This window comes from Musa acuminata, chromosome BXJ2-8, assembly GCF_036884655.1.
Source record: "Musa acuminata AAA Group cultivar baxijiao chromosome BXJ2-8, Cavendish_Baxijiao_AAA, whole genome shotgun sequence".
Taxonomy (NCBI): domain Eukaryota; kingdom Viridiplantae; phylum Streptophyta; class Magnoliopsida; order Zingiberales; family Musaceae; genus Musa; species Musa acuminata.
In genome coordinates this window covers 46274741-46415075 of record NC_088345.1, presented here as the reverse complement: position 1 = coordinate 46415075, position 140335 = coordinate 46274741, and the positions used below count along the sequence as shown (strand labels likewise).

Sequence of the window (140335 nt, the reverse complement as noted above, 5' to 3'; positions counted from 1 at the left end):
ATATATATATGATTTTACTTTTTAATCTCTTAGCAATGTATGATTCATTTTAATCCATTTTTTAACTTTTTCATAATCAATTCATTTTATTAACGGTCAAAATATTTGAAAGACGAATTTAAATTATCATCAGGCTCTTCAAGAATGTTGAAAATTCATTTTGAGCATAACTTCGTTGATCTATCGTATTAATCACCTTCATTCCACTCGATTAGTCTATTCGTGGTACTCATATCTATCGTCTTAATAATTATTGTTTCTCATATTAATCAGCTGACCCATAGTGGCTTGATTCTTCAACAACTCTAAGTATTTTATACTGGCATAGATTATCTTTGAACCTTATTTATATTTGTTAAACACTATGTGATATAGAAAACTGAAATAAATATCAAGGTATTTTATAAATTTTGCCACTGTTAGTAACTTCAGTGTAAGAGAAAAGATCACACAAATAAAAAAAATTAGTATAGACAAAGCCTTACTTGTCCCCACAATTTGTCATGTTCAATCCAATATACATGTTATTAGGAGGAAAATAACAAAAACACACAAGAGTTTGATGCAAAATCCACACAGTAAGACAACTAAGCTTTTTCTTTCTTTCTTTGTGTCTGAGTTGTTACTTTTGTCATAGTTTAGCTCCATCAGACTCTTCTTTTGCTAAGTGCCATAAAAGCTGATGCTTGAAGTCAAAACTAAGCTGCAACTTGTGACTGGCTTGCCCACTATTTTACTGCTCCAATTCAATGATACCTACTGATGACACCCATAAACTACAGCAACCAAATACAGAATGTCCACAGCAACACATCATGTTCCCCTCTCCCCAAATGATTCATCTTCAATAACATTTCTTTTTTTTTCCCCATCTAAATCCATTATAAAAACTCTTGTTTATTCAATAGTTTGCATTTTTTACTGTGTTTCTGTTTACATAATTTAGCTTTCTTTTATAGGTATGGATATTCAAGTTATTATGTTAAGAAAGCAAGAAAAGTGTTTCTTGATTCCTTCATTTCACTTCAATAACATTTCCCTGTTTCACCTAAATCCATTACCAAAACACTATTTCATCCACTAAGTTGCATTTTTACTGTGCCTCAGTTTGCATAATATAGCTTTCTTTTATAGGTACAGATATTTAAGCTATTTTTGTAAAGAAAGCAAGATAAGTGTTTATTGTGCTTGTTTCAGAAAACAAAAGAGATAATGTGGGGAATGATTCCTTCAGTTTATCCTACATCTCACAGTTGCAATATTATATATTTATATATATATATATATATATATATATATATATATATAATATTTATTTTTAAACAAGGGAAAATTCTAAGCATCCAAAGAGCAATAAGAAGGGAACAACTCCTCACTCCTCTCAACATTAGAGGGCAGCCTTTGCTTACCCTTTCCACTGAGAGAGAGAGAGGGAGAGAGAGAAGAAGAAAGGAGCCACCTTTCTCCTTTAATTTGAAATCAGACACAGGGGAGTCAGCAGAGATAGAGGAGAGATGGTGAGCACACTGTTTCCTTCAGCTTTCTGCTTCTTCTTCTTCTTCTTCTTCGTCTGCTCTCCTCTATTCCTATTCTTCTGCAATGCATCTGCTGCTCTTCTGGAGAGCCTCCCGACTCTCTCGTTCGAGGAGGGGTACGCCCAGCTGTTCGGTGGTGGCAATTTGATCCTACTCCGCGATGGGAAGAGGGTTCGCATCTCCCTCGACGAGCGAACAGGTCTTCCTCCCTCTGCTTCCCTTCAAAATCTCACCTTTTGATCTTTTTCCATCATCTAACAAGGTATAGTGTGTTCGATTTCTGAACGCCTCAGGTGCCGGATTCACCTCCCAAGACCTCTATCTCCATGGATTCTTCAGCGCCTCCATCAAGCTCCCTGCGGACTACGCCGCCGGCGTCGTCGTTGCCTTCTACGTATGCTTTCCATACTACACCTCTCTGTATAATTATTCTGGCATGTCTCATCTTGTTTCTCTTGAACTGTAGATGTCGAATGGGGATGTATTCCCGAAGACCCACGACGAACTGGACTTCGAGTTCTTGGGAAATATAAGGGGGAGGGAGTGGAGAGTTCAGACCAACGTCTATGGAAACGGGAGCACAGCGGTCGGAAGAGAAGAGCGATACGAGCTCTGGTTTGACCCCACCGAGGATTTCCATCGCTACTCCATCCTTTGGAATCACGAAAGAATCACGTAAGAGTTGCAAGAATCCTGACGAAAATTCTGCGACAATCCCTTCGGAAACATACGTGGATTTCTTGAACTCAATGGTTATGTTGTGCAGATTCTACATTGATGACATCCCGATCAGGGAAACAGTGAGGAGTGAGGCCATGGCGGGGTGCTTCCCCTCCAAGCCAATGTCTTTGTATTCCACCATATGGGATGGCTCCGGTTGGGCTACTTCCGGCGGCCGCTACAAGGTCAACTACAGATACGCCCCTTACGTCGCTGAGTTCCAAGATTTTGTCATCCATGGCTGTGCAGTGAACCCCATGGATCATTCTTCGGCTTGCGAGAGGCCTGATGCGGCCATCTACGGCTCTTCGACCATGTCACCGGAGCAACGAGCTCAAATGGATGGTTTTCGCCGGAGACACATGACCTATTATTACTGCTACGATCGTGATCGATACCCAACCCCTCCAGCTGAGTGCAAGATCGATCAGATTGAGACGAGGCAGTACTATGGACCGGATGGTGTGAGATACGGTGGCCATCGGCGCCGCCGCGGGGGGGCCCGGCACAACCGTAGCTCGGTGGCACAGGCTGATGCTGCATTATAAGTTCTAGTGCTTCCTCTGCTTAGAGTGAATGGAATTTCTGCTGTATAGTGTGAACTATCTTGTAGAGAATTTTAGATCAGAAATTGCCAGTGGTATTTCATGTTCGGCCTCTGGTATTGCTGCCCACTGTAGCTTTGGTGCCATTGCCTTCTTGTTGAATTATCTCATATTTATTCCAGGCTTATTGATTCAAGAAGTAATGCTGTCACAAATATTGTCGATTTCAATATGATCAACACCATGGATTTGAACATCACACATAATATTAATTAAAAGCATTCTCATATCATTTACTTTCTGGACAATTTGAGCATCACAGATCACAACTATTTTGAATCAAACTCAATCCAAATGGATAAAAACCTTGGATTTGAATCACAACTATTTGAGCATCACATGATCAACACCATGGACTTGAGCATCACACATAATATTAATAAAAAACATTCTCATATCATTTACTTTCTGGATAATTTGAGCATCACAGATAACAACTATTTTGAATCAAATTCAATCCAAATGGATAAAAGTCTATGTCAACATGTTTCCATCACTGGAACTGTTTCTGAAAAATAACAAAATGTTGATGAGTTCAAGAACATGGACTGCTAACACTATGGTGGTTCTCCCAGCCACTGGAACATGGTCTTCGTTGTTTTCTTCTCGTTCAATAGATTCTGTATGGACTGAGCAGGGAAGGATGTGGGCCTCTGGCTGGGTATTATGCTGGAGAAAAGAGAGGAATGAAACAACAGATTTGGTTGCTTCTCAACATGAAGATGAGTTGGCTGAGATTCTTCTGCATGTGGTTGAACTGCACTTGGTGTTTTGATGTTCTCACCAAGGTCACTCAAATAGAGCTTGTGGTATGAAGTGCAATAATCACAAAGCTAATAACAATAGAATATGGATGTACCGACCAGTATTTACCACTCCAAGGTCGATATTATATTTTTAGGATGATATACCGATATTGTACTGGTCCAGTAAAAATGAAAATAACTATGCTAGATGAAATGTTGCACAAAGAATAATGTCCTTGAGAGATTACCAAGTTCCAAATTCTGAAAGATACAGCCAAAGAAAAAGGTGAGAGTGTGATGCTGTTGGACCATCAAAGGAATCTGCAAGTTGTAATATCCCATGGTGAACATGTCTGGAGGACATGTCTGGAGGGATAAACCTACAAGCAAACAAAATAATGATAAGAAATGAATAAATGGCTTACTAGCAGAAGATATTCAAATTGGAAAAAATAAACCGCATGCTTTCCATATGAACTTCAACTATAACTTTAATTTTATAAGTCATGTTTTTATTTTCTTTGTGGACCTTTAACTCTAAATCTGATATCCAGATGAATTATGCTGTAGAGTGTCCCTCAACTTGATGAAATTGCTAACCATAATTTTGCCTTCAGATGTCATTATGTTTTCATGGTGATAACATACTCAATACAACAAAAAGAGTAGAACTGATTAAGTCAAAAAATAAAAAATCTCCAAGAGAAGTATCCGGAAGTATAGTTTCTTGGCTTTCCAGAGTCGGGTGTTTGTGTTGCGGGGCCAAGCTTAGTTGGATATAAAGTGTTTCTCTTCAATTGAATAAGGATTGAAAAAGATAAAGCTTTGAGTCTCTCCCCCGGGTTCTGAGAGGAGCTGGTTTATGAAAGACCGGGCTAGCTCGCAAAGAGTAGGGGAATCATAAAGATCGAGACTGCCTTTGAGCAGGGGAATCATAAAGATCGAGACTGCCTTTAATAAGAAAAGCTGGGCTAACCTTTGAAGTCAATAGAATAGGGCTAGTTCATGCGCTTTGTTTCTAGTGGAAAACCTGGAAAGGCCTCAATAGAAGGGTATATTACAATTGTTCAAGCTATGAAAGTAAAACTTATGTACAATGAATGGTTGGTTTGTCACAATCAATTATTTGAAGGGAAAGTGGTGATAAATAAGAACTGGCAATATCATTTATATTAAATATTATAAGTTCACTGGATAACTCAGGATCACATTTACACTGAGAGACATCTAAGACATTAGTTGCCATGTGTGACAAAGCAACTGGTATACCTAAAAGCAGTATTTGGAGAGATGACATGATTCCCTTTCGCACAGCATATTGCCATGAAGATCAATAATAGTATTGGAGGACCCCGAACTCTGAACCGAATCATACTTAAAGAAAGATAATAAAGCCTGCAATGGAAGAATATTGTGTTTCTTCAAATCACATGGCATGTAGCAATTAAAGAAAAAAATTATATTATGCAAAAGAATAGATGTCAATTTTAGAGCTGTTGTGAACCAAAAGAAAATAGTTGCAATGAAATGCTGAAAGAGATGCGTACAAGGACCAAAATGTAATTGAGAAGGCAAAAGTACCCTAATGCACTTTCATAACTTGCATAAAAGGATGTAATGTCTCAACTACTTAGGCACGGACATGTAGATCATTTTCCTAGCGTTAAGCTATAAGGCAATATCACTAGTAGACTATGGCCAGTCAAATCTCCTTTTCTTAATTATGTTATTATTTTCTTAGTCTACTTATGCTTTTTGAATATAAACATATTTTGTACTTGAAAAGATACCAAGTTAACAAACAACATCGAGTCAGAGCATCTCCAAAAACCAAAATAAGTTGCTGCAGCACCTTTGTGCAACTAGCAGCATCCATCCTCTGTCCACGTGGTAAACTCAAGGATATAACTACAGAATCCATCTTCTTGATAACAAGGCTGTGATGTCAACAGTCAGCAAAAGAGCTGCATGTCAAATTTGGAAACTTCAGCTGCATAAATTATATAAATTATGATGATTATGCAAGTAGAAAAAAGATTAGCAAAAAAGAGTCATAGACAGGCTTCTATCTTGACAGGTCTCAACAACTTTTTGGAAGCAAAAATATATTAGTCCTTGGAATTCTAATAAACTACAAGCTAAAATCATGTGGGAATTAACTTTATTTCTAATTTGAAGAATGCTTATTTTCTAAATGTTCCCTAATTTTATCAGAGAAACAACCTTTGTTCTCTGGCAAAGTATAGCAGAACATGTTATTCTCATCATAGTGACAAACTGATACAGCGCATGGTGAGCATTGAATGCTCCCAAGTTCTGAGACAAGAAATTCCAAGCTCAACCCTATCAAATTTCAAGAAAATGATTCATATCTTGAAATAATTATGAAAATTCAAAATCACCAAAGTACAATGCACTATGAATTTTATATGTATTGTAATTTGTGCTTGACTTTTGGTAACTTGTGACCCATTAATTAAGTGGTTGAAGGACTCAATGTACCAAAGATCTATGAAAGGGGACGGAAGGAAGATTGGTGGGGCATTCTAGTTTTTGAAACCTTATCAAGCTTTTGTATTTCGAGTTATTAGCTCCTAGTATCTCTTGAAATAGAGAAAGTTCTCTTTTGTCCTCCCATATTTCACTTCTTTTCTAACCATCTCATTCCCTCTTTATTTTTTGTTTCACATCATTTGGTATCAGAGCCATGCTATGCTCTTGGAATACTTCTTATAGCAATTAGAAGGGGCAAAGGCAAAAAATGATGCAACCAAATAAAGATGAAAAGGATGCACAAATTGTAACACTAAGGAGACAAGTTGAAGAACTTACCATGTGCCTCAAACATCAAGAAACCCATGGCTCTAGAGGCTTAAGCTATGGTTCTGCAAGTGATGGATTCAAAGACATGAATCCCCTTGTCATCCAAAGAAGCTACTGGAGACTCCATGGAGAGGTTTTTTCATGCAAATGACAATATCAAGATTGACTTGTCGGAGTTCCATGGTTGACTTCAACCTGAAGAATTTGTTGATTGCCTTAGTGTCATTGAGAAATTATTTAAGTATAAGGAGGTACCCGAAGACCGAAAAGTAAAATTAATTGTCACAAGGCTTCGAGGTTATGCTTCAATCTGATGGGAGAAGGTGCAAGAGATATGCCTTCGAAAAGGGAAAATAAATATTTTATATTGGAAGAAGATGAAATCTCAGCTCCATGAAAATTTTCTTCTATCTGACTATGTTCAAACTCTCTTTTCACAATTTAACAATCTTCAACAATGTAGCAAAACTGACATCAACTACACTGAAAATTTTATAAGTTGATGGCCCAAAATAACACTTAAGAGACGAAAAAATAACTTGTTGCAAGATATGTCGACGGCCTACGAGTTATGATTCGAGAATAAGTGGAGATGCAATGACTATGGAGGTTATATTATGCTTATCAATTAGCATTAAAATTTGAAATAAAACTTGCTAGAAGTGGAGCAATGAGGTATTGTGATGTTTATTTACATTCCTCTCTTAAAGTTGACTTTGCTCGTTATAATGCTAGTTGATCAAAAGCTAACGGAATCATGAAAAATGCATCCAAGCTAACTCCTACTGACTGTGGAGGACAATCTAGGCGCACTAGTCACCTTCCTACTTGCTTTAAATGCAAACAAAATAGGACATTGCATGAACGAGTATCTAAATAGACAAGTTGATGCACGAGTCAACTTTGCTGAAGAAGAAGATGCCAATGAACAACTTGAAGATATTGGAGAACCAATATATGATGAATACACCGAGGAGGCTTCTGAAGAAATTGCACTGGAAGAAGGCGAATGCTTGGTAATCCATAAAGCGCTTGCTACTCCAAGAGATGATTCTAATGAAGAATGATTACGAAATAATATTTTCAAAACACGATGCAAGTCTCAAGGTAGAATTTGTTCTCTTCTTATTAATGGTGACAGTTGTGAGAACATTGTATCTTAAAATATGGTAGACAAGCTCAAGCTAAAGACAAAACCACATCCTAAGCCATATCGGATTGCATGGTTTAAGAAAGTTAATGAGGTACAAGTTACTCATCGATGTCTTTTCTTTTATGGGCAAAAATTATAAAGATTATGTGTTGTGTGATATAGTACCAATAGATTTTAGTCATATACTCTTGGGAAGACCATGATAATATGATAGGTGTGCTATCCATGATGGTAGAAAGAACACCTATACTTATAAATTTAACGGAGTTAGAATTGTGCTTTTGTCATACAAAAAAGAGTTTGCTCCCAAACCTTTAACTCAAAAGGCAAGAAAATAACTTCATTACTTTGAATAATTTTACAAGAGAATGTGAAGAAAGTGAAGTTGTATTTATGTTAGTTGCTAAAGAAATCATACAACCTATAGAAATTCCTCCTGAAGTAAAAGCTATTTTGGAGGAATTCAAAGACATTTGCTCTAAAAAACTTCCTAGTGGCCTGCCTCCTCTTCAAGACATTCAACATCGTATCGATCTAATTCCAGAAGCAATCTTACCAAACAAATCTCACTACCGGATGAGTCTAAAAGGATATGAAGAGTTGAATAAACAAGTTATAGATCTACTACACAAGGGTTATATTAGAGAAAGCTTAAGCCCATGCACCATTCCAGCTCTATTAACTCTAAAGAATGATGAAACTTTGTAGATGTGCATCGATAATCGAGCTATTAACAAGATTGCCATCAAGTATAGATTTCCTATTCCACACGTGGATGATATGTTTTATATGCTTGTTGGTGCTCAGACTTTTTATAAAATTGATTTTTGAAGTTGTTATCACCAAATCTGTATTAAACCAAGAGATAAATGGAAAACTGCTTTCAAGGCTTGAGAAGGTTTATATAAATGGCTAGTTATGCCATTTGGATTTTCAAATGCTCCGAGCATCTTCAAGCAGGTAATAAATAAAATTCTATGCCCTTATATTAGGAAGTTTATTGTTATTTACTTTGATGATATTCTTATTTATAGTCGCAACAAACTTAATTATATTGAACATTTGAGAACTATCTTATCAACCTTGAAGGCAAAAAAGTTATATGTAAATCTTAAGAAGTGCTGCTTCATGACCTCTGGCCTAGGTTTTGGGGCTTCATCTTAACCCCTACAGGTATCCAAGTGGATTCTAAGAAGATTAAAACTATCAAGACTTGGCCAACACCAACATCCATACAAGATGTTCGGAGTTTTCATGGGTTGGAATCCTTTTATCGTCAATTTATTTAGAATTTCAGCACTATTGCAGCTCCTCTAACTGATTGCATAAAGAAAGGTGTGTTTCAATGGACACCTGAGGCAAACAATAGTTTTGAACTACTAAACATGAAATTGTCCACTGTGCCTGTTCTTACATTATCAGATTTTTCTAAAATAGTTGAATTTGATTTTTGATGCCTCTCATGAAGGTATTGGTGGAGTCTTAGCCAAGAAGGACATCCACTTGCAATTTTTTAGTAAAAAGCTAAACAATACAAGAAGGAACTATTCAACCTATGATATCGAATTTTCTGCTATTGTTCAAGTACTGCGACATTCGAGACCTTAATTAATCCAAAGAGAATTTATCTTCAATTTTGATCATGAAACCATTAAACACATAAATTCTCAAGCAAATCCCAATAGGCAACATGCAAGATAGGTGGCCCTTTTACAAGAGTATACTTTTGTCTTGAAGCACTTAGTCGACGACTAGCACTTTTTAATATTATACGTGCCCAACTAAAGGAATTTGATGCAATAAGAAATACTTACTCTAATGATGAAGATTTTGGTGAAACCGGTGCTCTCTAATTTCACATGGATGGATTTTCTGGCAAATTAGGCCAAATCATCCATTCTACTCTTGCTTGAGTGTATATTGACATTAAAATGCAAATTAATATTCCATACTTCTTGACTGTTCCACTCTATAAACATTTAAAGGGTTTTAGAATTTTCCTAATTAAAAATATAATCATTTTTACGTTCCACTACTTTTCTGCAAAATGCATATATATTGGAGATACATATGCACATAACAAACAACTCTTAAATTTTTAGTTATGTTTGGCATTATGTGCATTTTCTGTTTTCCTATTTTAACAATTAAATTGGGCAAAATACAAATAAAAAGTATGTTTAGTCACATAACTTTTGTTTTCTTGTTTTTAGAAATTGATACAGAATTTCGCAGATCTAGAAGTAAGAACTTTCCAGTTCTAAAATTTATAGAAACAGAAAGCATTCCATCGTTACTGTATGTTCCAAATTAGGGAAGGAAGTTGTCGAACAGAGATTTCTTGGAATGCAAATTCTATCAATGTATCCAAAAATTACAAGGGTCCTCTCAAAACCATCCATTGCACTCCCCTTTTAATCCCAACCGCCTATCTGATTTGATCAGATCAATTTTTTGAATGTTTTTCTTTTTGTTCCAAAGTCAAGAGGATCAAGATTTAAAAGTTCAAAGGTGCTTGCTGGCTTTCTAGGTAAAAACTTTGTCAAATCACTACATGATCTTGAGATCAAAACCCACCTTCACCATTTACCATTTGAAAAAAAGAAAGAAGATTTAAAAGGTGAAGTGAAATGGACAATTTAGGACCGAACCTTCATCAGTTTCATTTGAGGTGTCTAGAATTTAGGGACTTTGCATTCTATTCATTGAGCAAAAAAAGGTATTAGGGTCGAAAAATGCATCCTACAACTATAAAAGCATGATATTAAACTTTGTTTGTGTATTTAGATGTACCAAAAATATAAACAACACCGGACGCAAGTGCATATAGAATGTTGCTCAATCCCCACTATTTAGAAAAAAAATAAAGAACTTCAGGCCCCATTGGGTGTGAAGAAGCTCTCTTGCTTAGGAACACATACACAAAATGACACAATGGAACAGCCAACAACAAGACCACCTATCAAAAAGAAAACAAGAACTTACTCCAATTTGCACCCAATTTACATTTTACTACACATCTAAACCCCATGTACATAATGAACGATAATCGGTATCTCAAATAAAAATCCATAAAATAATTAACAAATTTCATTAGAACAAAAAATGTAAAGAAAATTCCAAACTGAAAAACGGAGAAAATAGCAATCGGCTTCATTTCCTCGTTCAATATAGACAACCTGACAGAGTCTGTGGGTAAAGCTGACGACGACGAGCCTTTCCTCTCTCGCCTCCACACCCGCCATCGTCGCTCCTCAGGATCATCGAGCGGAGCTTCCGAAGAGACGGACGGCCACGACCAAGCCCTGAACCACCCACGTCAAGATCAAATCAAGCAATCGAGAAACCCAATGGCCAAAACCAGCAAATGCCCGAACAAAGGGAGGAAGCTACTCGTACCCGGAGATCTAGGGGCAAGGAGGGCCGAGGCGCGGGATCTCGAGAGGCGGCGAGAGCCTGTGGTGGTTCGGGTAGCGGAGGATTAAGAGTTCGGTTCGGAACCGGGTCGGAATTCGAGTTCTTTTCGGGGCCGGATCCGGATCCTCTACTGTATAAGGAGACATGGTTGTACATGCCTCCGCACAGCGACCGAGACTGCGTGCCACTAAATGGCTGTCTGTACCGTCGGGGACCACATTGTCTACCAATGGTAAGGCTGCTTCTTGTGTTTGCTCGCTCCGTAAGAGTATGATTCCTTCACTGTAGCCTCTTCGAGGAGAAAACAAATATAATGTGATGGCTAAACACTGAGAAATAAAAGCTAAACACTATAAGTTTGCACTGAGAAATAGTTATGCAATGTATAGAATTATTGGATTATTGTGGTTATTGAAGTAAAAATTATTTCTTTTAATTTACTTTGGTTAAAAGATGATGCAGACCCATGACATGTCTCAAGATTGTTGAAAGCTAATGTAACTATCACTGATCCATTAATTCTCAAGAAAACAAATATAATGTGATGAACTACAAACTATATAATTTAGTTGATCTATTAGTCAAATAAATTTTATTTCTTCAAGAATATTTTGCATATGTAATAAAGTTACAAGAAAAATAAATCAAATGCAGAAAAAAAAAGAGAAGAATTCATACTATTAAATATTATAAATTTTAATTAAATATCCTAAAAATTATCAATCAAGAATATCACCAAAAGAAAAAGATTGTTTCTTAAATCAAATAAAAAATATTAACTTCTTTAATGAAAAGAAAATATCATATATTTGATTTAAGTCTATGACAAACTAGAATGTTGCAATTGATCAATCACAAATAGATTAAAAAGAATTTTCGCATCGAGTTAGAGCGATTCTGATAGTTATCCCTTGTCGCGCAGAGAAGTGATAAACAAATGAGTTCCAGAAGGAAGAAGGAAGAAATTGTTTGTTGGAAGCATGTTCTCAGAGGAAGATACACATCAATATCTTTCATTAATGTTGAGAAGGAACAGAAGAATTTGAGCAGGCCATTTGTGCTTGGTTTCTACTTAATAGTTCCTCCTTCCGAATCGAGCTTTCGGGTCCCAAAGCAAGCCATTCCATCTGTTTGGATGTTCTTTCTGGATTCTATTCCTAGCTTGTGATCATTGTTTAAGATCTTCGGAGCTAGTAGTTCATGAGAAAGATACAGGCATAGCCATCCAAACATATTCCATGAGAATAAGACGAACAAATGAAGACAAGAACAAGAAAAATCCATGTGAATCAAACAAGTTTTGATTCATGTCATCGGTATATATGCTTCTATTAAATCTTTGAAGTCCTTATCTACAATGCTATTCCTAAGTTCTTATTGCTCCCTGACCTTGTCCTCTAGATGTCCACATCCTCAAGATGTTCACTTACCAGTTAAATGCAAAGACTTCTGACGAAGGCATACTAATCTGTAGTACTACACCCCATCATAAGAGTCATAAAAGAAACCATATAAGCTTAAGAGCATTAGCATGCAAATTTTGAGTGGAAAATTCGATTACATGTTTGAATTGCAGATTTTATTTATTTATTTTCTAAAAGAAAAAAACTAAACTTTACTTGAAGCAACTAAAATAAATACAACCATTCGTGCCGGCGGCGCGAATCAAAACATTGAGGTCCAATCATGCCAATTATGATCAAGATTTTAGCATTATATGAACTTGTAGGACGTAATAGTCGGGACCAACATCTTCTAATGTAGGATATGTGTGGACATACACATCAAAGGGATAGATACAGGCACAAAAGAACCTTAAGAACTTGTGGTCCTTCCCTACTTTATTCTAATTATTCTATGTGTGCAAAAAGTCATATGCAAGGAACATATTTGAGTTGTTGTCTTATGCCTTTGCAAACGCCAAGCCTTTGTCACTCCATGATTCCATATGTTTGTGATGGAAATCAACTGCCCACATCAAACATAGACTAATTAGGATAATGTGGGTCAAGCATATCGAGGTATGCAAATATGTAAGTGGCCAAATGAAATAGGTCAACAAGGTTTCTTCTTTCTTAAACATGACAAAATTAAGCTTTATGTCTGTGTGGATTTTATATCCATTGCTCGAATCTCAAGTTTTTGACGTTATACTTCTTGTATTTGACTATTTATTTTATTGTTTGATTGTCAAGATAAATAAAAACACATTTTCATACACGTAAAAGATTTCTCGGTGAATTGCCAAGAAATAAACATAAAAAAAAAGACCCAAGAGAGGAAGACAACATAGGGTGTTGCTTATCATAGGGCCATCATGACTTCCTCTTTGTCAGAAAAAGAAATAAAGTAAAAAGGTGTATACACAGTTAAATCATAAAGCAATGGATTACAAAATCATTTACACGTTCCTTCCTCTCGCTTTCTCTCCATCTTTCACTCTTCTGTCCTCTCTCTCTCTCTCTCTCTCTCTCTCTCTCTCTGTCTGACAATGAGGAGTAATAATAGAACAAGGGTGCTGTACTGCTATCTTGCTATCTGTCCATGTCTGATTCCCCATTTAATGCTCTTGCTCTTGCTAACCTTCTTCCTGTTGGGTTCTTCTTGGGCTACGTTATTCTAGTTCTGTAGAATCCTGCTATTTCTTTCGCTTGAACATTTAAGTTGGTGCTTTCTTTGACAACCTTCTGAGAAATCTTCACAAGATGGAGATAGTCATTTTTGGCACTTGGCGTTACTTGTTTTGAGGGAGAGTTGTTGTCGTTGGGATTGGGAAAGAGATGCTAATCCTTCCTTCCTTCCTTTTTCATCTTCCCTCTTTCTTGGGAAGAGTTGACAAGACAAATGCTACCATTGAAGTCCTCCATTTAATTATCTACTCACTTCCCATCACTGCTTGCCTTTCTTTGGTCGAACAAAAGGTCTCCATCTTTTAAGCATTAAGCTCTCCTTCTTCCCTTCCACTGCTAACTACTGACACACACACATATATATATATATATATATATATATATATATATATATATATATATATATATATATATATATATATATATATATATATATCGATGTATCTCCTTATGAATAAATTGCTTAGGATGGACATGATTTTTCGGGGACTCCACCTAAATGATACCATCATGCGGATGGCATTTGATCCAGCCAAGACAATGTTTGGTCTGCTTCTTCTACCTGAGGTTGTGCAGTGACTCACGGAGAAAGTAACACACCATGTTTACTGGGTCGTTCGAAAGCCTAGCAGTTCTATGAGTACGTTGGCTTAAGTGCTTGGACGCAGATCCAGTCCCTTCGAGCTGAGGGAGATCAAGGACTACTACAGTTGAGTGATATCCATCCTGGGGGAACTTTACATGACGAAAAGAAAAGGAACAGTTCCGGATCGTCATCGTAGTACAAGCAATGGTAAGTTACTGTTGCTTACATGTGATGGATCGCCATCAATCAACTCTCGAGGACCCATTTGATCGTTGCGTTATGACTTGTCTACGCTGGCATGCATGAGGCCACGGGAAGGAGTTAGATGGACAAGTCAAAGCAAAGGAAGAAGACAACGGATTTCCGGGCGGTGTATAATGCACCCCAACCCAACATTCCACATCCTACGTGAACAAGACGATCAACTAATAACCAGTGAGCATAACTATTCTCTTGGCTGTACACAGACTTCTGTGACAGGTACAGTCTCTAGGGTTTTGGAAGCTCTCTCGAGGCTTTTCCTAGCTAAAACACTGTTGCTGGCTTCTCTCTCCTCATGCTCGATCGATCAAGCAAGCAGAAGGAGAAGGTGTGCAGGTTCTCCTGTCGCTCGGAGAATGACATGCGTTAAAATCAATTATTCCTCAAGATAAGAGCGAAAGAAGGCTGCAAGCGTTCCACATTTCCTCTTCACTGTAGCTGACGATAGCAGACAACCATTTGCCGACAGCATTTCCCCCACCATCTTGTGTGATGTCCATTCAGATTTTTAAGTGGCCGTAATATTCAGTGACACGGCCATGGGTCGGTCAACATATATGACAATTTAGGCTCGGACAAGTGAACATTCGTTAATGGAGTTTAATTACCTCAGCCTACATTTGAACTGCAAAGAGAGAGATGATATGCATGTGTATATGTAGCGAGGAAGGATAGAGAAAGAGAGAGAGAGAGAGAGAGTGAGGATGAGGCAAAAGTATGACATTTATGATGTAGGCAGTGGGTGTCAGTCCAAATATAACTGCGAGATACCTTCCGATGGACAATGCAATTATTTATTGATGATAGCTTCCGTCATTCACTTTGTTTCCATTCCCTTGTCCCACTCCCTCAGACCCCTCTCTCTCTGGGGCATATATAGATGTACACAACTATTTAGAAGCGGTACAAATCCCTGTTCCTTAATGGCACCACCATTTTTTTTTTGGGACAATGCACAGTGTGCTTGGGAAATAGTAACAAGGTCGCTAGGCATTAAATGCGGGGTTATAAATGACTTGGAGTCTGTAAAAGAAACATTATTGTTCCCATTGACTTAGAAGAAAGAGGTTATCTGGGAAAGGTAACACATGTCACAGAAACTGTATCCTTTCCTTTGTGCTGTGTACATGACAGTAGACGAGTCAACATGGGAAGCATAAATGAAGAAGCTTGAACAAGAATTCTTCTCTTTATAGTTTATTTCACACCAAAGAAACAGATCCAGTCGTTCCAATGCAATCTAAATCCAAATCTGGATATTATCCTGATATTCAAATGTGGACTCGAATTCAAAAATGCCGGCGATCTGTAAGAATCCGACACTTGAAGCAGTCTCACAAGTCTATCATCCAAGCTACACTATACTAGTGTAAAACCTATATGAAGAAAAGGCTGATGTTAAGATGATCAAAGTAACTTATTTCCATTGAATTAGGCACAGTAATTTATTTCCTTGTAACTCCACAAATCAGACTTTAGAGTTAGATATTTCACTTCCTCTCTAAAACCCTCCATCGAGTCTCTTGAATCGTCTGAGGTGAAAATTTACTCGAATTCAACCTAATTCTTTTTCAAATTGATCGTAGAAAAATTCATCAAGTTGGATGTTCAATTCCTATAAAACTAAGTCAGACACAATCTCGATAGCACCTATTTGACGCTCAAGTTAATACTCAAGTCGAATAAGTCAGATTAATCAGACAAATTAAATAAAATTCATTTATTATTTTTTATATATCGAGTGTACATATAAAACTCTCTTTTTTACTACTCTGAGTAAAAAATAATAACTCGTATTATTTGTTTATTTTTTTTCACTAAACATGTGTCAATCAATAACTCGTATACATAGTGAGAAAGTCGCATCTCCATAAGATATCACATAGAATGCTAACGTGTTAGTCAGATCATATCTGTTATAATAATAATAATAATATCTTCAAGATTGACCAATCCGGGACAAAACATTCAGTCACGGTTGAGAGGGTGGGCATAAGAAGTGACATAGCATGTGTTTTCTGAAGCTACAAGACGAGGGGTGTTAACTATTTGGATGGGGGTCAAGGAGAGCAGAATCTACGGAGCATTGCATTCTCCCAGATGTTCTTGAGATGCGTATGCAGTACAGCTTTGCAACATCACAGAATACTCTCGTATTCATCCATCATTAAGATCATGTAATGAGTTCTTCGGCTCACGTGACCTCCGGGAATCTCTCTTCTCTTAGCATCTATCACATTCCTTTGCTTCTTCCAAATCAGTCCATTACTCTCCTCTCTCTCTCTCTCTCTTTCTCTCTCAAATCCCAACGTTTTGAGCTCAATTATTAAGAATGTCTGCATGGAGACACATGGCATCTGTCGATAGGTCTGCATGGATCCGTATGCAATATAACAGCACATTTACACAGCCTTGCCTCACTTTATCCCATTCACTTCTCTCAGCAACCCTGTGGCTCTTCCTCCCTTTCCCTGAGGAGATTGTACACTGGTATACCACAGCACTGCTTTGGCATGGGGGCTAATAGGTGTAGGTGAAGCTTTAACTTCGTTTCCTGTGAATAAAGGCATCCCATAGAGTACTCGAGGAATATAAATCTTTGCAATTACTTAGAGCACAGCAGTGAGTTAACCATCTTTTGTTTGTTCATACATTTTTGGTAAATTTCATGAAATTTATTGGGTGTTAAATGTTGAATGCTACATTCTCTGAGTTAGATTGACATCTATTTGAAGTCCTATATATTACTCACTCATCCCCATAAAGCGTTTTGTCATTTCCTATCATTTATTTAAGACATTCTGTTCATTGCTTAATGTAAAATATAAAATATCAGTTATATTACTGGAAACAAAATACTGCTGAACGATCAATAAATATAAAATATATCATAAAATCGATGTAACATTTAATACAACTCCTCCTTATATTCATGGAAAAAAAAAAATTCTTTGAGATTAATTATGATACTCCATAATTATCTGTATTCGAGAATAATCCCTTGTACATTCTCTCATATAAATTTTGAAAATCTTTCTCTTATTCTTTCTAGAAATATTAAAGAGTCTGAACTTTAAATATCCTAGAAACAAATAAAAAATCTAAAATATTCCTCGTATCTTATTTTTTATACTAAAATCTAAAAATATACGAGTCTTAAAAAAGAATTAAATCTGAATTGTTAGGTTTTCTTCCTTTACAAAATTATTTTCTCATACTAGAATTTCTTGTCAATTAAAAATCAAAACTCTTTCTCATACTAAAATTTTTTTATTCATCGAAAATCCTAAGATATTTACCAATTCCGACACATCATTATCAGGTAGCTCACCATGCATTGCTGCTTGTGTGCCATCCTCAAGTTGTTTAGTTGCATTACATATCATAATAAAAGAAATTAGGGGAAAAATCCATACTATAAATGTGTAGAAAAGGAGCATCTAATTATATAGCTACAAATTTCTTTAAGAAGGCGAGAGTTACAGATAACTAAACGTACTATCATCGGGGAAGGATGGAAATTTGATGACATGACCTGCCAACTACCAAAATAAGTCATCGAGTTGCTAACTTTATGTGTTAGGATTAGACATATCTAATTAATACACTCATTCTGTAGTGTTTGCACTAGTGTGTTAGATAGGCATGTCCATTGACATGCCATACCATGTCACTCCATTGGAGGTACATTAATTTGGTGCAGTCCATATTATTTATGATTACAGTAATATGAACTAGTATTTATGATTAATCTTGTACATCATATGGTAAATGGGTGACCAAGGCAACAATGAAAGTGAGAAAGAAAAAAGAAAAGGTCAGAAGTGGGAGCTTCACTTTCTCTGACAAGGAGGTGAGCAATGAACTGTGAGGTTCCAAAGGGAAGCATCTTTTATCAGTTGGGATGCATTAGAACAAAATGCTTTCTTTCCTTGGGACCAGATTGGTGTGAATAAGGATGTGACGCTTTGGAACAAATGCTTTGAAGCAAGTGAAGCCATGACCTAACTCTTTGCCATGTCCAAGGCTATCGAATGAGTCAAAGCCATATAGAACGTCCTGCGCATCACTTGCAACTTAGTCCTCTTAAGGACTCAATTTGATACACTATTAGACAAAGTCAAGCCACTTGGTGTAGCATATCTGACCACCAATGATTCAAAAATTTAGTTCATCTATACATGCATGTCTGTATATAAATATAAGGGGTGGAGGCATCACTGTCATGAATTGAATTTGAATTTTATGCACATTTCAAATCTCATAAATGCACCACTCATAGGGTTGGGTTCACCAAGCATTGCCATAGATGTTTTTTATATTCCCATGGCCTGCTCAAAACTTGGGAATGTGAGCTGCCATTTCTTTTCCATGGAAGTAACTCAAGACTTTACTTTCCTTGCAGGAGTTGTGAGTTTGTGTGCAATGTAATATTGCTTGTTTACACACTGGTGGAAGCTCCAATCATCTCTCAAGGTGCACTCTGTGGCAGATCTATCAGCTCGAGTTAAAACATCAAGAAACTAATTGTACTTTCCAACGAGTAAAAAGCTTATTCTTTTGTATGTCACAGGGGTTTGAAATTCCAGTCATGAGGAAGGAGGACAGGAGAGAGTCAACTGTGTGTGAAGGAGGTCAACATGTCAAGATAACACAATAATCCTAGAATAATCAAGTGCAAGAATTTTCTTTTGACTGCCTTCTTCTTGATTACACTTTTGAGTACCTGAACCATCATGATAGTTTAAAGAGATCTTAACTACATGCATTTTGTTTTGTTGGATGTCACAGTGTAATCAAGTATTAATAATAGGTAATATACATATGACAAGAGGAGTGCTGGTATCTGCATCATCATCTTGCTCTCCTTGACAAGCCTTGTGCATTCATCGGAAAAGCAAAGCTATGGCAAGGGAGGTCCAACCGGCAAAGTGGTTAGTACATCATCAACAGGCTCTTCTAGTGTTTTGACCAGATCATTGACAGCAGGTTATCCCAATTAAAGCTTTGAATAGTCGCAGCTACAGTGCAACAGTGGATGCACACAGCTTCATTGCATTATGTGCGCGATAAGATCCTCCAAGTGGGTGTAAGACAAACATTTTCGCATTGTTCCCTGAAAGGAGCAGACTGGTAGCAAATTCATGGAATATTTCAACTTATTTCTTCTTCTCTTGTCTAATCCAGTTAGTGTGTGTATATGAGAGAGAGAGAGAGAGAGAGAGAGAGAGAGAGAGAGAGAGAGAGAGAGAGACGCCACTCTCCTCCCCGTCTTTTTCTGCGTTAAAAAAAGGGGAGTGAGAAAGAGAGAATTTTACGACTGTCCACAAGCGCAGGCTGTGGGGGAAAAGGAATCCCCGCACGAGCTTCTCATTTCGCCTATCTTCCTTTTTCTTCTCTCTATCTTTTTCCTCGTCTCCTCTTCATCTGGATGAAATGGAATACTAAAACAACTTGGATGCTTCTCTTCCAGGACTAGTCTTTTGTCCAGATGACAGTCATCTCCTCATATATACTCCCCTCACAGCCACAACCCAAATCCCTTCCCAAGCGCCAACCTTTGTGATTCCTACCCAGAACTGCTGAATTCACACTGATCTGTCCCTACAAAGACCTTCATTTCAATCCAAGCAGAGAACTCAACCAGTTGCCCTTCTCTTTGATCTTAGAGTAGCCCTCCTTCGTAAAACCTAGGAGCACTCCAAAATCTCTCAACACCTCTTTGTTCTTCGCTTTCTTTAGATATGTATATATATATGTATAGATCAACTAGGTAGAGATCAAATACAACACAAGCTCCAAACCCTCACCGTCCTCTTTCCCTCTCTTGGGAAAACCAGATCCGCCCTAGCTCTTCTATTAAGCAAGAAAAGAGATCGAGTCTTTTCCTGCTCTCTTCCCTCGCTTTCCCCTTATCCGAACAACAGCTAGAGCGGCTTCGATGTTCGATTGTTCCAGTTGCATGTAGGCAGAAAGGAGGAGAGGGATGGAAATGCCAGCTGAAGGAGTCTTCATGGAAGCTGCGTCGGTGCCATCGCCGGACCTCTCCTTGCACATCAGCCTCCCAAACACTGCGCCCTCCGTCTCTGGCGGCGGGAGAGCCATTGACCAGGGCAACAGCACCATCGAGCTTCGCCAGGCCGGTGGCGGCGGCAACAACGCCTACACGGAGCTCTCCCTCTCGTACCCTTCGGCAGCACCGCAGGCGGAGAGCTCGTGGCAGCAAAGGATGTTATCAGTGCGACAGTCGCCGCCGTTCGACCACTGCTGCCGCAACCGCTCCACGCTCGATGGCTTGATGGAGGGGTCGAGGCCAATCAAAGGCATCCCTGTCTACAACAACAGTGCCTTCCCTTTCCTCCCTTTAGATCCCAAGTATGGGTTACCAAACCGGGTCTCATCGTATTGTCCTCAGTGGTCCTCCTCCCCATACTTGCCGTCTTCCTTGTCTCCTCCATCGTCCTCCTCGTCGAGCTTCTCTTCCAATTTAGACATGATGCCATCGTCCTTGCTTAACCCGGTCGGTGGCGTCTCAGCATACACCCGAATGGTCACGCCACCGACAAGGTTCAATGGGTTCTCACCAGATCTGTTGATCAAGAACCATTACCAACACCACCAGCTCTTCCAACATCCGCACCACCACCACCACTACAGCAACCACTATGGCACCAGACCCTTCGATTCCTCGCACAACTTGATGCGGTCGAGGTTTCTGCCAAAGCTCCCCGGGAAGCGGAGCATGCGCGCGCCCCGAATGCGGTGGACCAGCACCCTCCATGCGCGCTTTGTCCATGCCGTGGAGCTCCTCGGCGGCCATGAAAGTAAGCAGTTAACTTGATATGTCTCTCTTATGGATAATATGTCGTGTGATGGGCAGATGTTCTCGAAGTTTTTTTCTGCGTTGATTTCTTCTGACACTTTTGGGTGTTAAAGCTAATCGGTAAGATTAATTGTGGTTGACGTATGATTAGGGGCTACACCAAAGTCAGTACTTGAGCTCATGGATGTCAAAGACCTCACTTTGGCTCATGTCAAGAGCCATTTGCAGGTACGCTCTGCACAATAATCGTTTATAACTTACCTCCAAGACTTTCATGGATCCTCGTTCTCTCTCTCTCTCTCTCTCTCTCTCTCTTTGTTTCTCCTATCATCTTATCTGCGTACGGCAGTCTCCTCTGCGAGAAGCAGACACATCTATTCTTTCATTCACTCATTCAGTCAGTCACGCATATCGTTGCATCCGTTGGCTACTGTGCCGAATGAGAGAGAAAGGAAGAGAGTAAGGAGAGAAAAAGTTGTCATCATTTCACAATAATGCAACACCAAACTCGGACTCCGCAGCATCAACGTAAGGCAGAAAACAAGAAAGAAAAGATCCCTTAAAAGGAAAGAATAGATATCGGCACTTGGATTGCAGATGGGTCTTCCCCTCCCTTCTTTTTCTTTCCTCTCTTTCCTTTGCCGTCTCGTGAGGTCACTTCTACAGGACATGCTCTTTTCCTATATGATGCTTCTCACAGTCTCTCTCTCTCTCTCTCTTGACTGGTCTATGCATTTTTTCCAACTTTGCCTCTGCAGATGTATAGAACACTGAAGACCACTGACAAGCCTGCGGCTTCCTCAGGTAATTCATGCTGCTTAGCCTTCTAAGCTCAGTGGTGTCTGACACAATGCCCTCTAATGAATTTTTTGGACCTCATTGTTGTTTCTTCTTATTCGTTCATGAAGGTCAATCGGATGGCTCGGGTGAGGAGGATTCAGCTCCAAGTAATGACGATCTTAACTTCGGACGGCTGGTGGAGCAGAGAGTATCATCAGCAGATGGACTCAAACCAAGTCATGGTTTGGACTCCCTTTCAAGCATTACCAACACTGCTGCCAGGTGGAGTAACCCATCAAGGCAAGCTCTACCTTCTCTCACCTTTGCCTTGGATCTTTTACAAAAGATGTAGTTTAACTCATGAGCTTGGGATTTGGTTGATGGGGATTCATCATCAAGACCACATCTACCTGAAAAGAAAAGGGGTCTAATGGCAGCTTTTGCTTTTGTCTTCCTTTTCTGTGATTGAGATTTCATGGGGAGATATGGTACTCAACTTGGAGGGCTTAAAAAGGCAAAGACAGAAGAGGAAAAGAAGTAAGACACACAAGTTCAAAATCATATCAAGGAACAGTCAACTTTTATGGTGCCTATGTGCAATGGCAGTGTCAAGATTTACCCTAGGCACTGATGCATTGTCACATAGGACCAAAAAAGACCTACTATACCTCTTGTTTCAAGCACCCTCCTCCCTTTGGCTTTATTACATTATACTATAGTGGCATGTTGATGGTTCTTCAACACCTCTTGACCTTTTCTTTACTTGGTGTTTTTATTTTATCTTTCCTTCCAATGCATGGCTCTGATTCCAGAAATGTGTTTTTGACCTGACATGCACTAATACCCAGAAAACAATATGTTCCTTCATCTCCAAATTAGTATCTCTTGTGGCTGCTTTTGCCTTGTTTGGCCTGTTAAACTCTCACACCTTTTCATCTCTCTCTCTCTCTCTCTCTCCCCTCCACATTTCTCTTTAGTTCTCCTCCTTGCAACCTTCTGATAGGACATGGACTCAGCAAACCATTGCCTTCTTTTTTGCCTGGAGAACTTAATAATAATAATAATAATAATAATAAATATTAGAAATGTGACTACTGCTGAGCCTTGTATTATTTATTGATGCTCATTATTACTACCAGAGTTGCTTTTAGTCTTATTCAAGCTTCTCTTGTTTTTGAGCAAACTTCTAGTAATTTGATTCTGTGTCTTTTGCTTTCAGCAGTTTGCTGGTCACTTGATAAGTTCTGATTACCTCTTTCCACTTGAAAACGAAGAACACACACAGTAAACATTGTTGTGAAAAATCTATTCAAGATCCTAAACAAAAATTTGCTGAATGATATAATGGATCAGTGCTGAAGAGAGCTCCATGATTGCCACAGAGTTATGTGTAGCATATATTGGATCCTCATGCACTTTATATCTTTAAGAACTGAGAACAAACTCTCTCGGTTGGTTTGGCTTTCTTCATACACCTTTATTCTGTGTCTCTAAAGCAAGCTATTGTCATATCAAAGAAAAGGAAAGCAAATCTATGATGCAAGTAAAGAACCAAACCTTAGATAACTGGTATTTATGTCATTAAACTTAGCTCCATGAATATGATTTTTTTCTGAGAAATGACTCAGAATTTAGTTTTGCCAGATTTCCTAAATGGATTCACATCATATTTCTGATATAGGACATGGATAACTTCAGCCATAGAAATATACTCATTTGAGTCATAAATAATTATTGTAATCGAATAAGGATGGATGTTCTTCCAATATACACTTCCATGGAAATGTCATGCTAATCTTCTGAAGCTATCATTCATTATGCCTGCATTTGGATGTTTAATTACTGAGATTATGGCTAAAGTATCTACATAACACTCTTAGGTCTTTAAGGGTTCTCATGCATATTTGTTTGTTTAACATCTGTAATCATTTCAGACCTCACTAAAATAGTTCCGAGCATATTCTCATAGTTATGAGAAATTTATTCTAGAAATAAAGATTATATCGATCATAATTTCTGAATTCTATGATTTGCTCGTTGTTTGTTTCCCTCAGAATCTCCGATCCATATGTCTAACATTGAGCCAAAGTTTACCATCTTGTTCTAATTTTGACCATTGAACACATAACTAAACCCAAACCTGAAAAACATTGGTAATCAAATTGAGGTTTTGCGAGTCGAAACCGTGATCGGGACATAATCTACTGATCCAAACCTAATTATTTTGAGCAGGATGACAGATCTAGATCAAAGATATCCGTCCAAATAATTTTCTATTCCAGAATCTGTACTTGGTTCAATTGCATGTAAAGTAGCTGTCTGTGACATATGTGAGAAATTGATTTACAGATCCAAAAAGAGGAAATTATGCCCTAAGAGTAATTTGGAAGAACCAAGGATCAATTAAAAAGATTTTGTGATTATTCTCGGCTTTAGGATTATTTTCGGGCAAGCCGATAAGAGGATTTCTTAATGTATCATTTTGCTATCTAATGGGCTTATCATTGTTTTTTGGTGAGAAAAGTAGTTAGCAAATTATTTTCAACAGTTATTTTCTTTTTCTTCAAAGTTAGTAGAGTTTTAATTGTGTTATAACTAAAACAAATCCATAAGAGAATCTAACATAGAGTGGAGAGAAGGAATTAATCAGAGAACATTAGAACACTTCCAAAACATAATTATGTTTTTCCCTTGTTTATTTCTCTTTTTTCGCTAAATCGAACACGATATATACATGGCTGTTTAGATTGCTGGAAAAGAGAAAGATAGTGAGCATGTTGGATCACTGTCTATGTTTCTTGATTGTTGCCTGATGAAAGATTTTGGTTGATATTGCTGTAGCTTCAGCAGAGATGCATGGGCACAACCAAGTGCTGGTGACATAGATGAACTCAGGCCTTCAGAATTCTCCTCTGATACTGAGGTTTTACCTTCTGGACTCAAATATATAAGATACTGCAAAGCTATCACATTGTTCTTGAATTTTGTGGGATCATTGATGATCATCAGGAACTCAAAAACCCTAGCTTGGAGTTCACCTTAGGAAGACCGGACTGGCAAGGGAGGAAGCATCTTTGACACACTGAGCATACGCACCATTGTGAGCAGTCTTTGAGGAGGAAGAGAAAGAGAGCAAGGCGACATCTATCAAGTGTGAAGATACAATGAAACAGTACTAAGCAGCCTTCTCTTTTTGCTGTCTCTTCTGTTGTGGCTGAGATGAGTAAAGCTGGAGTTGGTCATGGTAGGATTCTAACATTTACACATGGAAAGTGGGAAAGAAGGATAAAAGCAAAGCTGTTGTGGTGAAGCAACGAGCAGCACTGTCATCCTCTTCTTTCCATTTGGTGCCTCAAACATGTTACTGTAGCCTGCAGCAACTTCTTACAGGTGTTGCCATGGTTGAACGTAAGAAATCTTTGACCAAAACCATTTTGACCAAAACCATTTTTCTTAGTGCTTCAAGCAAACCCGCTTGAGATGATCATGTGGATCAAAATCATGCTTTATTTATATTAAATAGTGATGAAAAGTACATTATCATTTAATCATCGTCATCATATATATAATTATCATATGGTATCCAAGATAAAAGGGGAAGACGTAGATCACTCTTCATCGGTCTAATCACATGGACAAGCATCCAAGACAAATGTTTACGATTGATTCCTACTTGTCGTCCATTTGGACAAGAGATCAAGGGGAGACGGTTGAAAACGATTAGAGACTGTCTCTCCATATAATATTTCATAAAATATTTTATCCCTTTTATGATTAAATATAAAGATTAGCTTTGATAAAAAAAAAAGATCTTGATATTTTTTGATCATTTGTACTTTTAGACTTTGAGTATTCAAGTAATACCTTAAAAGTTACATTTTCATCTTAAAGACATCTTGAATATTTCTATGTATATGGATCCGAACTATGTTAAATCGTTTGTGAATGACTTTTTCCACTAATATTTTTGACCGTAGAAGAAAATTAAACAAAAAGCTAGCAAATTAATTACAATACATCCAATAAACTGGATGAGATGAACCGAAGCAAGCAAATGATACCAACCGATCTCTTCTTACAAGATTATTAACTAATATAATCCTCCTTTCATGACGTCTAAGTACAGATTCAGTAAATCACCACCATCAAACATAATGCGAAGAAGCTAAATAAAAGGAGGAAGAAACAAAAGGAAAAGAGAACAATGGCATGCGTGTCGTTCTATGGGAAGTTGGAGGGCATATGAGTCAGATCAGTTCGGTCAAATTGGTATTCCACAACGGTACACCGGCGCGGCCGTTGTCCTCTGTTGGGACCCACGAAGACGACGGCCGCGATCTCTCCGGACGTTGGCTAAGGATGGGATTCCCGGAATGCCCCTCTACCTCTTCGTCGAAGACCACCCACCGCTCGGTGATCACCGTCCCGGAACGGCTTTCTGCCCTTCCGAGTTCCTTCTCCTCCTGTTCCTCCTTCGGAACGCCGCCGAGCAGCAGTTGCTCGAGGTTGGCGATGTCCTCGTCGGGGATGCTCTGCACCGCGGCGATCTCCGCCGGGCTGATGACTCCGAGGGTGCGGCAGAGATCGAGGTAAGCGGAAAGCTGCGAGCTTTGCGCCGATGCTCGCCTAAGCACCCTCATTCCGATCTCTCCTCTCCGTCTCCTTGCTTCCGATCGTCGATTATGAACGGGTTTGGAAGAGTCGTGGCCGAGGATGTCGCCGAGGAAGTGAGCAACTCCGTTGCAGATGCTGCTGTAGACCTCCAAGATTTCGATCATGACGCAGTCCATGGCCTCGAGGACGAGCCCCACCCCCATGCCGTCAGCGTACGGCCGGACTTGCAACAAGAGGTCGAGGAGGGTCTGGAGGCGCTCGAGCTCAGCGAGGTCAGCGTCCGACTCGGTGTCCTCCTCGTCCCCTGGTTTCGCGGCTGGGCTGGTCGTAAGGGTGGCGTCTTTGACGGGCTTGTTGTGGGCGGAGAAGAGGGAGCGGTGGTCGAGGAAGCGGAAGTAGGCGCGGATGAAGGCCGAGAAGCCGGACGAGGAGGAGCGGTCGCGGAAGTCGGAGAGGTCGAAGGGGAGGCGGCCAAGGCGGGCGGAGGGCGGCGCGTCCTCGGAGCAGAGGAGGAGACCGTGGGCGAGGAGGAGCGACTTGAGGGCGACGGCCCAGGAATGGGTGCGGGCGGCACGGTGGGCCAGGGACCACATGAGCGGGTCGAGGAACGACGTCGGGGCGGCGCGCGCCCACGCGTAGACGCGTCCCGCGCTCTTGTAATCAACCGACCGCTCGTCGTGGCTCGTGGCCCGGATCACCGTCGCATCCACCTCCCGCCCACCACGGCGGGGGCACTGGTGGTGGTGCCGGACGCTGGCCATTCTCGTCATGCATAGGCTGCCCTTATCCTTCGCGGCCGCCGCCGCTCGGTGCCACCACTCCCTCGGCGACGTCATGGTGCGGGGTGTCGCGCGCCGATCTTTGAATCAAAGAGAAGACTTTTGCCGATGTGGGACTACCCTAGATCGTATCTACAGCTTTCTTCTTTCTTCTGGCTGGCATAATGGACGGTAGCAGGAAGGAGACATGGCATCATAGGAGGAGAAGAATGGAAAGCAGAGGAATGTGGGTGGCACGAAGGAGACACAGAGAGAGGAGAAGAAGAAAGAGAAGACCAGAAGAAGTGGTTGGTGGGGAAGAGTGGAGCGAAGTCAAACTGGTTTTATATTGACTGGATTTGCTCGTCTTGAGTATTCTTTTTGCTGCCCAATTGGTGGAACGTCAGGAATGGAATGGTCTAAACATGGCTGAGTAATGTTGTTCTGTAAAAGGATTTGAAGGAACAGATAGGAATTGCGATTACAGAGCTTTCAGCCATAGAAAGCTACGAAGACGAAGAAATAACAAAGGAATCTGAATCTGATGCTGAAAACACAGGGGAAGAGTTGGTCGAACTGAACGTTGATTCATTCATGGCTTTAAGGGATGCCATTTCCTTGGAAAAGCTGAACCTTCAAAGGCCGTTTCGAAGGTTTTAATGGAGGATTAACGATACATGTTTGCATGTCATGCCAAATTCCTCAAGGCAAGCATGTCGTTCTCGCATCGACCACAGAGGAAGACCGGAGGGACGTCATCCTCGTCCGGAATCCCCACACAGCGTGTGTGCTGCCAAACCTCACAGATGTCGCAGCAGACCATCCGCTCTCCGTCCTCCTCCTTTCCACCACACAGGCAATCCACGATCTTATTACCACCGTTTCCACCCTCGTAAATCTCCTCTCCGTCATCCCCCTCCATCCTCCCCTCTACCACGATGCTGCTTCCTGATTGCATCAGTTCATGGACCAAGTCCGAGTCCCTGCACCTGACACCGACGATGGAGTCTGCAACGAAGCTCTTCAGTCCCCAGTACACCGCCCTGAAGTGTCTCCCCACCTCCCTCTTCAGCTCGCCGATGGTCGCGTGAGCAGGAACAACCACGGTTTCATGTGGTGGCGTTCTCTCCACATCGGCTCCATTCATGCGGATGCTGCACGAAAGCTTCAAGTACCCATGGCTACCTTCGGCCTTCTCAGGTGGCGGTCCCTGTTGATACTCCTTGACCAATTGCTTAGTGTCCATGACCATCCTTACTGCTACCGGAATTGCATCGAGCATGCCGGTGGCTGCTGCTGAGCTCGGCTCCTTCAGGATGTGCTTATACAGGTAGAGCATGTCTCTCGTCAGCTGCGCCCTGGTGAGCTGCAACCTGATCCTCGACTTGGAATGGTTACCTGAAGCTAAGTTGTCATGGCCAGTGAACACATTGGATATGTCCTCCAAGCAGTACTCCAGCACTTTGGTGATCGGATTCACGGTGCGACGAACGACGTAGTTGCCAACAATGTGATTTCCCAGCGTTTTCAGGACGTAGTCCAGCAATCCCGTGTCGCCGATGTGTGCCCTCGCAGCGTCTCTGATCTCCTGCCTCGTGACCCACCTCAGCTCGGAGTTCTTGAGCTGCTCCACGATTACTCGAGCCGCCATCTCCACCCTTTTCGTCGACCACCTGCACGACGCTTCAGTGATGGCTCCATGGTAATCCATGGAGTTGGGCGGAAGGCGCGTCTTCAACTCGATCATGAAGCGGAACAGGTCGCCTAAGGTGAGCAGCACTTGGTTGCAGAGCGACTGATACTTGCCGACGATAACTGGGATTTCACGACCGAAGCAAGCGAGATGAGGAAGCAGAAGACGGAGAGAAAGGGCGTGGAGGGCATCCACAGAGCGTTTATACATCTGTTCAGTGACTCCATAGCTTCCATGACCAAACCTGTATCCCCATCGACCGAACCACGGCTCACCATAGGCTACACCATGGACCAATCTGAGCTCCATTTTACCCTTCGTTGATGCATCGATTACGCTTATCTTCCTTCAAAAGTTCAAGAACTCATAGAAACTTTGTGTATTAGTGTGCAATTGAAACAAATGCAAAGAACTGATGCTGAACAGAAGGAAATGGATGAAGGAAGAAACTACCTGACTTGCAATGCTGTGCATATCCTGTCCCACAAATCCATAATCCGATGACCGGAAACGAAATGAGAACCACCTTCAAAGCCATTGATGAGAAGCAGATGCCCAAAACCATTGGAATGCAGGACTCCATGCAACAAACAGCGGTTTGTGTTCACCAGCTTCGATCCTGCTGTAGGTTTCTTTGACCACTCTGCATTGGAGTGCAGGCATATGTTCTGCACCTCCGACAAAGTGTCTTTGGTGGGTAAGACAAAGTGAAATCTCTTGCTGCAAATAATGTGGTGACCCCAACCTACTCAGACGATCTCCCGAGGAGACAGCATATCACATACAAAGTATATATTGGATAAAGTTCATCACTGAGAAAATTCTGCCTAGAACCTAATAATTTATGTTGTGGAAAAGAACTGAATGCGAATTCATATCTGGAGTTTGATGGTACCAACAGAGACGCAGTAGCGACATCGACGGCAGGTTGATGTTTCTACGTCCTCTTCCAAGACAAACAGTCGAACACTTGTGGGAGGATGGCGATGCAGTTCGAGCTGAAAAGAATGGCACTGCAGCTCTCCTTGTGCTACAGCTTCAGGGTGGGCAAACATGCGGAGGGCTTTAAGTTTGTCGTGGAACGAGCCAGTGAGATGAGTTGGATTGCCTGTGTCACAGAACGAGTCAAACCCAAAGCTTTGCTCCCCTCTCTTCCTCTTCCTTGCACCTTCAAAGGGGATGCACAACCTGGCCATGATCAACATCTTTGAGCTGAAGTAGCCTGGTAGAAGTCTATATGATGTGTTGGATGAGAACACAGAAGCCTGTGCAGTATGATCACACACTTGGTGCCTAAGCAATTAATTTTATGATAAAAGCATATGGATTTGTTCTTATGAAATTGGCTGAAAGCCTACTTGCTTTCAGCATGATTGAATTCTAAAATCAACAGAGAAAAGGTGTTGTTACCCATGAAAGGTTTATAGCTGGCACCGAGATTGGTGTGTTCATATTCTCCCTCCATGATCACCATATCAAACAGATGGATGAAGAGACGAGCAAATAGAGAAGCTAAAAATGCATTGGATTGTGATAAATTGAAGTTTTTGAGTCCATCTGAAGTGTTTATTATTGTATTTAAAAATGGAATGCATGTTCTAGAAACTTGGGGTGTATTCTCAAGCGTGAATCATATCTTATAACACAGTTAGGTGGCTTGGATGGAGTTTGTGAACTTGAGCAGAGTGATATTTAATAAGTGTAAGCAACATTAATATTGAGAATAAGGCATGGATCATTGGTAGTACAGTGATAGATCATGTTCTACCCTACAAGAAGGCCACCAATGCATCCATCTATCAACCAAGGAAATTGTCAAGCTGCATGGAGTCAATCCACCTTTGGTGGAGATAGTAAATTTGGATCCCGCAATGCATCATTCATTAAGGAGTCACTCGACATCATCGGAGAGAAAAAAGCTTAATGCGATTTTGCCAAATATACAAGAATGACACAGTAGATGTCTGTCATGGAGAGGAACAGCATAATGGCATCTTAAAAAAGGCAGCTTACTCGGATCTCACATGAAAGACCAGCTTAAAGGGTCATTTAGCTGAAGATGCAAATGCTCCTATGCTGGATGCTGTCCGATAGTGGTAGCAATATGGTGGATTCCTTCAATCTATGCGAGCTTACTTTGCAGGTTACGATGATGTTATGTACAGATGCAAGAAATGGATTTGCTGTCAATCCTCGATAGATCGCCAACCATATGTTCGAGTAAGCCGAATCTACCCAAAGAACAACACTTTAATTCACAGCAGGAAGGGCATTGTCGTGCACATACATAATTGAAGTTTTACCTGGGCAAATGCATAAATTGCTCGCAAAATTCGGGCATAATCAGTCCCCAGCATTTGAATCACCACATCTGCCAGAAATGTCCCCCACATCCTGTACAAAAAGTAAGGCATCTACAATTTCAATCATGTAGCGTATGAGCGCTATAAATGCAGAAACACAGGACATCTTCGCTTAAAAATATAGCTCAATTACTTGGTACACTTTCATGGCAATTTGTTTAATTGGGATGAGTCTGTGTGTATACATGTATTTGCATCCTAGTTATCCTAATTCCAATTTTCAAAAACATGAGATTACAATTGTGAAATTGCAAAACATTGATTCTTCAAAATTGTTATATCTTCACATTTCAAGCATGCTTGGTCCATCTTTCTTGGCTGGGAACATCACTGATAAGTATTAAGCAGAAACAAGAATAAATACTACAAAAAGAGTAAACCTATTGAGGGCTCTTTTGTTTCTTACAATCGCTTCTATGTTGGATTCCTTCTTGAGGGCAGAGGGCCATCTGCAAGTATCTAGTTGTCAGTATTTATGCTGACTGCAAGCAACGCCACACATGGGCATTATTCCCTCTAGTCAAAATTTGAAAACCACTAGCCATGGCCAAAGCGAATAAATCTTCTTTTTTGTCCCATTTCTGAACCACCAGGAGTCACCACCCTCACTTTTACTATCCTTTAGCATATGTATATCTAGTGTTTTGGAGTTTCTAGGATTTGTGATGCTATAACAATCCTTGTGAGCTTTCTGTCTGCATTTTTATTTCTTCTGAAGTCCTTGTCAGCACAAGCTGTCACAGCAAATAATGGGGAAAATGATAGAGGTGCTAATGTCATATCTAACAACCCATACAAAGCAGACCTAGCAATTAGAAGCAAGTCACTTAATTCTTGTGTCCAAAACTATATTTTCTAATTGTTTTAGTATAGAACTATTGAAAATCATATGTACAAAAAGTTTGCGTAACAAGTCTAACTTCAAGAACAGTTCAGAAATTTAACTTTTTCGTATAGTTCACTACATTTAGAATTCAAAGATGAAAGCCAGCAGTTATGTCATCGATATAAACGAAAGCATCAAATCTTTACTCAAGTTGCTTTGAAGAATACAAATAACTCTCACACTGGTCCTAGGATCATCATCACGCTTCTAAGTCCAAGATATCTTGATGCAGCATGAGCCAAACCCTGCATAATAGATGTTAAGCAAAAGATATTTGGATAATTTAAGTGTATCAAGGGTTAATAGATTATCTAGCTTATGTCTTTGCTTGCCTAACTAATTAACGCTATTAGAGTGGGAGAAGAAATCATGTCTATCCAGAAGTAATGAAAGGTTGACCTGTCTTGCAGCAAGCTCAGCTGCTTTTGACTCCAGGTTGATAGCAGCCAATTGTCCACCCTGACAACCACCACAGATGAAACATGTTTATTGTGGAAAAGTAATATAGGATAGCAGAACTAGAAGAGGTAAATGTTTGTCCAAATTCATGATAACCACTGAATCTTAAGAAAAGGAAATTAAAAGTCCAAAAATCTCTAGCTATTGGACATTTATTCACACAAACTGCAGGGTTCTTGCTTTTTTGATAAAACTAAAGCCCATAATTCCCCCATTCGTAAAATTATCCTTTGATACTCTAAAGAATAACATTGAGACAACAATAGTCATGTTTGTATAATATGATGATGAAGAAGTACCAGAAGAAAAGCATCACAAACAGAGGATGCTTAAAATTTGTGCAAACAATCAAGTTCTTTTCTCAGATGCAATATTGCCAAGAAAATTGATAAACAAATTAATAAAGCCACTAAAGTTTTCAACTTACCTGAAAGTTTTTTATGCAAGCGTGTGCACAACTTATACATCCATATCTAGTTGTTTATATATGTGTGAAAGCCAGCATATTTGGTATATATGTTTAGCTGTGTAAACGTAAAAGGCACAGGAAATTTAAACTTCCACATTAAATTTAAATATAGTTTCAATGCCAAGTCAGAAGTCAAAAGCTCCCAAATATTAGATGTACAGTTAAATTTCAGATGCTGAACAAACATATTTTCTGAGAATTAAGTATCTAATAAAAATAAATATATTCTTAGAGAAATTGCTTTCATAATGTGCATGATAAAACTAACACAAATCTAGATATACAAGTGTGGCAGAAGTGCAAGATAACTAAAAGATTTATCAGATCTATTCATCAAAGATTAAGACTTCAAAATCTCATCCGGCAAATTTTTTGCATTATGGTGTATGATTTGAATAAATCTAAAATATCAGTTTGATGATGGTGTATGAGACCCATTTTTACCAAACATTAAGGATTTGAATCCTCGTCCGACAAATTTTATCAACTAAAATATTGGTCTAGTGATAGTGTTATACCAAAGTCACCAGCTACATTAACTTAATGCATATTTATTCATATTTTGGTAATACAAAACGACAAACTGCATACCCGCTTAATTATCTCATGCTTTATCTCATAGTTGGCAGCCTCCAAAAGCATCTTACCAGAAAATTTCCTGGCCAACTAACATATAACACAAAAAAAGAGAGATTATGATAATATGATGGAATCAAAAACAAATGTTTATATGGCATCATGATAAATGCATGCATACCAACTGGTATATCCTTGTCACAGTTAACATTCCACATCCCTAATAGAAGATAGAAGATCTAGTTAGTTAAAATACAACAAGATAAAACATGTAGTGATAAGGAAAAAAAGTTAAAGAAAGTAAACCTTCATGACTGCATGTTGAAGCTCCTTTGCCCCACCTCTCAGTGCCCCAAGAGCAAGGACCTTCCATTGACTTAGTCCAACTTCAAGACTTCCATGGCTGTTCGAGAGTTTTTTGCCAACTGACGGAAGAGAAACAGGATGAATCTCCTCACTGAAATCAGCAAGTAATCCGAAGGAAGGTCTATGTTACACCCAGCTACTATGTCATACCAATATCAATGCAGGAGAAAAATACAACATGATAAACATTGGTGTCAGCCTTGGACAAATAGGATACCAGACAGCATATTCTTAGCCAGAAACACTTATCTGATACATGAGTATGTCATGATATAGAAACAAGAATCACACAAGCACTCATACCTCACCAAAAGAAATTTATTCTCACTTCTACACTATAACAAACTTAACCAGGATTTAAGATGAAAGAAAAAGGATAAATGTCATCATCTGAGTCTGCTTTGTAAAGTAGATCAGGCAATTAAATCCATCATAGCAGATGCAACCTACATGTCACAGATGAAAATAGTGATGGAACAACTTACCAAGTATACTTCTTACACCAGTCCAATCAGGGACCAAGAGGAAATTTGCCTAGTTTTGGGTGGCACACACAAGGACATTTATATCAATTTTCTCATTTACAATTATTTTTACCTTTTTTTATTAAAAGTTTAAAACTAATCTCAGATCATCTATCAATACTAGTTTTCAACTAGTTCCAGCAGTTTCAACTAAAATGGACTGGAACAAATTACCTTCTCTTCTATTGTGGCATTGCCTCTTTAGTACTCTCTCCGTCCCCCCACCTGTCTCTCTTCTCTATCCCACAACAGAAATCATTCCTCAAATTCCACAACCCATTAAAGATGTTAGTTGGTTGTTGATAAGGTTCTCACTGTAAGATAGAACTTTATTCAGTAAAAATATATCTACTATTTCTGTCTTTTATTCATTATTTTTTCAATTTGTACAAGATCACTAGTGAATATCTGGCATATACCAACCTACCAAACCAGTTTAACTGGTGGCCCCAATGCAACACTATACCCAAGAAACAAATCATTGATGATGTAGCCTCTCCGCCTGGTGGGTAAGGCTAGTAAATACCACTCACCGCATCCTGAGAGCCTTGCACACTGGGCTGCCCTATTCCATATAATGTAACCATATCCCAGACGAAGAACTTTATCTTCTGTCACTATTTGCATGTATCTATATCATGATGCCAAGTGTGGCACTACATTGTATTAATATTTATCCCTAACATCTAATGTTGCAACCGTGATAGGCAAAGAGCTACTCACCTAGAAAGTCGTCTAAATGTGACTGCACAGCTTGGCAAACAGGCATCGACTAGTATTAATCAGAAGAAAAAAAAACACCTGAAGATCCAAAGCATATCAGATTAAAATCCTTAATATTGACATACAATTGGAGCATAATTAAGACATCCTCAGATATAAACTAATGCCAAGATACCCAATTGTCTATTATAGCTATTAAGACTGTTAATTATGTAGGAGAAACATGTTAAACAAGTCTAAGTTAGGTTAAGGCTAAAAGAAAAACTGATCCACCCAAGGTTTCTCTGGGGTCAAAACTTAATTAAGTTCGTGTCAAATCTAAGCTGTCGATATTAGAGTTCTGCTTCTTAATTTGGGTTCAGTTCCTGTCCTGTTAGATCACATTATTTAGAAGGATTACCTACGGTCCCTTGTATGGAAAGTAAATGCCAGCAACATATTTTCTGGATTGGTGGCTGGCTGAGCGAATAAAGAAGCCAGCTTTGTATTAGGATGTCTTATGCAAACCCAAAGTTTTGGCTGACTGTTTCATGGGAAAATCTGCATGAAAGAATTGATTTTACAATAAATAGTCATTCATACGTACGTAAAACATCAGTCGGAGAAAGTCTGTCATGCGTCAGTAAATACCGGGCTTTGAAAAAATAGTTCAGATAACTACAAGCCAAATGTTTCTGCTTATTTATATCTTCTGCTTTGTAAGTTATGGTGGTTATAGAACCTGTGTTTTTCATTCAACGAGCTATATACAAAGCAACAATCATAAAAAGTTTAAGAAAAGGCTTCCATAGGAGAACCCAAACATGATATTTTTCAATCTCCAGATTAATGCACAACACAAAATGGTTCCACAGACAGAGACATTTAACAATACACCTTTCAAGAAATGCTGCACGACAATGAAAAAAATGCATCCACTAAAAAAAAAAAGTTACTGGGATTCTAAAAGTCTTGGAAAGTAGATGCTTATAGTTCTTTTTACTGTTCCCTTATCCTTCTGTGGTTAGAGCCTTCCATGCAACAATTTTCCATTATGTTCATTATATGTTGCAGCGGCGCAAATACTACTAACTACAGTCACTTGGTTGAAAAAGAACATATCCATGAAAGTATTTGCAGTCATTTAAGGCATTCATCATTTCAACATCTATAGTTATACAAACAAATTCACATATCTTTAACTTCCATAGCCAAAAGGAATGGTGACAAGTACCTCGAATATTCACTCAGCAAGTGGAGAAAAATTTCTACTTCAAGGTCCTCTGTTGACAATTTACTTGAGCAAGGAATGCCAAGTTTTTTTCTAACTCCAAGTAAGATATTTCTGTAGGAAGGTCTCCAACCCCTTCAAAGATAGCAACAAACAATGGTGTAAATGTAATACAGGATTCTCACTATAATCAGGGACAAACCAAAGATTCAATTTGCACCGGAAAATTTACACCAATGGATTGAGTTCACCATAAAAACAATAAAATGAGAACATACATCAAAATCTAAGAAGCAAATAACAAGTACAGGACACTGAATTCTTAAAAGTTCCTAACCTTAATGTTGCCCGAGCATCTGCTGCAAGGTACAAGAATTGTGACTCTAGGTGTTCTATAAAATCTTCTCGTTCTTCAATATATTCACCATTCACAGTGAAATCAGCATCTCGTTTGCTTGTGATAGATTTTAATAATGGGCTGAAGAAGCTGCAGCAGATAAACCTTAAATTTTGTTCAAAACAGGAGATTTGCAGGTCAATAGTCAAATACTTAATTAGCACACAGGAGCTTTGAAAAGTGAACATGTGCTGAGAAAAATAGGCAAAGTATACATACCCTCGTACGTATATTTTTATTGGAAGATTGATATCCTTCAAAATTCAGAAGATCAATCTGCTTGCACCAGTAAGGTCGTATATATTGACCCTCCCTAGACCCCATAGATGGAAGTCTTGCACATTGGGTGACCCTTTATATCCCTTACAAGAAGCATAAGATTAACTACCAATTAAGCCAAAGGTACTGACTGACTGACAATAGGTTTACTTAAATAGTCAAGCTGTATCTTGATTTGAAATTCTTTAAAATCTTATGACCATAGAGATAGGGTTGAGCTCCTTCCTTGGGCTGCAACTGTAATAGTGTAGTAGATCAGTACAAAGCTCAAAACTTCAAAATTGAAATTTTAGTAACTACTGATGGCTTAGATCCCTCCTCCTCTCCCCATTCCCCAAGATGTGCCCACCCTTGCCTCAAAAACTAAAAAAATAATTCTTTGGTTTTGTAACTTCTCTCTACATTTACGACATTTATAACTAGATAGGGTAAAACTGTGTTAGGAATCTCATACCCTCTACCAAGTGCTTCTCTAGTTGGATGAAGAGAAGAAGCTCTCCACTTGCAAAACTAAAGGAAAGTGGAAGATTTTATTAGTGCTACAAATGTCTTAGAGATGTTCATAATCAACTATATATAGGCTGCTATTGCCAAACCTAAATGCAACTAATTATAATATTGTTTTACTAAAATTCCCTATTGCTTTTTGTCTAAATCCCACATATGGGAAATCTTTCCTAGCCAACATACTCAAAAAATTTATTCTCCCTAGAGACCGGTAGATATTCTCCTAGAAGCCAATGACTTAGAACAGGTTGCAGTGCCATCTCAGAAGATAAAAGGTCTGATCAACCCCGTCCATCTTATCTGCCCCAAACTAAAGAGCAACTTGGTCCGAGCAGGTCTAGTTGGTTGGATTGAATCTGCAACCTCATGAATCAACTGACCTAGCAGGTTCAATCCAACATTATAACTGCTACACATGTATCATCTACCACACATGTGGGCCTCATCTTCAGGGCTAGGTATTGTGGGTATATCATATTTCAGTCTACCATAGGTGTAAATGGCGGGGTTAATGTTTAGAAGTTTCTAGCTCAACCCAATTATAGCCAAACCAAATTTTTACCACCACTTGGAGGCACATGAATAGCTTCTGAGGTCTAAAACCATGAGGAGCACATTTTTAGCAAATTCACAAAGCGTTTCAAGATTTAGAAATCTTTACATGAGATTAATTATTTAACACTAATTATGAGCAATTAGATACCATTTTTCACAGCTCAACAATTCATGATGGTATTCATTGGCCACAAAAAGTAGATTAAAGGAAACCTACATTTCCATATAGTTATTCAAACTCTAGCCAAAGAAAAAAAGAAGTGTGGTGGAAAGGGAAACTGATCTTGGGACAGATCAACAAAGTATTCACCTTCAAAGAGGGCAAGATAATCACTACTCGGATGTAGACTATTTCCCGCATGGAATTCTACATTGTTTCTGGCAAGAATTTGCTTGTGTGTCAACTTGTCTCAAAAGCTCAGCCTAATCTACACCGGGTGAAATAACAAGGGGCATGACTTAATCTGATAACATGATAAGATTTTAATTGGCTGACCACAAATCCCAAAAGCTTAAGCTATTGGAAAAGCGCCAAACTAATACATGAACTCTTAACAATTTCCAATAAAACCACATGTAACAAACCAAGAGAGTGAAATTAGAGCAAGGGAATCAAAATTCTTTTGAGTCGGGAACTAAACATTTTGCAGATATCATGAAATAGTAATTAGATCATACTTCCATTAATCGGCCGAACATACAAAACCAAGCAAACATATCGAGATTTAAAGACAAATTGCACTCCACATGCAAAACCTTCTTTTTATTTTTCAAAACTCTAAAAATACGGAGAAAGAAGTGGTAACACAAAGAAAACTCACCTCGGTCCGAACAGAATGTGCTCTAGCTCAATTAGTTCAGCATCCGTCGCAAGTTCAAGCACCAACCTCAGTTCTGGATCAAACGTCTCTGCAAAACAAATGTCGGTAAGATCCAATCATTTGCCATGTTCTTCCTCGTCTTTAGAACAGAAATTATAAAGAACAAAACTTTCACGCAAAGCCGAAGTTTACCTGCTCTTCGGGCGGGCACTTCTGCCTTGGGAGAGCACAAACGGAGACCGGGACAGCCACTTGGATCCCCACGGCGAGGAAAAGGAGCGATTTTCCGGCTCACCGCAAGTTCAATCTACAAATTCCATTTCGACAAAACCTAGTCGGTTCAGCGGATCCATCCCCGATTCGTATCAAGCGAAAGATTAACATGAGATGGAAGGACTAACCCAAGAAGAGGAGGAAGAAGAAGGAGATAGGTCCCGTCTAGGGTTTGAGGCGGTACCGAAGGAGAAAGAGGAGGGGAGATGAGCGGAGACGGACACCATCGGTCTCCGCCGCGGCCGTCCCTCGCGCTCGCAATGAGCCGAGTGACGAGGCAGCCGCAGCTTATATTTGGATATGGGCGATTTTTCTTTTTTTTTTTTAAATTATTTATTAGTTTTCATCACTCACATGGAATTTTTTTTTCTTTTTATTTAAAGAAAAAAAAATCGTTGTCCACATGAAATCCTTGCGTCAAGATTCGGGATGTCGGCCTTGATGATCGTTTCAGACTCTGCAGTCCACACACCACGTAGCATTGGCAACACAAAGCGATCGACACCGATAGACCATAAGAACCATTCATAAGGATTGGCCACCCCATTTTATTTTGTTTTCTTTTTCTCGTGCTCCACAAAAATTATATCACCTATTAATGCGAACTTTATCACTTGCCACCTTTCATTCAAAATCAAATAATTCAACATCAATTCAAACTTCAAAACTTTAATTTTTTAAAATTATGAGTCAAACCTAATATTTAGACCTTTACTCGTAAAGGTTTAAATTTCGAGTTTGCATCTTTTTCGATACTATGAGATGGTTCTTTCATCCACATCTACCCCTAATGGTGCGATTCATCTTTATTCAATCAAATCGTAGCCTAACTAGGTTTTTTTTTTTTTGATTCATTCATATCAAATTTTTATCCACTTAGCTCTGAAACCATGTTAGAAATTTTATAATGCTAAGTCCACGTCAAATAAATCAAGATTAACATATATTAGATAAAAGTCAATATTGTGATCATGAGTTGAATCCAACAAAATTATACTAATTTAATGTTAAAAAAAATATAATTTCGATCAATCAATATTTTAGGATAAAAGTCTTGTGACATTCGGATTGGTTAATGAATTGTTACATAAGTAATAGGTCTTAGGTCCGAGTCTTTCGTCATTTAACACAATAAAAATATTTTTTTTTATAAAAATTAATTTTTAGGAGAAAAAATATTTGATTTTCTGACACAAACTAATTATTTGGGTACATAGATTCTCATATAGTTTAAACTCTAGCACATTATTGACACATTGAAAATATTCATCAAGAAATTAGAAGTTGAATATTAATAATATATAAATAGGGAGGTAAGAGAACATCTTGCCTAATCTCTTAGTCACCCTTAGATATCTAGAATGTTCACCGTTGGAACAAGAACACGTCTATTATGGAGAATAGATGCACTCATATATCCAATTAATGAAGTCTCTAAGGAAATCAAGAATCTTACGCATCTCAGCCATTGAATCTCAAGAAAGCGTCTGGGTAGGTCATAATAATTTATAGACAAAATAAGACTATGCTATGTCCTCAATATATTTTTTTGATCTATCGAGATAGATATAGATTGTTCACAAGAGATAATCTTACTTAATTCTTCTTAAATATTATTTAAGATATTCTTGACTATAATACTATTTAATCATAAAATGAAACATATATCCACGAAGAGGTTAATAACACTTTTAAACACTCAAATGCTACTAGCAGAATAGAACTCTACATAGCAAGCATTCGGATGACTTCATAATCTTCATTACATATCACAATCTCATATGACAGGGTATATTTGGCATCGCCCACGTGGACCTAGGCAAGCAGACACGATGATGCAAATATGAAACCTCAAGTATGATGTGGCGTGCAGCACACACATGACAGGCAACCGCTTGTCGCCCCCTCCGTACGAATGACATCATCATGGTACAGCCATCCCGAAAAGCTTGGGGCAGCATCGCGCGACGCCGATCCATGCAGGTCGGTCAACGCTCGTACAGAAACTTAAGTCGATCGCCCGAGGAACCGACGTAGTAAATTGACCCTGTACGACCAACTCAGCCTCGCAGATATAAAAGCTAACCCTCCCTAATCATGAGGGGGAGGCATTTCGAACTCTCAACTCTCTCGTACATACTATTAACTTGAGCTTCGGAATGATCGAGTTAGGAAATCCCCCTCCCGATCTCGACCTGTGTGCAGGAGATCAATAGTGGAGAAGCAGGCCACTCGTCAAGAGAGAAGATTATGCTCGAACCCGACGCTTGCCCTCACCACTCGAGCATCCACGTGGGCGACCTTGTACATCGAGGACTGGACCAAGCCATGCTGACACCTCGACCACGACATAAAGATTCACGAACATCATATATTCGCAACAAGAAAACACATCTCAATTTCCATCCATAATAGTCTCTTCATGCAAATTCCTTTTCGACCATCGAAAGCATAACTCATGATTGATGGGCCTATGCATTGTTCAAGAGATTGATCTCCAGTATAAACTATATCAATATGTTATTAACATCCGATATATCATAACAGTGATTGAACTCTCTGAGGCATCTTCCTTCTTCCTTCATCCTTCACCCTTACCACCACCAAACCTTTATTTCCCTACAGAGAACAAACAAGCAAACCAAATCACTGTGGCTTGCTTTTTCCTTGCTCCACGAAATCGAACTAGAGACGGAAGATGTAGGGCAGCATGTGCATGGGGAGCTCCGTTCAAGCTCCTGGCTTCTCTGATAGCCATGCACATGCCCAGCTTCCACTCGCACACCTGTACATGGACTTCCACATTTCGACTGGAGACACCCATGGCAGAGGCGCTGCGGCAGTTATACAAGCAGAGGAGGACAGAGCCTAGTTCCAGCTTCGCTCTTCTTGTGAGGAAACATGAATGAGGAATCTAGTAACGCTAATGGGGGAAGAAAAGAGGGCCTCCGCTGGAGCCTCGTCTGCCCTCCTGTCTGCCTACGTCTGTGGCCACATGAGCTCCACCCGCTTACTAGAATCCATGGCGTGTACTGGCACGCACTACGAGAGGCCTCTAATTATGAAGCCGGTTCACGCCCGTTGCATGGCCACCACCCCCCTTCCCCCCCGGACAGAGGCGAGCTGCACCTCTCTCTCCCATAATGGATCCCATGCCCGTCGCCTTCTTCTGGCCTTTTGGGTGGCAGTGTGTACATGCAGACAGCTGATGGCTTTGGTTCTTCTTTCCCCGCCTCCATATCGTGTCAAATCTTCACAAAAAACCATCCGCAAAGTGAATGGGATTGTTTCAATAGTCTCGAAAAGGACAGTTGATTGGTCTACAGTATGGAGTACTCATCACTTATCATTCAAACCAGAAGCTAAAGTTCGAGTTAAGCCATTCCGGTAGACTAAGATGGAAACAGAACCTGTCGTTGGCAAAGAACATATCTTATTTGAAGTAATGAAAAAGTCGAAGGAATTCATGTGCAATCCGAGTATAATTAAGGGAAAAGCACCGCAGCTTATAATTAGTGGGCGATGCAGACACGACTCGAGGGTTGTGACTTTACTGTGGAAGACGAGTCATCACTGAATCTATCAAATCGGCAACAGAGTGATGATCACCAGCTGCAGCCCCAGTGGGGCCATTCCAATCCACGCGATGTGGGGTCGGTGTCCCGCAATCATTTCTTCTCATGAGGGTAGCCAACACCTTTCGACACATCCTGCGTTGGAGGACATGTGGACAAGCTCTCATTCCGGTCTCAAATGGCTAGTGGGGGAAGGTGAAGCACCATTTATTATTGTGTCCAGGAAAATTTTGTTCAAACCAGCTTGACTTCGGGGAGGACGACAGGATGCAACTTTTGATATCGACTCCCTTCCCCACCACCTGCCTGCTTTCTATTCACTATTTGTTGTGGCATGTTTTGTCTCTGTGTTCTCACCTGCCAATTGAGTCCATCCTGATCCATAATTTAGTAGGGTTTAGTTGAATTCATGAGTTGTTTCTTCAACATGCATTTGAATTATATGGGTTAGGCACTTGTGTTCTTCCAGCTGGCCTTCGTACTCTTCCTTTGAAACATATATATCAGATTCAGATGCTGAGTTGTCTTTGCTTCTTCCGGAGGTCTCGTCCGGCACTGTTTCTAATTGTTACTCTCTCTCTCTCTCTCTCTCTGTGTTTCGTTTTATTCTCTCTTTTTTCTTCGTAGAAGCTGAATCACCCAACAGTATGCACTTCAATGGCTTTTGCTCGTTCTCTCACACTAGATCACGTTGTTCTTCGGTCAAACAAGGGCCCGCTGATCTGTTCACTAGATCACCACTTGAAGCTTGCATGCAGAATACTTCCATTCCATCGTATTGTGGAAGGAGAAGCTAATTACGTTCCTAAACATTATGCTAAGACGTATCTGAAACTTCCATTCTCTCAAAGTATTAGAACAAAAATGATCTCGAGAGGTAATCACAGAGACTCCCTTGCACTACATATGTACAATTATTATGAGGAATGCATGCAGTGGCAGCAGATACATCATCATCTTCATCCCTTGGTTCTTATGATTGTTATGGTGCCCCTCCCACGTGTTTGGATCCGTGTGAGGCTGACGACCACCTTACCGGAGAGGCCAGGGCCGTCCGGCGACACACGGGGACCCTGCGCGTACTCCCCCACCGGGTGGCGCACAGGCCGCCTGGGACGCATGAGAATCCTCGCGTTGATGTCGTCAAGCGTCACGTCGCCCTCCGCTCCCCCGGGCTTCACCACAGCAAAGGGGTACACCACGCTCATCTTCGCCTTCGTCGTCTTACTGCATTGTCTTCTCTCGCATTCTGTCATGCCCACAAGAATTAGACTCTGTCAAAGGAGTGTGCTGCGTGCATGTTCTTGGTTCATACACATGTATGATTCAATTACCTCTCAAAGTAAGCGCTTTTGCTTTAGAGCTACAAGGTTTCGTGTCTCTTGGTGACTGAGGAGGATCTTTTCCATGTAGTTCATTGGAGTTGTGTGGCTCTTCGTAGGAGGTGGAAGAGGAGATAAGTGGCTCTTGTGGGTGCTGCAGACCGGTGACTTCTGTGTTGGCCTTCAGCAGCACGTCGAAAGGGTCATCTGTGGGAACATGGAGCAATTAAAGGAGTTCTTCTAGTAGAATTATTACCATTAACCTATAATTGTTTGCCAAAGGAAGACATAATTCTCACTACCTGGGATGATGACATTATCCTGTAGCATGTAGCTCAGATCATGCAAGGAGGGATCGCCATGGCAGCTTGAGTCCCAAAAACCCTACAAATGGAGAAGGCAGAAGGAGAGAGTTAGGCAAAACTCAACTCAGCGTTAAGCTCCATATATAATTCGAGTCTCGATTACTTGAAGAAGATTCTGGAGGCCTTCGTTGGTCGTCGAATCATGAACGGGGGACGAAGCTGTCAGCCGCCGCCGCTTGCACCGGTCGCTCCACTCGGCCACCGCGTCTTGCAAGTAACCGGTGGAGGCCTGCGACGACACTGGCGACTCCATCTCCATGGCTATCGATGATCACCAAAGCAAACATCAGTGCCGTTGAGCTCAAAACCATGCCAGTGTTTGCAGAAACCAAAGAAGAGAAGGGTAGTGACTACCACTCAAAGGCACGAGTTGTTCGTGGAGATCTCCAGCTCCAAAGGTGTGTGGATCCCAATCCCAGGAGGGTTGGTAAGGGAATAGAAAATGGGTGTCCATGGCCATCATATCTCAAGAACAAGTCTGCTGCTGCTGCTGCTGCTGCTCTTTCTCTCTCTGCAAGGAGGAGGAGGGAGGCGGTGGTGGTGTTAAATAGGAGGCTTTTGGGAAAAGGGGCAGCCAAGTTGGATGATTAGAAGCAGTCAGTCAATGGAAGAGGGAAGGTAAAAAGGTGAAAGAAATATAATATTCAAAGTGAGGAACCAAAAGAAAAGTTGTCTCTTTCTCGTGATTCGTTATGTTGATCTTTTTTTTTCTTTCTTTCTTTCTTTTTTTTATTCTTCTTTTAATCTTGTGGAAAATCCTTTTGGGGGGTAACTTTCTGCTGCTCAATCTTGTGAACTAATTAATTGTGTTGCAAACTTTTCTGGGTGGCACACTAAATTATTGCTAGTCTCATGTGTTAAGATCGAATTCCCAAGCTATATACTTTTATGATCTTATAAATATAATATATATATATATAATATTATTATTCATATTGGTAAAATATGAGGAAACATGATGAGATGGTGGGATTACAATGATTTGAGTAGTAAGAGATATACTATCCATGATTAATTACATTTCAAGAATAACAAATTAAGATTAGTCTAATTCAAATTAGATTTGTTCATTGTCATGATATTTAGATTAGTCTAATTCAAATTAGACTCACATGTATAAGAAGTATGGTATAATCGAAGGCTCAAATACTTCCTTGATAATTGAAATAGACTTGATCGAGTGTTTCATATGTGACTTATACAAAGATTTGAATTAGATGAATTTTTCGATGTGATTCCTTGTATGCTTAAATTAGTATCCGATAAGAGAGGAATAATTTTGATAAACAATAATTGACTTCAATTATTATGATTCAGATAGTTTTTAATAACAAATAAGTCGAAAAAAATATTCTATGATACAAGTGGAATATTCCCATAGCCTATCATTTTTCTCCTAGTATATCATTTTTAGGGTATAGAATATACTATTTTCTTGAATGGCTATTTTGGATTGGCATCCGCTTGGCTTATCTTAAAATATTTTAAGGTAATAGAAACTATAAATAAAATATTTAAGTATTCTAAATTTAATTAAATTTATGACTTTTTACGTATATCAATGATAATAAAATATTCATATAATCAATCTTAAAAATTTTCTTGCTATCATTGTAATTGTTTAATAAAAAAATAATGATATAGTTCATCCTAAATAGTTGAAGGATTACAATTTGTTAGAATTATTGCTATAAAAAGGTTAAGAGAAATATTTTATACACCTCTTTTGCCAAACACATAATTTAAAGTTAAGTTGAACTTCGTACGTATCTAAATAGACGGAGCTAATTATTGATGGCAACAAACGTTAACGCACCAACTTAGATATGACATTAAAAATTTATATTTTATTTAGAAAGAGAAAGACATTAGGATCAACAATAGATATATGATATATGTTAAGATTGTCGATGAAAATGAATCGATAAGTCCAAGTTTGATAGGAGTTGAGAAACGAAACGAGAGGAACTCAATCGATGAGGAGCTTTTGACCTCGTGAGGTAGTATCATGCTCTCAAACATGCATAAAAGAAACTAATGTTGAGTGTTCCTGATTTGATCTATTCGATACCCAGATTAACATAGCAATGATCGCTAGTTTGAAGTAATAATAATCAACATGATAGATTTGGCGTAATAATTACTAAAGTGAGACAGATCCAAACAAATTTTTTTTTTTTTGACATCCAAGTTGTTGATGACATACACAAAAAAAATGAGATTCTATAATTGAACGAAAAAAAAAAAGATCTTACCTTACCTATTCTCCAATTAATGACATACATACATATTCACCAAAGTATTTATAAATAAAATAATAATTTAACTTTGTAGAAAGCACCACAAGATTATCATATTATGGTTTTCAAGATTTCTTTTGTCCGAAAGTTTCGTCTTAGCAATGCTATAATGAACAAAGGCATTTTGTATTAATATAATTATAATGCACGAAATTAATTCACCAATACAATCATGTTAAAGTTAGCATGTATGAATGGATTAAGAATATATTAAAACCAACTTAATTAATAAAATAAGAAATAATAATATTTGTGACATCGAATCCCTATGAACTTTTTATATGGCATATGATAAAAGGGGTATCCATTAGAAGTTCGAAAATAGCATACTTATTGGTTCGTATATAAAATAGAGTATATGACCCTCGAAATGTGTACGATTTGCACATTATCTGATTGGTATCCGTCCAATAAATTTAAGTTAATTGTTGTTAACTATGGTACTTTTAGTGCTTTCATTATAAACATTAAAGGGAGAAATATAAAATTACTGTATATAGAAATATATGAAATATATTTGAAGGAAATCAACAACAAAACTATAGTATTTATCTATGTTTTTGAATTTTTATAGAAATATTTAGGTTGAATATAGATTTAAAAGTGTAAGTATGAATATATATGTAAGATGAACGTTTGAAACATTTGGAGATAACTTCATCAAACTCAAATTGAATCATGGTTATTATGAAATTGATTTGGTTTCTAAGTCAATTGTATTCAACCAATTTGATTTATTAATAATAGATTTTTAATTGTCCGACATGTCAGATGTTCAGAGTCAATGTTAGAGATTTAGGAAGTAGAAAATATGTTGTGTATTTAAATTATTCGAGAGAATCTAAAGAGTGCATACTTAGAAATTTTTATAAAAATCTTGGATAATCATTGGAGTTAAGTGGGCAATTAATTTGTGAGATAGTAATACAGAATCACATATCATTATTGGATCATGAGGGTATCCATCGAAATCGTCAAGCATTATGGTTATAGCACATAGGCTCACTCGAATAAGATGAGGAAGCCTCGACTAATGCATTTAGATAATTGAATATCCAAGATGATTTTGAGATGATGTCAATGAACGAATAACATTGGATCAACATGTCGAACTAACAAGATGATCGGTAGTATATCGAATTATCTATTTGTTAAATTCAATAATTATAATAAGATCAGTTAAATAAAATTTTGATTGTCACATACATAGTTTCATTCAAATGTAAGATATATACGATTCAATTATCATCCTGAAATAAAAAATATGAGATAAATCTAGTTAATTCTAACATAAATTCATTGGAGCTCCTAAAATTATCTTTACTATTCTAAAATTATATTAAATGATATGCAGGATGCCAAATGGAAAATCAAAATTACATGACTAAATGTAAAAGGTCAGGCAATCATTTTCAATCATCATCATCATAATCGAATCAAGATTAGTGTTCCATAGAATGATTTGAATTGGCATGTACAAATTGAACCCAAAAGCTAAAGCTAGGGTTTAGATAACCCATCCATGATGGAAGATATAGAAGAATAAAGCCACAAAGGTCTCCACAAGACAAAAGTACAAATGCTTCGGCTGCACATACACACCTACTACCACAATATGTGCTGCAGCTACTGATCTCACTTTATTCCCTCTACTGCAAATTTTTTTTATGTACAAAATAAAAGGAGTATAAAGACAAACCTTTTTGGATTTTATGGTACCAATTCATTATTTTTACCTTTATCTTTTTATCTTTTCTTTATTCTTTTTTATTTTAGGGGGGGTTAGGAAGATTAATAAAAATTCTTGTCAAAGGTGACATAGCAAGACAAGTAGGACAACTGTAGAGTTACATAGGAAGGCATTTACCCATTAGATGGTGGTGGATTATTGGGTGTATGCTGCATTGGGAATGAAGGTAGAAAGTTATGAAAGGTTGACATCAAGTTGGATACCCACTAAAGGTGACCACAGTACATTGGTAGGTAGCTCAGTATGGAACTTAGTGGAGTATGGATCATTCATACATCATAGCTCAACTAGTGAAACATCATGTTTCATTCTTGTCTCACTCTACCCTCTTGTCTGAATCTGACATGTATGTATGTGGGTCTTGTTTTGGAGTACATACATGTACTTGAAGGAGAACTTCAATGGGTCCAATTCAACTCACTCAATGTCTAATTTGATCAACCCAACACCGCCCTTTTTTTTAAATTAAATACAAATAATTTTCTACTATGTTAAAAATATTTTATATTTTTGATAAATTATTCATGTTCAGGAAAAACCATATGATCGATTCTTGACTTGACCTTAGTTGATGTATTCACCAACCAGGTCCATGGATTCATAAGACAGTGATTTGCCGCAATGGTTCATCCATGGAAATGCTGACGTCACCATCGTGTCAGCATTCTATTGGTCACTGAACCAGGGCCCCAAATGAAGAGCCGTCAAGCAGACCATCACCGGGAGGTCCCTCTTGCGTGCGTGGTGTCTCGACCGAAATATAGTATCGGTTGGTGAGAGAGCCACGTCATCGGGAAAAGTATTCGACGGGACGCTTTTGGCAGAATCTAATCGGACCGACCAGATGATCCAAATCTTGAATCGGGTGGGGCCCTGCTGACCTCACGTGATCTCAGCCGTTCAATCCCAGGATCTTGTCGGGCTACCCTCAGTAGCCATCGGACGGCAGCAACGATCAGGTCCGGTCTGTACCCATCGACTCTGGGCCGTCCATATGGTGGTCCCCGTCGTGGGTCCCGCAAAGCCCTCGCTTCCCTTCTCTTTCCCTGAACCGGTCTGATCTGACCGGTTGAGGTGACGTGGGGCGGACCCTCCACGCCGGGGCGACCGAGTCCCTGCGTACCCGCGTGCCCGGGCTACTGTCCACCGCAGGATCACGATCGTACAGTGGAGAAAGCATCGTGGGGGCCGCCGGAGAGTCTCGTCATCTCACGAGCCGTTGGAGAGGAGCGGCGGTGGGGAGATACCCTTTCGGCTTTGGCGCTCGGCTCGCTTGCCGTCATGGGAAGATGCCTCGCGATTCGTGCGGTGCGGCGGGCGCGGGTTTCCACGGTCAGAAGTGGAGCCGCATTAGCCCTTTATTTTATTCCTCTGTTCTTTGGCGGCAGCCGCTTAGCCCACTGAATTCGTCGTCGTCGTCCTCTTTTTACTAAATGGGTTTGGCGTGGGTGTATGGCTCTCAGGATCGACGCTTATCGACGAACTGAAGAAAGCATGTTGGACGCACGAATTTTAAAGATGGTCCGATGGATACAGAAGAAGAAAGGATGCTACATGGTAGCAGCAGGAACTGCACCAGAGAAGGAAGTCGTCCACCATGAACGCATTGGGGGTGGGGGTGGGGGGGCAACTTAGGGGAGAAAAGGGCGACACAATCATCTCAAATGAACTGTCAGAAGGATCCAAGCTGAGCCGCGAGAGACAAAAAGCCTTTTGCCTCCTGGTCGTTTAAACCCCTTCGAGACCTTCAAACCAAGCAAAGGATCGAAAGAGGAACAAGCGTAGCGGTGAAGGCTCAGGAAAGCAGTACCCTTTTGCGTTTGCGACGTCATTTCGGGGTGTCTCTCCCTCTCCCCCCGACCCCCTTTGCAGACCTTTCACCGAACACCTAGCGGGACAACAAAACAACGAGCTTAACAGGTTTCTTTTGACAAATTAGCTCAGTGTCCGAGCCTGGGAAAAAGGATACTTGCATTGTTGATATGCTGCTAGGAATGGAGATCACAACATGTTGGCTATAATGCCATGTTACTTCAAAGATCATACGCGTTGAATTAATTGAATTGGGCCAAGACTCCAAAATTTGCACAGAGATTACAGAAAGCATTTCTAACCAAAGATTTCTACGTCAGCTCTCATATCATCTTGTTGGATACAAGGAAGACTTGTGTTCTTCGCTTTGGGGCTTCAGTCTTCTTATGTAGCGGAGGAACCCCTTCCTTCCTTAAGCCCATCGGAGCCTAGAAGAGTTATGGGTTGGGTTGGTTATAGTGTGGACATGGCTGAGCTGACAAAGTTGGCATAGATTGGTTGCCTTATCCCACTCCTCGCACATTAATATATTAAACGAAAATTAATATTAAATAAATATAAAAATTAAAAAATATATTTCCTTAAATGAAGGGCTGATCTACTCTTATTTAAGTGGTGAGATTCTTCAGTAGGCCAAGCTCGAGAGGAACAAAGAGTTGGATTCTATTGAGGAGAAATACGTTTTTGTACCTTTCTTGAAAATAAAATTTTTTATTTTGATTCCTTAAACGTTAAAATTTTTATAGTTTGAAAATATTTATCGATCCTTTTAATTTCAAAATATTTATTGTTGAATTAAAATATATTATATAAAGTTTTTAATATATTTTTTTTTATCCCTTTTAAAGGTTTTTATTTTTAGATTTAAAACTATATAGAATACATGAAATCTGATTTTTATATTTGGATTAAGAATGTTATTTTCTCATATTGTAGTTTATTTTTTAATTTTATCTATATTAAAATATGTTATAAGTAGTTAAAAAATATTTCTTAATCTTTTAAAATTTAAAAATTTCACTGTTAGATTAAAATATATTATCTGAATTTTTTTTATTAAAATTTTATTATTTGATTAGGTTATGTTAAAATTATTCATGTCATATGTAGTAGTGGAGAACGGATTTTCCTAATTTTCCTATATCGTTAGGTAGAGGATTTTTTTTTAGTTAATATCACTATGTTATTCAATAAATTTTTTTTGAATTATGAATAAATTGATAAAAGATGCGATCGATAACGCGCATGAAAAAGCATGGGTCCCACGTCCGACTAGAAAATATTCATCAGCGAAATGCATTGTCACGCCAAGTTGACTCCACATGTTTATTACGTTATATTTCGTTTTAGCACGTCATGTCGTTCATCATTGTCTTAGTAACGAAGTAGAATCCGATCAGATAAGAAGTGCCCGATGATGCTCAGCCTCACGTTTTATTTCCAAAAATAAATAAATAAATAAATGCGAGAATAATATCCAAATTGTTTGGAGCTTTTAAATGCATGCCATGATCCATTAAGTCTGGAAAGCTTTGGGCATCATTTGAATCGAACAAATTCTACAGACAGATGCACGTAGCAAGTGATGATACGAAATCAACGATCAATTAAAATGAATTCTACATGATATGAAACAGCGTCAGATAAAAGAGAAAACGATAACAAGAAGAACCCGATCAGACAAGAACAAGAACACCACCATCGGAGGCTGTCATGGTGGGACTTCAAGCCTTCCGACACCACCAGCGGAGGCACGGCAGAAACAGCGATCTCAGGATGCCCTTCAAAACACCCCCTCGCCTAAACGGAGGCTTCGCTCCGGGTGTCTTCGCCGGTGGACGTGCGGGCCCCGCCATGGAGAAGAAGCGAAGCCGAGGAAGGGTGAGTTGATGGCAGCGGAAGGTTCTTTGGTGCTTTATTTTGAGTTACCAAGCAGGAAATTTATACTGTATCGAGCGAGCTAAGCATCGATCCCACGCGTTTGCCCACTTCGACAAAGCGATATCACTTCCATTGAAGCTGATGGATGAGTTGATGTCGACATGAAAAAATTACTTTAGCAATCTACGCGGTTTTTTATCAATCCTCAAGGATTTCTACGTGACTTTTCATTTCGTAACACGAGTAGATAAGCTGTAGAGTCAAACCTCAAGGATGTGTCAGTGCTCTAATAGAAAGATTTCCTTTGGCTTTCTTTTGGATTTACTTGAATTCAATCGAGTCATGAGCGACCTTGATAGCTTGACTAATATATCCCGGCAGCGGAACAAAATTAGGTTGACTGATAGCTTCTTTCTCTTTCTTCTCGTGTTTGCACCACCTTCATTCATGATCTGTTCTTTCTCGCTTCTCTTTGCTTCAGTCGCTGTCTTCCGACTCGAAAGAAAAAGTGCAGGCGAACCCAATTTCTTAGTTTGTGTCAAATTGCTAATAAATAATGAGTAAAGTAAAGAAAATTACTCCTGTAGGCACCCAAATTATCATTTGCAGAGTCCATATTCACACTGCCCTGCCGTAGCGTATGGTTTGTGCGAGGCGAACGCGTGGGCCCGCCGTGGACCGCGGGGACGTCCGCGGGGCCCGCCACGGATGGTGAGGGAATCGGCCGTCCTGGCGATGCTGACGTACGCGGCCAGCGCGTCATCGAGTCCAGAGAAAACCGCGTCATCCGCTTCCCAGGCGGGTCAGCGCACCGGATGGTGACGCGAAAGGCGACATCACTCGTGGGGAGAGGATGGATTCAACCGAGTTAATAAATTTTATTTTCTTATTTTTTTATTCTTTACATTAAATGACATGACGTTCGCATATGAAAAGGAATCTGAACTTTATTATTTATATAATAATACACTAAGCAATTGGATATGAGATTATTTTTATTTTTCGAAATCTATGGAGGAAAAATAGGATGGGTTTAAACCCATACAACATATCTCAATTTGTTGAACTTTCACAAAATTTTAGTAGGTTTTATTACAATATATCATTCATCATAAAACAGCAGAGTTCCATACACTCACAAAATAGCAGAGTTCCATAGCTTCATTCCATTAACCAGGAGAAGACTTAGGTATCTGCTTCCCGCCGCCATTTGATACCATGGAGTGGAGGCTGCAGGAAGATCTCCTTTGTTTCCCCTTCTGTGTCTCCTTCTCTCTCGGCGTTGCAGGGTCAGATGGGAAGAAACAGGGGAGGAGTCTCTTGATGATGCACCAAAGCACATGACCCCTTTGTGGTACGTACCGGGGATGGCGACTCGTTGATGGCATCAGACTTGGCTTACCACCTTCGAAAAGAGAAGAATAGGTTTGAGAGGAGGGAACTCGAATGCAACTGCAAACTCAATCTGTTGTCTACCTCTTCGAAGCTGAAGAGGAAGCAGAGTGAGCTGCCGTCGTTCCAAGTGTCTCCTCCATGGGAAGATATAAGTTGCATAATGGAGAGGGAATATATGCGGTCTTCCCGAGTCGAACTATTCTGTCGGTTTAGTGGGATCTGCAGCATCGTCGCCGGCTGAACAAGATCCAGAGTCGGCTCCTTTCTCAGTATTGTTTCCAGAAAGGATTCTCTGCATAGATTTGGACGGGACTGACCAAGTGATGCAGGAATAAACTGGGAATGAATGAGAACAGGGGATTGAATGCTTGAGGAACGAGTAAGACTGTTGTTCTATGAACCAAATAGTATCACCACACCATCTATATTTATGGTTTTCAAGTTACCTAGTAGATAGAGAAATAAAATTTCACTAAATCTTTTATTTGTAGTGTATTGTAGCTGTCGATCAAACTCCTCTTTCTTCGATTGGAACGTGGATTTGGAGTCGATACATTTTTTATTTCATGTTTTTCTCTAACTGATTGGTGTAAAAATAAAAAATAAATCTTCATAAATTCTTAAGATTCCTGTTAGGGAATATCATGACGCCAATCATGACCCATCATCCCCATAAACGAGCTAACTTTGAAGACAAAGATCAAATCACCCCCCACTCGATAGTAATGTGAGGGAGGTAATGACCTGTTAGACTCTATGGATAACAGTCCACGAGATGTCATTCAAGTCGATCCTATCGATTATCGGGGGCAATGGTCTTGGGGTGATCGATCAGATCTCCTCCCCCCTTGGTCAGCCTCTGCAAGCAACAGGCCATAAGGAGTTGTTTGAACCAGTTATCCATGTGGACAAACGACAAAAAGAAGATGCTGAAGTGGTTACGAATGGTCCCCTCGACCTCTCAGGTATAAAAGCTAACCCCCTGCACCTGCCCAGGGGTTAGAGATCTCTCATTGCATGTCATTCACCCCCACAACTCCACTATACTAACTTGACATCGGAGGGGTCGGGTTAAAAAATCCTCCTCAACGTTGACCTTAGTGCAGGACCCTTGAGGCGACAAGAGCTCACCTAGGACTACTCTCGAGACCATCTTAGGAAGCCGGAGACTCCTCTAAAGCCACCTCCAAGCCACCATAGACAATTCAGCGTTGCGTCAACCGCCTTGTCAAATATCCATGAGCGTTGCTTGGATGACTTCATGCGTTCCGGGTCAAGACCAAGCCATGTCGACTCCTAGTTGATTGCATCAAGACTACAATATTTTTGGCGCTAGAAAAAAAGGCATGAATGTTGCAAGAACGTCCACCGACAAACCCCCTTAATGAGCACTCTATCGAGGGGGTGCTGCCACCCATACACAACACTTTTGTGCAAGGAGGACAACCACCCTCCTTCCCTCAAGTGGACACATCCACCTTGGCTTAGACCCCAGGGTGCTACTGGCGCCTATTCAACAACCCTGGGCTATCATCTTTGGGGGTGAGCGAGGGGCACCTGGTCGTTCTCGTTAAAGTTTTTCTGAGCCTTATACACTAGGTGCAGACCCTCACTAGCATGATGCAAGACATTGCCTTACTCCTACCTTGGTTAGCTCAGCAGGCAATGCCTCATTCATAGTTGTGATTAGTGGCTCAACCATTGCCTGTGTCTGCACCCCTCGAAGTTCCCTTGATTGATCCATTACCGACGGCCCTAGACTACCCCCAACTAGTCAAAATACCAACCGGACCACCGCGCTCCTCGATGGTGGAATTTAATCATAGGCCAATTTGCCTAAGTTAGAGACCCAATCAATCGACTTGATGGATGACTTATTGAGAGCGTAACTATGACTGTTGAATCAGCACCTATACGAGGTAAAATTAGAGTTCCAATAATCGAAGGGGTAAGCAAACGATCCCACCTTAGGTCATTCCACATTCGACCAAAGTATCCAAGAGGAATTACTCCCGACCAACTTTCACCACCCATCATTGGAGGCTTTCAATGAGAGCTCCGACCAAATGTGCCTAAGGCATATAAGTTGAGAAATGTGACACACACTAAGAAATTTACTATAGTGGAGGCTTGGGGCTTAATGAAAGTGAGGTGTGTGAATCAAAAAATATGACCCACGCCAAGATATCCACTACGATAGAGACTTCAGGCCAAATGTGCCCGAGGTGTGTGAGTCGGGAAATCAATCTCATGCCAAGATTTCCACTATAGTGAAGGCTTCGAGACCAATGAGCCTGAGGCATGTGAGTCGAGAAATTTGACCCATGACAAGAGTTCTGTATAGCAAAGGATTCAGGCCGAATGTGCTAGAGACATGTGAGTTGGAAAATCCAACTGACACCAAGATTTTAGCTACAATAGAGGCTCTGTGTTAAATGAGTCCGATGCTAGTCATAAGTGTCATGCAAGCTAATCACGTAAGTGATAACACGTGTGATATGATACACATTCTTTATGCCTATTATATTATTTGACATCTTATCACTTTATATTGTTTGTTGCATATGTATATATATATATATATATATATATATATATATATATATATATATATATATTGTGGTGTTCATGGATTTATGCAATGGGAATCGGATCATGATGATATCACGATAATGAGACTGATTTATCTTTAAACACAGACCCTAAATAATCATGGTCATATGTTACTCGAGAGGAAAATCAAGATAATCGGATAGATTAGTATGTTATATGCTCATACATATGATGGAGACAACTGATGTCATAGCTATTCATGTGGGGACACTAAGGCTATAGTGTAGGTACTCATTATAGAATGAGTTCACTGATTAATCCACTCACGGAATGATGGATGATTGATGTGTTGGGAAATCATTGGGGGGCGACATCATATGCGCAGCGGAAGAACAAGAAAACAAAAATCCCCGATTCCCAAAAAGATGTTCATCGTCGTGCGAAGATTGGTACGTAAAAATCCGCAAAACACAAAACTGTGTATAGAGATTGTGTTACCTAGGGAGATCGTATATCCCTGTTTCCTTGCAGATCCTTAGGAGAGGGTGAAGGAGGTCAAGCGTCCTCCTCTCTAGCGGTGATCCACACAGCAGGGTTGCGACGACGCTCCTCAAAACTCCAGGCTTGCTTTGAGGTGGAGAGGGAGAGGAGAATAGGAAAGGCAAGCAAAGACTCTAGCCTATGAGGCTATGAATCCCTCCTATTTATAGAGATCCCGTGTCAAAACCCTAATGGGTCCTTCCCTAGTGGGTATTGGATCTGTATCCAATAAGACAAGGGCTCCGTCGGATATCTCATATCCGAACCTCTACTCATCGCAATGCCTACCATATGTGTGTGACCCTCTAGGCCCAATATCGAGCTGGCCGTGAGTCATACCTGTCAGAACTCCTTCTGACTGAGTGAATTATTATCTCTGTAATAATTCACTTGACTCATCGACTACGGACGTACTAGGCCACTACGCCGTAGTCCCCAGACGATACAGGGGAATCCAATCCATTGGACCTGTCTGTCCTCAGTTACCATGTACCTATAGTCCCTCATCCATCTAATATCCCAGAGACCGTATATCGAGCATGGTGTTGTCAGACCCATACGGTTTCTACTCGAGTCTCGCTCTAATCGGATTCTCCCGGAGAACTCTTTCTCTCTCAACCCGAATGACCATGGCCATGGATTTGTCTGAGCAAGAACACATAGGATATTCCTCTCATGACGCCGAGAGTGGATGATCCTCTATTGATACTCAATAGCCCTCGTAAGGTCGACTACCACTCCCAATGACCAGTTGTACTAGATCTGGGGACAGCCAAACCTATAAGTCTGGTATCAAAGAGTGGAGCACTCATACAGGACATCCTTGGTGTCTCAAGTCTAAGGACCAGATACACCACTAGGACTACGGAATCGCTGTCTGACAATAAGGCATCATCAACCATCCAGCATTCCGTAAGCGGATCAATCAGTGAACTCATTCTCCAATGAGCACTTGTACTGTATCCCTAGTGTCCCTACACGAGCAGCTATGAGACCAGCTGCATCCATCATATGGACGGGTATACAGCACACCAGTCTATCCGGTTATCACGATGTCCCTCTCGAGTAACCTATGACCGGGATTATTTAGGATATGTGTTTAAAGGTGAATCAATCTCATTATCGTGATCTCATCACGATCTGATTCCCATTGCACAAATCCAAGGACATCACAATATATATATATATGCATTTATACAATAGTTATAAAGTGATATACGCCAAAATATAATAAGCAAAAAGATTCTGTATCACGTCACACGTGCCATCACTCACGTGATTGGCTTGCTGGGCACCTATGACTAGCATGATGATGCCTTACTATAAGATAGTGATTCCGTAGTTCCAATAGTGTATCTGATCCTTAGACTAAAGATACCAAGGATGTCGTATATGAGTACTTCACTCTTTGATATTAGACTTATAGGTTTAGAAGTCTTAGATCTAGTACAACCGGTTATTGAGAGTGGTAGTCAATCTTACGATGGCTATTGAGTATCGAAAGAGGATCATCCACTCTTGGTATTATTAGAAAAATATCCTATGTATTCTTACTCAAACAAATTCTTAGCCAAGGTTATTCGGATTGAGAGAGAGAGTTTTTAGGGAGAATCCGATTAAAGCAAGACTCGATGAGAAACTGTATGAGCATGACAACACCATGCCCGGTATATGGTCTTTGGGATATTAGATAGATAATGGACTATAGATACATAGTAACTGAGGACAGATATATCAAAAGGATTGGATTCACATGTATCATCTAGGGACTGCGACGTAGTGACCTAGTATGTCCGCAGTCGATGAGTCGAGTGAATTATTATGAAGATAACAATTCACCGAGTTAGAATGAGTTCTGACAGGTATGACTCACAACCAGCTTGATATTGGGCCTAGAGGGTCACACACATATGATAGGTGTTGCGACGAGTAGAGGTTCAGATATGAGATATTCGTCGAATCCCTTATCTTAATGGATATCCATTAAGCCCTTGAATTATTATATCTTATGGATGAGATCTAACAAGAGCTAATAAGAGATTATTGGGTAGAGACCCATTAATCTAAGAGGCTTGGGTAATTGGATGGAGATCATGTTGGGAAATCATTGGGGGCGACATCATATGCGCAGCGGAAGAACAAGAAAACAAAAATCCCCGATTCCCCAAAAAGATGTTCGTCGTCGTGCGAAGATTGGTGCGCAAAAATCCGCAAAAACACAAAACTGCGTATAGAGATTGTGTTACCTAGGGAGATCGTATATCCCTGTTTCCTTGCAGATCCTTAGGAGAGGGTGAAGGAGGTCAAGCGTCCTCCTCTCTAGCGGTGATCCACACAGCAGGGTTGCGACGACGCTCCTCAAAACTCCAGGCCTACTCTGAGGTGGAGAGGGAGAGGAGAATAGGAAGGGCAAGCAAAGACTCTAGCCTATGAGGCTGTGAATCCCTCCTATTTATAGAGATCCCGTGTCAAAACCCTAATGGGTCCTTTCCCTAGTGGGTATTGGATCTGCATCCAATAAGACAAGGGCTCCGTCGGATATCTCATATCCGAACCTCTACTCATCGCAATGCCTACCATATGTGTGTGACCCTCTAGGCCCAATATCGAGCTGGCCGTGAGTCATACATGTCAGAACTCCTTCTAACTTAGTGAATTATTATCTCTGTAATAATTCACTCGACTCATCGACTACGGAAGTACTAGGCCACTACGCCGTAGTCCCCAGACGATACAAGGGAATCCAATCCATTGGACCTGTTTGTCCTCAGTTACCATGTACCTATAGTCCCTCATCCATCTAATATCCCAGAGACCGTATATCGAGCATGGTGCTGTCAGACTCATACGGTTTCTACTCGAGTCTCGCTCTAATCGGATTCTCCCGGAGAACTCTTTCTCTCTCAACCCGAATGACCCTGGCCAGGGATTTGTCTGAGCAAGAACACATAGGATATTCCTCTCATGACGCCGAGAGTGGATGATCCTCTGTCGACACTCAATAGCCCTCGTAAGGTCGACTACCACTCCCAATGACCAGCTGTACTAGATCTGAGAACAGTCAAACCTATAAGTCTGGTATCAAAGAGTGGAGCACTCATACAGGACATCCTTGGTGTCTCAAGTCTAAGGACCAGATACACCACTAGGACTATGGAATCGCTGTCTGACAATAAGGCATCATCAACCATCCAGCATTCCGTAAGCGGATCAATCAGTGAACTCATTCTCCAATGAGCACCTGTACTGTATCCCTAGTGTCCCTACACGAGCAGCTATGAGACCAGCTGCATCCATCATATGGACGGGTATACAGCACACCAGTCTATCCGGTTATCACGATGTCCCTCTCGAGTAACCTATGACCGGGATTATTTAGGATATGTATTTAAAGGTGAATCGATCTCATTATCGTGATCTCATCACGATCCGATTCCCATTGCACAAATCCAAGGACATCACAATATATATGCATTTATGCAATAGTTATAAAGTGATATACGCCATAATATAATAAGCAAAAAGATTCTGTATCAAGTCACACGTGCCATCACTCACGTGATTGGCTTGCTGGGCACCTATGACTAGCAATCTCCCACTTGACCTAAAGCCAATCACCTATGTGTCTGATCCCCATCAGACCCCTATGACGCTCAAAGACAATCTGAGACAACGACTTTGTCAGTGGATCTGCAATATTATCTTCGGATGGAACTCTTTCCACTGCTACATCTCCTCGGGTTACGATCTCTCTTATAAGCTGGAACCTCCTCAGAACACTTCTGATGAGACCCGGGTTCCATTATTTGAGTAATCACCCCATAGTTGTCGCAATATAAGGAAGTCGACTTGTCGCTATCTGTATCGACTCCCAAACTCCCTCCTTTGCTGCATCTAATGCGGCAATGTACTCCGCCTCTGTGGTCGAGTCAGCAGTGGTATCTTGCTTGGAACTCTTCCAGCACACTGCTCCTCCATTCAAGGTGTACACATACCCTGAATTCGACTTGCTATCATCGACATCAGACTGAAAACTTGAGTCAGTGTAGCCTTCAACCTTGAGGCTATTACCTCCATATACTAGTAAAAGATCCTTAGTCCTTCTCAAGTACTTAAGGATACATTTTACTGCTTTCCAGTGCTCCAAGCCTGGATCCGCCTGATACCTGCTCGTGACACTCAGAGCATGCGCTATATCAGGCCTAGTACATAGCATGGCATACATGATAGACCCTATTGCTGAGGCATAAGGTATCATATTCATGTTTGCCCTTTGGAATTTTCCATGCCAAACCTTTTGACAATGGTTTCTATGTACCTGAACTGGGACAAGCCAAGCATCCTCTTGGATCTATCTCTATAGATTCTAATCCTCAAGATATAGGATGCTTCCCCTAAGTCATTTATGGAGAAGTGTCTAGATAACCAAGTCTTTACTGTGGATTGCATTTCTACATCATTCCCAATGATGAGGATGTCATCCACATATAACACCAAAAAGCTAATAGCGCTCCCTCTTACCTTTCTGTATACACAAGGCTCATCTTCGTTCTTAACGAAGTCATAAGATCTGATTGCCTCATCAAATCTTATGTTCCAACTTCAGGAAGCTTGCTTTAGTCCATAAATGGATCTAAGCAACCTACACACCTTATCTGGGCAGTTCTTGGACACGAATCCCTCAGGTTGCATCATATACACCTCCTCCTCCAAGTTCCCGTTGAGGAATGCGGTTTTCACATCCATCTGCCAGATCTCATAATCATAGTGTGCTGCAATAGCCAATAGAATTCTGATGGATTTTAGCATTGCTACGGGTGAGAAAGTTTCGTCGTAGTCAACACCTTGCCTTTGACGATACCCCTTAGCCACTAGCCTTGCTTTATAGGTCTCTACCTTTCCATCTACTCCGATCTTTTTCTTAAAGATCCACTTGCAACCGATGGGTACAATACCTTCGGGTGCATCAACTAGGTTCCAAACCTTATTGGAGTACATAGAATCCATCTCAGAATTCATGGCTTCTTTCCACTTCCCGGAGTCTATACTCACAATAGCCTCCTCGTAGGTCTGAGGATCAATATCCTCTACATCCTCTGCTCTAATATGTCCCACATATCTCTCAGGAGGATGGGATACTCTATCAGACCTGCGTAAAGTTGATACTTGTGTATTAAGTACCTGAACAGACTCGGGCTGTAGAGTGGTGCTTGAGCTTGGTTCCCTAACTTCGCTCAACTCTATCATTCTCCCACTGTCTCCGCCAAGAATGTGTTCCTTCTCAAGGAACACTGCTCTCTTAGCTACAAAGACCTTTTGGTCCTCGAGATGATAGAAATAATACCCACAAGTTTCCTTGGGGTATCCCACAAATTTGCATCGCTCTGTCCTTGATTCTAACTTGTCGGGGTTGTGTCTTTTAATGTGGGAAGGGCAGCCCCAAATCTTAACAACCTTAAGATCAGGCTTCTTCCCTTTCCATATCTCATATGGTGTAGACACTACCGACTTAGTTGGAACTCTGTTCAGAAGGTAAGCTGCGGTTTCTAGGGCATATCCCCAGAATGAGATGGGTAGGTCAGCGAAACTCATCATGGACCGTACCATATCTAATAATGTACGATTTCTCCTTTCAGAGACACCATTGAGCTGAGGTGTATAAGGAGGTGTCCATTGGGATAATATCCCATGGTCCTTGAGGAAGTGAGTAAACTCTGTACTTAAGTACTCACCTCCTCGATCTGATCGAAGAGTTTTGATACTCTTTCCAGTCTGGTTCTCCACCTCATTCTTATACTCTCTGAATTTCTCAAAGGCCTCGGACTTGTACTTCATTAAGTACACATATCCATACCTTGAGAAATCATCAGTAAATGTAATGAAGTAGGAGTAACCTCCAATGGCATGAGTTGACATGGGTCCACATACATCACTATGTATGAGTTCCAACAACTCAGTGGCTCTCTCTCCAGTTCCACTAAATGGAGAGTTGGTCAGTTTTCCACGAATGCAAGGCTCACAAGTTGCATATGACACATAGTCGAATGGATCTAAATATCCATCATTTAGCAACTTTTGAATCCTTCTTCCATGGATGTGACCTAGCCTACAATGCCACAGGTATGCATTGTTCACCTCATCTCGTTTCCTCTTAGACACATTTACATTCATGATATGTGGAGTGGTGTCTAACATAAATAAACCATTATGCAATGTTCCTTTCGTGATGATCTTATCATCTAATAATATCGAACAACCATTGTTCTCAAAAACAAATTTATATCCACTAACTGTTAAACATGAAATGGAAATAATGTTTTTGATAATAGAAGGAACAAAATAACATGCATCTAATGCAATAAAAGCTCCACTAGGCAGATGTAGAGCGACCTCGCCAACAGCTAATACAGCAACTTTTGCTCCATTACCCATCTTTAGGTCCATCTCGCCTCTCTCTAGTCTCCTAGGCCTTGCCAGAACCTGCAATGAATTGCATATATGATAAGCACTACCGGTATCTAATACCCATGTGTTATCATAAGAGTCTGACAAATGGAGACTGATCATGAATGTACCTGAAGCTTCATCAAGCTTTTGTTTCGCCCTCACTGCAAGGTACTCTTTGCAGTTTCTCTTCCAGTGCCCATCTTTACCACAGTGGAAGCACTGGCCTTTGTCCTTTGTTGGGTCTTTCTTAGCAACCTTTGCTTTACCTTGTTTGCCCTTGCCCTTTCCCTTCTTAAGGGACCTTTCTGCTTTCCTTTTCTTTCTGGTCTCACCAGTATAGAGAACTGGCTTCTCTTTCTTAATAGTATTCTCTGCCTCCCTCAACATATTGAGGAGCTCTGGGAGAGTCACCTCAAGCTTGTTCATATTAAAATTCATTATGAACTGTGAAAAGGAATCTGGTAGGGACTGAAGCACAATGTCCACACACAAGTTATCCTCTAGGACCATTCCTAGACCTGTGAGTTTCTCTATCCACTCAATCATCTTTAGGACATGGTTCTGAACCGGTGTCCCCTCAGTCATCCTAGCGCGGAAAAGGCTCTTGGATATCTCATATCGTTGAGTCCTTCCCTGTTCCTCAAACAATTTACGGACATGTAGGAGAATGGATCTGGCATCCATCTTTTCATGTTGTCTCTGTAACTCTGGAGTCATAGAGCCCAACATATAGCACTGAGCAAGAGTGGAGTCATCAATGTACTTCACGTAGCGAGCGATCTCATCCTCGCTTGCCCCTTCTTCGGGCGTAGGCATCACTGTATCAAGGACGTACACGATTTTCTCTGCTGTGAGAACAATTCTCAAGTTACGGAGCCAATCCGTATAATTTGGACCAGTGAGGCGGTTGACATCAAGTATGCCACGTAAGGGATTTGAAAGCGACATTTTCTGAAAATAAAGATGTAGCAAAAATGAATAACATGCAGATTTTGCAAGAAGTAAACTATCAAGATATGGACTTCTATCTTAATATGCTCCCACTATTTTACTCACGAGTCACGCGACACCCTCAACACGTGAAACGGAAGTCTCCGGCAGACTTCTAGTGGGGATCAGGATCCAATCAGCGTCTTAGTGTAACCTCGAGGGACTCGACCAATCACACTAAGCCTAAAAGGTAGGCAACTCTTACCGATCACAACTCCTTGTGATTCCCGTCCTGTTCGGCCTCCGAATCACCATGGCCTCGAGGGACTCGACCAACCATGATGCTCGGTTAAGTCAACACCTTCGTTACAAGATGAGTCTGATTTGATGATATACCCTCGAGGGACTCGACCAAGCATACCATGTCCTCAGGTCACCGGTGACATCTCTATGTCGTAAGCAAGATAGCGAATCGCGATACAGGTGAGTCTCGAGGGACTCGACCAACTCAACCTACACCGGGATTCGGTTCCTACTCATAACGATGGAAGGCCACGTGGGTCAATCTAATTGCCTCACGTTTACCGACTTAATATTATCGAGAGATGTTTCTATAATTTGGTCTCCTAATATGACATGTCACACATATACATATTTAATATATATCTACATCGCATGCAAATATATATACTTATCTAGTATGTGTATAAGCTATCACATCAGATGATCATGGACCACAACCTAATATGATTAGGCCCGAGCCAGTAGGCCTAATCACTCACATCAAGATCTATGTGTGCAACGGTACATCTCCATGCCCTGTGATCGTCCATCTCGTCCTCGTCGATTTCGTCGACATCTTGATGCATCTCCATGCATCACGATCGTCCGTCTCGTGGGTCCCGCTGTCGCATCCACGCTCCCGCTGCGCCTCCTCATGTGATTACAACTTAATCATTGGCACGCAGGCCCGACAATAAACGAGAAATATAATGGAGGTTCGCAGACCTCAATAATAATAATCACAAGTACACACATCACACGGTCCATGATCATCCGTCCACACATCATACATCACATGTATAAATAATCATCATCATGTAGGACTACTAGATATTAATAAAAAATAATAATCAACTAAACCTTTTAATTAATTAATATTTTTCTGAAATCAGGGACATGTAGGGAATTTCTCAATTCCTAAGGGTATTTTCGTAATTTGGACAAAAGACAGAAACTGGAATTTCTCAAATTCCGAGGGGCAAAACTGTCTTTTTTCCAGAAAACCCTAATGCCCTTTCTCCTTTTTGCTGCTGCCGCCGCCGCCACCCTGCCGGCGGCGGCCTGTGCGGCGAGGGGCGGGGCGCTGCCCTCGCCTGTGGGCGTCGCCGCCTCAGCGGGCAGTTCTGCCGGCGAGGCAGCGCCCGCAGGCGGTGCTGCCTCGCTGGCGGCCGCCCCTTACGGGGTTTTTGCCCGTGGGAGCAGCGGCCACAGGCGCCGCTGCCCTGCGGTGCCTCAGCCCTCGCTGCCAGCCCCGCCGGCCGCAAGCCTGCTGCAAGCAGGCCGCCGGCCGGCTGCTGCAGGCACAGCGCTTGCGCATGCGCCGGCGCTGTGCTGCCTGGCTGCGACTGCGGCTGCTGCTGCAGGTGGCTGCAGGCATGCAGATCGAGGGCAGCAACCGTTGCTGCCCTTCTTCGCTTTTGCGTCAACGATTTTGACGTCAAAATTCTTCCTAAACACAATACACGCAGTTCAAAACCAATCATTCGCACGAACAACCTGGCTCTGATACCACTGTTGGGAAATCATTGGGGGCGACATCATATGCGCAGCGGAAGAACAAGAAAACAAAAATCCCCGATTCCCCAAAAAGATGTTCGTCGTCGTGCGAAGATTGGTGCGCAAAAATCCGCAAAAACACAAAACTGCGTATAGAGATTGTGTTACCTAGGGAGATCGTATATCCCTGTTTCCTTGCAGATCCTTAGGAGAGGGTGAAGGAGGTCAAGCGTCCTCCTCTCTAGCGGTGATCCACACAGCAGGGTTGCGACGACGCTCCTCAAAACTCCAGGCCTACTCTGAGGTGGAGAGGGAGAGGAGAATAGGAAGGGCAAGCAAAGACTCTAGCCTATGAGGCTGTGAATCCCTCCTATTTATAGAGATCCCGTGTCAAAACCCTAATGGGTCCTTTCCCTAGTGGGTATTGGATCTGCATCCAATAAGACAAGGGCTCCGTCGGATATCTCATATCCGAACCTCTACTCATCGCAATGCCTACCATATGTGTGTGACCCTCTAGGCCCAATATCGAGCTGGCCGTGAGTCATACCTGTCAGAACTCCTTCTAACTTAGTGAATTATTATCTCTGTAATAATTCACTCGACTCATCGACTACGGAAGTACTAGGCCACTACGCCGTAGTCCCCAGACGATACAAGGGAATCCAATCCATTGGGCCTGTTTGTCCTCAGTTACCATGTACCTATAGTCCCTCATCCATCTAATATCCCAGAGACCGTATATCGAGCATGGTGCTGTCAGACTCATACGGTTTCTACTCGAGTCTCGCTCTAATCGGATTCTCCCGGAGAACTCTTTCTCTCTCAACCCGAATGACCCTGGCCAGGGATTTGTCTGAGCAAGAACACATAGGATATTCCTCTCATGACGCCGAGAGTGGATGATCCTCTGTCGACACTCAATAGCCCTCGTAAGGTCGACTACCACTCCCAATGACCAGCTGTACTAGATCTGAGAACAGTCAAACCTATAAGTCTGGTATCAAAGAGTGGAGCACTCATACAGGACATCCTTGGTGTCTCAAGTCTAAGGACCAGATACACCACTAGGACTATGGAATCGCTGTCTGACAATAAGGCATCATCAACCATCCAGCATTCCGTAAGCGGATCAATCAGTGAACTCATTCTCCAATGAGCACCTGTACTGTATCCCTAGTGTCCCTACACGAGCAGCTATGAGACCAGCTGCATCCATCATATGGACGGGTATACAGCACACTAGTCTATCCGGTTATCACGATGTCCCTCTCGAGTAACCTATGACCGGGATTATTTAGGATATGTATTTAAAGGTGAATCGATCTCATTATCGTGATCTCATCACGATCCGATTCCCATTGCACAAATCCAAGGACATCACAATATATATGCATTTATGCAATAGTTATAAAGTGATATACGCCATAATATAATAAGCAAAAAGATTCTGTATCAAGTCACACGTGCCATCACTCACGTGATTGGCTTGCTGGGCACCTATGACTAGCAGATCATGTACCTAATAGAGTATGATCCATTAGGATTAACTAGGGGCATCTATAAGTAGGAGGGAACTAAAGGCGCATAGGTTGGGGCTTCCTGGTTGCCACCTCTTATTATCCTCTCCCCTTCTCCTCCTTAGATAAAGTGGAGGACGTTTGACCTCCTTCATCATTTCCTATAGATATATAGGGATTCAAGGATATATGTTCTCCCTAGGTAAAATACATCTATCTCACACGTGGATACCTTTATGAAAAATTTAAGATTTTGTTTTATGTTCTTTCGTTGCGCATGTGATGTTGCGCCTAGATTTCCCTATACCTGAGGCATGTGAGTCAGGAAATATGACCTATGCCAAGATTTTTGCTACAGCGGAGGCTCCGAGCCGAATATGCTCGAAACATGTGAGTCAAGAAATCCGACCCATGCCAATATTTCCACTACAATTGAGGCTTCGGGTTGAATGTGCCCCAAGCATGTGAGTCGAAAAATTTGACCTGTGCTAAGATTCTACTATAGCGGAGGCTCCGAGTCAAATGAGCCTAAGGTGTGTAAGTCGGGAAATCCGAACCACACCAAGATATCCTCTATGGCGAAAGCATAAACTTGATGTACTTTAGATATCCAAATCGATATAACTCGAGTAGTGAAAGGATACCCTAATCAACGAGAAGGCTGAATGATGTGCCTCAAACCTCTTTGCAAGAGCCTCGAGACATGCCTTCAAAAGGAAGAACAAATGATAGAGAATATTCTGGCATTAATCATGACTCGCTAGTTGGCCATCAACCCCCACTCAACAACAACATGGGGGAGGTAATGACCTATCGACACCCATAGACAATAGTCCATGGGAGGCCGTTCTCGGTCACCTAGAGCAGTGGTCCTCAAGTGGTCGATCAGATCTCCTCCCCCCTTGGTCAGCCTTTATGAGTGACAGGCTGTAGGGGGTCATTTGGACTAGTGCTCATGTGGACAAATGACAAGAAGAAGGCATTGAGGTCGTTACAAATAGACTCCTCAGCCTCCCAGGTATGAAGCTGAACCTTAACACCTGCCCAAGGGTCAGATCTCTCTCACTATATGTCATTCACTCTCACAACTCCACAATAGTAACTTAAGTGTTAGAGGGGTCAGGTCGAAAAATCTCTCCCCCCCCATGTTGATCTTAATGTAGGACCCCGAGGTGACTAGAGCGCCCACCTTGGACCAATCTTGAGATTACCTTAGAAAGCCGGAGACTCCTCTAAAGCCACCTCCGAGCCACCACGAACACCTCGGTGTCACGTCAACCACCCTGTCAGATCACTACAAGGGCGACCTATACGACTTCACGCCTACGGGTCAAGACCGAGCTGTGTCGACTCTCGGTCGATGGTATGAAGACCACAACAGTTTCAAACCTTGTATAACTACATAGGAGCATCCCCAACAAATTCCCTTTGATTCTAATGTTAGTCTAGGAAATGAGATATCGATAAGTGCTAAGTCTTCCGAAGCTAAATGCTTAAAAACCCTAAGAATTTTTTAATATCTTAAGAAACACACTTGGGGTATCTTTTATAGTTTGAATTCAGGATCGTTATACTCAAGATGTGCATTGATATCGAGAACGACTACGTGTTTCTTTCGATCCTAGTGGAATCATGCATGCCAAACTTGAAAATTGTGCACTAGCTTTGACATGGTTGGTAACGTCTAAGCATTTCCGCGTGGAGAGAATTATATTTGTTTTGTTTCCAGAAGGTTTAAGTTCACATTTGTGCTTCTTTGCAATCTCTTTCCTTCCCATTGTTTCTGCACTCCGCAGGAAGAAACAACCTATGTTGACTTGCAAGCACTTTATCACTCTTTCGCCCCAGCTCCGTGCGTCTTCCTCGAAATCATGCTCCTGCTCAGTGTGCTTGCAACCGAGTGCCCATCTCAACTGGGTGATCGAGCAACCGTCACGAAGGAGCACCGAAGAAGCTGCAGAGAAAACTTCCACAGAATCATAGAACCCACTTCGTTTTCGTTGCCCACCTATAAGTATATTAGTAGTAGGCGAGAAAGAGAGAGAAAAAGCGGGATCCCCGAGGCCGTAATCTCCTACCGATGGCAGTCCGCAGTCATGGAGAAGGAGAGAAGCCGAGTCCAATCCCCAGACCGGGCCACCATCCGCGGTATATACCAAATAGGGGGCAGGTACTGAAGAGGATCGTCAAGTGCCTCGTGGGCTTCTTAGTACCGTCGACTGCACCAAAGGCGAGGTCAGCGCCCGTGCCGGTCCTCCGTCGCCAGGGTGAAGACAAGGGAAAGGCTGCTCACTGATTAATCTTCCCATTTCAGGCGATCCAGTGATCTACCTCATGCATGCAGATCCAGCGAAATGTGTTTAGCTTACTGCTCTACAGCCTTTCTTGTCTCTTAATATAGGTCGTCTCCTTCGCCTCGAATCAGAAAAAGTCCTCGAATCGATGGCATGATGCGGTTTGTGTGACTAAAGAAGCAACGAAGACTACTGGATGTATCACTCGGGAGCTTTGGATTTGAATGAACAGGTGATACAGACAACTATTTTACGTATGCTACAAAACAGATTTATTTTGCTGTTCTTTGAATCTTTTCTTGCCCCCTTACGGAATATGGTAGTACAAAACTTATTTAATCGACTCCCAATCGGCTCATTTAACATACAATCTGAGCATAGTATTTATTCCAACGACGAGTACTCCTTTTAGACTTGTTAGCGCTTGGGAGTCAGCCGAAGGCAAGAGGGATATCTTTTTGATTTCTACACCGTATCCAAAGAATTGTCTGTAAGCTTCGATTGGCTTCTGAGGAGGATGAGCCCTCTAATATTCTTGTTATGGCGCCGTAAGCTCGGCGATCTGTTCATTAACAGCTCTTTTCTTCTCCGCCTCTCCCTTCTTTGCTTCGTCCTTCCTCTTTCCGGTTCATTTGCCAGGCCGATGAGGAGTATTTCGGTGCACCAGGATTTCCTCAACTTGATCACCACAACAATGGGGTCAACGAACCCAATTACAGTGAGCTTCTTCTGCTCCATGTCCGCTGATACTGAAGCAACCTCTGTTAGGATACAGAAAAAAACGTGGTTCAGAAGTCGGGTTGGACACACGGAAAAGAGTGGTGAAGCGAGCTGTGGCTTTACTTTCAATACTGCAAACTGCTTTCATTGCCTTGATCTTATCCTTGTCACAGTGGAGTCCCACTTTCACCACAATTCTCTGCCATCAGACCAAGGAATGAAACTACAAGCTTCAGACAAAAAGAAGAGAAGCGGAGAGCGAGGTAGAGAGAAGGAACTGGCAATTGCATCGTGAAACTTTTTTCCCGATACTAATAAGTTGGAGAATTAGAACTGGAACTCACCTTCATGTCCGCGGCCATCTTTTAGCCCTCTCCGCCGAGTGTTGAGACGAGGAACGAGGCGTGGGATGAGGTGTTGCTAGAGACGGAAATTTACGTAAATATAATAGACGGTCTTAGGAAGTTGCGAGGAAGCCGTGCGGAAGCTGCTACGAATCCTTCGTCGTTTTCTGGAACCGGACTTTGAAAGGTCATCTGCCACGCGGTTCCGATGGACGTCGTCAACTCCGACGTGACACTTTCGTTGCAATCCAAATCAAATCTAGTAAATAGGATAAAAAGAAAATTATATAAAATTACATCGAAAATGATAAAGAGTATTTTTCTTATATAAGTTAAGGATACTGATGATAATTTTCTGATAAATCAAAAGAATCATAGGAATTAATTTGAAATATGATCATATAAAATTATCGATCGCTACGAAGATATGCGCCCAATCACCATATTGTGATTGTAGTATAATCATCGACGTCGGTATCAGGAGCTACTAGCTAACGTTAAATGTGTCTAGTTAAAAATTCATAAATCAGGTATTTAAATTAAGAAATTTAAAATCAGATGAGATTCTTGGTCAAGAAAATTGAAAGCGTATTGTTATTTTGTCATATCTTAATTTCTATATATGATCAGACCTAATTACTTTTTGGATTTGCAAAAGCAAGCAGCAATGAATCACTCAAAACCCCAAGGTTTAGTGATGCACTCATTTCACAGGAATTCAGATAGGAAACATATGTGTAGCAAAATCGATCATCTTAAGGATAATAAAAACACGAAATCAGGTTTGGGTACCTGACTCGGACTCGGCCGAATTGGAATCCAAGTTCGGTTCGGTTCTCTCTCGTCGGCAGTGGGTCGAACCAATACAGCGTTCTAGAACCATCCATGCTTTCGCATGCATACCGACCCTATTCTGGAAATCGGATTGGCTGACACCAACGTCGACCGATCGGGTGACGTCACGTCGCTATCACCAGTCCGAGTTCGCCACGTCGCCAAACAGACCCGAATGCTGTCCTGCCCTGGACTGTCGATCAAGCGGCACTCTAGATTTACCTCTCGAATGTTCACCACCATCAAAAAAATAATATTAATAGGAAATACTTAATCGTTAATCATGTATACTGTTTTCAGAATACATAGGTGAATTTAAGAGAAGATAAGAGTTAATAATGTTAAATGTGGGTTTTAACGATGAGAATAGACTGTAGCGATCATTAGAGTCGGAGCCTCCTCTCACCTTTGAGTCGTCCATCAAATAATTTTAGTTGCTCGTAATATTATAAATGTAACATCTCAATTAGTTTCATATCGAAAATGAATGAAATTAAGATTGAATTATAAAGATTTAATAAATATATAATTATTAATTATTAATTTAAATATTTTGATCAATAATTTAAGTTAAATAAAATTCACAGATTATTTAACCCATACAATAAATCTGAGACTCTACTTGCTTACCTCGTATCATTACTGTGGTAGCTTTCCTTCATCCACGCCTCTCGTTCTTGAAGAAGATGTCAGCTGACATGAAGGTAAGTTCCAATTCTAATACATTAAAGAAGAAAGTTTGCTGCTACAGCAACAATTACCAGTTCCTCGTGTTCTTTTCCTTGGATCTCTAACAGTTGTATTCCTCGGTGTGATTGCAGAAGGTTGTGGTGAAAGTGGACGTCCACGATAACAAGGACAAGAAGGTGGCAATGAGAGCAGTTTCCAGCCTTCAAGGTGATCAATCAGACCTCTTTCTCTGTGTCTCGTAATCTTCCACTTCGTGATTTTGTATCCATGGACACGAAGAACGAGATCGTTGACCCCATGAGTGTGGTGGGCAAGCTGTGAGGAAACACTGGTGCGCCGCGATGGTCGGGCCGGCAACAGATCCGGAGAAGGAGGAGGAGGAGGCCAAGAAAGGAGACCGGGAGAAGAAAAAGGATGCTGATGCCATGACCACGTACTATTACGTGCAGAGTGCCGAGGAGAACCCCAGTGCTTGATTCTCATGCTTTCAGCTTCCTCAAATGCACAGATACATTGAGGAGTCTTCGGTTGAAGGTTTTTTCTTCTCATCCTGAGGTCTAAGAATAAGGATGAATTTTCTTTTGTTTTTGATTTACCAAACTATGGGATTGGTGACAAAATGTATTATACTTCACTCTTAGGTGATGATTGGTTGGAGGAAAACAATAATAAAGGCTTGACTCAACTACAAATTTGACTTTATTAGTAGATCTGCGAATAAGAGATAAACAATAAGCTATGATTGATAGTTGATTCCATGCATATGTGTGAAGGCAGCTGGTTGACTAACTAAAATAAGACCCAGAAATTGCAAATTGACTATTTAAGTTGAACTGGTCAAAGTCATGCGAAGATATGGTTTGACCAAATATGCCTGAAGGAGGTGCGATGTGGTCTCACGACACCCACTCGATAATTAGTTCCTTCTCGGAAATCCTCAATTCTCTGCCATCAATGAGACTTGCTGGGATTATTTCTAGTCAATTCCCACAAAAAAGGAAAAATAAATCATTGATAAAAGAAAATAAACAATCAATTACCTCAATAATTCATAATAACAAAAGAAATTATACTCCTCACTCCACTCACAATCTCATCTCCTAAACTCTTCGATCTCTTAATTCTAATTTACGAAACACTATATCTCAACTGGCTCATTTCCATGGATATCAAATCGATCCCAGCTATGATACAAAATCACGTTAAAGTTCATGCACGAAAACATAGCTTACGTGGTTCGAAGGTCAAGAAAAGAATGGCGAGGTGAACAAAGCTTTTACCTCGATGGCTGAAAACTACTCTCGTTACCTTCTTCCCTCATCCTTGTCATCGTGGAGCTCCACCTTCAACACATCCGACTACAACCAGATCAAGTAATATTATTTGGAGAGAGAGAGAGAGAGAGAGAGAGAGAGAGAGATGATAAGAATTACTACTGTGAAACTACAACTTGGAACGTTAGCACTCTTACATGAGGAGCGAGATGAAGAACAAGGCATGGGAGACTGATTTGAGCCAAGCATGTAAGAGTCTCAGATTTATAATGAGACTGCGAGCATCCAAGTCTTCCTTTACGAGTCAAGAAGGTGAGAGGAGCTATTGGCCACTTGACTAGTCTAAGCTTTCAAGTCCTAATTTTGTGCCAATGACGAGCTTAGACTAGTCAACGGTGCTATAATCTCACCATTACCGATACATATTTAATCTAATATTTCATTGACTTGATAGTAACGCGCTAACAACAACAATCCTCGCATCTTGCGTTGTTCACGTATCATTTTAGCATTACATATTTTTCCGTATAAATATTAATACAGTATTAATATAGTGCAAAAATATTATATTATAGTATTTTTAAGTACCAAACATAGTATTTTATCAAATTTATATTAAAATACTATGTTATAATATGCTTGTATTGCGTTATAATATATTATTATTATTATTATTAAAAATACGATAACATAGTGTAAAAATATTATAGTTGGATTGACTGACCTAATGGAACGGTCATAGAAAAATGAAAGAAAAAGAAGATCAATCAAGCGAAGAATATTCCTAAGGAAAAAAAAAAGAAAAATTCGTCCATACGCAAATGTATAGCTGATAGACGTCCAAATTCACGATCAAGGTGTCAAAATCAAATACCAACAGTTTCCAAAGTGAGACAAAGAGGAAAAGTACACACAAAAGACCGGAGAAAAGTCAAAATTAATTAGCTTATTATGGTTGAGAGTTATAATTTCATGAAATGTCTCACATAATCATAATCAATAGAATTAATTTTTTTGTATCCAAATAAGGATTAAGGAAATCCAGTTGTAGGTTAAAATTATTACAAATCAACTCCGGACTCATTTGGCTATGGTTTCCAAAAGGGAATTCGTTTCATTAAGATTTCACATAATTCCTTCATATACTTTAAAGAAACTAGAATAAGATGTGAAAAACAAGATTAACATATATAAGATTGATCATCAATTCAATTCCAAAACTTAAAATTATTAAGTTGTGAGTCGAATCCAATACATGTCATCAGTTTTCACTCTTTCTAATCTCTCATCTCATATTAATATTATAATTTTATCAAATAAAATAATTTATATTGAATAATAAAAAATCAAAGAGAAGAAATGTTTGGTAACCTATTCTTTCTGGGTCTCTCACACATTTTGACTAGTCAAACATTTAGTACGCTGTCATACACGACTGTCCAGCCCAAGTGGGATGTACCGGTGATAGCTATCGCGTCCGTATTATATTGGACGCAGATGTCCGCATCCAATTGGTTTCTAGAGATATTGGTGATGTGGTCGGTCAAAGTAAGCTGACCTCAGCCAAACACGTCCCAGTCCAGTGTGGGTCCCTTTTGTGGCCAATTGGAGTTCGCCACGTCCGCAAACGGATTGGTATGCTGTCTGGGCCTAAACTGGCGATGGGCCGGCACTTACGTCATCTTCAATATTTCGGACAACCGAAAATAATTAAAAAAAGATAAAAATAAAGAAAATTCACGTCGGTGAACGGAAGACTCGATTATGCACTGTGGTGGTCCACTTCTTGAATATGTGGAATTATTATTGACTTGACCGGGGTTGACTTTGTGAAGTGGGTGATAACATTGATGTGGGAATCAGATGGATGCTTTTCGAATTAATTTATCTGTACTCTCTCATTATCGTCGAAAATAAATAAGCATAAGCTTTTGGGATTAATCATTACTCAAATAAATCCTTTATGCTTTTGGGATTAAGCATAAGCAATGGTTGTAGTCGCATTCTATCTGGTTTGAATAGTTTACCGAGATTATTGTGGGAAAAAAAATTTATGTTGTAATGTGGCCGAGGACTACTATATCATCTCATCCCATTACGATATCTAAAACGTATCCACATATCGTATGTGGATGTCAAGTGAGATTGATTGATGTTTACGTATCATATATGTAAATAAGATGTTTAGACTTGAATCGAAGCTTCTCAAAATTTCGGATTGCAAGATACAAAATTAAGTAAAACTATGTTAAGTCGGATTTTGGAGTTAATAGTTGAGATATCGGGCAATGAGAGGATTCAAGTCGAGATCACGTAGAAAATTGTTGGGGCATACCTTAAAAGTTCTCTCTAATGCTTAAATCATTAAAGGGGATCGGAGAATTTAAATAAGTATCAAAATCTAATGTGAATATGCATATCATTCAATCATTAATGGACAGTAAGATTATGTACCATTTTGTTTGAGCCATAGTTATGAGATAAGATTACATACCACTTGTCTAGTTGTGGGATTGGGTTGACATTCTAATTGATGCCATGTTACTAACTATATGGGATTATGTTCTATCTAACATATCAAACGTATGGATATGATATGTTGACAATTGCTATATTATAAATGCATCGCATATCAACTAGGATATGATAACACATCAAATAGACATGTCATTCCCTAATAAGTATACTTTCAATAGAGAATAACAAAAATCAACTAAAATAGAGTCGTTAATCCTATTACAAGCCCAATACATATTGTGCAAAGCATGAATAAAACCGAAAGATATGAATATATACAAGCATTACATCGTATATCTTATTTACTGTATTATCTATGATAATAGTCACATTCGATCTCTTGGGATTATTATAGGAGAAGGCTTTTATGTTAGGGTGTGGCTAACGAATGCCATCTTATCTCATCCCATTATGGTATCTAAAACGTATCAATCTATTATATACAATGGACGTCAAGTGAGATTGATTAATATTTATACATTATATGTGTAAATAAAATGTTTGGTCTCTAAGTTAAATCTTTTAAAAATTTTAGATTTTAAGATACAAAGTTAAATAAAATCGTGTTAAGTTGATTCTAATTGAGGGTTTAAAATTGAGACTCCTTAAAAAAATTATTAGGGGCATGCCTAAAAAATTTCTCTAATCATAAGAGATTGAGTTCTGTGGAACGTGTCGATTGAATGGATATGATATGTTGATCATTGCTACATTGTGAAGCAAGGAATCAACTCATTTCAACATGAGTATTATATAACTAATGATGATCATATAAGATAAATAATATATAAAATAATATCTTTAGGTATATTTTTATCTTGAATTTATTAAATTAAAACGGAATGCTATGATTCTTTGTAATTTTTTTTTCCCTACAATGAACGTATATTAATTTAACCATCAGATGAGTAATGGACAAACTTCTTCCCTCTCTCGAACATGGCAACAATAAACAAAAGATTAATTTGATCCTATTAAATTGATGACTATCGTCGAACTCTATTAATTACCCGAATCGTAGTTTTAAGGTGATATCACATATCTATATATTAAATATTTTAAGTCCAAATTATTGATTTATGAAGGTAAATAAAAGGATTTATGTTAAAAGGTGTAGGGGCAAGTGAGTCATTCAAGAAAATAGATATTTAGGATCCACAAGATCGAAAGAACCAATTGAGTCAACAAAGTCATCGTTAGATGATATAAATCAGCTAAAGAATTAATTATGTTCAATTTTCGTTTGCTAATGTTGAGGGTAGGGTGACAACTGTTTCGGCGGCTGCCATGCCCCGTTGGCACGAGGAAGAAGAAGAGCCCTCCTCTCACCTTCCTCACCCATGGAGACTTTGACTCGCATAGTGCGAAGACTTGGCTGCCCGCACCACTATAAATCCGAGACTCCCTCCTCACATGCTTACCTCACATCGGTCTCCCCGAGGCAACCAGTAGTCCCAATACCGTGTTCATCTCTCCTCCTGTCAGTTCAGAGTCCTAAAGATGTCCGCAGAAGCGCAGGTAGGTTCCAGTTCTGACTTCTTCTTCTCCTCTACCTCGCTCTCTGCGTCTGTTCCTTAACTGGATCTGCGTTAAGGCTAATATATAGATGTATTCCTTGGCATGATGGCAGAAGGTTGTGGTGAAAGTGGACGTCCACGATGACAAGGATAAGAAGAAGGCGATGAAAGCAGTTTCCAGCCTTCAAGGTAATCAATCGGACCTCTTTCTCTGTGTACCGTACTATTCTTCCTCGTAAACTTATAATTCTGTACGATAATAGGGATCGATTCGATATCTATGGACATGAAGGACATGAAGCTCACTGTAATCGGGATCGTTGACCCCATTGCTGTGGTGGGCAAGCTGAGGAAACACTGGTGCGCCGCGATAGTCTCGGTCGGCCCGGCGAAAGAGCCGGAGAAGAAGAAGGAGGAAGAGAAGAAAAAGGATCCTAATGAACTGACCGCAGAGCTCATCAAGGCATACAAGGCTTACAATCCTTGTATGACCACGTACTATTGTGTACAGAGTGCAGAGGAGAACCCCAATGCTTGCGTGATTATGTGATGGCAGAAAGAGTTGAGATGAGCAGAGGAGTTGTCCGGTGAATGATTGGGTTGGGTATAAGAAAAATGATGAAGCTATAGATAGGGATTTGGATGTTTTAAGATATCGAAGTATTTTTATTGGTCTATATTGAGGGTGTTCTTCCTATGTCGGAAGGTTTTTGATTGACATCAATCAATTGAGGTCAGTTTCTCTTTTGTAAGTGATTTGGAGTGCTTTTGCTGCAATTTAGATCTTAATACATGGATCGTAAATTGGTGAGCATCTCAATTGTGCTTGGATTGCATCATTAGGAGCCTTTTGACCAGTTAATTGGCACTGCTTCTTCTCATTTGTGGACGCAGTTGGTGGAAATATTAATTTATATTACACCAAAAAAGTTGCATTTTGACTTGGAGGCAGTCGGTCTCTGCCGCCCACTCCTAAGAAGTCTTCCTCAGGAAGAAGTCAATAGTTAGGCTTGTGGTTGTGTCTGCTTCTCCAAGAGAGCAAACCCACACTGAGGAAATAGATTTAAAATTATCAAATAATAGTATAAATAGATTTAAAATAAGAAATCAATACGAAAACAATATTATAATTTCATTTTTTTTTATAAATTAATGTTAAAAACTATCAAATAATAGTAGAATTAGATTCAAAATAAGAAATCTATATGAAAACAATATTATAAAATATTAAAAATTAAAATTAAAATAGACAACTCTGTTTGGAAACCAAAGTTGAAATTAAAACTATTTACATCTAATTTTGTATATAACTTGGGCAGAAAATAATCAGTTAAAATGAAAATATACGTAAATAGAATCAAAATAGAAAACAAATATGAAATTCATCACATCAGATATAAAGAAATAATGTTGTAATTTCTGATACACAACGAACCCAAATCGGCTTCAATATCCAACCAACACACTCAAACCACACGCAATAAAACTTAAAAGGACTTCATGTTTATTTAGCAGCTTTAATCGCCAAACCATAACTAAACCACACGCAAACCCATTATTATGCTGCAAGAACAGAGCGGCCTACCGCGAACCCTGCGCTCAGCAAACGCCGCTGGTCTTCTTACGATCCACCAATCGCTTCCAGTATCTGGCGATCTCCTCGTGCGTCTGCTTGACGCTCTTCTTGGGGACGACGGCGCCGCCGCCGTCCGGGTTCTCCTCGGCTTTGACATGGGTGATCATGGTGGCTTTCGTCCACCGGTTTTCCAAGTCTGTCAACACCTTCTTGATGTCCGTCACGAGGCGCTCCGCCAGACTCCGACTGAAGTCCTCCCTGATCACCACGCGGAGCACCGCAACATGCTCTGCGTCGGCAGGCATGGTGTACGCGGGAACGATCCATCCGAACCTCCTCAAGGTCTCCGATACGTCGAAGACCGTGTACTTGCCGCTGTCCTTGAGTGAGAATGCCACGAGCGGCACACCCACATCCTTGGACACAATGTCGAATGTCTCTGTCCCCTCGATGCCCGCCTTCAATACCTTGGCATTCTCCATACAGTTTTCCATGATATTTCTGAAACCCTGCCAAAAACCAGAATGAAGAATAAATCTTCCTAATGGTTACAAGGAGTCGAGATGCTTCGGAATATGTAATTTATGGTAAACTAATCTGAGAATTCTCTGAAGCAGAAAATAGAATCTCGACATTAATGAAGAACATATGCAAGTATTTTAGATACCTCAAAGCCCAAGCGTATAAACTGGTAGTACTGTGCAATGATCTGACTAGATCCTGCAGGAAAAAGAAGATAGAATAGTTTCCATCAACAAATTTTCCATGCTAAACATCACATTCAGTGAAAGTTACATTTACAACGAAGAAACTAATTAATATACCTTTAGAAAAGTTGAGAGTGAAGGTAGGTTGATCTGCACCAAGATAATTAATATGGAAAATAAGCTCTTCAGGTAAATCCTCTTTGTTCCTCCAGACAACCCAACCTACTCCAGCATAAACCAAGCCATATTTGTGGCCGCTGACATTTATGCTCTTCACCTGAGGGAGCCGGAAGTCCCACTCTAGTTCAGGATAGAGGAAAGGCGCTATGAATCCCCCACTTGCAGCATCGACATGTATGGGTGTGTCCCACCTGCAGATCATGGGACAAAGTTAATTCTTCTATATCATGGTTTTTTTCCATCTCTAAAATGACATGTACCGGAGCTGATATGAGCCATTGCCACAAAAATATCAAGAGCTGGGAAAAAATAATAGGAACACAAACTAACGGGTCAATCTGCTATGAGGTTAGAACAATCGACATGCTGATTTGTCTATTTGTAAGTTTATCCTCAAGACCAAATGGAAAAAAGAATGGTCGATCACAAGGTTATGCAAGAAACACAGAGCTTTTTAGGTGAATATTGTGTGAAAGTCCGGTGCAACTACAAAGACCAAATCAACTCACCCAGTTTCTTGGTTTTTTTCTGTCAGGAGATCATTTAGAAGCTTAACATCTTCAAACTCTCCAGTGAGAGTTGAACCCAAGATGGCAGCAACACATATCGTATTCTCATCAACCATTTCTACTGCCTTGGCAGGATCCATTACATAATATCCCTCTTTCAACTTCACTTCTTTCAGTTCAACTTCAAAATACCTTGCAAATTTCTCCCAGCAAACCTACATATCAAGTGATATATATGAAATAAAATTACAAATGGAAATTTGGTGATGGCATGGATACTCAAAATGAGCCAAGGATGTTACTACCTGAACATTTGCACCGGTAACAATGTTGGGTTTGTCGTAAGGCTTCTCCTCTGCCTTTCTTTTGTTCTGCCATTTCCTCTTGAATGCAAGCCCTGCAAGCATGATTGCTTCTGAGGACCCCACAGTTCCAACTCCAACAGCCGTTTCGTCTTCCCCAATCGGGGCATTGAAAAGGTGGGCTATCATATTTACGCAGCGATTCTGCAAAAGATGCCAATACCCATAAATTCAATTGGTAGCATGATTCTCATATCCAAAAACAATCATATAAGCTATATCATGTATCATGGTAAGAACTATGCTAATACTTAATCGACAAAGGTGAAGGAAAATTCCTGCAATACTCGGAGAATCAGAAAGAACATTGCAGTAAATCTACTGCAGAATTACAACTCCAGTGTCGACAATTCCAACAATAACAAGAAGGTATTGTTCTTAGCGTTGGGATCAATTGCATAGATCCTCTGTTTCCATTTACCTCTATATGGGACAACATTAGGCTTCCGAACTCTTATCCTATATGATCCAATCAGTGAACCTGATTCCTTTCTCAATTGAGATAGAACTGCGGTGAAATGGAATATAATTCCATGGGATCCTTATAAAGGGTTAGCTTGACCCTTGTTGAAACTAATCAACTGATAGCCATTGGCCTATTGAAAGATCTAAAAGACCATTTGAAGATGCAAAAAAAACAAAACAGAGGACCAAAAGTTCTACGCCTCTACAGGATCCAATTTGTCCAATTACTCGAGACAAAGTCCTCGAACAACAATTTGCATTTCCATCATTGCTCAATTACCTTTCTTGTTTGAGGTTCTCCTACCCTGTTACATGGAGTTCCCGAATAGAAACCACTGGTCCAGAAAAGAAAGGAACTAAGTGCTTAATCTCCACTTGTAGCACTCAACAGATGGTTGCTCTCAAGGAGGACCGGTGTCAGGGAGGCATTCCCGTGTCAGTATTCTCTCGACCACCTTCAGATAACACAGACCTCTGTCATGTACCCCAGTAACGAGGATTATTATGCAGGAGAAACGATCTGATCTACCAGTTTGGCTTTAAATAGATAAACAAATAGAACCGAATGATGTACTCGACAAAGAGTTGAGACTACAAAGCAGATCGCTGCCTCACCTGGAGCTCGGTGGTGACGGGGTACTCGTCCATGTCGACGTAGTTCTTGTTGACGGCCGCCATGATGAGGCGATCGCACTCCGGCTCCATCCACGTCGTCACGAACGACGCCAGATTCAACCGCGGGTTCCCGTCGAGCATCAGCTCGTCGTTGATGATCTGGTACGCCGCATCCTTGGGGATCGACTGCTCCGGTATCCTGAACCTGTCATCGGCACCGCAAAATCACACAAAAACAGGATCAAATCCAAACGACGATGATCATAACTATCAAAGAATCAAAGACAAATTATAAACCGGGGAAGAGCCTCGCGAACGTATCGCGAAGCGAATGTATAAGCGACCGAATCATCGGCATCAGATGCTACCGCCGAGAGAGTCATCGGCTAGAGATTGTATCTTCCTCTCTTCCTTGAATCGCTGGTATACTTCGATTAATATAGACATGAGTGATCGCTTATGGTTTCTTTCACGCATTTGTTGCGGAAAATGACGAAGGAAAGGAACAAAAGCTTGCAGCCCAAGGAAGGCGACATGAACCTGGGAAGGGATGCCCGGACGTATCTGGAAGCGAACGTGGAGTGCAGCGATTCGCCGGTGTCCAATTTCGTGGTGGTCACCGCCATTCTACCAGGTGGTTCGGGGTTGCGGAACAACGAAGGGTTTTCTCACCGATCACTGGGTCAGGTGGGTGGGTCATGAACGTTTAAAGCGTAAGGGATCAGGAAGGGGCGGCGAGTGAGCCGGTGAAGCGTGGTGGAGATGGCCCGTCCGCGGCGCATGGCGTGGTGCCTTTGACGCGTGGTTTGGGGACCGGGGCTAAGACGCTTTCTTTACATCTACATTAAGATTCCCGAACATATAAATCAAGGAATCTTGGCCGTCCATCTTTCGATTGGGATTGTTGTAGTCGAGTTAGGGACGTGACGATAACGGTTAGATGAGATCAAGTGGAGAAGATTGCTTTTGTTTACGTCTGCAGCATTAAGATTCCCGAATATGTAAAGAAAGAAATCGTAGCCGTCCATGTTTCTGTCCACAGCTTAATCTTAAATGACTTTGTTGACGTTAATTATCTCCGCGTTTAGCGATAGATGTAAATTGTCATGTTTCGAGTCATTCAAACATTTATAGTCACATTGTTGTGTTGATTACGTGATGCAGTCCGCTAACGTATTGAGTTGACAAGGTGGATGAAGTGTCAAATCAGTGATGACATAGCTTATATCTTTTGCATATATAAATATACGTATGTTTATAACATTTTCATCAATTGGACTAATCAATAATGTTTAGTTTTTTTAAATATAAATAAATCATAAACAAAAAATATTTTAAAAAACAAAGGTAACAACAACTTGATTTGTAAAGCAATTGTTGGTTAGTAAGTCATTTTAACAATTTCTTAATTTCTCACTTTAAGAAGAGCAAAATATTTTGTTTTATTTTAGTTTCATCCCATTAAAAAAAATATTAATTCTTGAGTGACAATGACACAAGGTATGCTTCGAGATAAAGGATGGTTTAAATTTTATTGTCATTGAGGCGAACAAGATTGTTTTCTATCGATTCCATCGATAAAATTTGGGTTATCTTACCATTTGAGGTCAACTTAATCTATTAAAGTAACTTGGGTTATCTTACCATTAGAATAAACCTTTGCTAAGACATTAGATATGGAAGATGAATATAATAAAGTCAACAACAAATCATGTTTCACTAGAAAATTGGTTTAGGGTTCGAAGGAAAAAAAAAGAAAGTATAGGAAATCTCCATATTCAATTTGGTTGTATGTTGATAAGAACATTTAGTCTGACGTTGATTAAGTTGACTTATCATTTATATAGTTACCAAGTTTACGATGTAAAGTCAACTTGATTGGGAACATTCGTTATAAGATCAATGCCGAGAACGAGTAGGAGCTGATCATTCGACTTGCAAAACTTAAATCAGGACTATACTTGATGAAACCTATCGAAAAGCTGGATAAGTTAGAATGCAAATAACAGTAATAGTTTGTATTAGGAACCTATTTGTCAAATAGCTGGATTTGATGGATAGACATAGTTGGGGCCTTTTATATAAAAGATATGCAACTATCTATATTTTGTGGGTAATTATTTCATTGTAAGTAGTTTCACTGAATTGTTGAAATTTACTGGAGCATAAACAATCATTTGAACCGTTAAGCATTATTATTGACATCATTATGTTGATTGAGCGCTTTCTTGAATGCAATTGGATGATATGCAAGATTGTCGACGATTAGAACCAATGCGACAATCATATGTCCACCTGTCTTTTTTTTTATTATTATCAATTGTTATTAAATAAGTATTAAATTTATTTTTTATATGTCCAAGTAAATTATTAATTATGTTATGAGCAAAATGACATGACTGACACAACGATGACCAACCTCATATTATTCACATTATAAAACCATGTGATGGACATGTTGGCACTATGAGGTCGACATGTGTGCCCTACCAAGTCGATATCATGGTATTAATTGGATAGATCGACAATGATGTGACCAACTCCTCAATGCCAGCCTTAATGTCATATGATCATACTCTCGATCTCGTAAGAACAATACACCAACGACAGGCAATATCCGCATTGTGGGTGCACTAATACCTAGATGTTCCATGCTTTCCGACCAACTGATCACCCCCATTATTTGATCCATATCATATGCCTATAAGTTTAATACTAGACTCGATGTACGTCATAGATGATAAAGTTCTCTGAAATGGGGTGAAAGTGGGTAAGACTATGAGTGTCACATATGGCAACAAGGAGATGAGAGCCACGAATAAAGAAGAGGTGATGGGGGGAGTCATCAACACTAGGGATGGAGGCTTCATGAGGGTGATGTGAGTCTGGGCTAGGGGGCCCTGCACAAAAGGGCAAAGAGGGCCATACAAGATAGCGGAGGATAATGAGAGACATTTAGGATATTAGAAGAAGAAGGGGCACTAAAATGGAAAGAGATTGCTATTAGCAATCCCTTACTTTATACAATCACCTAAAAATAATAAAATATAATTTTACTAAATATAGTCTCTCAATTATCAATCATACCCTTATTTCTTATGATCCTTCAATTATTATTACTTTATATAACATACTTCATATGTCAATCAATCTTCTTTATGAGTATCGACATCGAAATCCTAGTTGCATCCCCTTTAATCATCTTCGATAATTGAGATGAGAAGAATAATAATAATAAGAAGAAGACGATGAAGAAAAAAATTATATGGGTTAAGATTAAACGATATGTTAAGAATATTTATATCCATTTATAGTTCTTATATTAGGATTGTAAATAATAAAATAAAGTTATCAATAAAAAATTTTAAACAAAAAATTGAAAACCATGGCACCTTATGAAAAAGTCTAAAAAGATTTTTTTTTTATAGAGAAATCGCCCTTAAATTTATCTTTATTTTCTTTTGGGTTGTAACATCAACGCAACTCAAATGGGTTACTCCTCCAATTTATAATAAACGGGGTGCAGAAGAACATACATATCATTGTTCTTATTTAATTAGGGATGTTGTCCGAGACAAAACTCAATGATTATTCTTAATTTAATTAGAGATAACTCCCTACATGTACTACATCACGGAGCTATGTTTATGAGACTTTGGATCTCGTTCATGGCATCATGAACCCTTCTCCATGTATAATTCAGGTCATATTACTAATGAAACCCATATATATTAAGCCATCCATATCAAACTAATTGTTGTTATCCAATGACAATACAACTTATTTCCTATTCGTTATTGGTTTATGTATTCTTTATTCAACTTTAGAAAATCCATTCATATTAACCTATTGGCGAAGATAATTATTTCTATTTTACAACAGTGTGACTTATTCACATACACATATTATTAGTATTATTATTGTTAAATATTTATATTTTTTGAGTAAATTATTGTCTAACACAATATATACTAATCCTAATCATATGGATAAAAACGGATTTGAATAAGTCAAAATTAAAAGCTTCATAATTAGAAACTCGGTCTCCTCCATCCTCTAATTGCCAATATAGCTTCATTTCATGTTTCCAAGTTCGTTTTGATGATTTCTTAGTGTTCCACGTAAACGGCCATTCACAGTGCATAGTGAACAGGAAACAAACATCAACAAAGCAGAAAACTCATTACAACCCCCAAAGATAAGATTGAACAAGGAAGATAAAAGAATCTAATGGATATACTATTATTAACCTTAACTTAAGTATGACAATTTAGATTCAATGAAGTTGATAAAATGGAGAAAAAAAATCGTGCATCTTCTTTAGTATTAGTGTAAACAATTTTCCATAACATATAATAAAAAGGATTTAAGCATTACATATAATAAATGGTGGATTCGAAGTTTACTTCTCCATCCTTTTGATGGATGCAAGTTGTTGTCATTAGCAATCTCTACATCACTACCATCATTTTATCGTTGATCATCTCGATCGGGAATCAACCCAACGAATTCATATGATGAGAAGTGGAAAAGATCAAAGGAAAGGTTACAGGTCCGAGGAAACCTCATGACAACTACAAATATTTGGTTTTTGATCTCTCGTTCTTGCCTTTGTTCCCAAGCAATCGTGAATGACGGTGATCGCGGAACGACGCTGACAGCTCTGTATGATGAAGGTGGTGTACTTCAGCAAACACACTGTGCTCCGCTATGGAGCAGAGGATCATTCATTCACGCACGCAAAGTATAAGAGAGAGAGAGAGAGAGAGAGAGAGAGAGAGAGAGCTGATAAGATGTGGGTGGGGGTGGTCCAGTCCTCCTCCACCGCTGCATGATTGCAGGATGCATGCCCTCCCAAGGTATCTTCTTCTCCCTCCTTCGTAGGGTATGCTGACTCAATCATTGCTCGACGTTGTCATCATATGTCCTGCTTGGGTACCATTCCATGCATGATTGCGTTGAGATCGCCGGTTGTCGCTCTCCCGTACTTGCGTATCCACGTAAATATATCATCCATATAATACATCTTTTTTGATCGTATCATATCGAATAAGATCCGTTATACAACATCTTTAGTCTCTCAGCTTTCTATTCGACTCAATGAAAATAATTATTATTATGCCTATACTTACATATGAAATTCTTTCGCACGCAATCATCAAACCTATTTATAACAATTTTTATATTTAATAATATTTAATTATTTTGTATTGTTTGTGACTTTTATTTTTAATTTTTTTTACATATGATAATAATATAATCATCCACATGTTTGTCTTTCTATAATGTACTCGTAATTCCAACTAAAGACGTGACAAAGTGGTTGATGTCTCTTTCGTAGTTGACAACTTAGGATATGGATAAATTTATATATTTATATTATTAAAAATATAATGAAGATCATATCAACTTAAAATTTTGGGTATCATGGCATTAATCAAAAACTTAAAGTTGATAACAAAGAAATCAAGCTTATAAAAATACATCTATATATATACACGCGAGGAGGAGTGTCACTATAGCGTTAGAGAATTCCTAAACCAGCTTTGTTATTTAATCACCAAGTGATGATCGAAGGTCAAAATAAATCTAGAGACTTTTTTCATTTGTTTTTCCATGTCCAGCAGATAGGGTGAGAGAGACAGAGCGTCGCCAATGGTGATGATGATGAGAGTCGCGACACAAGTAGAGAGAGAGAGAGAGAGTCATGAGCTAATTGACCGACATGGATGATGATGATAACGATGATGAAGAGAGAGAGAGAGAGAGTCATGAGCTAATCGACAGACATGGATGATGATGATAACGATGATGAAGAGAGAGAGAGAGAGAGAGAGAGAGAGTCATGTCTTCTCCGAGTGCTGCTTGAGCGCAGCATCGCCCATGATTTCTCGTCGCGTGTGCCCCGATCGACCACACAAGACACGGACAGGTGAGCGAGACGACGAGGGTGAGAGATTGTGATCGCCTAGTCGAGACCCCACGCCCTTTCATGCACACACAGAAGATGACATCTTAAGCATTGAAGGAGGGGCACGGACAGTGTTCCAGAGGTGTCTTTGGAGAAGCAAGTAATCATTGCAAGGACGACCTGCACCGCCCCCCACCTCCCCTCCCCCCCCTTGCTAGCTGATCGAAAGCTATTGCTTGCTTGTTCGCATGTCGAAGGAGAACCGGAGAGCTGCTTTCCTGATCTGAACCACCCATCACAGAATGTACGGCCACGATCATCTGGGGCGTTCATTTCCTACCTTGATCTACACTTGGTTATATATATATATATATATATATATATATATATATATATATATATATATATATATATATATATATATATATATATATTATTAGACGTTATGGATCAGTCTAGAAATATTATAATTATTAATATACTTTATTAGCGAAGCAAGACGTAAAGACGAGGTAAACCAGTGGGACCCACCAGGTCAAACTAGGAATCCTAGGCGATCCGCACACGTCAGCCTCGTCCTCTTGATGCGTGCTCGTTGCACGTTGAATCCCGACGTGGCCGAGTCGACCGAGCTGTAGCCACCCAATCGAATCACTCTCAGCTACAATGAGAGAGAGAGAGAGAGAGAGAGATGATTGAATTATTGGGCACTAATCTTACTTGAATAGTCAATTTTGTCCAGCAATAGATGTTGGATTTCTAAACTATGACAATGATCATAATTATCTTGTCTTCACCCTCATCTATGAAATTCAAATCCAATATGAAATTTGATTCGATCTCATTCCTCCTTCTAATCATCGAAGAACAATAAAATTTGATTAATTGTTGGAGAGTCTTGAGGATATGAAATTTCTATATTTATGCATTTCTTATCTCATATTTTAAAGGATCATGTATTCTATTTTAGCTTATTCTAGCAAAGGAAGGATTGTATGGATATAACAAAACTCCAAAGACAATTTTAATCTATTGTAAATGACGATGATTGATAAGAAGTTTGAGTATTCAAATAAATATGAAAACATACTTAAAAAGTTTGCTTCGTGTCGTATTGATTTTGTATCCATCATTAGCTACAATACATTAAGTAACTTCACTCATTGTGTAGTCATATTTGATTTTGAGATGATGTACGAATTGATACTTTTTAAACTCAACGTGTTAAAATCTCGATTGATCAAAATAATACATCAAATAAAAGATAATAATTATTCTACAACTAAGATAATACATCAAATACTTTGATATTAATCGAGCGCCACATGTTAAATCTCGACTAATAAAAATTAATGATGATTCTATATCATTTCTTGCTCGATGCATTAAATATGTATAGACTGATAAAAAAATATATTACATATCCGATATTTGGACTTGTTGATTAACCTGCTTAGGTAGAACGAGGTCATGAGGAGGGATCTAAGCATGAACGAACGAGATGCTAAGTGTGCTTGATGGCTTGACGTAAGAACAAGAGGCTATTGAAAAAGGAAGAGTTGTCATTCACTATGTGAATGCATTCTCTCCTCTCCATTCCATTCAATGGAATTGGTCATAACAGGAGTTGTAGATTGAAGAAACTAATCGATGCTGATTGATAGAAGAGAGAAAAAAACAGGAAGATGATTTGATGTCGTTGATGGAACGATAAGGACAGTGAGGGCCACATTAACTGTTCGATGGAGAAAGGAAGACGTAATCAAAAGAAAAGCCACTATTTGACTTACAATTGTGCATTCAGATTAGATGAGACTTATGGATCCACTTATCTTAAAAAAGAATTATCAATGTTTTCTAGCATTATTGGTATCATGTCATCACCTTATCGTCATTAATTTATTTTTTACTATATTATAATACTTTATTTGAAAATATTATAATATAATATGTTTACAATATAATATTTTTAATATATATATATATATATATATATATATATATATATATATATATAATTGTCGTCGTCGGAGTTGCTTTTTCTCGTGTTGCGGAAGTCGTCCTGTGGATTGGCTTCTGCGAGTCACGTGTGCTTTTGCTGACCGTCGTGACGTGTCGGTCAAACTTGTATTAGCCTCCTCGCTCTATAAGATCACCTCAGCCGAGCGCTCGTTCGTTCCTCGGGTCTCTCCTTTCTCTGTATTGTGCGTGGAGAAGCAAGATGGAGCTGGGACTGAGGATGGGGGAGGCGCCTGCGCGGCGGCCTTTAAGGGCAGCGAAGGCGGCGCCACTGAAGGGGTTAAGCCGGTTGGCTTTGGTGCTTGGGATTGGTCGGAGCGAAGAGGGTGAGGAGGAGAAGGGAAGAGAGGAAGAAGTGGAGACGGAGGAGAAAGAGGAGGGAGAGGGAAAGGGCTCTGGGGAGCCACCCCCGCAGCTCAACCTCGAGGCCCTCTTGCCTGCCCCACCGCAGCGGTCTTCTCCTGCCCTGCTCCGGCGCCGATGGGCGACTGAGACCAGTAAGAACCTGTCTTTTATGTGTATTGAACAAGCCGGACGTGAAATTTGAATTTTGTAAGCATTTTATGAGCTAAATGTAAGTAATTGAGAACAAAAAATGATTTTTTTTCTCCATTCTTCTCATAAACTGAACTCACCGGTCTTCTTTTTCTTTTGTAGCCAAGAAGAAGGAACATGTTTAGATTTTCTTTTATGATCGATATATAGATATGGAATTTGATCCTTCGAGGTTGTTATTTTCCAGTGTTAAGAATGCAGCGTCTTTGTAAAAGGAATCTGCAGAAAAAGTCATCTCGTATCATTTTTAGGAGCTTTTACAGCAGGGGTAGTGATGGAGACGGATTCATGTTCTTTTAGGGAATTCCGAAGCCTCTATGCGGGGGTTGGACGTGAACCGGTCACCGTCGGCGGAGGAACGGGCGTCGTCCTCGTCGTCACCGAACAGCACCGTCTCCTGCCCTCAGATGGATTTCTCCGCCCAGCGAGGCGGCGGGGTAGGAGCGGCGGCGGCGGCGGCGGTGGGGAGGGCGTCGTCGCGGGTGAGCGACGAAGAGGAGAACGGGTTGGTGAGGAAGAAGCTCCGGCTTTCCAAGGAGCAGTCCGACTCTCTGGAAGAGAGCTTCAAGGAGCACAGCACTCTCAACCCGGTAAGCGATCCAACACCCGTGAACATAAATTCTGTAGCCCAAACGAGAAGGATAACACCATTAAATCCCTAAAAGCATCAAAATCCAGAGTAAAAATCAAAGCTTTTCGTTTAGTCCGTCGATCTTTATATATTCTTCGGCGCTGTTCTCGATTTCAGAAGCAGAAACTTGCTTTGTCCGAGCAGCTCAACCTGCGACCTCGACAAGTCGAGGTCTGGTTTCAGAACAGAAGAGCCAGGTATTCCTCTTCTTTTGCCTCTCCTTTCTCATTCAAATCTTCTACTTATGTGTTCGAAAGCCACGAGAAATCCTATCATTCGTTTCAATCTCCATGCTTCATTCCTTCATCTACAATAACAGGACGAAGCTGAAGCAGACGGAAGTGCACTGTGAGTACCTGAACCGCTGCTGCCAGACGCTGATGGAAGAGAACCGCCGCCTCCAAAAGAAGGTAGCGGAGCTGAGGGCCCTCCAGACCTCTTGCCACGACTTCTCCATGCACCTCCCAGCGACCACCCTCTCCATGTGCCCTTCCTGCGAGCGCGTCGCTCCCACCCCCACATCCAACTCCGCCTCTGCGGCCGCAGCTTCAGACCACCAGCCGAACTCCTTTTCTGCCCTGATCCCGAAGCCTCGCCCATCCTCCCTGGCCGTGCAGCCTGCTCCTGCGGCGTCTCGCCAGTCGTCGCCGGCCTCCTGAACGCTGGTGGCGGAACCACCGAGCAGTGGCTATATCTCGCCAAAAAATCATTGTAAATTCTCATAACGTGAAGGGCTTTCTTGTCATTTGACTTTTTTTTGCTTTTTGGGAGCTTGTGGAGATTTTATGACTCGTTTTCTTCAAATTTTTAGAGGGAGAAAAGAAATAAAAATGCTTCTTCTAATTAGACACAGTTGTATGGCAATTGAAGTATTTATTTCCTCTGAAAACATTTGTTATTGATACCTTTTATCTGAATTTATTTTTCTGTATTTCTTATTGTTGTTCGTAATGACGCAAATTACATGACCAATATAATATTTTTTAGATTTATTATTTATATTATATATTTACCGGAAGCTTACACGTGCGGCACCTACGTGCATATTTTTATTGGCATCAAATTAAAACACACTTTTACAAAATATTAATTACTTCCAATCCCTGATTAGAGTTTAATTGTGATGATTATGTAATATATATATATATATTCAAAATTATTATTTTTTAATCAAACAAATTATTTTTACCAATAAATTATATTTATTAAATATAATTATAACCGAATTATTTTTTAATGTAAAAAGTATTTTTATTAATAAATTATTTTTATTAAATATAGAGGACACATCCTAATGAGCTCATAATTCTAAGAAAAAACTCAATGTATATTTTGTATTTATATAAATATTTTTAAATAAACATTAAGAAAGAAGGATATATATAATATTGGGACTCATGATCTTATAATATAATTTTTATTTATTATACTTTAATATTGATAATCCATATGAATATAAATATCTTCTATCAATCTTTTGGATTTGAAGATCTTAAATTCTTCATTTTCATGGCTTAAATCCAATATATCTAATTGAACTTAATTGAGCCTGTGATTACCTAGAAAAAAAAATTAGAACTCATCATGATTCAAAGTGTCATGACCTGGACCTGATGGGCTAACTAACCTATCAATTTCGTTCGGTCAGTCCCACATCGAAAGTGGACAAGATTAAGATTGACTTATAAGGATCTGATGAGTATACTAGTATCAGCTTAAGTATTTTGGTCAGTGATTTAGACCAAACGAAATTGATAGGTTAGTTAGCCCATCAGGCTCGGGTCATGACATTTGGTATTAGAGCCGACCTAACATTTGGATATGGTGAGGGGGCTCGATTGTAACACCCTTGATTAGTCCCACATCGAAAGTGGACAAGATTAAGATTTGCACTTAATCTTAATATTTAAAATATATTTCTCTGATTTAAAAATTTATTATTTTTTCTTTTCTTTGGGTTTTGGATTGTTCTTAATCTATCTAGGAATCTTCGTACAAAATGAAAAAGAAAAAGAAAAATGTTCATATGATTTGAGAAAATTGAAAAATGTCAATATGAACAGTAAATAAAGCCAGAAAACCCCTATCAGAGATTACTTGTCCAAATGTGTTGGCTCTGCAGGTAGTAAAATGATTTCTGTGCCTAAATGCACTCATCACCACTAAAAAAAGACTTAAAGTAAAAAAAGAAAGACCAGTCAAATAAATTCAGATAATAAATTCTTGATTTCTAAATGCACAGATTGACATTATATTCTACATGACTAAAAGGTGGTAAAAAAAGAAATGTGTAGTACAGACGAGGAAGATCATACTAATGCAGCTTGCTGTCTCTCTCTTCTGCTGCACACAACTCATTGTTCCTAAACTAACTTCTTCTTCCAGCAACCCATATTTTTCCCTCTGTAACTACAAACTCCACTTTTTGATCCCCTCTTTGGTTTGATTGATCTCCTTCCCAAGTTTGCTTCTATTTGTCATAGCAGTTGATTATGCTGTTTGATGATCAGCTGTGCATAGAGTAACTCATTCCATGAATCCGGCACTCCAGGGAGGCACCAGTGGCTGCAATCCTGGTATTTCTCTGGATCTCTCATCTCCTCCTCCGTCATATTCTGCGTACGGTAAATGGAAGGGTGAGCATCCTTCCTGTAATCTGTCATTCTTGTAATGTTCAGATACGAGACAGGAGTCTTCATTCCCTTGATCACAGATTCCAGCAGAGTCATCATTGATGGATATGTTGTGAGGTATTCATCGTTCTGGATGGGTTCCGTCTCTTGGTCGCATTGCCCGCCTGAATTCCACTGCCCCCCGCTTCAAGAAAACAGAGGATTAGTTCAATGGAAATGGAGTATTCGATTCAGCCGAGGAGCTGCACCAAGTACCTGAAATGGGAGTTGGAATAGCCCCTGAAGACGACCAGGGATTTCTCGCGGTTCACATTGGTATCCACCCACTTTGCCCACGTACTCAGAGCTTTCCGCAATGCTTCCTCCACATTCAGTTCACTGTAGATGTGATCGCCTTCTTGGTAGTAGTCTTTCCTGTTCCCAAACGTCAGGTTTCGGTTAACTGTAAGAAGAAGCCATGAAAAGGATGCTAGATTTGGTGGTGTCACTGCAGGTTACCCTTTGGCGGTCTTCTCATGAGTCCACCAATGCCCTGTGTTGAAGATGATGACATCTGCATCTTTGTACTTGGAAGATGATTGCTCGACAATGTCGAGCCGAAGCGTCTCCCTTTTCTCCCCGTTCGTTATTGGCATCTCCCACTCCTGAACCAGAAATGGCGAGCGGAAGAACTCCACGGAGCAGTTGTAGTCCTAAACAGACAAATAGATCTCCACCGTGATCACCGTAAGGATCGTGAAGAACAAGGAGAGCCATTAATTGGGAAGAGAAAACAACCTCGAAGACGAAGGAATAGGAACCCTCTGTTCTGAATTCTTCCCTACCGGATGCCTCAAAAACCTTTCTTTTATCTTTGACAGAGTTCCGGAGGGTGCAGACCAAAGATTCCCACATGTTTCTGTTCAATGAATCGCCAACATATACCAGCCGCTTTCCTCTCAATCTCTCCAACATATCTGTCGCATTCAACCTGATCCACAATACGAGAGACTGGATTCACGGAAGTTGACATGAAGGAATCAAGCACATCAAAATCTCAAATTTTCAGCTCTTTTTCACCTCGGAATTTGACAGTCACTGGGTTGCCAGCGGAGCTTCTGATAAGATCGATCAGGCCTGCCATTATGGTAACAGTCAAAAGGTTCATCGATGTGAGGACATGTTCCCTCAGGGTAGAGAGGGTAGGAGTCGTCCTTCACCCACCTTCCTACAAAGATATCGCAACCTTTCATAGCACTGATCCATTCAGCCTCTGCCGCGCTCGAAACCCCCTTCTTCTCAACCTTCGGACGGGCAGTTCTGGTACGATTTCGAGTTGAGGCCGGTCCACTGCTGAAATGGTTCTTCGCTGCATCTCCATCTACTCGATGTCCTTTTCGAGCGAATCCTCTTCCCGTCTGATTCTCCGCTGGTAAATCTCCATTTGCGCCAGCAGCATCTCCAGTTGTGGTTTCATTTGTAGTTGCGAGGACTGTATCATTCAGAGAAGCGCCCCCAATCTTCGTCGGATTTGGTGCCGTCGAATCACCACCGGTTTTCGGAGGACCAACTCCAGACGTAGGCTCTTTCATGGGAGGGACTCCACTCCCTGCCCGTTTCTTCGCTGGCAAGACCGAGCCTTTCCCGGAACCAACTCCATCCTTCCCCTGATCATTCGTCGAAATCCCGTTTCCGCCATTCGACGTGTGATTCTTTGTCGAATCACCACCTTCCTGCCACCCAATTTCTCCAACCGTCTGATTCATCTTGGTCACATCACTTCCCCGCGACCGAATCCCCATTCGTGGCCGGTTCTTCGCGTCCAAGATGCCACCTTTGTTTGCCCCGGTGACATCCTCCGGGTTGTTCTTCCTCCCCGAAACTCCATCGTCACTCATGTTTTCCGATAAAGGCGCCGCCTTTCTTGGCGACGGCGACGGCGACGAAGAGGAATTATGAAACACGTGAGAGAAAAGGGACGACAACGGAGATCGGTAGGTGGCGGTGGTGATAGAGGCGGAGGACAAGGGGTTGTTAAACCGAGGGGCGGCCTTCGCCCGGGGGTAGAAAGCTACGTAAGCAGTACAAGCAACAAAGGCGAAAACGAAGGCGAAAAGGCAGACCTTCGTCCTCCGGGTCCTGAGCAGGGGGGGGAGGACCATTAAATCGGAGACAACGTTCAAGCTCTGTTTCGTGGCTTCCTTCATGGCGCAGAAGACGAGGGCAAGCGAAGGCGACGACGATGAAAAGAAGGAAACCGTGATCCTTATGGTCCTTCAGGCCTCTTTCTAGCTTTAGGCAATGGAGCGAGGAGGGAGGGGAAATGGAAGAGCGGCCCTGTTGCTATAAGCGACAGGGCAACGAAGGGAGAGAGGGAATGGAGGAGACAGTCCGCGGACTGGTGTTTATTCCTATTTAAGGAGTTTTAAGATTGGCTTTAAAGTTTCTCGATATTATTATTCTGCCATTCTCTATTTTATCTTTCTTTATATCTCAATTAATTATTCCAGAATTGAAACCAAATCTTTCGATAGTATTATTGAGATTAATAAAAAAAGAAAAAAATAATCCATTTTATATTCTGACCGAACGAAAAAGAAGAAAAAGAAAAGGATAAAAATTGAGTGAGGTACGACTTGTACTCTCCGTACAGGTGTTCCTCCGTATACTAAAGTATATACCTATGTATATACGGATCGGAAGGTATTCAAATACGGCCAAAAACCGAGGATGATTAGAACCATACGTATTGGGTTCGATCTGATACGTTTCTTGATTCTAAATTGATTGCAGCAATCAGCTGGTCCGCTAAGGTTTGCAGCACTTCACGAGATAATAAAATAACCATAGTTGATTAGTTCGAAAAATAAACGATGCATAACATTATAAGTAATTCAGTAAAAATTTAGTATAAAAAAATAATAAAAAAATTAAAATTAAAATGAATAATCATAAGTTCACAAATAACTACTCATCGATTGTCGAACACTTTGTTAAATCTTTATAAGTTTTATGTTCGAACTTGTGAATTTAATTAGCATCAAATACTATCTCAAACTCCCATGGAGCTCTGTACCGCCTGGTTAGTATTATCTACAATACTTCGTATCGTATCGTAATGTAGAAAATAAATCATGACATGTGAAAATTAGATCATTCTAGCATAATTTTATCCATTGAACGATCACTCTATAACCTTGTAAACTATTTATGTTTATAGTTTTCGAATAAGAACATACAAAAAAAATATAAAACACGATATCATAAGTAAAAAAAAGATAAATAATTTATTGACAAAGGTATTATGGGTATACGATGTTACAAGTAACGTTGTAGATGAACTTATTATGAATCTATTAGTATGAAAAGCCTTCAAGTTCTTCCAAAATAATTTGATTATATTATATTATATTATAAGAATTTGATATATATTTTTATTGCTTGATATTATTTTTTAATAATTATTAACAAATAATATCTCTATTTGTTCAACGTGTGAAGGAGAAAAGAATAAATCCCTCACTATTATTCCCCATTTATAATTCCAGATATTTTGGTGAGGTGGCGACCTTTGGGCCCCACTTTCTCCTCCTCCTCTGTTTCTTTGCCCAGTCGATAAGCCTCCCCAAATTCACTACGGAGATGAGAGCACAGTGGCCGCCATTTCTCTTCTCTATCCATTCACAGACTCCGACGAAGACCATTTCATCTTGATCATATCCTCGCAGATGCTTCTGCTCGACCTCTTCTGCAATCCATCATCGTAAAGGCGGCGTCTTCTCCCACCGGAATCCTAAAGATGGCAGCTTTGGGTCCCAGTTCCTGCCTCCTGTACCGAGAGCTCTGCTACCGGGAGCAGGGGATCCACCCGTTCAACGGTGGAGGGTGCTCTTTGGTGTCGGTCGGCGGCGGAGGCCTCTATTCCTGGCAACCGGGGGGTAGTAGGAAGAGGATGTGGGGAGGGGAGGTAAAGATGCGAGGTTTTTGGCAGAACGTGTCGAGGCCGACGTCCATCGAGATGGAAGCCATCAACGGGATGGAGGATCTCGATCGGATACTTGCCCTTTCCAAGGAGCTTTCTCAAGCGATAGTCATCGACTGGTTAGTGATGAATTCTCACTCTTCACATTGTAGCTCACTTCACTTGGTTCTGCTCATGGCGGCTAGGGTTGTCGAACAAGCCAAAAAGCTCGTCACTTGGTTTGAAATTTAGGTTGCTACGTGTTCGATGGTGTGGCTCATTCTGATATGGTCATTTTCCGATCGTGTAAGCTTTGATTTAAACTAATGGATATCTGACATCAATCTACCAACATCACTCTGTATATCTGGATTTTAATTTAGTGTTCAATGAGATTAATGCTATTATGATATTAATCAATCAATTCTTTGCACTTCATTTTTTGTTCCTTAGACACTTTAGCTGTCTAACACAAAAGAAAAAAATTCAGTTCGTTCCTTTCTTTAATATGCACTTGTAATGTTTATTTGTCATCTTCTAAATTTTGCTTAAGTTTTAAAGAATCATTTTATGTCGCTTTTAGCGCTGCTAAATCTGTCGATAGTATCCTAACTCTGGAGCATTAGCTAGATGTTTTCGATTTTTCAAGCAATTAATTTACTCAAATTCATGTTGACATTTTAATAATTTAAGCATTGGGATACAGTTTCAAGCTTTTGGACAGTAGTGTCTTCATATATAATAATGAAATTTCTACAGACAATTCTTCAAACTAGGGTTAGATAATCAATCAGAGAACAAAACTGATATTTGGTGTCTTCCAAGAGAGTAAAGGACAACAAGGATGAAATAAAAATAAGTACAAAAGCAGAACATAATTTGTCAGGAAGTGTATGTCATTGAACTCACCTCCATAGTCAACTGCAGCATGGTCAAACTCAATAGGCATAGAAAACGATATGCGGTATGCTTTGATTTCCAGTACATTAGTTCAGAATAAAATGAGTCGATGACAAATCATTCCATTTTCATGATAAGAAAAAATAGAATGTAATTTGTATATAACTATAAACAATATGTCATGACCCGGGCCTGATGGGCTAACTGACCTAGCATAGTGCATGTGAGGCGTAGTCCAGTGGTGGCTCCACGTCATGACGAGTCCTCTGACTCCGTCTACAGGTAGCCCTTTCTTACTCGAGCCCATTCACCATACCCAAATGCTAGGTCAACTCTGATACTAAATGTTATAACCCGGGTCCGATGGGCTAATTAGCCCATCGGCCTATCAACTTCGTTTGGTTTAAACCACTGATCAAAATGCTTAGGCTGAAGTTGATAGTAGTACACTCATCAGACCCTTATAAGTCAATCTTAATCTTTCCCACTTTCGATGTGGGACTACTCAGGGATGTTACAATCACCCACACTCAAAGGCTTGACGTCCTCGTCAAGTCCCAACATAACCCAGATCAGGTCCTAGCATAGTGCATGTGAGGCGTAGCTCAGTGGTGGCTTCACGTCGTGACGAGTCCTCTGACTCCGTCTATGGGTAGCCCTTTCCTACTCGAGTCCCTTCATCATGCCCAAATGCTAGGTCGGCTATGATACAATAACTCTTTAAATCATACCTTGGAAGGCTTTTAGTTGACTTGGTATAACATTATTCTTTAAACAAGCCATTTCGGTAGTTTGAGCTCAACTTGGAACTATATTACCTAGGCAAGTTTGTATTAATAAAAGATGAGCCGAGTTTGTCGTAGACCTAGGTCATTATTGCTTCGCTCATATTCATATGAAACTGCAGCTAAAATAATCCAAGTTCTTCAACTTGACTGCCATTCAGGCTTGTTAGCTTACTGGTTATCATCAACCGGTTATTTACTAGAAACATACATTTAAAAATATGCTTTCTGAAGCAGTGTAGAACTGCATGATCCTAAGTATTGGATTTACAACCATCCAAAGAGTTATCAAATATGCTCTTGAACTTCCATAACTACCTAAAGTTAAGTCTGGGTGTGCGCCCTGAAAATGAGGTTTCGAAAAGAATAGATTGTTAACCAGCTTGTTCATGTAATATGTGCTATGTTAAAGAGAAGGCTTGTTAAGCTAAAAGAAAGAGATAGAGTGAAAGATTCAGAATATTATGTTTCTCCGTGTTTTATTTATGCAGAATTATGATTTCAGATGAATTGGTTCTGTAACTATTACATTGGTTTTAGTGGCTTGACACTACCGTAATTGCTGTTTGAACCAGGATGGCAGCTTGGTGTCGGAAATGCATTTATCTGAAGCCCAAGCTTGAAAAGCTTGCTGCAGAATACCATCCAAGGTAAACAAATATATCTACCTCGCCTACGTTATCTCTAGTAGAATCAGGTGCAGAATAAAGAACATGCAACACATCTCAACTTGTTATGATTACTGCTATTTATTCGTTGCTGGCTGTTGCACATCAACATCTAGCTAACAGGAAGCCGAAATAAGTGTTTTCTTTCAATTATAGTGCACGTGTGAAACAAGCAGCACCTGCTGTTGTATACATAGATCAACCATTATTAAGCTTGCTGTTGTACTTATTTTAACAATCTTGATTTCAAAAAATTTGGAGCAAGACTCTCAATCTCCCACCTTTCTAATACCATGAATGTTTTGCCAACGATAACAAAAGCTATAGACACTGATTTTCTAAAAGGAAAAGTTGATATAAGAAGTTCGGGCGTTCAAATGCTATCAAGTTTAGTCATTTAACGTCAACTTTTATCATTTGTAGGGTTAAGTTCTATTTTGTGGATGTTAACAAGGTTCCTCAAGCATTGGTTAAGCGTGGTAACATCTCGGTGAGTTCATTATTGACACTTGTATCGACTCTTATACAAGCGTCAATCAAGTTACATGTTGTATATTTTGCGGAAGTTATAACATATTTCTTCTGTGTATCTATATGGATGGAACTGATGTTTCTTGGGTCCTTTTTACTCAGAAAATGCCGACTATTCAGGTGAGTGAAGCTCTTCCTTGTACATTGTTCGGCTCAGGTTGTTTCATTTAAATAGCTAATGGGATATGAGTGGACGATGCAGCTATGGAAGGATGGAGAATGGAAAGCTGAGGTAATTGGGGGACACAAAGCATGGCTTGTCATGGATGAGGTCCGGGAAATGATCCAAAAACATTTGTGATGTCTAGTAGCTCTTCTCAGCCTCTTTGTTACATATATACATATGTATGACCAGAACTCTCTTGTACTCTCTCTCACTCATGATGTTGATAAGTGTGTCTATCTTATATCAAAAGTAACTTTTGAGTACTCTATTTCAAGTCATGACCTATGTGTTATTCAAAATTGAATCATACGAGGTTAGCACATTCACCATTTAATATCTTTTAGTCATCAAAGTTTAGAACATTATCAGCCTCACTCTTCTAACTTTTCCATTTCTCTTATGCTTAGGTTTAGAAAATGAAGTCTTATCGGGCGCATGTGTGACACAAATAAGATGAAAGTTTTGATATGTAAACTTTTGAAATTCTATGTCTATTATTTGAAATGAATTTGATCCTTGGAAAACATTATCAACAATGTATAGTTTTAAAGAGTAAAAGAATATAAGTGTTGGGGAAAGAGAATAACTCGAAACAAAAGAAATCACAGAGATTAATAATTAAAACATATTAAAGAAATTAATGTAAGAGTTATGTTTTTCGACACTCTATCGACATCCATAGAAAAAATTAAAATTTTCATTATTAAAATCAATTGCATCCCCACTCGAAACCCCCATTGTACATTATATCATATAAACCTTAAAAGAATTATATTTTTTTTTATCTCGCTCTCTCTAGAAATACTAGATGGTAACTTCCCTAAACACTAACTTAGAAGCACAAAAAATATTATTCAGATTTTGTTCTCTCCCATCAAAACCTAAAAATACATAGAATACATATAGAATAATCAAATATTTTTTTTTTTTTGATGACTTCTGATTCCTTGACCTCTAAAGGCACTTGCCAATTCTCTTAGGGTTCCTTCTCTTCCAAAAATCTCAAAATACTTATCTATCGTAAGACTTCTATGCATAAAAGGGCATGAAAGAGCGTTCTCCTATTCATGGAAGAGCATTCTTTGATGGCTTCCTTACCAAATACACAGCAACAAGAATAACCAGAACACAGGTCTTCTCATATTAATAATGATGCAGCCTATAAGACGATAGTAACCATCGCCAGCACAATATATAATTCATTATCAAACACAAGCTTCACAACCTACGATATCGAACCTCCATTTTCCTACACAAAATAACCACATTTCTCGAAGAAAAGTTTTTGAGTTGATCTAGAGTGAAGACACGCAAGCTTTCCTCAATGGAGTAAGGACAATGACAATGAAAAACCACTTACTTTTGCAGCTTTCAGCAAAGTAAAACCTTGATCCATCCTACATTACTTGGAGACACTTGAGTTGTCCCTCGAAGGTCGACTGATTAGAGCCCTAAGATTCGAGGTTCTCGGCCTTGTCCTTGGCTTAACCACACCTGCTTGTGCCTGGAATGTTCTATAGGAGGCCTTTACACAATAAGAAAGTTCAATTGACAAAAAAAGAAATGACAATTCATAAGAATCAGTGTTGATATAAATGTCAAATTTAAAAGAAATGACAAAAAAGGAATGTACAAGCTAAGTTTTGACAAGACAAATGAACTATAGATCATTGTTTTCAGCTCTTGTAGGTGTTCTTAAGAGCCTGCTTTGATTACCTGTTCACGACCGAGAGCTTACACGGGAGAAACCACTTGAAATTTAAGACATAGCGATCCTTGCTGTCTCATTATGAAACATACCTGCATCCTGCACTCAGAAGTAAAAGAAGTCAGGAACACCATAACAGTTAATAAGATGCATGAAACTATGATGCAAATATCTAACCCTGGACCTTTATATGCATCCATTGTTTCTTTCCTGTATAACATTCATAATTAGCATAATTTCTTAAGCTTATTACATATCCAAGCACGACAAGACCATAATAAGTATTGACATCCACAGCATTCAGAATATGCATATAAGAGCTTTTGGCACATACAAGTTGAATCAATTCAACATAGCACTAATTTGATTGTTACAAATTAAAACCCTAAAGGCATGACATTTGGTTCTTTACACCACTCCACAGGATGTGACCAGGGGTGTTTCAGCCCGAATTTGGTTTCACTTTCCTTCTTCTCTAAACAACTTAGCATATACAGACTAATTCTTGATCCCAGCCAGCTCGGGGCTCAGTTTATCATCCTCTCTTGATCAACACTCCTGCTGCTCATCTCCGCACATCCACTGTCCATTGTCCTTGATTGGTTATCCCTTTTTCTTCATCTCCTTTCACCCTCTTCTCAAGTACAACATATATGTCCTCACCTACGGGCCCTACAAGAGGATTTCAAGACTATTGAATTATAAAGTCCAGTACCTGAACCAAACAATGAGTGAACTTTTGATAAGTTTGCCAAAACATTATATATATATACATACATATACATACATATATATATATATATATATATATGTATGTATGTATGTATATATATATATATATACATACATATATATATATGATGCTTATGGTCTCCTCATGTCAGGTATGCAACAACTACATAAGAAAGAGAGTTTTTAGGGAAGAACTTTGGGACACAACATTAACAATATAAATGCACAAATACATATATCAACCTTTTTTCCTTCTTCACCAGCACTAACCAATGTAGTTATCAAAACCAGAGCGAACCAGCCGGAGGTCTAAATAAGAAAAAACACTGAGAACACAGACCCTTGGTCAGTCCAGTTTGGCTGCTGGATCAGAAGTGCCAAAGAACCAAACAGAAACAGCTCCAATTGACCATTTGGCTACAAATGGAAAGAACTAACCAATCCAATCCAGACTGGACTGATTTTGAAATGCCCTAAAATAAACACACTTCTTTGTCGTATTTGTAACAGTAATTGTTAGGGTAACTATACCCTTTCAGATTGTTTACATTAAAAAAAATGAAACTAAATTCACGACCTTGGAGTCCAGGACTAAAGTTGTCATCTTATTCTTTTTTAAAGCCATATATCCTTTCTTAATGTTTAATTTTGGTGTATTTTTTTGTATTTAAATTTCATATCTATTTTCTTTTATCAAGTATGCAACCCTACTGATTTAACTCATCAGTCTGACCAGTGACTGGGATTATTATGCAAACCAGCATGAAGCATGTCACTACCAAGCAAAACCTGGATATCAATCAAGGAATTTCTTCCACTGGTCACCTTAAGAGTTGTCAAGAAAAAAACAACTTGCTCCTTATAGTCCTTCAATTCAGGTTACAAGACGAATTTCTTTCATCTATGACAAAATTTATAAATGTGACAATTCTATCCCATCATTAATCAAGCCTACGACATGAAAACATACACAAAACAAAGGTTTCCTAAAAGCTTTCTTTAACAAACTAACCAGTTTGGATTTTATAAATTAAACATGAAACACATGCAGCCAGTTAACTTTATAAGCAATGGTTAAATCTTCCTACATGAAAACAGAACAAGTTGCCTCAAGTCATGCTTTGCATCAGAATTTTGCAGAGCACGAATCCAAAAAGAAAATGCAACTACCTCTATAGCTACAATATCTAGCACCAAAAACTTTGTATTTAACAAGTGCAAATTTAAGACAATCCATGCCCATTGTTTGCAGATTGATAATTTATTAATATGTCTACATGTGCAAAACCTCAGGAGTTTTGTTTCTATATCTTCAAATTAAATTTCTCAATCTCTAATGTTTCTATACATGAAAGAACAAGTTTTTAACTTTTTTCCCTCAAGATCTACAAATCCTTTTCATGTTGTGAATGAATTTTGGATGATGTATGCTTAAATTTCTGAATTTTAATTAGGTGAGACATTGATAACAACAAACACCAAAAACAAAAACTTAACCTTTAAAGTGATTGTTCATGGAATGAAAAGCTTAATATCTGCATAACAAGAAAAAGGCTAGTAAATATACCATTTTGAACATAAAGTTGGAATTTAAAAGCACGAGAAATTTCACATGTTAAAGAAGGCATTATAAAATAAAGAATAGTAATTAACCTTTTGTGTTGTTGAAATTAATACATAATCAACACTCCAAAATGGCCAGTGAACTTATGTTGCAAACAATACAACAAGCACAACTGACAGATCACTGCTTTTACATTGCTTCTTCTGTCATATGCTGAATTCTACTTACTAGGCACAAGCCGACTATAATATTCGGTAAAGTCCAAACGAAAGAGGAGAAACTTCAAATCGACATGTTGCTGAATGGGCAACTGAGAGATAAAATCATCAAGTGATGCAGAATACTCTTTTGCAATCTTGTCCAAGTCTTCACCCATTCTCCCAAGAAATTCACCAGCAAGTTGCATCATGGCCTTCCTATCCCCAACAAACCATGGACCTGCCCCCATCATTTTTATCCTTGATTTGCTCCTCCCTCTGCGAAAGGTATCAAGAATAAACTGAATCAGAGAAAGAAAGCAACAACCATGAGCTATCATAGAACAAAAAAATCTGTAGTCACCTGACTTGCAACTCAAATATATGCTCGAACCACCTCTCTGCATGGCTCCGAAGCCGCAATATAAGATCAAATAGAACAAAGAGAATCCTAATAAGACCTTGAGATCGCTCTCCTAGAAGAGACTTCTCGACAATTGAGTTGAGATACTTCTCATGAGCTGCAAGCAGATCATCTAAATCTTTTGCAGCATTCATTTCTTCTGAGAACTGTGACCATGAAACCTCAAGGACCTCAAACATTATATAGTACTGAAAGTTTGTCACAAAATGGTTCATCTCATTCCACAATACTTGGCATCTTCGTAGAACAGAGACAAACTGTGTTTTAACTGCCACACCTTCTTTGGTGAAAATACAAGAAATTATAGAATTTGGTTTCATCATCTTCCATACCCCGATCAATGCATGTTCAACACGTTTTAGCTTCCACAAAAAATTGAAAATCTTGAGGTATTTCTTCATGACAGATGCTGTAAAAACTGTGTCCAGAGGCACCCTTGCATCATACTCCAATGAGAACACATCCCATCCTCTGTCACCATCACCATGATCCATCATCTTTACCTTTAAACGATCTAGAATATCACGATCATCATACTGGGAGTTGGATGCACGGATTGCAGTCTCTAGCAACCCTGCCAACTGGAATGAGCTGATTGTGTTGGCAGGCTCTGATAGCTCTGGGCCCACAACATCCATCAAGTACTGCACAAAGTCACCCTGGCCAAGAAGCAAGTATCGTTTGATTGCCAAGCAATGGTCCTTGAACCGATACCGCCTGTGAATCACATCCATCAAATGACGATCAATCCTCTTAGCTGCCTCTATAACAAGTCCTTCCAGAGCATGTGTCTCCCCATACACAATCCCACCCCTTCTTGTAGTGGTCCCGACATCAGCTGCTGCTTTGGCGGCAGCATCAGCCCAACCATTGTCCTCACAGCAAACTCTGAGGAAATTGATGGACTTTCCTGTCCTCAAGATCCTTTGTGCCAAAGCAGGAGAAATGAAAGAAGGCAGCATTGCAGACTGGATTTGATAGCCTTCTTGCCATAACGACTCAGCCTTTACAGTTTGGCTTTGTATGAAGAACTCAGCAAAAGTATCCTCCAATTCCCCTTCCGAGACCCAACTCCGGACCATCTCAAACAAAGGCGAGCAGACCCTTCGGAGAAGCCGGCCCATGAACTCCTGTACCAATGGATCCCCATGCTGTGCCCGCCCATGTATTGCTCCAGCCATTGCTCCACCTCTCAGACCTCGACACCCATCCACCAGAACTGCCATCAATCGCATTTTAACCGTCGGTTCGGCAAGCCAGACCGCAAGCCGTCTCAAAGTAAGGTAATTCCCAGGCACTCCAGAAATGGAGCCTGGAGTGGGAATTGGATTCGAGGAATGGGATTCAAGCACTGCCAAAAGCTTGTAATAGTCGGAAAGCTCATCCTGGAGAGCAGAGCAGAAGGCCTGTCCAACTGTACCAACCTCCTCAGCCGGGAAGCAGCTCATGCTCTCAGTGATGTAACACCTTACCTTTTGGAAAAGCCATCCTAGTTCACAAAGCTTACGAACCATCGTCCTCATGGATCTTGGCAACTTCAACGACTCCGGAAGATCATAGCAGTCTGATGCCTTGTCGAACCTCACATACCGCCCGTTGATTCCCTGGCAAACAAAGAGGATATCCCTCACGAGGGCCGATTCCGAAACCTCTGTCTCGTCCATGACCAGATCCGCATACTTTTGAAGTGCGATCTCACGAATGTTCTCTGGATCCTTGGAGACGAGGAGAACGCCGCCGGATGGGGGTAGAATTTTCTTGGCCGCCAAAGGCAGTTGGTGGCTTGGCTGAGGGTCGAGGGGAAGAGCGGGCAGGCCGGCAGTCCCCGTAGAATGGAGGAGGGGCTCGCGTCGGCGGGCATCGGAGAGAGACTTGAGGAGGTAGAGGAGGGCCCAACGGTTGCGGATGGCACCGGGGCCGGAGGAACGGGCGGAGAGCTCGGTGTGAAGGTCGGCGAAGGCGAGGGCATCGGAGGATCGGCCGGAAGCCGCGAGATGGCGCTTGATGGACTCGGCTATGGCGAGCTCATCGGGGGCGAGGGAGGGAGCCATGCGGCTGGAGAGGAGCCGATGGGCGAAGCCGATAGCGCGGGGGACCTCTTCGGCGGCGGAGGAGGGGGAGTCGACGGGAGATACGAGGCGGAGAACGAGCTCCTTGACGAGATCGCGGGTTTTAGGGTCGTCCATGGCCACCGGCTGAGGGATCTCCGGCACTTAGGGTTATATCTCACCTTCTTTTCTCGTATGAAAGGGTATTATTAATTATTCGTTTGGGCGCGGATAGAGGGAATCATTTTGAAAAGGGTTACGGAGTTAACGGTGGCGCGCAGGGACGGAGTTAAGAGCAAAGACCATATACTTCTTTGTCAACCCACATTGTCACTACAAGCCGATCATACACGAAGGACGTGCAGCGGGGACCACTTTTACCTCTCGGGATGACAGAGGGGTAAAGTTGTTGGTGGATACCAAGAGTGTTCTATAGAAATGATTTCCTTTGTTTATTTTTTGTCGAGCTACACGTTACTAACGGAAGTTGTATGTGAGTATAAATCCATCTTATATATAAGTTAATCCATCATACTTAAGATGGATTAATCCATCTTAATGGACTCGCATACTTATTCTTCTCTTTATTTTTATGATTAAGAAATATCTCAAATTAAAATTAATTATAAATTAAATAAATATGGTCACACGAAAGAAACCCCACCGGTCGCAATGTCCTGTTTCTTTTATTGAGGTCTCGCGATTCCACCGAGCGCGAGTCGGTAGAGGCGGCCGCAAGAGATGAAACCCTTCTGTGGTTTCTTGAGCCCGGCGGGGAGGAAGGAAGGCGGTCGAGGAAACGAAACCGACGGCGGATGTAGCGGCGGAGGCGGCACCGGCACTGGCACCGTCGCCACCAGACGAAGCCAGATGGAGAAGCCCCCTTTCAGAATCGCGAAGGACGATTCCAAGCCGCTCCTCCGCGACCCCGTGAGTTTGATTATCAGATAGTTCGTCTGTTTCCTTTTTTTCAATGGATTGGTTCCTTCTAATGCTTGCTTTTGGTCTATGACAGATACTGAGATCGGACCCCATCGAGACCGAGCAAGCCGTGCTTCGGCTGCCTCCTTTCCCGCGGGGCAACATATGATTCATCCAATGGGTAATTTTTGCCTTTCTTGTATCGTGTAATTTGGATTGCTCTTTCTACTGTTCCATAATAAAGAGAGGGGTTTCAAATTTACAATTTAATTTTGCTCCTTTTAAGCTTTAATGGGTTCCGTTCGAGGCTTTTTTGTGGCCAAATATTTTGGTTGGTAGAAACCGTACAGTCCTCTCCTAGATCTTATTTTTAATAGGTCCTGAGAAAAATATGAGATGTTTGTAATTTTGAGTTATGAAGTCTCCTATGTGCCACTTCTCCTAACTTGGTGAAAGATTTAAGAATGAGTTTCTACCTTTTTGTGAATACAAACACCGAGAACATAAATTCTTTCATAGTGTGTTTAAAAAAAAATTAGTTCACTTATTTGATTCATCACTCGTTGCTAGTTTTTTTTTCTCTGCCCCTCTATCATGTAGAATTGCATTGAAGAAGCCACATATTGAGCATTTTTCTGATGGAATTGGTACACGACAGTGATGGAATTCGTTTAATGAAATCTGTCTATAAATCATGCAAACAAACATGTTCCTGTGATACTATTGTCAAACAAATTTGATCTGCAACAGATAATCAATTTTGAGCATATATAAGACAATATTGTTGCTTGTGAAAAGATTGTATATCTACATTATGATTGACTGATAATGCTGTTTGATAGATGGAGAGAGATAAATGTTAGATATCTCATGATAAACACCAACAAAATAGTTATGCTAATTCATGCATGATTTTGTTATCTTCATATCAATTTTGAAAAGTTGATGATGCATGTCCGGTGTCCACTATATGAAAGGTAGAAATTCTTGCAAAAATCCACCAACCTTGTCAAACGATATATGTATGCCAAGGACTCATGTGCTAGTATATATAGTACAATTGCATGTCCAAGACCCAAACATAATGATAGAATCTATTTTATAATCTATCAACAAGATTAATGTTGTCATTAGTTGTCACTAGGGTGGAATCTAGGCCTGGTCCAGGATGCATATCATATGCCCATGACTTGACACAATCTAACCCCATACTGAACTCTGTGGTTAGAACTTCAGTTGTAGTCATGTTAAGATGGGTTTAGTTGTACAATAATAAAAAACAAGTGGTTAACCAATCTGATGATACACAATAGAAAAACTCTAAACTCTCTATCAAATAGAAGAGAGTAATTTGTCTAGCAAGGACCACTGTTTAACCCAGACTGGTATGAATTGGGGACCATTGTTTCACTTGGATTAGTACGAAATAGGCAGTACATACCAGTCGGGGCATGAACCAGCATGCAGACCACCCCCCATTTTAAGCGGTCCTCTCCAACCCATTAAAACGACTTCTATCCTAACCTTTAAATAGGATGCAAGCACATCTTGCCTTCCTACCATTTAAACAAAACGCAAGAACGTCTCGCCTCATGTTGTCGCTTGTGCATCGCTGATGGGTACGTTTCCTCCTCTTCTCCTCTTCCTCCTCCTTTTCCTCCACCTCTTCTCCTTCTTCCTCTTCCTCCTCTTCCTTCCTCCTTCCTTGCTCCACTGCCCCTTCCACTTCATTTTCTTCCTCTTTGAAACATTGATATGTACTGGTGTATCATGTATCAATACACTGGCATTGGTTGATATGTACCAGTCCAACTAGTTTTTTAAATCAAATAAAAATATTTATTTCATGGGCAAGCTTTCGAGATTATACAAACAAATTTAGATGCATTTATCAAAACAATACAGAAAGTGAAGGCTAACAAAACTGTTGATCATTACAATTTAGAATGTGAACCTTGAACAAAAATGAATTCCATTATCAAGAATTAACCATCGAGTCAATCTAGCCAGACCAATAAAAAGTGAAAGGAATAAAAACAATGAAGAGAATCTATGCAAGTTTACACCTTTGCCACCTATGACAATTATGTTAGAGGTCTTAAATGGTAATAAGACAATTTTTATATTTAAATGGTAATTGAACAAAATTGTTGGCCTTCTGAAATGGATGAAACTCCACACTGAAGGCCAACAGTGAATCAGTTCGGAGCTTGTGAGATGCCGTGTGTAGTTATATTTGGGTAAGATGTTAGATCGTCTGAACAATAGTGCTTACTTACCCGCTGGATATAATATAATGAAACCTTGTTGAGAAAAAAATTTTATGTAGTAGAATATACTTGGTAAGAGTCAAATTGAAATGCAAGTGATACTCATATTAGTATAAAGAATCATCAGAGTACTTTCTACTTTGGGTGCTTGATTTGGGATTTTATCGTCTGATACTTTTAGAATAACTTTATTTTTGCTCAAGTTTCATCAGATGATTGATATTTCTTCAACATCTTAATGTAGGTGGTTTAATACTTCAAGTATGCTGGAGGAGCTAAGAAAGAAGTGAAAACCATTAATTGTTTTAAGAATCTTTTTCAGTCTTGTCCTACAACAATAATGTGATATTCTGTAGATCATTTTTCCTAGTAGAATCAAGCATCCTCTATAAAAAATTTGGATTATTCATCGTGCATGTTGATCCTGGTTTTCCAAGTTACTATATTATATCAGGCCTTATTAGGGTAGGTTAAGCATATATATATATATATATATATATATATATATACACACACACACACGCGCGCGCACAATTAACCCGAGTCTCTGTTTGAAGCATCTCTAGAAGGAGATGACTAGGGAGTGGATATACAAGGAGGGGTTACGTCAACAAAGCTGAGAAGAAAGACATTTTCATAAAAAGAGAGTTTCATGAATAATTACATTAATCCAATCATGTATGAAACTGATATTTTATCTTGAGTATAATTTGAGGAATTGAAGTTGCATCTTGGGAACCTATATGTAAGTTATGCAACATAAGATGATAAATTTTGTGTAGTTGTTGACCATGAAATCTACCTATTAACTTACTTGAACATTGGATTTCTAAAAATGGGAAAAAAAAAAGAAAAAATGGATCTTGTTATACAATGGATCTAATTTGGGTTATTAAAAGGAAAAGATTAAAACAATGTTTGTTTTACTTGCCTGCCCCTAGTGAGTTGTTCTTTCTTATTATTAATCTTGTTCTTCCCTATATGGCTTACACTCATACGGTCTCTTTCACTCATGCACCTTAATGATTATATCTCATTCTACCATATGGAAGAATATGAATATTACAAGTCATGGAAATGGAACATAATGCACTATAAAGAGGGTTTATAAGAATGGCCCTTCAAAATTGGCATAGGTTTGTTTAAAAACCCATCATATACGCGCATAGAGCCTATTAGAAAAAGTAAGATCTTTCTAAGATTTCTGCATATGAATGGGGGAGAAAGGCTTAAAAATTAGGTTTTTAGAATGGATTAAAGATTAGAGCGGTGGTTATTATCTGCCCAAAGTATCGATACTTTGTATTCATTTCAGCTGATCTTGAAATATATAGTAAAAATTCATGAATTAATATACTATACTATCCTAGATGTTTGTTTGCTACTAAATGTTTGATATGCATATCTTTCTTCTACAAGCTGGAAACACAGATATTGACACCTTTAATTGATTTTCTTGTTGTAGGTTGTGGAATTCGAAAAAAAAATAGCACCGAAGAAAAAGAGGTCATTGTGTTTTATTTTTGGCTTTTCCAATTTCGCTATGTATAACTGCCACATTTTCTCGTCAGTTAGAAAAATCTTATAAACAGGATTCTGATGTTCTGATTGCAATGCTCGTTATCCATGCAATTCAACTGTGTTAACGTTGAGTGTTACTAATACAAGATCTGATATAATGATAAGGTAGGAACAACATTGTTACTAGCTTCTGTTGGCTCCATTTTCGAAGGATATCAGAAATAATAAAAATAATCACATGTTTTGATGACCCTTTGCATTTGATTTTGTAAATCTTGTGGTATTTTACCATTGTTTTTAACTATTTATTGGTAATCATATTGATATGTCTGCTGCGTGCAAAGCATATAAGCTGAGTATTAACTCCATTCTCGATAAGAGAAACCTTCAATTTTATTAATTAGAGAAGATTTTTTGTGGTCCGATGAATTATTATTTGATGCATTTCCTCAGTGAGTTTGAATCAATTATCCAAACACTGAGGTCCAAATTAATTTGTCTTTCGTCGATATTTAACATAGTATTAGAGATGTTTCATCTGAACTGATAGATATTAACGGGCAGTATTGTATTGGTTTGGGCATCAATGAATCCACGTATTGGTACGTATCGTTCCAAGCTATACAAAGGTTATGACACGAATCCTCGTCAATCGAAATGTGGACCTGTCATGACCCGGGTCTGATGGGCTAACTAATCTATCAACTTCGTTTGATCTAAATCACTGATCAAAATGCTTAAGCTGAAGTTGATAATAGTACATTGGACTGTTTGTGAAAATAAAAAAGGAAACTTTCCTGACCCGAATCACTTCTCACGCATGCAGACCTTCACTTCTCACACATGTTGTGACCTCATCGCACATCGTCGTAATGCCCAACCACCTTTGCCATAATTGTTTTTCATAGGTGTGCCTTTTCTCCTCTTCTTCCTCGTGCTTACTCTACCAAGCCCTCTTCTTCTTCCTCTCTCTTCTTTCTCCATCATCCTTTCTTTTTTCCTCTTTAAAACATGAAAACATATCGGTATACCAACATATGAGATGTACCAATCCAACCAAATCGTCAAAGATAAGTTTGGTACTCAAAATGATGACCCTTCATTTAGAAGAAAAAACATCTGCACATGCCCACATCTTACTCTTCTACCCGATCAATGATTTCGTGCTAGTTAGCAGCAGCTGCATGGGTAGAAACCCTATTAGAAAAGAACATGTTATTCCTGTTCCCTATACAACTAATACATTCTTCAGGTTCATATGAACAATTATACGAAGAAACATGTATCCACTGTTTGCAGTCTTGTTTTTGACACAATCAAATTTAGCTCATGCAGGATGCAGAATTCAAACCTTTGGTAGAGTTGCAAATTGATGGTAGCAGTTCCTGTTTACAATTGTCGTGTATTGGCAGGACACCCCTGTAAGTACTTGTAAGGGAAAATTTACACCCAAAACACCGGTAGCAGCAGCATACTCAACGCAAGTAACTTTCCATTAAAATCTGATGGAATAACAGTGGCTTACAAGCAAGCATGAAACTGTTCTTGCACAATGGAAAGCAAGCTTGCCAAGTTTTTCACCACACGTCTGTGATGCATTTGAAAAGAGGAGAGAAAATTGATGTCATTACAAACCAAGTTCGACCATCTCTTCGCCGAAGCCCAGCTGTATATTGCTTTTCCAGATCGGCATGGATTTCTTTACTTGAAGATTTACATGCTTCATGTCCGATCTGTGCTCTGCAGCCGCATTTCATTTCACATCCGACAATTGGCCATAGTCACAAAGGCAACCTCAGACTCTGGAAACGTGTTAGTAGGTGTCGATATCTAATAAATTGCTATGACTGAAACAATTTTGTGGGTACATACCAACTACTACAAGGAACATGATTGTAAAACAATTGAAGGATAGAAATTACCATGAGTCTATTGAACTTCTCCTGAGACTCCTGGTTGGAGAACAGATGGAAGTCCCAGCAACTGGAGGACTGAGACTTTTGACACTGAAATCAGTAATGTGATGACGGACACCTAGATGAACAATTTTCCACTTGATCCAAAATGATAGGTATCACCTCTTCAGTAAGTGCTGTTCTTTTTGTTACCCCAAAGTGGCTTTTTCTTTTGGTCAGTGGACAAGTATCCAACCCCTCCAAAACCTACAAGGTTTTTATTCACTGCACAGACGATCAAGGTAAGCATGGTTATGAAAATGTCCAAGTTACTGAAAACTAATGGCTATTCATATTTCATAGTGGCCAAACAAAACCCAAAGGTTCAAGCAACAATATGATTTTACTAATCTCAACACCATTTCTTCCTTATATTTTAATCTCTTCAATATTATTCATTACATAAAGCTATACAACTGCATCAAAACCATATATTTCACGTTCCAATCTCTGTTTACCAAATACATATTTCTTCATGCCTTATCTACTGTTTTACAAAAATTACCCAACTTCCTGGGGTTTGGTGTTCCATTATTTGAACCTAACCAATTAATTCTTTAAAAATTAGATTATGAAAGCAAGTGCAACCATTCCTGAGGGTCAAGTTTTAGGTTATAAAAAGGGTAGTCTAGGTGTCATGAATGAGTTTTATGGTCATCATGTAGGGTTTTTACACAGTTCATGAAATCCAAGAGTTATACATAATAACACCAAATGTTCTCAATAATTTTCTTGTATCTTCTCTCTTATGAGTTTTACATAATAATCCACAATTGTAATTGCCATGAACTACTGCTCAATAGTACGAGAGAATATCATATATGCCAACCATATCATATCAGCACCTTAAGTGTGAAAATGCAAAATCTACCTTAGTCCTAAAAGTGCTGTGTTGCAGGAAAGCAACAAGATTTGCATCAAATGAACTGTTAAGCACAACAAACTGTTGTACAATCAGCACTAGAAACATGTCAAATTCCAGATCAGCTATACACAAGCCAGTAGAATGGATTTTTTCATTTTCACAATACAACGGAGATCATCACAAGTTCACAGTACGTTCGAGATCTAAAGACCCACTTTGATCAATTTCTACAGGTCTCCCAAGTCTTAAAGTTTACAAAAGGCACAATAAGAAAAAGCACTCATTTGTAACCATATAAAATTGGCAGTATTGGGTACATTTTCCATGACTCCTACAATTTGATAACAGATTTAAATAAACAATAACCTTACTCCTGACTTGACAAACAGCTTTCTCCCTTCTTGCTCAAGAAAAGCGTAAACAAACAGCTAAGATAGCCACGAGCTGCAGTAATAGAATGGAGAAAAAGATGGCTAGAGAAGCACTTTCATAATAGACTACAGAAGATGGACAGAGCAGATTTGCACTTAACGACTGGTTCGTGCTTGCCTCTTTCCAGTTGTACATTTCCTTAAATAGAGAGCACCAAAAGGAGGAACCATACACAAGCAAGTAGAATGGATTTTTTCAACATTGTTTCTATGCTTTCAACTTTCAAGTTTTCAAACAATACGATTGAGATCATCACAGATTCACAGTATGTTCAAGATCTAAAGACCCACTTTGATCAATTTCATTACAGATCTCCCAAGTGTTAAAAGTTTACAAAAGACACAATACAAAAAACACTCATTTGTAACAATATAAAATTGGCAGTATTGTGTACATTTTCCATGACTCCTTCAATTTGATAACAGATTTAAATGAACAATAACACAAACTTGATGTGTTCCTCAGTATAAGAACATTTCTTTTTTTTTTGAAACAAAACAACCTTAAAACAGTCTTGTCCCAAAAGGAATCTACGCAGCTACGCAGAGAAGATAAAAATTAAGGAGTACCACATTCCATGTCAAGGATATATAGGTATACATAACAAAAACAAAAGGCAGTTGATCATGAAAGCAATTTAATAGACAAACCTAGACCCCATATCGGTGAGAGACTTGAGCACCAAGCTACCTTTTCTTTGGTACCAAAATGACCAAGACATAGACTGTGGAGAAAATACTAATTCTCAGCATAATGTTTAAAAAAAACTAAAACTCACCTAATTCCGCAGCTTTCAAAGCAGCAACTTTTGCTGAATTAACATCATTAGTAGATTCAGCATCATTGATAGATGAGTTCAAAGTCTCAGAATTTACTTTCTCATGTGTCTCCTTAGTCTGTTTTGAACTAGATGATGGCACTTCATCAACAGCATTTCCTGATGTTAATGATAAGGATAAACAATTTTACAAATAGTTATGAAAATTCATATGCAAATGATAAAAAAAAAAAGCAGGTTTTTGAGGTAGTCACCATGTTCCAAGTGACCAGGTTTAGGTTCTCTTAAAAAAGAATTTTGCTTGTCTATCAAATCACAGAGGCATTTTTACCATCCATCCCTTGGTGACTTTACAAACTTCTCTCAGTCTGAAGTTCTTTGCATTCGGAAGAGCATACCACCTTCCCATTCATTATATTTCCTTCTTGGTACCAGATCCTCCCACCCATACAAATCCATCTTATTATTGCTGTCAGCTTTTTTCAGTTGAGGTGCACTAGTATCCTTTCCATCAGTTGAATCTTTGTCATATCCCCTCAATTCCTCATGTGATGCTACCTTATCATTCTTATGACTTTCAGGATTCCTATGATAATCTTTTTCGTAATCTTGTGATTCTCTCTCTCTTTGCTGGTCCTCCTCTGAATCATAATCTCTACCTAACCCTACTAGTTTATTTCTAGCATCAGCTCTATCATAATCTTTCATAGAATTTCTTTCACTGTTCTTATTTTTATGTTCTGAAATTTCTTTCACTGTCTCGGTATTTATCAGTTGTTCTCTCATTTTTTGTTCCTCGGTTCTTTACCAGACCTTGATGACTGCCGATAATTTCTATTATTGTCATCAATATGCCTGTCATGCCTACTATAATCACCATGTCTTCTGTAGTCATGGGAATATCCATATGGATGCCTCTCAGAATTCTTCTGAGACTTGTAGCCTCTACTGGACCTGCTACGACTAGAATCCCTTTCTAACTCTCTTCCAACATCCTTTCTCCGCTGATCATCAGATGTCCTGGTTCGATCTTCCTTGAGATGGAAGGACTGCAGCTGTGATCACGTATGGGACTGTCTATTAGCGACAAAAGAAACAACTTAACTAAAACATGCTCACACAATAACATAGAAATTTTCAAGCATTCTATGGGAACAAATCAATAAAGGCGGCAAAAATGTAGGTCTATAGACTATCATGCTTTAGTGATAAATATTAAATTCTCAAAATATAGGTTCTCTCCACAATAGAAAAACTATGGGCACTATGTTGTTACAAAACCAGGCAATTAAGCTCTTTTAAGAATATGTCTTCTATATCCAACCAAAGCTGATAAAAGAAAGTCAATAACATCCTACTAGCCACTGGCTTAGCTAAATGTAGCTACATCACCTAACTAACTTGAATGTCGTGCCTTTCCAATATGTGTTCATCTAGCAAATCTCATCTCTGAGATCCCACATAAGGCCTAACTAGGCATCACCTGGGCGAGCGCCTAAGTTGAGGCACTGGGTTATCAGATGCTTGCCCAGGTTCATTTGAGTTTTTGGCTCAATATACATTCCACCTACCATCCATGCATGACCCTCTCCTTATCTATCCGCTCCATAAATACCAATTCGATCTTACATTCATGCAAATAAATTTGTAAAAAGAAACTCAACTAGATCAACAAAGATTACATTGTCTGGTGTGTATTAACAACAATCCATAACATCAAAGTTCATCATGATTTGCAGATAGTGATGATCTTATTTCTCCAAATGATATTGATGATTCAACAAATAATTGATTGGGAGTTAGTTCTTACACGCGACATGCAAAAGATAATATGGTATTTTATAAATATTAGTTCTTACAACCTAACTTAGAATAAACCAGGTCGGCCAGTTATTTTCCAGATCATATGCACACCAAACACGAAATGAATTGGGCAAGGATCCAATTACTGGTTTTCTGATGCAAGCAGTCAGTCCAGTCCAGTTCTCACAAAACTGTACATGAATTTTTTATCTTCTCGCACTACAAGGTGCTTGTACATCTAAAGATCAGTTCAGTCCATGAATGAAACACTTCCAGCACAACAAAGGAATAGACAACCAAGAAAATATAAAAGGTGCACCAAACAGTTCCAATTAATGTTTGTAATTTGAAACAACAGGATTTAGATGTACAAAACTTCTTAATACAAAAATAATGACATCTATTTTACACATTTTAGAAGAAGAGTCGATCATTTAAATTATACATTTTATTTATTTACATTGTATTAAGTGTCCACTCATGATCAAGAAACAGACAGTAAATTCCCAAGAACTACTTCACAGAAGGAACCTGATCCTTCTTCTAATGAGGTGGAGGAAACACAATCAGGCTACTATCAGCCACTTGTTTAAAGTACAAATATCCATCCTGTCTTACCAATCATGTAGTCCATATTCCTAAATCCTTCTTAACAACAACAAATATAAGTTCCCTCTCACCAATCAGTAAGAGTTAGTTCACATTTCCGAGATCCTATATAGCAAGAACCTTAAAGAGCATCTGTAAGGTTGGATTAATAAAGCTTAAAGAGCAATATTAAACGATTAATAAATCAAAAGTGAAGCCATTTCTCTTACTTAGTAACATCTGTAAGAACAAAATTTCACAACCAGTAGATAAAGTTGGATTAGTTATCATCAGATGAAGATGAATCCGATCTACCAACGGGTGAATGATGGCAGCGATACTTCCTATTAGCTGTATCACTTGTGGGTTTTCTGAATGATGGCTTCATATCTGATTTACTGTAGAATGATCTAATTGAGGGAGACTCCATCATTTATCACACAGGTGCAAAGCGCAAAGACCTCAACTCAGTAAAAATAATGACCAAACAGAAAAGCAAAAAAGAAGAAGTTCATGCATCATGTCCTGAAGTAAATAAGATTATGACATCGGTGTAACTGATTTTCCAAGTTAATCACTTCAACATGGTCATGAAAGCCACAAATAAGGAAGAAAATAGAATCACTAATGTTAAATTTTTGTGATTCATTAACTTAGAATCATTGTCAACTTACTTTGAGGAGTCTCTGCATGAACCTATTTAGATTTGTTGCCCACTTGGAGTAAATCATGAATGTGTAGATATATTTAGAATGGATGAGAAAGTTGCACACTTTAGAAACCATCCAGCGAGTCCCCGAGATAATTTCCTGCATTACTGAAATCATTTGTTGTGTTTCGATTAAGAATTACCGTCAAAATGGGCTGAGGAGCTTCTTGATAATAGTGTTGTACCAAATCAAGAAATATAAATGTCCTTCAAATATATCATGCAAGCGTTCTTTTTATTTTTATCATGAGAAGGAAAACCATATGCATGAAGCAAATTTTCGCCTTAATTTATCGAAAGCTGTAAAGTTCTTTTATCTACAAGAAAAGGTACTTATGATGTGTTCCATTACCACCAAGAACAAAACAGGGAACATCTCAACGACAGTAATAAGATCCAAGAACATAAAGACATGGATGACAATCTAGATAAGACTACTCGCCCAAATTTTACACTAAACTAAACCGAGTCGAGAAGGAAGGTACCAAATCAGAAGAGAAGAAAGAAAGAATCAATTGCCAGAGGGCGGACTGCTAAGAAATTGGATTAAGAGAAAAACCGTGGAGGAGATACCTCATCGAGGCGAACGACACGATCAGAGATGACAGATCCAAACGGGTTGCTATTTCTTTTACGTCCTCGATTCGCTAGGGTTTCAAACCCTCGGTCGAACTTGTCGTTCGAATGGGGCAGACGGCTAAGATATGCTCCTTTCCCCACTTTGTAAGGTACAGTTGGGTCGCATGCCGGTCCGAGTCGCGGAGCGGTCCGATCAACCAACCGGACCGGAGAACCCGGAAGCCCTTCCTGATGGACCGGAAGATTCACTCGGTCCATCTAATATATTACACCAACTAATATATAATTTACTCTGAATAATTATTTTCAATTAATTTTATCATTAATATATACACACAAATTCTTTACGTATATATATATATATATATATATATATATATATATATATATATATATATATATTACTGTGTAGAAAATTTTTCCATTAAATTTTTATTCAATGGAACTTCTCTATTTTTTTAATTTACTCTCTCTCTCTCTCTCTCTATTATTTTTTATTATATTAAGCTTCTCAAAAAAAAAAATTCACTTTTTGACTACGCATACTATATCTTTTAATTATATATTTTATAATGATATGGAACGATATAAGATAATGTAAAAGGCATGTTAGAGCATCTTTATCGGAGTTGCTTGCTAATGACAATTACAATTTCTTATAAAGCTGCAAAATGCTGAGTGGGTTTTGCTCCTCAATTTTTGTCAAACACATGTAAGGACAGAGCTCTAACATTTAGATCAAGGAATTCATTTAGATCAAGGAAACTTGACGGCCATTAAATGTCTTATATCCATAGTGTTTGTGGGGCTAATTAGATTCTTAGGTTTTGGTTTTAGTGGTGATTGGTGATAAAAGTTACAATCTTTTCGAAAAATAATAAAAAATTTCTTATGTTATGCATTATTATAAAAGCAATTTCAATCCTCAACTTGAGACTCCAAGGTCATGATTCATCGTGAGGGAATCTCCCCCAAATCTAATAGATAATTATATCCTTCGTCAATCCGATATAGTAAAATTTTATTTTTCCGAGTGTTATTATATTTGAAAGAAATAAAAAAAAAATATATTTTAACATAGTGTGGTCCTGAAAATAAGTCCGGTCGAATAAATTTGAAATGGGAAGTATAGTTTTTGAAGGAATAGATAGAAGTTGATGAACATTAAATAGATTCAATCAGATGCATTGATAAGCATGAGACTCAGCTAGAAGGAATAAATTAACTTTAAGAGGGACATACATTTTATTCCAATGTATTCATCTATTTATTCCTTCTGATTGGGGTGGGAGATGGTGCTCTTTTTAAGCTACTGATGAGTTGCAGTTGTAACAGTGTGACTTGCAGTATAAGTGGTGGAGCTCACATTTAGAGGAAACCATTCATTAATGATCTGTAGCTTTCTTATAGCAAATTGTACCACAGTGTCTCAGATTGGTCTTCCATGCTCACTAAAGGAGTCTGACCCACCATGCAGCCAATCAAGTGCTTTCTTTCATCTTCTTCCTATCACACAGTGATCAGAATTGAAGTTTGAAATGTCCAACCATGCCAGGTTAAGTACAGTAGGATAATTATACAATGACTGGAGCAAGAACACATCTATCTATTGCATGTACTAGTGCACCTGAAATAACAAATCTTAGGAAACCAAGTCTATCTTGGTTTCATGATCTTATTTTATCACAGAGACCTAAGAAGCAATGAGAGCTCACCAAGCATTTGATTTCTCAGATCCTATGGCTTTTCCAATTCTGTGGTACTTAATTTACTGGATGTTTTCTCATGCAATTGTAGTGCAGCATTGAAGAATAGGATCAAAGATAAGAAGAGCATGACAGTCTTTTAGAACAGTTGTGAGACTCAATATGTTTTCCTACTTAAAATGGGGCAAAACTAAACATGTTTAAAGAATCAAAGACAACATTTAGCAACCATTTCAATATTGAGTATGCTTAAAGAATACATCAATCCTCATGCAAGTTTACTCCACAGCAGTTGCACAACAAAAGTGATAACCTAACAAGATGCATCTAAGACCACAAAAGATAAAAGGAACTCTAAGCAATGCAGGATATTAGTTACAATGCTCAGTGGTGAATGGGGCCAGTTTAAGCTGACACTTCCTGAATCAGTGTTGCAATCATATGTGGTGTCTGTTCCTTCATATCTTGCATTCAGCTAAGCTATAAACACTGAACAGTTAATAACACTCGGCTTCTAAAATATTAGAATGAGAGGTAAAAATAGTATATGCAATGACTCGAAAATCTTGAAGTTTTGGCCCTTCTTCTGCTCACAAAAAAGAAAAGGGAACCAAGTAAGTACTTCCATATGTGAATCTGACAGAATAAAAGAAAAAGGCACCCCACGGAGTAAACTGTCTGAGAGATGTAAACGAGTTTGTGAGATAAGAGAGGCAATAAGTAAGAGAAAATTGCAATTCATTAACGAACTCTTTGGTATCCGATCCTTGATGAACTACAAATGCAAATCCAAACTCAAACTGTTCTTGGAACCAGAATCGAAGCCACCTTGCTCATTTGGGGAAGCCAAAGATGAAGAGGAGGAAGAAGAAGAGCCGACGCCACCCGCACCTTCCACTGCCATCTTCCTTGCGTCTCTTCCTCCGAACGAAGGTAGTGCGGGGGGATGGTTCCCTTGCAAGCCTGCCGTGCTGCCATGCACCGGCATTCTCCATGGCCCCGGGAGTGGGCTACCGTTTATGAGCTGAGATGCGGAACCAAGGCCGCCGTAGAAGCGAGCCGCGGGGTTCGTGACCTGGCCGGTGTGGCTAGTCCATGAAGGGTAGTGGGTCGGGGGCGGGTGGTCGAAACGGGAGGCGGAGGGGAAGGAACTCAGATGGCGGTAGTCGAGGTAGCCGTAGACATGACCGTCAGCGATGAAGCTGGGGTGGTGGTGGTGGTGGTAGTGTTGGGAGGCCATAGCCGAATGGAGATGGGTGCGCTTGGCGTGCTGGCGCTCGCGCTTGTGGGCGTTCTGGTGCCCGCCGAGGGCTTGCGACGTGGGGAACTTGCGGCAGCAGTAGTGGCACTCGAACTTCCTCGAGCTCTCGCCACTGTCAGTCAACGTGGTGGTGGTAGCGGCCGCCGGGGTGTTACTGGTCTCAGTGGTGGAGGAGGGAGGGTCGACGGAGGGGCCATCTTGTGATGCGTCTGGATCGGTGGCGAAGTCGATGCCGAAGAGCCGAATGGCAGGGCTCGTGTGGGATGCATTCTCGCGAGCTGGCCCGGGGCGGATGAAGGGCAGCTCGGAGAAGGAGTCGACGCTGACCTTCATGAAGTTGTGCGTCTCTTGCTCGCCCATCGCACCCGTCTCGGAGCCGCCTACTCCGGTCGACTATGCCGCTATGAGGAGGGAAGGGTAGGGAGTATTGATTTGTGCTTCTTCTTCTCCGGTGGTGGTGGTGGTTCAATTAGTCATCGGAGAGTTAATAGAGATGGAGAGGAGAAGAAAAGAGAAGAGAGGGGGAACCAAAACATGGAGGTGGGACCGGAATTGGTGTAGGGCTGACAAGGGATGATGCTAAACTAAAGAGGCTTTTTGCTACTCAAACAACTTCCAAGTACTACCCGCTGCTGTTACTCACTGCTGCATGCTACTACTACTACTACTACCAACTTGACCTCCCATCACCTCCAACCTTCCTTCGTGTTCTCTTTTCTCATCTGTACACGCCATGAACTTAGTTGAATGCATCTCTCTCTCTCTCTCTCTCTCTCTCTCTGTCCATCTCTGAGTGTGTGTGTGTGTGTTGCTTTGAACAGGGATTGGTAGGTGGCACTGGATTCTTTATGGCCGTAAGCTTCTTTGTCTGAGCGCTGTAAGTGGTCCTGGGCTGTGGCCATCTCCACCACCATGGACTAGAACGGCGAGTTGCAGTAAGTTAAACATGCTTTTACTGGAAACGTACTCTCTTTTCACCTACAGGTGTTCATGTAGGACGACTGTGACGGAGGGCTACACAATCCTTGTCTTAAGATCAAATAAATTGATTGACAGGAGGACCTGTTATATACATATATATATTCACCTCGTTTCCCAACTTAGTCCGTGTCGAATAAATGCACTAAACTATCTTCCATCTGAAGATAATAACAATACAATTTACGTAGCTATCGGATTGCCTTCTGCTGTGGGAGCATGCACTATCACATTTCAATGTCACCGAGAGGAAAAAAAGGATGACAAGGAAGGAGAAGCGATTACCGAAACCAATATGGCGAGCGGTCACGTAACTGATAACGACTCGACATGCGTGGTGGATTCACATAACTGTCACGTAGGTTGCTTTTCTCAGAATGACACTTAACCTAGATTTTGCAAGCAGCAAGAAAAGATGTGAGAGACGGATGGGAAACGGAGGGTCGGAGATGGATGAGGAGGGCGGGAAGCCCAATGGTACGGTGTCGTTTTCAGGGGAATGGTAAATGTGGCAACCATCATCATCAACCTTCTCCCCTTTATTTGCTCTCTTTCTCTTTTCCCCAAGACACAGCAGTAGCCTTTTTACAGCTCGAAAAAGGCTCAGTTTTGCTGTTTGGTAGCAGTGGGAAGTAGTTATCCGGCGTTGTTGCGGGAATCGATAAGTAGGTTTTGTGATACCGGAGGCGATGTTTGAGCCGCTCTGCCTGCCGTCTGGTGTACTTGGGTTTAGGCTGATATAGTAGTTTAATGATCATGGCATGGAACGGCGCCTGTGGAGGAGAACTGCGAAGACAAAGAGAGACTCCGAGTTAAAAGAGGAATTATTAATGCATGCAACGACTCATCATATGTGGATACAAAATTGGGCCCCGTTTCTTTACGTGAAAGCAACTGAAGAACATCGGTACGTAGTTATTTGGGAGGCCGAGATGAACTTGAAAGTAAAAGATCAGTAATCAAATAATATATCGAATCTTAATCTCTTAAAGAGTTTGAATCTAATTAGAACTCATCGAATCCTCCAAAAGTGTCTGTCAACCCAACGACAGTAATTGGCTTCTCTGTGCAAGATGAAGTGACCTGCAGTCACTGAAACCAGAAGAAGGTGGATCGGAATGGTTGGAACAAGTTAAAGGAGGAGAGACAGAGTCGAGTGCGCTTCGAAATGAGTCGTCCTCCCGACGAGGAAACAGAAGGTTGGTTTCATGAAATCCAACGGGGTTGGCAAGAAGAAGGGCAGTGGAGAGTCCAGCTAACAATTCTACGGCATGCAGGAGAGCGGAAAGAGCCATTCTACTACTGGCAAGCATGGGCCTGAGAAAAGTCAGAAGGTTCCTGTGGGAGTACCAACAAGTGAAATCGACTTTGTGTGCATTCTACAATATTGACTGAACTCTTTATCTGCAGAGTTGCTGTAATTCCTGCATGTCTCACCAATTTTGTAGTCATTCCCTCCATCCCCCACCTTCAATAACTGTTTTCTACCCTCCTCCCCTTACGGTTTCTTCACCCTCTTGATTGCTCCACAGGGACAGATCACTGTCGTCCGACCATCTGTCCCATCTCTCAAACTTTGGGCTCCTCGCTCGGCACCAAACTCTCAGCTCTGTATTAATGGTGGCACTGTCCTAACGAAAGCCACTCTGCTGTCCCCCCCCCGTTGTGTCTCCAAGAAAATTGCCCAACTCTCATGACACCGACTCCTGAGGTCATCATCATCATCCATCCATCCATGGTGGATACAAATCACTACATAACACTAGCTGAAGCGAAGTCATCGTTAGATCTGCGTGAGGTGCTCTGGGGGACCGTCTTCCGGACCCCCTCGAACTGGAGTTGTCCCAGTGTCCTGCCTACCTCAACTTGAGAAATCATGGAGGATGCCTTCTTGCATGGAGTGGAGTGGAATGGAGATTCAAATTGTTCTGCTTCATGTACATTGTCGCAACCCATGGATCAGAACTGCACCAGCTTAAGCCGCAGGACTGGAGATTGAAATGGGCAACCGAGAGGGTTTTGGATACTTAAACTAGGAGGAGGCCATGGATGCACTTGTTGGAGCACTAGAGAGGCGTCCAGTACCAGAATTTGAGGGTGATTGTTCCCTCCATGTAACACTCATGCCAATGTCAGAATTGGATAGGGCCTAGCTCTTAAAGACTTAGGTGGTCTTCTCAAGACATGGTGTGATAGTGCTGTCGGGAGATCTCCAATCTTAGGACCACCAAGTGAAGTAAAGAGTTGGCGATAGGAGAGTAGCAAGGAAAAGATGGAGGGAGGGAACATAGGAATTCCTTTCACATGTTTGGCAATCAATAAACAGGAGAGGGGAGGTGGAGGGAAGAGAATCTTGGGGCATGTAATATGATTGGTGCTCCACTATACATATAAATAAATAAATATATTTGTTTATTTACAAAGTTGAGGTTCAGATGGAGTTGAACATTCCTTATCAGGTTGATATGACCAATCTCACTGGCTGGATATCGCATTCCTACGGCTCATGAAAGGGATTGGTTGATGGAGGAAGTGAATGGAGAGAGAGAGAGAGCTCACAAGGAATCAGAAGTGGTTCAGTGATCACCTCATTTTGCAAGACCTTCGACAGATCACCCTAATAATTGCTCAGCATTGACATAGTCTGAAGGATTTGGCAGCTTATGATGCTGCATCTCAGTTGCAACCATGGGCATAAAACAACTTGAGAAGGAGGAGGAGGATGTGAGACCTGGTCAGGTGTGTGAACCAGTATTGATCAGCTTCATCTTCTGGGTTAATGGGGACAACAACTTGGCTCGGATGGCAATAGCAACAAGGCAGAGAGCTCTGTTGTTAGAGGACTGATGGTCTCTCTTAAGGGCCCAGAATGATAATGGGCAGTAGAAGGCAAAGCATGCTTGGAGTTAGGACCACTGCAACATCCCAAGGTAACAGCTCAATCTAGTGGGGGGAACTTTTAATGACAGTTTTAAGTTCTTGTTGCCTTTCTGCAGTGGGATGCTCACTTATTAATCTGATGGTCCAGTGATTTAATCTGATTTTGAGATTGATGTTGCTGCATCAACTGCTCCATTTAGCCAAATAAAATGGGAGCACTGAGATCCAAGAAAGGATACAAAGCAAGAAAACCTGATGACCAATGGATTGATGAAATAGAATCAGAACAAATATGTTCTGATCATTCACTCTCTGGCAGAGTCTCTACAAGCTGTACAAGTCAGAAAGAACTACTATTAGAAGCATGACTTGCAGCAGTAAGACTATCACTACAAGAGAACATGAAATGATGCAGCAGAGAGATTAGATTGCAACTAGGACCAAAATCAATGCGGTCAATCGAGTAGGATCAGCATCTACAGACCTAAACAAGATATGAGTAAGTTGAAGAGCATTCAATTCGGAGGTGGGAGTCCTCCAGAATACTAGCGAGCTATGAGTACATGGTTGTGCAAGTAAAAGTTAGTGGGAGTAGGAACAAATGGATTGCTCTCCATCAGAGAGAGGCGACCCATTGACACTATAACTCTGGTAGGTGAAGGTTAGAGAAGTTCACATGAAAGTTGTAGCCATAATAAGTTGGATTCCTTAAAGATGGTCCCCTTTCCTTTACTACTGAGAGACATGGGGAAGATGATACATCACAGCGAAAGGTGTAGCAGTATTCTTGTGAACCACTCGAACCCTTTGGAGTGATGCAGAGGAGAGGACGGATGCTACATGTGCTGAGGAAGTACTCGAATGTGTGTAGATAGCATTTCTTAAAACACAGCTTACATTCCAACAAAACTATGTACTTCATTAGGTTAACAGCCCTGCTGGGCAATGCAAGAACGCAGGAGAAGTATCCTTATCTGTGTGTAGAGTGGTGCCAAAGGCGTCCTGCTCATAAAAGAGGGGAGAAAGGGAGAGTCCATACCATGGTAGGCCATCTTGCTTGCCTTCGTAAAACGACCCCTGTGAACATTATTACAGGTGGTCCAAAACAGGGGTCGAACTCTTCCTTACGTGCTTGTGCTCACCCTGTCTCTTTCTTGCTTGCATTGTATTCCTAAAACATGCCTCTCTCTCTCTCTCTCTCTCTCTTTCATAGCAATATGGTGAGAGGGGACAAAGACGTGCACTGGGTTGGAGGAAAACTGCAGTTCAAAAAGCAATTACACTGTGGCAACATGGTTCAAGTACCAGACCTTGTTCTCAGTTTTGGAAGCCTTCAGGGTGGCCTCAACAATGCAGCTGCCATGTTCTGAGTTGTGATATTTGAGACAAACCATCACTTCAATTCTCTGCTAATTAACATCACTTTTAATTCTTTGTTCCATGTAATAAAATCTTTTCCTGTTCATGGAAACAGCTCTTCTTCTGCTTCTTTTGGGATTTCTTGTATTGCGTTGACAAGACTGCTGACATTGGTTAATAAGCAGAACTATATATATATATATATAATGACAATTTTGACTACTGTTCATGATATATCTATCCATATATTTGAAGTAGGAAAATTAATGATAAAAAAATAACTAATATACATCCATTCTAAATAGAAAAAAATTAAAAAATCTTTTAAGAACATCCCTTAAGATTAAAGTCAGTGGCTAGCTTAGTTGATAAAGATTTTAATATATCATCGTAAGATCCTAAACTTGAATCTCGTATTGGTCACTTATCTTTTGAAAAATAAAATATTTGGATTAATTATTGATTAAATTTACTTAACTTATGACCGTAAAGTCACTTAGTCAAGGTTGAGACCAAACTATATGCAATTTATGCTTTTGTAGTAAGTGAAACATTTACCAATACCTATAATTCTTCGATCACAATGGTTCCTAACACACTATCACATAAATAAAGCATGATTTATAGACACATTGAATTTAATATATCAAATTTGTAAATGTCAAATAGTCAGTCTACAAGTTTTCAAACGTAAAATAGAAGCAAATGCTGAAGAGAATCAAATGTCTCCATGTTTTGCACATCCCTTACATTGAAACAAAATGGTGATGAGGTTTGAATTAACATAAAGACTTGGGTATTAAGTTTGAGTTAGCCAATGGGGGTCTCTCTCTCTCTCTCTCTCTCTATAACTGGTTCATCTTCCTTTTCCCTCTCTTCTCCGTGGCCATGTAAACATGCTAGTCCTCTTCCTATAACCCCCTCTTGTTCTTTCTTCTCAGCTCTTTTGAAGCATTAATAGGACTGGGAATTGCAACTTGGTGCACATAAAAAAACACTGCTTTAGAAAGCTTAAAAGGAACTCTGTATTGGTTAAGCTCGTTAAATTTTATGGTGAAAGTGAAAGGAAAAAAGAGATTGATATGATGAAAAAAGGACAACATCAGACCTATGCATCAGGGAAGATGTGAGCAGCGTGCGGTGTCGCATACTCTACTGTTCAGGGAGTAGACGACGGGGGGGGAGGAGGAGGAGGAGGAGGAGGAGGTTGCACTGCGACCAGATCTATGCATTGTACCGGGCCACAGAAGTGAGGCAGAAGAGGCTGTGAGAGCCCCCAACCAAATGATGGAATCTACCCAAGTCGTGAGCTGGCTCATGACTTCATCCGGGTTGGCACGCTGTGAAGCAGCTACCACGGTCGGTCATGCGGAAGTACAGAGGACGGAGCAGTTAGTGGGGCGGGACTCGGCTGTCCCGTCTCATTGGATCAGGCCATGCCGGGGGTCACGCCAAAACGAAGCACGCACCCAGATTTCCCCACGCGTTGCACAAGGCTCGAGAAGATTTCATTAATGTTTATCTATAATTTCTTATTTTTAATTCAAATTTAAGGGAACTGGTAAAAAATATATTAGGAGGATTTCACTACAAAAGATCCTCATTTTCTTGTTTTCCCAAATAGCACACCTTCTTTTGATTTTTTTTTTTCAAAAAATTTCTTTAATTCAAAAAAATCTAAACTATATCTTAAGTCTTACCTTCGGTTATAATATTTTATTTTTATTATAATATTTTTGACCCAATATAATTTATTTAAAAACACTATAAATGATTCAAATGAAATCAAAGCATACACATCATACTATACTAAGATTCAAATAAATATTTATAATTTATGAATAATATCACCCAAATATAATTTAAAAACTAACTTATTATAGTATTTTTACTATCATAATAAAAAATACTATAAAGTCTACTTCAAAACATCATAGATAATAAACTCCTAAGCTCAACCAAGCCAACTAGAAATCTAAAAATATGACATCATAATGCACTAAGAACAATAACAAGAGACATAATATAATATTACTTATAGGATTTTTATAATATTTATACCATTTTTAATATCTCAACAGAAAAAACACTGTTGAAAAAAATATTTTGGATATTTTTTAATTAAAAACACCATTTGGATAAAACGAAAAAGGGAAATGCCATCTGGAAAAAACTCATTTTCTTGATTAATCACCCAAAATATTAACTATTTTACCCCCGGAAAAAAACAATCTTGCTTCTTTGTAATATTGGAAAACCTATCCTACACAAAATAGCTACTGCCACCTAAAGCTGTCCGTAAGGACAGATACGGTCTGGTTCGAGGTTGGGACCAGGAATTACTGTTACTGTCATGCAAGGCTGTCCATTGAGCACAACCACATCTGTATCAGCTGTCACCAATGAGTTCAAGAATCTATTGACAATGTTCATGTCCTAAACGTATTTTTTTCCTAGGGGAGGGGGTGGTATTTTGGGTTATGTTAATGGATGAGAACCACCAAATGGGTAGCATATTAATAGAATTAAAGTAAATGATAGAGAATATAAACAAAATTCATACTCAGAAAGTGAAGGAAAGGGATAGAAAGAGAACTCCTCCAACTATTCTATATAAAGGAAATGTTGCTTCGACATATTAAAACACAGAAAATGGTCCCAAGTATGGATTTTAGACATCTCTCGAAGATTGAGATGAATGGGATTCTTCGATGTATCGAGTGGCTCGTGATACCGCATAGTGTGATGCACTTGAAGCAGCATAATAAGATGTCACAGTCAGCTGAGCAAACCTTGGAACGGCGTAAGCTGGATAAATTGAAGAATTTGTTAGAATGACTTGTACTAGAAAAAGAAAATTGAAGAAAAAGCAATATTTAGCTGCGTTACTACGAACAGACTTATCTTGATGCCACTACAATATTTTAATATGCTGAAGGATTGTTACCCTTTGGGGCTTCTCGCAAGAATCCAAAAACTGGGCAGTTATGATGTGTATATTTATTACAATTCAATGATCAAAAAGGGTAAATATGCTGTTTTAATTGGAGTGACATGTCTTGTATGTGAAGCAACAGCAACGCATACAAATGACGGATATAAAGGATGCTATATAAAGTTCCAGTCAGCTGCCAGAACAACCGGGTATGAGTTCCTGGGATACCCTTGAAACTTGGAAATCACAAGGATAAGAGCCTTAGAAATAACACCTTTCCTAAACCACACTATGCACTATTAGACTGTTTCAACACTCGTATCACTCAAAATAGAACTCTAAACACTACCACAATAAGCAAAAAAAAATATGAAATCAGGATATATACTGTAAAAAAATAGTATAAACTCCATTTTCGGCCTAAACTCAATATAACCCAACTATGTGACGGTTTAGGCTTGCCTATACTAGATTATGATTTTTTCCTATGTGAAGATGGTTGAATTAAGCTATCAAAGACTTGATTTAGGGTATTTTAGGCCTCGTGGACTACATGAAATATGAAGAGTGATTTGACCAATACCAGCTTGACTGCATGCCAGTATAAATGTTCAGGCAAAAGCACCATAGGCAAATGCCACAGTGCCTGACATCAGTGTACTCTGTGCATGATGCTAGGTTTGTAATTTCCATGTTGGGTGCTTAGTGCAAGTTAGACACCTGAAAACACTAAGCTTTTCTCAGCTATGACAATACATATGATGAATACAAACTCTAAGCTGCTGCAGGCTAGTAATTGTATTTCATGGGCAAAATTGCTACAACTTCAGAGAGAACAAATGCTACCAAAATTCGCTTTCTAAATATTGAAAACACTAGGGACAATGAAACATGAATTCAGCAAAATATAATTTCTTTAGGATGTTGAGCATGAGAAACAATGGCCATATTATGCTTTTTACCTCCTAATGATGCACTAGCTCCTGAATACAACAGCAGTGGAGGAATCTGCGTCAAAAAGAAAATGTCAAATGGCAATGTCATAAGAAAATAAGATGAATAAAAAAAGATAGTTTCTATTCCTTCAATCACACTATCTCAATGTTAGCAAATACTACTTCCATAATGAAAATGGGTTAGTGTCTTTCCCACAGCCAAAAAAGCAACAAGTTCATGGATACCACTTTCATGCAAAAGATGATTAGTCAAGCTTGTCATGATCAATCTCCCAATAGATGATGGATGATCCATATACCCAACTAACTAACAGCAATGTTTTGAAAAGTTCATCTTAGGAGAACATGAGGACTGAACAAACTTTGTAATTGTCAAGTCAATAGGTAGATAATCATCTTCAACTTAGACTTTAGAGTGCTATACTATAATATAGAGGTCACTCTAAAGCACCAAAAATGTGATCCTTAAAGTGCCTCAGAAGTGCTGAAACTCAGCACATAGATCAAATTCTTAAGGTCTATTGATGTGTTGATGGCCCTACTATGGGTGACAGGACTAACTGGGAAGGAAAAGATGATCGATGAAATATGATGCAGAACAGCATATCTTCGAAAAGGTACTTTTTCAAAGTATCCACAACTAGAGCAAGCAATCAAATAAGATAGAAAAAGCAATGTCTTCAAAACAAATGTCAACTGCAATATTTTAAAAGAAAACCATGGTGTGATAGCGGTAGAAATACTGTGTAGTTCATTTGCTATAATCAAAGATATGTGGTTCAATTAGTCTATTAAGAAGAGCAACTAAATAAGTACAGCTAATATACAACCAAATTCAAGGTTTTAAAAACTGACCATATCGGTCGGTACAATCCAGTTCTAGTCCGATGGTTGACCAGTATAGCAACAGAGCAATATTGCTCGTATCAATCAAGAATTAAGCTCACCACCACACAAGCTTACCATACTGAGCTTACAAGGTGGTAAGCTGTCTGGTACCAAGTTGTACCAAGCAATGAGACTACCACCCGATACTCGTACCCAATGTAATCCTTTTTTCTCTCCTGTCTAGTTTCTGCGTCTCCCTATCGCCACTGCATCGATGTGTCCTCGCCTGCTCGCCACTGCTCCGCTTTTGCAGTGCCACCTCTCCTCCACTGCATGGTACAACTACTCTCCCTTTTATTCAAAGTGGTTCGACCTCTACTGACAGTTTGTACACTATATGACACTGGTACTATATTGGTCAAACCATTGACAGATATTGCTATCAGATCATGATTATAATGCTTGGCGAAATTAAATTATTAACAGGCATATAAAGGTGGCACCAAAATAAAAGAGTTATGGATGTATTTACTTTTAATTAAGAACTTATTTAACTAACATGTAATAAAAAATTATTAAAGGCCTCTGTGACTGATATCATATAATTATGGACCATGAATTGGCCACCAATTGCATGAGTCTGATACTGCAAAGGATGCTACCCAAGAGACTTCAAGACTTGAACAGCATAGTTCTATACTTCCAGAAAATAGCTATAACATGAAGATAGTTACAAACAGAATCATACATCTATGTTACTTAGCCTACCATTAGCATTCCTTTTGATCGCAACATATGTCATATAGTAAGTGTGCATTGTCATGAATGTATGACTCTGCATTATTAGATCATTTTATTAACTGCAAAGCCATGACATGTTAAGAACCATACAACAATCAAATGAGGATGACAAATATATCTGTTTTGCTTCTAGAAACAGTTTGACTGTACTTGTATTTGGCTAAACAAAAAAACTACAACCACATATTGCATTTACTAGGACAGATCATTTGCATTGTTGCTTGGAAAAGCTCCAAATTGAAGGTAATATCAACAATGTAGTTTGTAGTTACCAAGATGAAAGTGCATAATCGAATGTATGTATATATGTATGTATATATAAGCATATACATATGTATTAGTGCCTCCACTTTATTGAGAACAAACAAGGCAGTATCGAGAAGATTATTGCCAGATATCAATCAACTAATATACATAGTACATATCAGACATCCTGTAATAATTCACAAAAAATAGAAATTCCAACAAAATTGATAAAAAAAAAATTATTACCACGAAAAGAAAATGCAGCCATTTGGGCCCCTTTACATGCTTCTGAACAAAAGGAATCCCTATCAGAAATACCCAGAAAACTCATTTTCAGAACAATCTCAATAGCTCAATTAAGGCAAGGGACCAATTAATTTTTTGAGAGTGGGAGCTAATATCACTCTACCTATATTCATCCCATGGACAGCACTAAGCATCACGCCAGCCCCTGAACCAGCCTACACAACACATAACAGCTGATATAAATCAAAGTCAACAGAACAAGGCAGCATATGTATGATCTTTAGAAAAAAATTCGAACAGGTCAAAAAATGCAACAACGAGAGAGATCTATACCACAAAAGTTGCATCATGCAAAACAGAGTTGATGGCCCATTCCTCTTTTTCCTGCACATTTCAGAAGTACTTATAAGTACACAATAACAAGGAAAAAAGAATATAAATTCAAACAAAAACATTATGAACTGTCAATAAATTTAATTTTAATGCGTCAACCACACATTACAAAGAAATAACGGTATTCAATGAAAAAAAAAAGAGGCAAACACAAGAGGAAGAAGGAAAAATACAGAACTGAGTTAGGGTTTATGAGAGAGAGGCAACGGGGGCAACGAGCAGAGCCTAAGCCAGGATTAATCGTGGGGTCATGGTGTAGATTGCCTCTCCGGAGCTTCTCCTCGTATACTTCTCTCGTCCCCATCGTCTTCTCCTCCTCTCCAAAGACCTCAGAACCCCTGGAATACGCAACATCAGTCACAACGCTCTTATAATCTGAACCACACAACTTTGTTGACGGAAACGATGGAGACCAGGTGAGTGAAAGGAGAGGAACCAGGAAGAGAGAACTTACCCTAGATGGCAAATTCACGGCGATCTCGCGGCTGGGAGATAGAGAAAGGGGGCTGTCGGGGGGAGGAGCTGGGGGAGGAGGAGGCGGCCTGAGTGCTCTATCTCCCTCTGCTCGAGAGAGAGAGAGAGAGAGAGAGAAGGGGGGCTGAGCACGGGAGAGGGGCGTCGGCTGGGAGGCACAGGGAGAGCAACACCGAGAGGGTAGAAGGGAGGATGGCCGACTTATAATCGACAGCCGCCTTTCACGCAAAGGAAGGACAATCGTCACCGGGCACCTTCCACGGGAAAGAAGTCCCTTCCATGGCGTCACAGGGGTTGGGGGAGGGGGAAGTTGGGTTTAGATCGGGCTTGATTTGGTATAGTTTAGCCCACCTTGTCGTTAGAATGGCTCGGAGACGGTTCGAACAAAGGCTGATTTGGTTCAGACGCTCTAAACCGGTCTGACATTCATCATTTCTTACTTATTTCACATCTATTATCTTCCCCCTTTTAACTCCACGGCTATCATATCCCCGAATAAAGAAATACATGTTCTTTGTTCCCTCAATGCGCCTGTCCTGTATTAGATTAGTATCAGTGCATCATGTTCTTCATCAACAATAGCTCACATGTCAGCATATTGCAGACAAAACCAAAAAAAGAAAGATAAAAAAGGAAACAATTTTAATGACCGATCACACCAATTGACTAGCTTATTAAATGTTTATAAGGAATCCATTCATTAATATCAACTTCCTGTGCTTAGCTAATTCCACCTTTTCACCAAAATATTCTTTCTTCTTCCAATTTCTCTACTCGAATATCAGGTCTGGCGCTGCAGAGATTTTCTTAATAACTTAGCTTAAAATCCTTGAATTAACATCACTCTACAGAAAACTAAAGTCAAATTTTAGGAAGGGTAATTTTTTACTTGGTCACTACCACTGCAACAAATTTCTCGCATAGCAAGTATTATGACATTTATGACCTTATGGAAACAAAAGGTATGTAGATCAAATATCACATTTACCAAACTGATACCGAACTATGGCATTAAATCTGCTGATGAAAAAAACTCACACATTCATGAGAAAATAATAATCCACTGCTGAAGACAATTGAATGATTTTGCACTATTAAACAGAGACTTGGTTTTTTCTATGCAAAGGGAAGATAGTAAATCCCATCACCCTATGAAATTATCTGAAGATAACTCTAAAATCTCCCAAATACAAGTATACAAGTTTAGAGAAAAAAAGAAAAAAGAAAAGGGACCCTAACATATGATGTACCATATTAGGGCCTTTGGACATTAATTTAACTCTGGTTGGACTCCAAAATATCTTATAAAATTGTCGCTAAAACTAGTGATGAAAAAATTACAAATGTTGCTGGACAAGTTTCCAACTTTGATGCATAGACACCTTGGTTCTTCTACTTCATGACATTGATCTTCCCTAGATATAATGGAGACTCTCAAGAACCTTTGGTTATTTGATTTGAGTATATGTCAGTCTCCAGACTTCATCAAATTGCTCTAAGAACCGATCCACACACAGAAAAAGAGGTCCCATGTTGACTGGTGTGAGGAGGCTTTATTGATTCTGAAGCAAGTAAAATGGAGGTCAAGCCTAGGTCTTTGATTGAGTCTGCCGACGAGTACTGTTCAGATCAAAGATAAAGGAAGACTAAGTAGCAGTCATGAGTATTGCCTAAACTATTATGTGGCTGAAGTGACCAAACCTAGAGTGTTCCAAAATCATCCAATGATGATGGTTGAAGTCAGAATTGTCCCAATATAGTTCTTGGGAAATGAAAAGGGACCCATTATGATGCAAACTGAATCCATGGGAATTGATGATTTTCATGCTTGGGTTAAAAAGAATAGAACAAACAGTTTCTTTTGTCACCAATCTGCAAAACATTTTGCAACTTGACATAAGAAAAGCCAACATTGATATTAGCTAAAGAATTCCATAATACTATAAGCAAACAGAAAGTGCAAAAGGAAGGAGGCCAATGAATAAAGATATGGAAAATGAAGCCCTAAATTATGCTGATAGTTGGCATTTCTTGTCATTCTGAAACCAGAAAATGTCAAATACAATACTTAAAAGAAAGGCCAGACACCATCTCAAAACAAAGCCTTCAATATCTCAGTCAGTCATGCAACCCAAATTTCACAATCAAATATTGAAGTCTGCAAGAGAAAAAAAACCTCAGAACACAGAACCCATGGATTGGAATGCATTTGAATGAAACTACTCCGAAACTCAAAAGCACTATCTTAACAAAGATTTGTATCCTATTTTCTTTGAAGGGATAAAAAAAGAAACAACCAAAATAACCTACACACAGAAAGAAGGAAAACCAGTTATTCATATTATATTCATTATCATATATCGAAGCCCTCCTGCTTCTTTGTGGACAGACGCTTCAGGAACTCATACGTGGTAATCATGGTGGTTGCAGACATCGACATTGAAGCCCACCTTGGCCCTAATCCTCGGTAACATGCGCTCCACCCTCCCTCCCTTATAAGGCTCCTTACTGTTCGACCTATGGTCATCGGTCCCTCCTTCCCACCTTCCATCACCTGTATCCTCGTCTTAATCGTGTCCAGAGGCATTGTCACTAGCGCGGCCGCACCACCTGCCATTGCAGCGCTTAGCCCCTGCACTACCACCACTGTCCTGTACTCAGGCTTCACAGCACCACCGCTGTTATTTCCATACTCTTGCTCTTCAAAGCCAAATCGTAGACGACAAAGATAGTACCCAATTCCACTCCAAATTAGCTTTTGGGACAGCGAGTAGGAAGCCCACCAAACAGCATTTGAGGGGGCGTATGTCAATATAGACATGCCGAACCCTCTGTAAAGCCCGCGAATTCCGTCGCTTGCGACGATCTTCCGGAATGCGTCTATACCACCGAGGTACTTACTAGTGAGTCGGTGATGGCCTTGGACCATCAGCCGCTGGCTGATGACATCGATGGGGGTCCATACAACCTGTGCTGCGACGGCGGCGCTCAGTCCGGCGACCGCGCTGGCTACAGCGGAGGCAGTGGTCTCGGAGACGCCTAACTGGATGGTGGCGGTGCCAACGGTGCTTTTGGTGACCTCCAGGGCGGCCATGTAGAGGGTGCGGGCGGGGACGGTGCCGGCAAGGGACGTGGCGAAGCCACGGTAAAAGCCAAGGAGGCCCTCCCTGCGGAGGATGGCGGCCGCGGCGGCGCAGGCGGAGGGTGGCGCGGGGTGACAGACCTGGAGGCGGGTTTTGAGGACGACCGCCGGGTAGAGAGCGGCGGAGACGGCGGAGAAGAGGGCAGCGCCGAGGACGAAGAAGCGCGACTTGTCCAGCATCTCCCAATCGATTTCAGCAGGCAGGTGGAGCTTCGCCACCTCCTCCCCCTCCGCCTCTGTCGCAGCCGCCGCCATCTCCGCGTCCTCCGGCGGCGGCGTCTCAAACTCTGGCCTCGAACCTATGTCTACAACCTCTCCTCCATCTCCACGACCAATACCAAGCAAAAATAATCTAACCCTAACCTTATTCAATCAAGCCTCAAAGGACGAGGGTTAGGGTTGCAAGAAGGGCACGAGCGGCTCTCCAGACAAGAAGTGACAGACTACGGCGGGCGTGGCGGCGGGGAGCACTGAAAGCATCTCCGCCGTCGTTCGCCACCAGATCTACAATTAGGGTTTGCGTGAACGAAGCGCGAGATTGGGCGAGAGGGCAACTTTCCTATCTCCTTCGCTCTTCGCTTCTAGAGAGAGTGTAGTGCAGAGGGAAGGGGAACAGACTGGATCAGGGGGCAATTTTGGGTGCAGAAATCAACCAAGCATATAACTACATATATATTCCTTTCAAAACAGTTATTTTCAAATTTACCCCTACTGATTTTACTTATCATATTATATTCCTAAAATATAAATAATAGATTTAATTTAGTTAATTTATTATCTAATAAAAAATAAATACTACTAGTACAGCAATAAAATTGAAACTCCCAATTAGCTACATAGATGCTTTATTGTCATTGAGCTCACTAAAAAATATATATATTTAATTAAGTTTTAAAAAAAATTATTAAAATTTTTTTTATTACGGGAATAAGTTGTTGACATCCTGGTCAATTTGACGTAGTCCGAACTTGTATATATAGGATTGTCCGACATGCCTCTAAAATAAAATTGTTAAGCTCCCAATGTGTCATCTATACGAAGACCGAGATCAAAAAAGATCTCCTGACATGATCATTCAGACGTCCAAATTAATAACTCGAGATATATATATGAGTATGAATGAGAGTGATCAAAAAGATAACCTTCCCTTTTTATTATATTGAATATGAGCTTTTATACCTAATCGTAAAGGAATTAAATATTTTATAGAATATTCTACAAAGAGATAACCTCTAACTACCTCCAATAATATCTCATTGACCTTTTATCTACACGGGCGATAAAAGAGAACAATCAAAAAATGCATGCCCTAGACCCTTATCCACATAAATAGATAAGTAGAGGGTGACCTATGTCTTCTCGTTCCACCCTAGACACCACATGACGATCACGTGTCGGATGATAATTGACTAACGGTGTACTCCATATCATTCGTCCCCCCCCCCCGTCCCCCCCAAGCATACTTCAGGGCTCTCATAAGAGAGATCCGAAATATCACATCTAGTATATTCGACACATCAAGCTTATGCCTCTTTGATTGGTTTTTCAATTACGTACATTAAGCGAATGCTAACGTGGTTAGGGGGCATCGACGTCTTAAATTGATGACCCTCGTCCCTCGGTAAGGGATCGCTCCTAGCTGACGAGCCCTCCTTGGTAAAGGATAAATCCCTACTGATGTGAACTTGACTCTCTTTAAGTATGGAGGGTTGCAGGCGCTATTGGTGGTGATCCATTGCTGACTTACCCCTTGTATTATTGAGGAACACATCTTGGTTGGACAAGGTAGAGTTTCCCAACCTCCACGTCTCTTTCCGACTTAGTCAAGTTTGTCGATTGCCACTACTTGGGCAGAGGACAAGGTTGGGTTCTTCGACCACCACACCTCAGTGATCACGATGGGAAAAGAGAGGGTCGAGTTTCCAAACCTCCATGCCTCTAGCGAAGGTGAGGGTTAGGTTTCCTGACCATC

At 39.9% G+C, this 140335-nt stretch overlaps 16 protein-coding genes and 3 long non-coding RNA genes across 47 annotated transcripts; 6 read left to right on the top strand and 13 right to left on the bottom strand.

Annotated features, from left to right (window-relative positions):
* Positions 1–1361: 1361 nt before the first annotated feature.
* Positions 1362–2999, top strand: LOC135585024 (probable xyloglucan endotransglucosylase/hydrolase protein 28). The gene is made up of 4 exons (XM_009415815.3): positions 1362–1734; positions 1829–1929; positions 2002–2210; positions 2302–2999. Exons 1-4 carry the CDS (start codon positions 1515–1517, stop codon positions 2801–2803), a joined length of 1032 nt encoding a protein of 343 aa, XP_009414090.2. The 5' UTR covers positions 1362–1514; the 3' UTR covers positions 2804–2999.
* Positions 3000–3217: 218 nt separating this feature from the next.
* On the bottom strand, positions 3218–11086 carry LOC135619735 (uncharacterized). Of its 5 annotated transcripts, XR_010489478.1 has the most exons (7): positions 10982–11086; positions 10762–10887; positions 6439–6624; positions 5459–5570; positions 4876–5001; positions 3855–3986; positions 3218–3529 (listed from the first exon to the last, which is right to left on the bottom strand). It is a non-coding gene; the product is annotated as an uncharacterized LOC135619735 (long non-coding RNA). The 5 variants fall into 5 exon arrangements; XR_010489479.1 differs by having other exon boundaries at positions 3218–3986; positions 5459–5596; XR_010489476.1 differs by having other exon boundaries at positions 3218–3986.
* An 8703-nt stretch (positions 11087–19789) lies between these two features.
* LOC135619734 (transcription repressor KAN1-like) lies at positions 19790–25523 on the top strand. Of its 3 annotated transcripts, none has more exons than XM_065122013.1 (6): positions 19790–21300; positions 21451–21527; positions 22058–22103; positions 22208–22379; positions 24930–25002; positions 25089–25523. In XM_065122013.1, the coding sequence occupies exons 1-6, from the start codon at positions 20463–20465 to the stop codon at positions 25155–25157; spliced, it is 1275 nt and encodes a 424-aa protein (XP_064978085.1). In that variant the 5' UTR covers positions 19790–20462; the 3' UTR covers positions 25158–25523. The 3 variants fall into 3 exon arrangements, with proteins under 3 accessions (XP_064978085.1, XP_064978084.1, XP_064978083.1); XM_065122012.1 differs by having other exon boundaries at positions 19795–21300; positions 24927–25002; XM_065122011.1 differs by having other exon boundaries at positions 19810–21300; positions 24921–25002.
* Positions 25524–26129: 606 nt separating this feature from the next.
* Positions 26130–27879, bottom strand: LOC135619732 (putative clathrin assembly protein At1g25240). Its single transcript, XM_065122008.1, has one exon. The coding sequence runs from the start codon at positions 27527–27529 to the stop codon at positions 26327–26329; it is 1203 nt and encodes a 400-aa protein (XP_064978080.1). The 5' UTR covers positions 27530–27879; the 3' UTR covers positions 26130–26326.
* A 139-nt stretch (positions 27880–28018) lies between these two features.
* On the bottom strand, positions 28019–30340 carry LOC103995479 (PHD finger protein PERSISTENT TAPETAL CELL 1). The gene is made up of 3 exons (XM_009416075.3): positions 30040–30340; positions 29598–29889; positions 28019–29490 (listed from the first exon to the last, which is right to left on the bottom strand). Exons 1-3 carry the CDS (start codon positions 30338–30340, stop codon positions 28140–28142), a joined length of 1944 nt encoding a protein of 647 aa, XP_009414350.2. The 3' UTR covers positions 28019–28139.
* A 705-nt stretch (positions 30341–31045) lies between these two features.
* On the bottom strand, positions 31046–39818 carry LOC135619733 (uncharacterized). The gene is made up of 12 exons (XM_065122010.1): positions 39681–39818; positions 39472–39586; positions 39280–39367; positions 37058–37207; positions 36724–36855; positions 34204–34354; positions 34079–34117; positions 33913–33987; positions 32793–32852; positions 32574–32638; positions 31448–31538; positions 31046–31375 (listed from the first exon to the last, which is right to left on the bottom strand). The coding sequence occupies exons 1-12, from the start codon at positions 39777–39779 to the stop codon at positions 31331–31333; spliced, it is 1110 nt and encodes a 369-aa protein (XP_064978082.1). The 5' UTR covers positions 39780–39818; the 3' UTR covers positions 31046–31330.
* Positions 39819–43925: 4107 nt separating this feature from the next.
* Positions 43926–45314, bottom strand: LOC103995266 (protein XRI1-like). The gene is made up of 5 exons (XM_009415819.3): positions 45169–45314; positions 44918–45075; positions 44752–44833; positions 44462–44656; positions 43926–44376 (listed from the first exon to the last, which is right to left on the bottom strand). The coding sequence occupies exons 1-5, from the start codon at positions 45275–45277 to the stop codon at positions 44087–44089; spliced, it is 834 nt and encodes a 277-aa protein (XP_009414094.2). The 5' UTR covers positions 45278–45314; the 3' UTR covers positions 43926–44086.
* A 24894-nt stretch (positions 45315–70208) lies between these two features.
* Positions 70209–74156, bottom strand: LOC103995268 (heavy metal-associated isoprenylated plant protein 39-like). Of its 16 annotated transcripts, none has more exons than XR_010489466.1 (7): positions 74075–74156; positions 72675–73961; positions 72544–72606; positions 71872–72137; positions 71080–71338; positions 70859–70934; positions 70209–70776 (listed from the first exon to the last, which is right to left on the bottom strand). XR_010489466.1 is itself a non-coding variant. In XM_065122006.1 (6 exons), the coding sequence occupies exons 4-6, from the start codon at positions 71095–71097 to the stop codon at positions 70481–70483; spliced, it is 390 nt and encodes a 129-aa protein (XP_064978078.1). In that variant the 5' UTR covers positions 71098–71338; positions 71872–72137; positions 72544–73961; positions 74075–74145; the 3' UTR covers positions 70209–70480. The 16 variants fall into 16 exon arrangements, 1 of the variants encoding a protein (XP_064978078.1); XR_010489469.1 differs by having other exon boundaries at positions 71872–72125; XR_010489471.1 differs by having other exon boundaries at positions 71872–72106.
* A 3599-nt stretch (positions 74157–77755) lies between these two features.
* LOC135619731 (heavy metal-associated isoprenylated plant protein 39-like) lies at positions 77756–78725 on the top strand. The gene is made up of 3 exons (XM_065122007.1): positions 77756–77912; positions 78025–78100; positions 78175–78725. Exons 1-3 carry the CDS (start codon positions 77895–77897, stop codon positions 78459–78461), a joined length of 381 nt encoding a protein of 126 aa, XP_064978079.1. The 5' UTR covers positions 77756–77894; the 3' UTR covers positions 78462–78725.
* Positions 78726–79308: 583 nt separating this feature from the next.
* On the bottom strand, positions 79309–83020 carry LOC135585001 (glutamate decarboxylase 5-like). 2 transcript variants are annotated; one of them, XM_065122005.1, is made up of 7 exons: positions 82866–83020; positions 82326–82530; positions 81189–81389; positions 80884–81098; positions 80312–80565; positions 80155–80207; positions 79309–79996 (listed from the first exon to the last, which is right to left on the bottom strand). In XM_065122005.1, the coding sequence occupies exons 1-7, from the start codon at positions 82949–82951 to the stop codon at positions 79511–79513; spliced, it is 1500 nt and encodes a 499-aa protein (XP_064978077.1). In that variant the 5' UTR covers positions 82952–83020; the 3' UTR covers positions 79309–79510. The 2 variants fall into 2 exon arrangements, with proteins under 2 accessions (XP_064978077.1, XP_064978076.1); XM_065122004.1 differs by lacking the exon at positions 82866–83020 and adding an exon at positions 82623–82779.
* Positions 83021–90405: 7385 nt separating this feature from the next.
* Positions 90406–92287, top strand: LOC135619728 (homeobox-leucine zipper protein HOX11-like). The gene is made up of 4 exons (XM_065122002.1): positions 90406–90752; positions 91111–91400; positions 91559–91638; positions 91761–92287. Exons 1-4 carry the CDS (start codon positions 90458–90460, stop codon positions 92098–92100), a joined length of 1005 nt encoding a protein of 334 aa, XP_064978074.1. The 5' UTR covers positions 90406–90457; the 3' UTR covers positions 92101–92287.
* A 1438-nt stretch (positions 92288–93725) lies between these two features.
* LOC135618409 (protein trichome birefringence-like 1) lies at positions 93726–96365 on the bottom strand. The gene is made up of 5 exons (XM_065119294.1): positions 95134–96365; positions 94852–95044; positions 94573–94766; positions 94330–94488; positions 93726–94258 (listed from the first exon to the last, which is right to left on the bottom strand). Exons 1-5 carry the CDS (start codon positions 96258–96260, stop codon positions 93919–93921), a joined length of 2013 nt encoding a protein of 670 aa, XP_064975366.1. The 5' UTR covers positions 96261–96365; the 3' UTR covers positions 93726–93918.
* Positions 96366–97671: 1306 nt separating this feature from the next.
* On the top strand, positions 97672–101342 carry LOC103995272 (thioredoxin-like 3-1, chloroplastic). Its single transcript, XM_009415825.3, has 5 exons — positions 97672–98154; positions 100275–100349; positions 100791–100857; positions 101001–101018; positions 101101–101342. The coding sequence occupies exons 1-5, from the start codon at positions 97853–97855 to the stop codon at positions 101197–101199; spliced, it is 561 nt and encodes a 186-aa protein (XP_009414100.2). The 5' UTR covers positions 97672–97852; the 3' UTR covers positions 101200–101342.
* Positions 101343–102236: 894 nt separating this feature from the next.
* LOC135619726 (gamma-tubulin complex component 3-like) lies at positions 102237–107939 on the bottom strand. 4 transcript variants are annotated; one of them, XR_010489462.1, is made up of 4 exons: positions 105630–107939; positions 105158–105544; positions 102781–102871; positions 102238–102589 (listed from the first exon to the last, which is right to left on the bottom strand). XR_010489462.1 is itself a non-coding variant. In XM_065122001.1 (2 exons), exons 1-2 carry the CDS (start codon positions 107873–107875, stop codon positions 105289–105291), a joined length of 2502 nt encoding a protein of 833 aa, XP_064978073.1. In that variant the 5' UTR covers positions 107876–107939; the 3' UTR covers positions 105153–105288. The 4 variants fall into 4 exon arrangements, 1 of the variants encoding a protein (XP_064978073.1); XR_010489461.1 differs by having other exon boundaries at positions 102237–102871; XR_010489463.1 differs by lacking the exons at positions 102238–102589; positions 102781–102871 and adding an exon at positions 103081–103444.
* A 452-nt stretch (positions 107940–108391) lies between these two features.
* On the top strand, positions 108392–112560 carry LOC135619725 (uncharacterized). Its single transcript, XR_010489460.1, has 3 exons — positions 108392–108667; positions 108753–108839; positions 112394–112560. It is a non-coding gene; the product is annotated as an uncharacterized LOC135619725 (long non-coding RNA).
* Positions 112561–113921: 1361 nt separating this feature from the next.
* LOC135619724 (uncharacterized) lies at positions 113922–120267 on the bottom strand. Of its 3 annotated transcripts, XR_010489458.1 has the most exons (6): positions 120153–120267; positions 119545–119687; positions 116734–117534; positions 116480–116638; positions 114372–114629; positions 113922–114251 (listed from the first exon to the last, which is right to left on the bottom strand). It is a non-coding gene; the product is annotated as an uncharacterized LOC135619724 (long non-coding RNA). The 3 variants fall into 3 exon arrangements; XR_010489457.1 differs by having other exon boundaries at positions 113922–114629; XR_010489459.1 differs by having other exon boundaries at positions 113922–114629; positions 119545–119679; positions 120153–120264.
* A 2163-nt stretch (positions 120268–122430) lies between these two features.
* Positions 122431–123912, bottom strand: LOC135618244 (zinc finger protein 8-like). The gene has a single exon (XM_065119110.1). It carries the CDS (start codon positions 123483–123485, stop codon positions 122640–122642), a length of 846 nt encoding a protein of 281 aa, XP_064975182.1. The 5' UTR covers positions 123486–123912; the 3' UTR covers positions 122431–122639.
* Positions 123913–130928: 7016 nt separating this feature from the next.
* LOC135619723 (uncharacterized) lies at positions 130929–137192 on the bottom strand. 2 transcript variants are annotated; one of them, XM_065121999.1, is made up of 7 exons: positions 135202–137192; positions 134926–135085; positions 134688–134738; positions 134518–134569; positions 134355–134413; positions 132240–132285; positions 130929–131150 (listed from the first exon to the last, which is right to left on the bottom strand). In XM_065121999.1, the coding sequence occupies exons 2-7, from the start codon at positions 135049–135051 to the stop codon at positions 131014–131016; spliced, it is 471 nt and encodes a 156-aa protein (XP_064978071.1). In that variant the 5' UTR covers positions 135052–135085; positions 135202–137192; the 3' UTR covers positions 130929–131013. The 2 variants fall into 2 exon arrangements, with proteins under 2 accessions (XP_064978071.1, XP_064978072.1); XM_065122000.1 differs by having other exon boundaries at positions 134358–134413.
* A 194-nt stretch (positions 137193–137386) lies between these two features.
* LOC103995278 (uncharacterized) lies at positions 137387–138995 on the bottom strand. The gene has a single exon (XM_009415831.3). It carries the CDS (start codon positions 138616–138618, stop codon positions 137575–137577), a length of 1044 nt encoding a protein of 347 aa, XP_009414106.2. The 5' UTR covers positions 138619–138995; the 3' UTR covers positions 137387–137574.
* Positions 138996–140335: the final 1340 nt, after the last annotated feature.

Excerpts from the sequence above, each read along its gene's own strand:
- LOC135618244 (XM_065119110.1), bottom strand. The coding sequence starts at position 123,485 with ATGGGCGAGCAAGAGACGCACAACTTCATGAAGGTCAGCGTCGACTCC.
- LOC103995479 (XM_009416075.3), bottom strand. The coding sequence starts at position 30,340 with ATGGCCAGGTTGTGCATCCCCTTTGAAGGTGCAAGGAAGAGGAAGAGA. Across the intron at positions 29,890-30,039 it reads TCGCTACTGCGTCTCTGTTG|GTTGGGGTCACCACATTATT; the intron begins GTACCATCAAAC and ends TCGTCTGAGTAG. Across the intron at positions 29,491-29,597 it reads TGCACAGCATTGCAAGTCAG|GAAGATAAGCGTAATCGATG; the intron begins GTAGTTTCTTCC and ends GAACTTTTGAAG.
- LOC135619733 (XM_065122010.1), bottom strand. The coding sequence starts at position 39,779 with ATGGTGTCCGTCTCCGCTCATCTCCCCTCCTCTTTCTCCTTCGGTACC. Across the intron at positions 39,587-39,680 it reads CTTCTTCCTCCTCTTCTTGG|ATTGAACTTGCGGTGAGCCG; the intron begins GTTAGTCCTTCC and ends TGGAATTTGTAG. Across the intron at positions 34,355-36,723 it reads TTGCTGAGTGAATATTCGAG|TGAGGAGATTCATCCTGTTT; the intron begins GTACTTGTCACC and ends TGCTGATTTCAG.
- LOC135618409 (XM_065119294.1), bottom strand. The coding sequence starts at position 96,260 with ATGAAGGAAGCCACGAAACAGAGCTTGAACGTTGTCTCCGATTTAATG. Across the intron at positions 95,045-95,133 it reads AGTGACTGTCAAATTCCGAG|GTTGAATGCGACAGATATGT; the intron begins GTGAAAAAGAGC and ends ATTGTGGATCAG. Across the intron at positions 94,259-94,329 it reads TATTCCAACTCCCATTTCAG|CGGGGGGCAGTGGAATTCAG; the intron begins GTACTTGGTGCA and ends GTTTTCTTGAAG.
- LOC135619734 (XM_065122011.1), top strand. The coding sequence starts at position 20,463 with ATGGAAATGCCAGCTGAAGGAGTCTTCATGGAAGCTGCGTCGGTGCCA. Across the intron at positions 21,528-22,057 it reads ATGTCAAGAGCCATTTGCAG|ATGTATAGAACACTGAAGAC; the intron begins GTACGCTCTGCA and ends TTGCCTCTGCAG. Across the intron at positions 22,380-24,920 it reads AGGTGGAGTAACCCATCAAG|CTTCAGCAGAGATGCATGGG; the intron begins GCAAGCTCTACC and ends ATATTGCTGTAG.
- LOC135619726 (XM_065122001.1), bottom strand. The coding sequence starts at position 107,875 with ATGGACGACCCTAAAACCCGCGATCTCGTCAAGGAGCTCGTTCTCCGC. Across the intron at positions 105,545-105,629 it reads ATATTTGAGTTGCAAGTCAG|AGGGAGGAGCAAATCAAGGA; the intron begins GTGACTACAGAT and ends TACCTTTCGCAG.
- LOC135619732 (XM_065122008.1), bottom strand. The coding sequence starts at position 27,529 with ATGACGTCGCCGAGGGAGTGGTGGCACCGAGCGGCGGCGGCCGCGAAG.
- LOC135619731 (XM_065122007.1), top strand. Across the intron at positions 78,101-78,174 it reads AGCAGTTTCCAGCCTTCAAG|GGATCGATTCGATATCTATG; the intron begins GTAATCAATCGG and ends GTACGATAATAG.
- LOC103995266 (XM_009415819.3), bottom strand. The coding sequence starts at position 45,277 with ATGATGGCCATGGACACCCATTTTCTATTCCCTTACCAACCCTCCTGG. Across the intron at positions 45,076-45,168 it reads ACAACTCGTGCCTTTGAGTG|CCATGGAGATGGAGTCGCCA; the intron begins GTAGTCACTACC and ends GATCATCGATAG. Across the intron at positions 44,657-44,751 it reads GGATAATGTCATCATCCCAG|ATGACCCTTTCGACGTGCTG; the intron begins GTAGTGAGAATT and ends ATGTTCCCACAG.
- LOC135619728 (XM_065122002.1), top strand. The coding sequence starts at position 90,458 with ATGGAGCTGGGACTGAGGATGGGGGAGGCGCCTGCGCGGCGGCCTTTA. Across the intron at positions 90,753-91,110 it reads CCGATGGGCGACTGAGACCA|GGAATTCCGAAGCCTCTATG; the intron begins GTAAGAACCTGT and ends ATGTTCTTTTAG. Across the intron at positions 91,639-91,760 it reads TTTCAGAACAGAAGAGCCAG|GACGAAGCTGAAGCAGACGG; the intron begins GTATTCCTCTTC and ends CTACAATAACAG.
- LOC135585024 (XM_009415815.3), top strand. The coding sequence starts at position 1,515 with ATGGTGAGCACACTGTTTCCTTCAGCTTTCTGCTTCTTCTTCTTCTTC. Across the intron at positions 1,735-1,828 it reads CTCCCTCGACGAGCGAACAG|GTGCCGGATTCACCTCCCAA; the intron begins GTCTTCCTCCCT and ends TGAACGCCTCAG. Across the intron at positions 1,930-2,001 it reads GCGTCGTCGTTGCCTTCTAC|ATGTCGAATGGGGATGTATT; the intron begins GTATGCTTTCCA and ends CTTGAACTGTAG.
- LOC135619723 (XM_065121999.1), bottom strand. The coding sequence starts at position 135,051 with ATGGGGACGAGAGAAGTATACGAGGAGAAGCTCCGGAGAGGCAATCTA. Across the intron at positions 134,739-134,925 it reads CTCTCATAAACCCTAACTCA|GAAAAAGAGGAATGGGCCAT; the intron begins GTTCTGTATTTT and ends TGAAATGTGCAG. Across the intron at positions 134,570-134,687 it reads TGCATGATGCAACTTTTGTG|GCTGGTTCAGGGGCTGGCGT; the intron begins GTATAGATCTCT and ends TGTGTTGTGTAG.
- LOC103995268 (XM_065122006.1), bottom strand. Across the intron at positions 70,777-70,858 it reads AGCAGTTTGCAGTATTGAAA|AGGTTGCTTCAGTATCAGCG; the intron begins GTAAAGCCACAG and ends GTATCCTAACAG.
- LOC135585001 (XM_065122005.1), bottom strand. The coding sequence starts at position 82,951 with ATGGCGGTGACCACCACGAAATTGGACACCGGCGAATCGCTGCACTCC. Across the intron at positions 81,099-81,188 it reads TTACCGGTGCAAATGTTCAG|GTTTGCTGGGAGAAATTTGC; the intron begins GTAGTAACATCC and ends CTTGATATGTAG. Across the intron at positions 80,566-80,883 it reads GAAAAAAACCAAGAAACTGG|GTGGGACACACCCATACATG; the intron begins GTGAGTTGATTT and ends CATGATCTGCAG.
- LOC103995272 (XM_009415825.3), top strand. The coding sequence starts at position 97,853 with ATGGCAGCTTTGGGTCCCAGTTCCTGCCTCCTGTACCGAGAGCTCTGC. Across the intron at positions 98,155-100,274 it reads CAAGCGATAGTCATCGACTG|GATGGCAGCTTGGTGTCGGA; the intron begins GTTAGTGATGAA and ends TGTTTGAACCAG. Across the intron at positions 100,350-100,790 it reads GCTGCAGAATACCATCCAAG|GGTTAAGTTCTATTTTGTGG; the intron begins GTAAACAAATAT and ends TATCATTTGTAG.
- LOC103995278 (XM_009415831.3), bottom strand. The coding sequence starts at position 138,618 with ATGGCGGCGGCTGCGACAGAGGCGGAGGGGGAGGAGGTGGCGAAGCTC.